Below are 144,179 nucleotides of genomic sequence, written 5' to 3'. Positions count from 1 at the left end.
GCACACCTTCCAGAATAATTCTCCTGGTCTTTGCACCATCCTTCTTCCATTGGGCTAATTGTTGTGCATCTAACTGTGGAGGTTTTGCAATGTCAGTTTTCACATATTCTAACACATTGTGGACATCATACACTACTTCCATCTGATCCTTACATGCTATGAAATTCGAGCTACCCTCCAAGGCATACTCTAATCTCGTACCATTGAAATACAATCTCCCAATCCTGAAGGAAAATTGTTGCACTGGAGCTGCTACTTCAAAATTCCTTAGAGACAAGTTCGAAATATTGGTTCTAATGTGAATTCTGAGGCTCTGATACCATGTAGAAATTTGATAGAATTTCAACTGCTCAAGAAATTTAATCTAAAATCATGAGACGCAATTCTACTCTATTGATCTGCAGAATGAAATTCACAATTTAGAACAACATGCATAGACATGCCATAAGAAAAACCACAAATACACAGTTATTTCTAGGGGAACCCAATTGGGAAAAACTCCTGACAAGTCTCTTTGCATTAATCAAATGAATAGAGAAACTATTACAATTGCCTACTCCAACTAAAAGCTCATTAGAGAAATTTGAGGTCTAAAATGGGCCTCATAAGGAAATTATAAAATAATAGTGGAAATAATAAAACAAGATTGTATTACATCATCAAATGTTAGAGAGAAAAAGGAAAAAACTATTTTTTCAACTCATATTTTCAACTTATCTTCTTAAGATTTTACTCAAATTTCAAGCGGGAACACTCGTTGGATGAAAAAATTGATTCATCATCCAAGGATTACCCATGTTGCATACTTTCGATGGACAATGCTACACAAAAAATGAGAAATACATGAAAAATGTGATTGCAATCACATTTTTTCATGTATTTCTCATTTTTCACATAGCAGGGTCCATCGAAAGTATGCAACATGGGTAATCATTGGATGATGAATCAATTTTTTCATCCAACGAGTGTTCATGCTTGAAATTTGAGTAAAATCTTAGGAAGATAAGTTGAAAAAGTAGTTTTATTATTTTATTATGTTTTAATCTTTTTACTTTTTTGCTCCAAAAATGGTGAATCATCCCCCGTGGTTGACATCATCATATTGAATTCTGTTGGTTCTTATAAAGTATATTTTGGTTGTACATTTTTCTTAGGAGTCCCATTTTAGACCTCAAAATTTCTCTAATGCAACCTACAAATGAATAATTTTTCTCTCTGCCAAATGAACAACTTTGGCCAACACTTAGCCAATTCTATGCTCACTAAGGCCCCTATTTCCTTACGCAATTCCTGAGAAAATTAGCCCCTATTTCTTAGGAATTTTCCTGCAATTGATTGCGCAATTCCCAAGGATTGATCATCTAACTACATGCAACACTTGTACACTCAAGACTAGTATACCACTGATGTTACACTGGCTTTCATCTCCACTTCAGTTAAGGAACTCGAATTCCTTGCATGCACTAGCTATTTTGTCTTGATTGATCAGTTAACTAACAGATCGTTGAGTTAGACTATTGTCCCACTGCACATATGACCTTCAACTGACTCCAACAATAGTTACAGGTCAGTTAATTGAACACAACTAAAAATAACTTAAATAGATTGCGAAATTTTAGCAATCACACATGCATAATTGAACTACAATCACTATAACTCTAATTTACTGAGTTAATTGAGTGACAAGATCCATGTCACACAAGTTAATTGCCTCCAAGTTGTCCTGCTGAGATGTGGAATTCCGATTTACTCAATTTGACTAAGGTAGAAGTCAAATTGAGCCTTTCTTGCTACATTTTTTCAAAAGTTTAGATCCATTTGTGAAGATCTATAGTTTTGGCTAGAGGCCAATGAATTAACATAAGAGCTTACTTTCTTTAAATAACTCCATTTGTTCCTTTACATCATTTATCACCTAAATGGAAGGTGTTGGAACTTCATTCACACATGTAATCGAGGGTACCCAACCAACTTAGCCTTTATCAAACTGTGATTGAGAATAGGACCTCGACTTGGATTAAGGAGGGCATATTTGAAGGAATGACTACACCTAGCAATGTTAGATCTAAGATGGGACATACATCCATAAGAGGAGGTTGTTATTGGGTCACCATTCATCTCAAAGGGCATTATCTTGACAATGGTATGTTACAAAAAGGTGGAAACAAGTCACACAAGAAGTTATGACACATTCTTTAGGTCATGCTTGTCATTTCTTAAGGACAAAGGGGTAAAAAGATGAGCAATGTTGGGAAACATAATGATGGTCAAGGCATCTATTTTGCCTTCTGATCCAGGTGGATATTGGTGGCCACCCACCTATTCCATGTGAAAATTCGGAAACCCCGAATCCTATTGCAACAACTGATTAAGTTTCTTCTATTTGTTAAATAACTTGAACAAATTATTTACTACATTTTACTGTAAATATCGAAACTAATACACTGCAACCTTCACAAAATACAATATTGTGAAAGAAAAGTAATGTTGCAAGAATATATGCACACACACATAAATAAAACTCTTATTTTTGGACCAAAATCCCCGAAAAAATCCAACTTGGGAAAACCAGTGCAGCAGTTGAGGATTTTATTTATTATGCAATAGTAAATATGTGTACAAATCTATGGAAGCTCAAATCTAACTTTCCATATGGAGAAATAACTGACAAGAGATCTAGTAAGAAAAATCTCACTCCCACTGGTGATCTGACACTGACCTTGGCTCAAAATGAGTTCCCCCTTGCTACCTCTACATCAGCCTATACAAATATGTGTCCCACAACTCGGACCAGTGTCTCTCTCACTAACTGATCAACTGTTATCTGAAAAATCGATCCTCCTCGCCTCTAGGCTCCCACTCCAGCTTCTGGCACTAAATTTCGACTTCTCCTCAGCAAAATACGGATCTCCCTCTAAAGCTTTGTGTTGCCTCTCTGCTCTACGCCACCTCTCTATGGCACTCACTGCCTCTCTGCTATGCACTCACCGGGCTAGAGAAACTTCCTTCTGGTCTTACTATCCCTGCCCCTCTCTCACTGCTTCAACTTCACTGAATCACCTATGGAAAGTGATTGCTACTCCTCAGGTGTTTGATTTCCCAACAAAATTAAATTCCTTGTCTTTCAAGTGTGTTCTCCAACCTCCATTGAATTTCATCTTATAATCTCTCGTTGAGGCTTCAACAACCAAGATTGAAACATAATCGATGGCTAAGATTAACTAGAAAACGATCATTGTCTTCTTCTAGAAGATTCTCACCATGACTTCATTTATACCCTTTAATTAATTAGTTTTCCTAAGTTTAGACTTAGGCACCATTAAAAAAAGATTAATTATTTTAATTAAGTCGTCTCTAGGTGTAATTTCTAGAAATGATTTCTGGGTTTTGGAGAATACATATATTCTAGCCTCTCCACAAAGTTTCATGGCTAGAACACATCTGATGCTACAAAAATCAAAATTCCACCTAGACCTCCAGTCAGTTTCATCTGTTTCCTTATTTATTGTAGCATTAACTATTTTTAGTAGTTTTTTGGGTCCTAAAATTCTAGAGCATTTTTGAACCCCTAAACGGTTTTTTTTTTTTAGGTTTGTAACAAGCCCATGTCGCTATTGGGCCTGCCGCAAATCCTATAGTACTCAAAGAGATCTTTCAAACAAGGTATTGTACGCGCCAAATGGAGATAATATGACCAGTTACGACCCCGAGAAGTTGGCTGCCCAACTAACCCCACCGAGACCCACAAACTCTTGTTGTTTCATCTCTTGGGGTTAGGGTTTTGGTTGTTTAGGTTTTTCCCTTGATGTTCAGTAATAAATAACCCCTTGAGCCTCATTGTAACACAATTCAGAGGCATTTAGCTACCACATCTCTTCTCATAGATAAGCTACCATCGCCCGAGCTAGTTTATTTTCCATTCTGTTTGTAAGCATATTTTAATATTTGATATTAATGAAATGAAGTGTTATTTATGTTGCATCTCTGTATTTATTGTTATATCTGTAATTTTTTGCGTTCATGTTTAAGTTTGGATCAGTGGTATCAGAGCGGCCTTCTCTTTCTGTTTTTTTCTTTGCATGTCCCCAACAAGATCAAGATATGAGTTAGGGCTCAAACTAGTCAAACCTTTGCAAGACCAGCCTTGCAAATCCCGATAGCCTCCCATGGTGGAAGAGAAGAAAGAAGAAGGGGCAGGAGATGCTTTCAAAATCTTTCTCGAAGAAGCCCTTGAGCGAAAGAGGAACGCAAGTGATGGACAACATTGCTCAAATCCTTCGGCGGCTACCCAAAGGTGACGCATCTTCTTCCAGTAGCCACTCTAGAAGCGCCACACCCTTTAAGGTACAAGTTAACTTTGACATCCCCATATTTGAAGGTCAAATAGATGTGGACGTTGTAGATAAATGGTTAAATTTGCTAGAAGGAAATTTTTATGTTCATGTTTTTTCTAGTCGGGAAAAGATTACTCTCGCACTTCTCAAAGTCATCCCCCACATTAAGGATTGGTGGGAAATATACTGTGATAGGAAGGATGAAAGTTCACCCTCACTATTTTCAGCCGCACCCACTTGGAATACATTCTGGAACACCATCAAGGAGTAGTACTACCCTATCAGAATCTATGAGGATAAATACATAAAGTGGACCACACTGCAACAGGAAAGGGACCAAGACATGTCGGAGTTTACCAAAGTTTTTCATACCCTTCGCACAAAGTTGGGTATCAAGGATTCTAAGCGACATTTGGTACTCAAGTACCGCGGTTGTCTACACAGATACATCTAAGACGAGATGGAGTTCCTGGACATCTCCATACCGATACGCTATCAAGATTGAGAAGAAGTTTAAATAGAAGAAGTGAGACTTTGGATCTGCGAATTCGAAGCAAGGGAAAGGCACCCCCAAACCACAGACCAAAGGACAAAGACAAGACGGAGCGACCCAGGACAACCCATCAAAGCCACAAGCAAAGAACAACACCACGAAGACAAAGAAGGACACGAGAAAATGGTACAAGTTCCATAAGAGCTCCAATCACAACACAAGTCAGTGCCGAGCGAAGTAGTCACTAGTGGTCGAGTTGAAGGCTTCGGAATCAAATGCATGTTCCAAAACTAAGTCAGAAACCGACAAGGGGAATAACAAAGGGAAGCAAATCATTGGCGTGAAGCCCAGTGCCACCGTGGCCACCACCAAGATCCAAAAAAATGAGCTTGAAGATCTAGAGGCGGGGGAACGCCTCTTCCACTCATAGATGTAGGTGAAGGGTTCTCCGTTGTAGTTCATTATCGACAACAGGAGCTAAAAGAACCTCATATCAGCAGAGGTCATGAAGCGGATGGGCCTACCGACTACAACACATCCACAATCATACACCATCAGGTGGCTTCACCAAGGACAAGATATTCACGTCAACCAACAGTGTCACCTTCCCTACAACATCAAGCCCTTCACAGATGAGGTACTGTGTGATGTTGCTCCTCTTGAAGTTTGTGATGTATTATTAGGACAACTATACTTGTGGAAGCGACATGTTGTATATGAGTCTAGACCTCGCTCTGTGATTATTACTTTGGGCAATAAGTTGTACAAGATATCGAAGGTATCCCCACCTACTGACATCTCTTTAATCTCTACAAAGAATTGCAGTAAGATCATTTCATGAACCAGGAAATTTATTTTCCTTATGATTCGCCCTTAGGGCAAGAAGAAGATTGTGGCCATGACTTCTAGATAGGGCTCCTCCACACAAAAATAGTAGATTGACAAGGTCATGGAGGAATACAAGGACAATTTTGCCTCACCTACGAGGGTACCTCTGCACTATTAGGTCAAGGACTCCATCAATCTGACCCTAGGCATGTCGCTACCCAATGGATTGATCTATCGACACTCTATTTTAGAGAACTATGAGATCAAGAGGCAGATTTAGGAGCTGTTGTAGAAAGGGCACATCAGGCCAAGCTCATCACCATGTGGGAGCCCGAGTGTATTGGTATGGAAAAAGGACGGGACTTGGAGACTATGTATTGACTATCGGGTGCTGAACAAGATCACTGTTTGGAATAGGTACCCAATCCCACAGATTGATGACCTTCTAGACCAGCTCAAGGGGAGCAAATATTTCAGCAAGATTGACTTGAAGTTCTGGTTATCACCAGGTGCCTATGAAACCCTCTGATGTGTGGAAGACTACCTTCAAATCCAAGGAGGGCCTTTTTGAATGGTTTGTCATGCCTTTCGAGTTGACGAATGCCCCTGCAACCTTCATGAGATTGATGGATGACATTTTGCGACCCTTCACCAATGCATTTGTGGTGGTGTATTTAGATGACATCTTGATCTTCAGCTAGAGTTGGGAAGAGCTCCTCCACCATATTCGACAAGTCCTCCAAACCCTGTACAACACAAGTTATGTGCCAATTTGGAGAAAACACCTTTGGCATGACCTAGGTTCAATATCTGGGGAACATCATTGACGAGCAGGTTGTGCATATGGACCCAGTCAAGATATAAGTCATTCAGGATTGGCCAGCCCCAACCATTCTAATAGAGCTCTGCAACTTTCCATGTCTTGCCCATTTCTACCATAGGTTTGTGTGGGGTTCTCTCATATCACTTGGCCTTTAAGTCAAGTCACCAAAGGCAGACAAAAGAAAATTTATTTTGGTCTGAAAATCAACAAAAGTGTTTTTCGAGTTGAAGCATTGCCTCTCCTCTGCACTAGTGCTCACATTACCAGACCTGCAACAACCATTTGATATTGAGACAAATGCCTCTGACTATGCCATTAGTGTAGTTCTTACTCAGCAGGGGCATCTGGTGGCTTACCACAGTGAGACATTTTCAGAAACAGTCCGAAAGTATCCCACCTATGACAAATAAATGTATTCCATTATGCAAGTTTGTCGTCAATGGAAGCATTACATTCTAGGGAAGGAAACGATCATCCACATAGACCACTGACCCTTGCAGTTCATACAAAGTCAAGGGAAGTTGCAGAACGATTGCCATCATAAATGGTCCACATACCTGCAACAATTCCATTTGAACATTAAGTACAAGAAGGGCAGCACCAATAATATTGCAGACTGCCTCAACCTAACACAAGTCATGGTATTGATCAATGTGCTCGACTCTTATGGGCACGAGACTTCGAGTTGGCCGCATCTTTACAAGAGCGATCCAAAATTCAGCAGCACATACCAGACACTCCTCGAAGGTAAGCAAGTTCCAAATTTTCACCTCTAGGATGCAATGTTATGCCATTTGGGACACATCTATGTTCCTTCAAGTGTGCATGCCAATATGATTTGGGAAGTGCACTACAGTCAGGTCATTGGACATTTCATAGTAGAGAAAACAGTTGCAGTACTGCAGAAATATTTTTATTGGTTAAATCTTCGTTAGGATGTTGGGAAGTACATTAGATCCTTCACTGCCTGGGACATTTCCAAACCAACCATCAAGAAGCAAGGCCTATATACTCCTTTGTCTACTCTTAGTCCACCTTGGGAATCCATCTCCATGGATTACATGTTGGGTCTTCCTTCTACTAAGCATGGCAACGACTGCATTTTTGTGGTCGTCGACAGATTCTCTAAGACGGCCATTATGGCGACTTGAAAGAAGAGTATCACATCAAAGGCCACTGCTAAGCTTGTCATTGAGCGAGTGTGGGTACACTTTGGGATCCCACAATGCATTGTCTTAGATCAAGATAGCAGATTCCTGTGTGCATTTTGGTCAATTCTCTAGTTGATGTTGGATACCAAACTTACTAAGTCCATGGCTTTCCACCCCCAAAATGATGGCCAAACGAAGGTCGTCAACAAAATGATCGTACACATTCTGTGCATGTACAACTCGAAGCACCCATGCACATGGGATGAAAGTCTCCCCTATGTCCAACATAACTACAACAAAACTCTTCATAGCTCAACGGGCCACAACCCCTTTCAGATAGGGCTGAGATTTCAACCATTATGTCCCATTGATGTGGCCATACCATTTGCAGCTACTCAGGCAGATTCGGTTCACGTCCAGTTCGAAGTCGGCAGGGCTAATAGCTTCATTGAGCACATTCAACACATCTGCCAACAAGTCCATGATATATTGGATAAAGCCAATGCTAAGTACAAACAGCGTCATGATCAGCAGCGGGTGCCCACAAGTTCCAGGTGAGAGACAAAGTTTGGCTACATTTACAGAAGGAGCACCTCACTGGACCCCACCGCAAGCTTCGCCTGCTCTGATATGGGTCATATGCCATCACCAAGGTTGTAGAGGACAATATCTTCGATCTCAGCATTCCACCGTTCCTTGGTCTTCACCCAGTGTTCAATGTAGACCACCTTTAGCCATACTTTCCACCATTATTGGACACATCCGACACTGCAGAACAATTCATACCAACAGAGCTAAACCCAAACTACATGGAACATGCCAAAACTGATCAAATCATGGACACACAGATCAAGAACAATCATCAACAGAGGATCCACCTATATCAAGTTGTCAAAGCAGGCCAACTCCTTCACTAGGGCAAGTGGTTCAGGTGAAAATTATTAGACTCGAAGGAACCCCTATTGCAACAAATCTGAATCTACTTCACCTACTTGATTTTTAACATACATTCAACAAGTTATTCTTCTGAATACTGAAGAAAAATACTTCTGCAACCTACACTAATTAAATATTTGATCTCATGAAACAGAAAACAAAGCAAAGAACAAGATACATAGGACACACTTATTTTTTGACACAATAATCCCCGAAAAACCAATGCGGGAAAACCGATGCAACAGTTCTGAGGGTTTATTATTATGCGGTAGAAACATTTGAATACAAATCTAGGATCATCATCTAGCAATCCTTTACAGAGAAAATACTGGCGGAAAATTTGAGTGAGTTTTACCTCACTTCACCTGACAAAATTCTAGTTGATCCGGCACAAGACTGGCTAACCCCGGCTATTTTGCATTAGCTCTACATCAACCCTATGTGACCTTCTTTGCCCTCTGCATTAACTCTCCCGGCTGTTCCAGCAGTTCCCGGTAGATTCGGTTGTTCTGGATTCTGCGTGACAGGCAACTTTTCTGTGTCAACTCTCTCAGTGACTAAGTAGCCTTTGTGTCAGCTCTCCAGCTATTCCAGTAGTTCCCAACAGTTTTGGTTGTTCAGGCAATTCTGATAGTTTTGGTTGTCCCAGCAGTTCTAGATTCTGCATGACAGGCAACTTTTCTACGTTAGCTCTCCCAGCTACTGTGTTGTCTCTTTGCAAGCTCTCTCTACCTCTATGTTCTGTATTTTCCAGAAAGTCCTTCTCTGGATTTTCTCTACCCCTCAGTTGCAAGATCACCCTAGTCGATTTTCCTCTTGAGAACTTCTCACCTTAGAAAATCAATTTCCTCAATCTCTCTGTGTGTAATTCCAAATGAACCCCAAGCCTCCATTTCATACTTTCCTGTTGAGTCTTCAACGGCCGAGATTAACTCTCTAATCAACGACTAAGATTAGAACATGACTTGATCTGCCTTCTAGATCATTCTCACCCATATTTTGATTAATACCAATTAATATTTTAATTTCCCTAAGTTTAGACTTAGGAACTCCATTAAAAATATTAATTATTTTAATAAAATACAATCCGAGTGGAATTTCACCAAACATTTTATGGGTTCTTTATAACTCATGTGCCTTAGCCTCTCCACTAATTTTCAAGGCTAGATAACTTCTGATGCTACCAAAAACTAACACTCCCTCTTAGTGAGGAAAGTGCTCTAGCAACAATGTCCACCTGCATGTTGCTTTGTTTCTGAAGCACCTCCTTTCTGCACTCCTGCTGCCACCAACACTGTGTTGTTGTTGCTACTGTATTGTTGCCCATGAAATTGCCACTGCCACTATTGCATTTGTACTACAGCTCCCTCTCAAATGTTGCATTTGCTATGCTGCTAGCACTGCATCCGTACTACAACTCAGTTGTTGAGAGAAACAACTAAAAAACATCCAAAATTAGCTAAACTTAGCATAATACAATGAATGTCGAAATCTGACTGCTATTGACCCTCTGAATATTTTGCGTTGTTGCTAACCTTTATACTGTGCCATCTGCACTGCTGCCAACCTTTCTCTACATTGATCAATTTCTGGTTCCAAGCCAATGCATCTATCCTCCAAACACTCCATTGCATCATCTGACACTAAGTCCATCTCGCTATTGTTGAATCTTGGGCTCTCGTAGCAAGGAACAGATCCAAGAGGTGGACACCTCAAGGATCCTGCCCACATGTAGTCCTCCCGACTACAGCTCAATATCACCCCATCTCCCGCCTAGAGATGTGTGGGATTATTCATATTGTTGTTTGGAGGCCGAAGTTGACTGAAGTTGACCAATTTGTTAAGGGTCAAATCTACCCTGTTGACCAGCATTGACTTTTCTGGTTAGGGCTCTTTTTCTGCTATTATAAATTATCATATTTGTAAATTGTATTATCTCTCTCTGCTAAACTATTGAAGACTATAAGAAGAATTCATCAAGGGTTTCCCCACATTGGGGTTTGTCCCCGGCTGGTGCCACACCTTGTCTTCTCTTGTCTTGGCTTGTCTTCTACTGTTTATGTTTATGTTCTATCTGAATTTTACTATGATGTTGATGTGATTGCTAATTTGAATATTGATACTAAGTTAATAAAGAAATTGAAGTAAAATTGCTCTAAATCATAGAACATACCATTGTTTCCTAAAATTAACATGGTATCGGAGTTGAGGTGAAGACAAAGCCCAAGCAAGAGCGAAAGAGAAATCACCAAAGACAGTTGGGCAAGGACAAAAGGTTCAACGGGTTCCTCATCCTACTTCCTGGTTGAAGACAAGCTCCATGATAAATCTGACTATCATGGATGGATGATGTCTCTTGATTTGGCCTTGGAAGAAAAAGAAGTAATGGACTATGTGCAGGGTAAAATCCCTGAACCTCCTTCAAATGCACCGGCTGCTGTGAAGACTAAGTACAATAGGGCTAAAGTCAAAGCAAAGAAGATTATGAGGGATTCAATTGACAAGCATCTGGTGGCCTACATCTCTGAATTAAAGACCACCAAGGAGATCTACGATAGGTTGGTTGGCATGTTCAAGGTTAGTAATGTTAATCAAATTCTATTTCTCAAGAATAAGTTGAAGGATATTAAGAAGGGCAAGGACGAGGATATTTAATCCTATTTCTTGAGGATTACTGAGATTAATAATGATCTACTCTTGATTGGAGAAGTCATTCCTGACAAGGAACTTACTCTCACCACCTTGGAGGACTCCCACCTGAGTGGTATGTATTTAGAACCACCGTCCTCAATAATGATCGAATTCCAGGGTTTGAAGAATTGATGTCGAGATGAATTCAAAAAAAACAATAATGGTGGAGCAAGAAATTCCTTCTAATAGAAGAAACCCATTGCATTCTCCACTCATGCCAAAGGATAAATAATGCAAGGTCTAAAGGTCATTTCCATGGAAAGCCTGGATCTAAGGGATGGAGGAAGGGCAGGTGCTTTGTTTGCTATAAGTTTGGCCACTATGCAAGGGAGTGTCCAAATAGAAGGGACACATCGCATGATGATGATCACAATCATTCCAGGGGAAACTTCAACAACAACGATCAAAGGAATTGCAAGTCCAATTGCAAAGGAAAAAGGAATGCGGACATCAAGGAAATGGACGACCCTCCAAGAAATCAAGGAATTCTAGGTATGAAGAATCAAATATTGTTAACAATATGCAAAAAGAGTACTATCTTATATCGACCCTCTCCACTGCCTCTCCTCTGGACACTTTGGGAATTTGGCTGATTGATAGTGGTGCCTCAAGGCACTTCACCATATACAAGGAAGCCCTCTCTAATCTGATAGAAATGGAGATCGTCCTTGGAGACAATGCCACCTATCTCGTGAAGGGAGTAGGGAATGTTACCCTTCAATTGAATCAAGGTAACACTATTCATTTGCAAGAAGAACTATATGTACCTGATCTCAAGAAGAACTTGGTGAAAATTTCAGCCATGGAGGACAAAGGATTCAAGGCGACATTCATAGATGGAAAAGTACGTGTTTGGAAAATAAATTTTAAAGATGCTTTTACTCTTGGGTTCAGGGTTGACACATTGTATCAAGTTGGAGGAAGTCCATTAGGAGCCATGTCTTGCGACACATCTCTACAATCTAAACTATGGCACAGGAGGTTTGCCCATATTCATTATAAGGCCCCACCCGATGTGAGACAGATGGTGACAAGTATGCCCAATTTCAAAGTAGAGCATGAAGGTGTATGTCTGGGATGTGCCAAAGGAAAACTTACAAGGGGACCATTCCCCTCAAGTAATAGCAAGACCATAGATATATTGCAATTGATCCACTCTGACATATCTGGTATGATGCTCGTAAACTCTTTGGTAGGATACTTATATTATCTCACCTTTACGGATGATTATTATTGCAAGACCTAGGTCTACTTCTTGAATAAGAAGGATGAAGTGTTCACCTAGTTCTGACACTTCAAGGCCTTGATCGAAAACCAATCCAAGAAGAAAATCAAGGTATTGAGGACTGATAATGGGACCGAGTATGAATCCAATGAATTCCAAGATTATTGTAGAGAAGTTGGCATTAAGAGGGAGACTACAACGTTATACACTCATGAGCAAAATGGTGTGGCTAAAAGGAAGAATCGCTCTATTGTAGAAGCAGTTCATGCCATGCTTCAATGTTATGAAACCAACTCGCAAAAAGATAGAAAAGATATATCAATGACTTAAAAATCAGCCTCTTCGAGGGGGCAACCTCCTTTACATTATACAAATGAATAATTCTTGGATGCTACAAATAATAAGACCTCCTTTCTATATATAGGATTCTAAGGGGTCCCAATACAATCATAGCCTACATAACAATAATATTGTAGGCACAACAATCACAATAGTGGGCTTCTATGGGGCATAATAATAACAACATGGGGACTATATTGGCACAATAATACAATAAGGGGGTTGCACTAATAACAATAAGGGGTTACACAAGTAGTATAGGGACCTAGCATGCCCCTCTCCTTCAAAAAGTGTTGTCCTCAACGCTTGATTAGTTCTGGATGCTTCTGTATAAAATTCTCATTCTCCCATGTGGAATCTTCAACAGGTAAGTTCTTCCACTTGATGAGATACTCTAAAATTAATCGATTTCGTAGTTGTCGATTTCTTGTTTTTGTGATTGCTTCCGATTCCAATATGATTTTTCCTTCCTCGTCCAATTCTGGAAATATTGTTTGAACTGGGATCTTCTCACCTATAACCTTATTTAAGCATGAAACATGGAAAACTGAGTGCACTCGGGAATATGCAGGAAGCTCCAATTTGTACGCCATAGTACCAATCTTTTGTAACACCTTGTACGGACCATAATACTTTGGTGATAATTTATTATCCTTCTTATCTTGCTTGAGGGACACTTGATTGTGTGGTTGTAGTCGTAGAAATAGCCAGTCACCTACATCAAAACTTATTTCGTTGTTATGTTGATCTGCTTGTTGTTTCATTCTATTTTGCGCCAAAGTGAGGTTACCCTTTAAGAGTTTGAGAACTTGTTGTTGATGCTCGATGTGATTTTCCACTGTTTGAACCTTAGAAAATTCTTTTAAAGATGATGTGATGGATGGAGGATGATATCCATAAAGTGTCATAAATGGGGTCATTTTACTGCAGTATGGAAGGAAATGTTATACCACCATTCAACCAGAGGCAACCACTTGACCCATTGTGTCTGTTTATCAAATACAAAGAAACAAAGATATCCTTCCAAACATTTGTTCACTATCTCAGTTTTCCCATCAGATTAAGGATGATAAGATAAGCTATGAGCTAACTGAGTACCCAAATATTCCACCTCTTGTACTCCAAAGAAACATTTGGAGCTTTTTGCATATAATTGTTTCTCCTCCACTAGTTTGAACACCCTGTCAACATGTTGAACATGATCCTTCCAAGACTTGTTTTAGATTAGTATATCATCAAAAAATACTAACACAAATTTTCTAAGAAAAGGTTTGAAAATGGAATTCATCAAACCTTGAAATGTAGAAGGTGCATTGGTAAGGCCAAAAGGCATGACCAAAAATTCATAATGACCCGCATGAGTTATAAATGTTGTTTTTGGAATGTCATCGGTATTCATTCTAATTTGATGATATCCTGAAAGAAGATCCAACTTGGTAAAGTAAATTTCTCCATGTAATTCATCCAATAATTCATCAATGACAGGAAATTGGTCTTTTAATAGTAAGTTTGTTGAGCTCCCTATAATCTAGACACATGCAACATGATCCATACTTCTTGTGTACAAATGCCACTGGAGCAGAGAAAGAACTTTGACTAGGTTGAATTATACCAACCTCTAGCATTTATGCAACCATACATTCAATTTCACTCTTTTGGGCATATGGATATCTGTAAGGCCAGATGTTTGGGGGAACACTTCCTGGAATCAAATGAATAGAATGATCATGATCATGAAGAGGTGGGAGGCCTTTGGGAGTCTCAAATACCTTGGAATGATTGTCCAAAACATTTTGGAGGTTTGAAGAAATAGATGATTTCGATGTGGGAACCTTTAGTGAACATAAATGTGCAATTACGCCTCGTTGTTCTTTCTTTAGAAGCTTTTTCATTCTATTAGAGCTGATTATCTTTCCTGATTTCCTTGTGATAACCCTTAATTCAACTTCCTTTCCTTCCCAACCAAATTTCAAGAAAATTTCTTGAAAATTAAAAGCTATTGTACCCAAAGATTGTAGTCATTGGACTCCTAGTACAACATCTACACCACCCATTGGAATGGAAAGCATTGGACTATTCAAGACATATTCTCCCATGGATAGCTTGATATTATGGCACTTTCCAGATAAATTTATGGTTCCTCCATTTGCAACCATTACCTGACACTCTATTGATGGATATAGGAAGCAATTCAATTCCTTGGCTATCTTACAATGAATAAAATTACGAGTACTACCCGAATCAATCAACACTATTACCTTTTTCTTCTTGATATGCCCTTCTATCTTGAGAATTTGAGGAGTGGTAATTCATGTCAATGCATTACAAGATATGGTCAAATTCATTTCTTCTTTCTCTGGGATTGGCTCCTGGTGCATATCCTCTTCTTTTGACGTTTCTTGTTCCTTTTCTTGCTCCTCTTCCCCATCTATGTAAATTAATTTCTTCTCGACACACTTATGACCTTTATTGTATTTTCTATCACAATTGTAACAAAGCCCTTTTGCTTTTTTTTCTTCCAATTGTTTTGGTGTCAACCATGTAGGTCGTGAAAGGCTAGAAGCAACAACAGTTCCATCTTTATAGTTATGCATGGTAGGCTTCCTTGTTGCCATAACTTTGCTTTCAATTTTTCTTGCCAACCTATATGCCTTCTCCAATGAATCAGGTTTCCAAAGGCGAACCTCGTGTTGGATGTTATCATTTAAAGTCCCTATGAAGACTTCAATCCTATGCTTCTCTGGAATATCATTTACCCTTATATTCAATTTTTGGAAGTCCTCAATGTGCTATGCCATTGAACCCTTTTGTTTGATATTTATCGTTTGGATAAATAAGGTGTTTCTCTTTGTATCCTCATAATGTGCTATCATATCTTCCGTGAAAATTGACCAGGTGACAAGTTGTTTACGAGAACACATCCCTCTATACCATGCAAACTGATTCAGTTCTAAATATAAAGATTCAATACTTACCTTTTGTGTGTTTTGCACATTATGTAGATCAAAATATTTCTCCATCTGTAGTATCCATGTTACAGGATCCTTGCCATCAAACTTCCTCATATCTATATTTGGAATATGTTAGGTCTTCAATCCAACGTTAGATTCTATGAAATCATGATTAACATTACTTTCGTTCTCATCATGAGTTTCCTCTACTACCTTTCCACCATTAGGAGGTCTTTCTTGTAGCAGCTTTGTCCCACCTTCCTTCAAACCTTCCATGTCTTTCTTCAAATCTTCCATACCTTTCTTCCAATATGCTTCCATACCATCGATATCAGCTTCCATGGCATAGATAAAACTATTTATCTTAGCATCGATCGCATTCTTCAAATCATCCATCCAATTTTGATTACTAGGTGTTTCTATTTTCTTGACTCGAGTCATTCTTTTTCTTGCTTTTAGGATCTCGATCTTTAATTTGTTGTATCTCTGAAAGTTTAGATATCCAAGGTCTATAATTGTGATCTATGGTAGCCCTCTGCGTCCTCCTTTTAATGCCACAAGTCTTATCGAAATTGGATTCTCCAAGAAAGAGTTATGCCCAATATCCTACGATGACCTAATTATAGACTGGTTCAGTAGAGCGAACTTGTACGACCTGCCACGTGTCACTGTTTTGAACTTCATACCTGAAAACAATATACCATGAATTATAGTCTGTCCTCTTTCTGTAACTTTTTATGAAATTTCGATCTGATGCTCAGAGAGAAATTTATGACGATTTTCCCAAGGTCACCTGTTTGGGATGTAATTTGGGAGCCTATAGAAACCTTAAATGTCTTGGACCATATCTCCGAAAATATAGAGAAACAAGATCTGAAATTTAGGCCCGAGCTTCACCAAGATTGCAGCTCAAATGGGTTTTAATTTTAGAATCTGAACCTTCGCAGAAACAAAATTATAGCGACAATGCCATGATGACCTGTTTGAGATGGAATTCTGAAGCTTGCAAAAACCCTAACTTCCTCATATCATATCTCCTTAAATGTAGTGAGAAAAGATCTGAAATTCATAGTTGAGGTTCAGCACGATTTCAGATCAAATGGGGTTTTTTTAACTTCTGAAAATTCATAGAGAAAAAGTTATAGCGAAATTTCCACGATGTCTTGTTTGGAGCAGCAAAACCCTAGAATCCAAAGCTCTGATACCAAATGTTATGAAACCAGCTCACAAAAAGATAGAAAGAATAGATCAACAACTTAAAAATCAGCCTCTTCGAGGGGGCAACCTCCTCCTTTACATTACACAAATGAACAATTCTTGGATGCTACAAACGATAAGAGTATATATGAATTTAAGGGTTCCCAATACAATCAGAGCCTACATAACAATAATATTGTAGGGGCATAACAATAATATTGTAGGGGCACAACAATAACAATAGTGGGTTTCTATGGGGCATAATAATAACAACATGAAGACTATATGGGAACAATAATATAATAAGGGGGTTGCACTAATAACAATAAGGGGTTACACTAGTAGTATACGGACCTAACATTCATGATCAAGGCCTTCCAAAGTTCCTATGGGTTGAAGTTGCAAATACCACTATGCATGTTCAAAATCGATGCCCTCATCAAGCATTGGACTCCAAGACTCTTGAAGAAATGTTCACTGGTAAGAAGCCTGATGTCTCTCAATTTAGAATTTTTGGAAGTCCCATATATTTTCATGTGCCAAAAGAGAAAAGAAGCAAATTGGGTGCATCTAGGAAGAAAAGGAACCTTTGTGGGCTACAGTGAAAATTCTAAGGGATATAGAATTTATGTAGCTGGTCAAAGGGAAGTTGAGATAACTCATGATGTCACCTTCGATGAAGATATGGCCCTAAGGAAGATCAACAACCTTCCTATCCTAAGAAAGGACAAAGAAGCTGACACCGGAAATCAGGGTGCAAAAGAAAACGAAACGATGCTTGATGTTGATGAATCTATGGATCTTATTGATCCTCGTCCTCATGACCCATCCTCCCTCAAAAGGAGACCCTCATGGCTTAGGGAGACTCTCGAAGATGCTGGGAGACACATTGCACCAAGGGGGACTTTCCGTGAACGCAAAAAGTTGAACAAGTATCAAGGATATTTGACCGCCATGAGAACTATCATTCAAAATGAGCCTTCATCATTCAAAGAAGTCGTGAAGCATCAAATATGGAATGATGCTATGAATGAAGAATACGAGTCAACTATGAAGAATGATGTCTGGGATGTGGTCCCTAGACCCCAGGACAAATCGGTTGTCACCTCTAAGTGGCTCTACAAAATAAAGCATGGAGCTAATGGAAGTGCAAACCCTCTCATTCACAAATGTAAGAGGTAGTTGGCTTCTGGATTTGAGATGAAGGACCTAGGACTAATGCACTATTTCCTAGGGTTGGAGGTCTGGCAAAAGCCAGGTGAAATTTTCCTCTCTCAAGGAAAATATGTTGTGAAGATATTGGAAAGATTTGAGATGGTGGACTGCAAGCCTATGACTACTCCGATGGAACTTAACTTTAAGAAGTTATTTGGTAGTGTTGTTGGACCTGAATTGGGAAATGCTTCTGAGTATCGTCAACTCATAGGAGCACTGATGTTCTTGGTGAACTCCCGTCCGGACATATGTTTTTCAGTTAACACATTGAGCCAATATATGGTTGAGCCTCATCATATACATTGGATTGGTGCCAAGAATCTTCTAAGATATCTTCGAGGCACAATCACTCATGGACTGAGATACACTTCCAAAGATGTGAGGCTGCATGGTTATTTTGATGTTGATTGGGCCGGCAGTGTGGTGGATCGCAAGAGCACTTATGGATTCTGTTTTTCTTTGGGTTCTACTTCGATATCCTGGATGAGCAGGAAGCAGAAATCGGTTGCCTTGAGCACCGCCGAGGCCGAATACATAGCTGCTAGTATGGCCTCCTACGAAGCTGTTTGGTTGAGGAAGCTCTTTAGTGAGTTGTTTGGACATGTGCTGAATACCACTGTGATCCTCTGTGACGGCCAGAGTGGGATCTGATTATTAGAGAATCTTGTGTTTTATAGATATTAGGTACCACTTTATCCGGGATATTGTACAACGAGGAGCAATAAGGCTCCATCACAAAGTCCCTGGAGAAGGTCAATTTCTTGGCCTTCTGAGAACGACTTGGAGTCATGGAGAGACCCTCTTATGAGGGTCCTATATGAGATGGACATTGAGCTATGGGAGCTCCGGGGGGGCTTGGGGTACTTCTTGGAGCGATGATCAACCATAGGGTGAGTGGTTTAGCCTTCCCCTAGTGGTTTGTTGCGTACAGGGTAAGTGGTTCAACCTTCCCGTGCAATACCCCTTGGCAGCATGTAGGTAGGATGAGTGGTTCATCCTTCTTCTACTAAGACATCCTACCCGTGTAGTTTGGGACTCATGGGAAGTATGTCTCATCTGGCCAATGAGTAGGGAAATGAGGATAGGGACCACAGTACTACCAATGGACGCATCATGTACTACCGTACTCCCTATGCTAGGATGATCGGTATTGATCTGGGATCAATTGGAACTGACTTCAGGTCAGTAAGAATGGTATGAGACACTCTCTTTTGATTGGAACTGACTTTGGCTTAGTAAGAGTGGTATGACACACTCTCCTTTGATTGGGACTAACTTCGGGTCAATAGAGAATGGTATGACACATTCTCAATCACTTCTTCTTCATAGTTCAACAGTGCAGAGCAGTACATTCATGGTAGAGATAGTACAGATTGGCAGATGGATTAGCAGATGGAGTTCTCCCTAGTTGAGAGGGACTGTTAAAATTGGCAACTAGGGCCAAACTCCACATGGGTCATCTTATTTATGGCAGCGAATATTTTTCTTGGATTCCTCTCTTTGAGAGATGTAGGATTGATCTAAATATCATCTGATTCTGACATGTACAAATGAAGTTATGAATTTATTTTGATTATGGTCAAATTGTCAAAGTCGGCCAACAAACTTATGTAGGCTTAAAAGCCCAATAGTCACGTCTATTCATCCTCAATGTTGCATATAAATAGAAGGTGACTTAGCCTCATTTGGACACACTCATCTTCACACTTCTCTCTCTCTCTCTCTCTCCTCATTGATTGGGTACGAATTTATGGGCCTCTCTCTCTCCACATGTTCAAAATTTCAAGAGGCCGAAATTTCAGGAGACTGAATTTCTGGACAGTTTGACCAAGTGTTGACCAACATGCGTTGAACTCCTTTGACTGTGTTTTTGTGAGGGCTATCTCTGTTTGGGCAGGCCGGATTTCTGGGCACAGAAATCAAGTTTAAATGTTGATTGTTGACTAGCGTTGACTGCAACTAGGGCTAATCGCAGGTGAGTTGTTTGACCAGACTTTGAATAGGCTAAATTTGACTGTTTTGAGGGTTGTTTTATCTTGTTGTTTGGAGGTCAAAGTTGACTAAAGTTGATCGATTCGCTGAGGGTCAAATATGCCCTATTGACGAGCATTGACTTTTCTGGTTAGGGCTCTTTTGTTGTTGTTATAAATTATCAGATCTGTAAATTGAACTATCTCTCTCTGCTGAAATATTGAAGACTAAAAGAAGATTTGATCAAGGGTTTCCCCACATTGTGGTTTGTCCCTGGCTGGTGCCACATCTTGTGTCCTCCTGTCTTGGCTTGTCTTACTATTTATGTTTATGTTCTATTTGCATTTTACTATTATGTTGATGTGATTTCTAATTTGAATATTAATATTGGGCTAATAAAGAAATTGAAGTAAAATTGCTCTAAATTAGCATAGAACATACCATTGTTGCCAAAAATTAACACAAACTCATCCTCGTCAATCTTTGCTGAAACAGTCTTAGGATCATGTTTCTCATCCTTGTCATTTTTCTTCAAAGGACACTGGGATGCATAGTGGCCCATCTCACCACAAATGAAACATTTCACCTTCGAAATGTCCTTCTTTAGCTTCGGCTTTTGTTGTCCCTTTGATGCTAGAGTTGCATTCTCCTCCTCCTCCTTCGTCTTTGTGCCACTCCCACTGCTTCCATTGAGGTTGACCTTTACTAGGTCCCTCCTTAACTCCTCATGTTGAAGAGTCGCCCACATCTCCTCCCATGAAGGTAGTTTTGCTCCTTTGGACGAAAACTTGCCATGCATCCGAGACTCCATTCAGGGTTATCCTCACCATCGCGGTTGGCTGAGGAGTGGACCCCACTACAGCAAGTCAGTCTCTAGTGTCCTAAAGATGCTGAAGATAGAGGTTCACCCCTTCTCCTTTCTGCATCAAAGTCTGCTGCAACTTCTGCTCCAAATACATCTTTCGTTGTTCGGAAGAGCCTTCATACAGAGAAGACAAGGCTTCCCACATCTCTCGGGCTATATCCTTGCCCTACAAGTGTGAGACCACATGATCTCAAACTCCATCGAGAATGAGCCTCTTTGCCTTCCCCTGCTCGGCCTTGTACTTCTTCTTTTGATCATTGTCAGCAGGAACAACTACAACACTTTTGATGTAGGCCTCGAGATCATATTCCTCTAAAACAACTAAGATTTTGGTTTTCCATATGACATAGTTGGAGGCTTCGTCCAACCTGTCCTGATCTCTGAGCCCGTTTAATTCCATCTCACCCAACTGTCGAACTAACTTCTCTAATCACTACTTAGCACTGCTCAGTTGCTCAACAAGTGAGAAATTTGAACTTTCCTGTAGAAAGTTCTTTGAGGAGAAAATTCCCCTTCTATGTGTCTTCGTTCTTTTCCAGCGGATTTTTGCCCCGGAAGAAACTGCGCCCTTCAAGCATTGCATTGAGGCTCTGTTAAAATTTGCAACTAGGGCCAAAATCCATGTGGGTCATCTTATTAATGGAAGTTGATATTTTTCTTGGATCCCTCTCATCGAGAGGTGTAGGATTGATCTAAAGATCATCCGATTCCGATAAGTATTCATGGAGATATGAATTTATTTGAGTTATGGGACAATTCGTCAAGGTCAGCCAGCAACCAAATAAACCGCACTTGTGCTCAACGTTTTAGTATAAATAGAGGTGGCCTTCAAGTCATTTCAACACACTTGGGATCTCTTCCTCTCTACTTGTCTTTGGGTTTTAGTAGGAGGAGAGATCCTAAGGGATAACACTGCCCTAATCCAGAGGGCAAAAGCCAGAACTGTCGGGAAAAGCTGGAATAGCCGAAACTACTGGGAAAAGCTGGAAAAGTCGGAACTACCGGGAACAGCAGGAACTGCCGAGAATAGCCGGAATTGCTGGAACTACCGGAATTGTCGAGAATTGCCGGAACTGTCGAAACTGTCGGGAACAACCAGAATTGTCAGAACTGCCAGAACTACCCAGAACTGCCGGAATTGCCAGAATAGCCGGGAACTGTTGGGAAAAGCCAAGAACTGCCAGAACTGTCGGGAATAGCCGAAACTATCAGAACAGTCGGGAAAGTTGACGCAGAGGGCAGAAGTCGGAACTACCGGGAAAAACCGGAACTGCCAAAACTGTCGGGAATAGCCAAAATTGCCGAAACTGTCGGGAACATCTGTAATTGTCGGGAACTGTTGGAATAGGCGAGAAAGCTGACGCAGAGGGTAGAAGCCGGAACTGTCGGGAACAGCCGGAATTTCCAAAACTGTCGGAACTGTTGGAACTGCCGAGAACAGCCGAAATTGTTGGAACTGTCGGGAACAGCCGGAACTACTGGAACAGCGAGAGCATCTGTCTCCAAAGGAGAGCAGCATGCAAGGGACAATTAACTAACATTGGGACAGTTGTATGGTACTTAGCAGAAAATACACCAAGCATGCAATGTTACAGCTAGCATGCAAGGGACAGCGAACATGCAACAGCAAGCATGCTAAGGACAACAAGCATTCTAGGGACAACAAGCAAGCTAGGGACAAAAAGCAAGCAAGATGTAGCCAACGCATAGGTCAGTATGGCAACATAGTGCAACAATGGCACATAATGCAATACAGTGATGGGTACAGTCATGATTAATGAAGCGTGATGAGATATAGCATAGTGATGATGGGTGCAACATGGTGCAACGCGGTGAGGTGGAGCATGATGATGAAATGCAACACAATGATAGGTGGAGGAGTCACCTTGGAGAATCAGTTGAAGCAGCATGTCTTCAACTGATCTCATGTATCATCTTCTTAGAGATTATCTATGCTCTTATCTAGATAAGTCAAAGTGTTGACTTCTGTTGTAAATGTACTCTCTCTCTCTCTCTCTCTCTCTCTCTCTCTTTCTCTGTTGAACTATTGAAGAACATATAAGAAGAATTGATTAAGGGTTTCCCCACATTGGGGTTTGTCCCTGGCTAGCGCCACATCTTGTGTCCTCTTGTCTTGGCTTGTCTTCTCTAATTTATGTTTATGTTTTATCTGCAGATTACTTTAATGCTGATGTGATTGCAAATCTGGAAAAGATATTGAGCTAAGCATGAAAATTGAAATAAATTTCTCTAAGCATAGAACATATCTAAAATTAACAGGCTCTGTGTCACTCCCTCTGCCTCTGCAAACTCATGAACTGGAAATCGTACCTCTTTTTCATCTCACTCAGAGAGAGATTTCCTCGAATCTACTTCCCTGCAAGGACTGCGCAATCCGTTCAAGGGGATTCGAATTGTTGCCAAGTGCAGCTTTCAACCTCACTGCTCAGCGTTGGATCTGCTCTTCCTTTTTCAAAATCAATGCTCTAATACCATGTGAAAATCCCTAGACTCGAAGGAACCCCTACTACAGCAAATTTGAATCTACTTCACCTACTTGATTTTTAACATACATTCATCAAGTTATTCTTCTTAATACTGAAGAAAATTACTTCGGCAGCCTACAATAATTAAATATTTGATCTCATGAAACAGAAAACAGAGCAAAGAACAAGATACATAGGACACAGTTATTTTTTGACACAATAGTCCTTGGAAAAACCCAATGCGGGAAAACTGGTGCAGAATTTCTGAGGATTTATTATTATGCAGGAGAAATATCTGAATACAAATCTAGGATGCTCATCTAGCAATCCATTACAAAGAAATACTGGCGGAAAATTTGAGTGATTTTTACCTCACTTCACCTGGGAAAATTCCGGCTAATCCTGCACAAGTTTGGCTAAGCCCGACAACTATTTTTGTGTTGACTCTACGTCAGCCCTGTGTCACCTTCTCTGCACTCTGCATCAGCTCTCCCGGCTGTTTCGGCAGTTCCCAGCAATTCTGGCAATTTCGGCTGTTCCGACAGTTCTAGATTCTGCGTGACAGGCAGCTTTTCTGTGTTAGCTCTCTTGGCTACTGTGTTTCCTCTGTGTCAGTTCTCCGGCTGTTCCAATAGTTCCCGACAGTTTTATTTGTTCCGACAATTTTAGATTCTGCGTGACAGACAACTTTTCTGCGCCAGCTCTCCTAGTTACTGCGTTGCCTCTTTGCAAGCTCTCTCCACCTGTTCTGTATTTTCCAAAAAGTCCTTCTCCCGGATTCTCTCTATCCCTCAGCTGCAAGATCTCCCCAATCGATTTTACTCCTGAGAACTTCTCATCTCAGAAAATCGATTTCCTCAATCTCTCTGTGTGTATTTCCAAATGAACCCCAAACATCCATTTTATACTTTTCATGTTAAATCTTCAATGACTGAGATTAAGTATCTAATCAACAGCTAACATTAAAACATGACTTGATCCGCCTTTTAGATCATTCTCACCCATATTTTGATTAATACCCATTAATATTTTAATTTCCCTAAGTTTAGACTTAGGAACTCCATTAAAAATATTAATTATTTTAATAAAATACAATCTAGGTGGAATTTCACCAAACAGTTTATGGGTTATTTAGAACTCATGTGCCTTAGCCTCTCCACCAATTTTCAAGGCTAGAGCACTTCCGATGCTACCAAAAACTAACAGTTCACTAGGGACCAGGTTCAACAGAAATTTTTTCACCTCATGGAGGCTCTACATGCAATGGGGACCATTACTTCGTAAGGAGGGAGGAATGATCCAAGTGGATATTGGTGGCCACCCACCTATTCCACCTAGACCTCCAGTCAGTTTCATCTGTTTCCTTGTTTATTGTAGCATTTACTATGTTTAGTAGTTTTGACCCCCTAAACGATGTTTTTTTAGGTCCGTAGTAGGGCCTAAGGCTATGGACCTGCCGCAAATCCTATAGTACTCAGAGAGATCTTTCCAACAAAGTATCATGCACGCCAAAAGGAGATAATATGACCAAATTACGACCTCGGGAAGTTGGCTGCCCAACTAACTCCACCAAGGCCCACAAACTCTTGTCGTTCCATTTCCTTGGATATTTTTGGTTGTTTAGGGTTTTCCCTTGATGCTCAATAATAAATAGGCCCTTGAGCCTCATTGTAACACAGTTCAAAGGCATGTAGCCACCACATCTCTTCTCAGAGATAAGCTACCATCACGTGAGCTAGTTTAATTTCCATTCTGTTTGCAAACATAATTCAGTATTTGATATTAATGAAATGAAGTGTTATTTCTATTGCATCTATGTATTTATGGTTATATTTGTAGTTTGCTGCATTCTTGTTTAAGTTCGAATCACCTTCATAGAGGGAGTCATTTGGAGAGGCTCTAGGAGGGTTGTAACTTTGGTGGGGGGATGTGATTGGGTTCAACCATTGGGGAGGAACACACCAAGAGTTGGGAGTCCTAGAGATGGTGAGGATGCCAATGGGAGGGCACTTTGAGTAGGGTTATAGCTAGAAAAAACCCTTAGTTATTATGTGTTCAATGTCAAAGCTCAACATTTTCTTTTCCAAATTGGACATATATTTTGACCATATGTTGCATGTGGCACTCCCTTTTTTAATTGTCATGATTAACATAGTGTAGCCCATTTAATCCACAACTTTTTATCCTGTCAAAGGAACTTCTAATCACTTCCTCCACTAATAATATAATTTCAAACTACTAGTTATCATCTCCATGAGTGTCTAAAAATTAAGCTAATGTTGGTGCATGTTTGTAATTCTAATCAACCAAAATTAAAAGTTGAAAACTATTATGTAAAAAGGAAAATTGATAAAAGTAAATACACCATCAACTACCATAATGTATAATTGTGTGTGTACCTCTTGGATAAGAGGTTAAACTACAACCGATTTTGTAACTAACCCATGTATGAAGCTAAGGCGAGATGCTACTTAATAGCACATGACACCCCTTTTGGAGCCTTAGCAATGACAAACAACCAATTTTAGCGATATTGTAGATACAAATAAGGGTTGAAACCACCCTTTTTTATCCTAGAGTATGATCTTAAATTGATTCTAATTGGCTAAGAGCTCCCTTTCCTTGAACATAAGTATACAATCTATTGGCCCAAGACCCAAAGGCATTTGGTAAGAATGAAAGTCTACCCCTTATAGACCATTATTGAGTTATTTGAAGTGGTCAAGCTTTGTATACACAAAATGATGTAGTTGTATGTCAAGGTCCTAATATTATAAAAATAGAAGCTAGGCTAATAGCTCTAATTAATGTAAAATTTATATCTGTGCGTGTGTATTTGTGCATACTATCATAAATCAATATTAGTCATAAATTTTAGATTACTATAAATTTATATAAAATAAAAATTTTAAGTTTTAATTTCAATTATGTCTTTTTTTTTCCTTTGTGTTGAAAGCTAAAATAGATATAACCGTGCCGACCTATAATTAATTACTTAGGGAAACAACAATAATTCAAATATGTTAGATATCATTTTTTTGGGATTCAACTGCGTTAAGTAAGTCATTCAAACGTATGACCATTTCCATGAGAAGTAGTCGTAACTGACTAATTTCTCATGATTTTTGAATAGTTCACTTAGCACTCATTGCATCGGGTGATGCTCACAGGGGTGAAGAAGTGGGATTGAAACTAGTGAAATGTGGAGAACGAATCACATAGCATCAATCATCACTTCCGGGGCTTGCACCCGGTAACCAGGGCTTCCCAGGAGGTCACCCATCCCAGAACTCCTCTGGCTCAAGCGCGCTTAACTCCTTAGCAATTCAAATATGATTGAGTGACCAAATTATTATATCATTACAAAATTTTCCACATAAACAACAAAAAAAAAAAAAAAATACAGATAGATAGATGTTCTGAAATATAAAGTCCTAGAATAATATGAAAAATAGGAATTTTGTAAATAAAGAAGAAAAACAATAAAATATTTGAAAAAAAAACTATAAAACAAAAGTAATGTGTTAAGATAATGCATAAGGTAAACTTATCTCAGAAACCGGGAATTGTAAATCAGGCCTAAGAGTCTCGGAGAGGTCGATCGGAACTGCACAAAACATTCCCGAAAGTATGCCTCAAGGCCTATTTAAAACTTCCATTACCATTTTTTAGCATCTGCCCGAAGGATAAGCGATTTTACGCTTATGTCAGGTGCCCTTGGTTCCATACAGACTTAATTTTTTCTAAGCCATATGCTAACTCCAAACTGGGCTTGCCTAATTCATTTTCTTCATTATGAACACGTATGCTCGCATTTCTCTCCACTATTAGCAGTCTTTAGATATCCCGCCGTATGCTGATGATGGTAGGAGACTATAAAAACTGATTGCTAACATAAAAAAAGATAAGCCAAGTGCAGCCAAGGGCATTTGAAACCAATGATTGGGAATATCATTGCATTATCGTAAGGGCACCGAAGTATGAAGTCAAACAGATAGCATTTTTATGTCCCACAGTAGGTGCAAATGAACAACTAAAAACAGTTGAAGACACTTGATTGCAAACGGGGACATGAAAAAGAGTACGCACAAAAGATGAATTCGGAAAAACGAATGCCAATCCTTACGGAAAACTAATTATGCGTTCCTTATTGAACATTTGCACATTAATCTCTTTTAATCAAAATTTTAATGTTAGGGTCACCAATCAATGTTGGGCATACTCTAGTATGCACTACATCAATATTAAGTTCCTTCCATCTCTAATTTCATGGTTATGTTTTCACATTCACTTCATCCAATTATAAATTTAATAATAACCACGTATCAGATTTGTGAAAAGTGGAATGCCTCGCTGATTTTCGCTGTTTTGTTTTTATGAAATGAAATGAAATGGTTTTCAATGACATCTACGAATATCTCGTGATCTAAGTGACCCCAAACTATCGCTTAAATCATATTCAGATTTTATAGAACATTCTGCTGTTAGGGAACATTCACTGTTCATGGTTCTTATGACATTCAACAGTTTGCGGTTCACCCCAGCAGTAGACAATGCCTACCGAAGTTCACCAGCCACAACTTATCTGGCTGTGCTAGAAGTTACACTTATTCATAGAACCACACCAAGACCAATTATTAGTTATGCGATCAGCCAGGTGAGTTATTCTATGGCAGGTATAGAGATAACCCACCGTTAGGAAGCACAAGGAATATTATTGGTACATTGCTTCATGATATTGATTATCAAAGAACTAAGAGTGTTAATCTTAAAGATTTTGTGTTTGGATGCACAGGAGATGTAAATCAAAAGAAACCATCTACATGTTTTATTTTCTGACTTGGATGAGATGCTTTCAAAACATGGCAAGATGTAAGCAACTATTGATTTTACGTCCAGTGAAACAGTGTCTCAAGCTATCAATCATAAATGCAGACTGTGAAGCTATTTGGTTTAAAAAACCTCTTGGAAGACATTAGCAACGTCAAAAGGAGGAGCTTCAAACTCTCTTTTTGTGACAACCTTAGAAGTAGCATTGAACTGCAAAGAACGCATTCTTTCACGCAAGGACAAAGGGCGTCGCAGTATACCACCACTTTATCGAAGAAATTAAGATTCAGCGGAGCGAACTTGGTTTTTTATTGCAATACTAAGATAATAGTGCTCATATACTTACCAATGGTACTTTCTAAAGAACACTTACGACTTTAGAGTGTGTACAGGAATGAAGGAAATAAAATAATCATTGGAGGTTTGGAGAGCTAGATTAAAGAATTCTACCGCATGTTTTATTTTCTGACTTGGATCGAGATGCTTTTATGGTACAGCAAGAAGCAATCAACAACTCTCCAATCCTTCAAGAAGGCTATCCCTTCCTCAGATAGGCCAGCTGCCGGAGATGTCACTATTTTGCTCCAGTTCAAAATCTGTATAAGTTGAATATTGACCTGCAGGGGCCTTTCAAAGAGATTGGGAACGAAGAATTGAGAAACCTCGAGTATGAATTCAGGAAGCTCTACTCTCTTCTTCATCAGACACCCTTTATACCCGGTCCTCAATGCTAGATGGGCTTCCTCTGACCCCGTGGTTCATTGAATCTGCCGATTACGTAGTGTATGGTCTCTCTGTTTGAGCTACAAGCTTTGGATCTTTGCTTGGTTGATCGTTTATCAAGGGCTGCCCTCCAAAGCTTGCCTTGCCAAAAGCAGGTTGTCAGATGAGTCATGTCCCTTTGTCATCAATCAGAGGCCTTGAAGCGTCTTTTATGGGACTGTAATTTTGCTAGATCATGCTGGAGGTTGGTACAGGACCGTCACTCGTTTCTGCTTCATGGACAGCTTAATTGGCATGCTGCACTTCTTGGGGACTCAGTGTCTCTGGTCTTGTCCCACCTTCCTAGAAGTTTGGGACTGTATCTGGATTTCAGCTCTGTTTACAATCTGGAAGCCGCATGCAATTATGTTTTTTATGTCAAAGGCTACTTCTAAGTTCTTATTAAGAATGCCAAAGAGTTTTGTACTGTAGTTTATTCTGAATTTATTGCTGCCTTAGTTGCTCTCAGGAAGAGGATATAATTCCACTTTGTATATATGCTGCCGTTTTTCTTTATGTTACTATGTAATTTTTTCCTATGTGATATAAGTATTTGAAAAAGAAAAGAAGCAATCAAACATTTATTTGTCATAAAGTGAAACGGAGTATAAAGCTGCAGCCTATTATAACTACAGTTTGTGAAGCTATTTGGTTAAAAGACTCTTCGAAGGTATGGAGCAACCTCAAAAGAAGGCTACAACTTTATATCTGGGTTAATCAGAGTAGCATTGAACTTACAAATAACCCTTCTTTCACGAAAGGAACGATCATATCAAAGTACAATACCACTTCACGTGAGGGAGGAAGAAGTAGCAGTTGAAATTATTTACGGCAATACTAAGGATAACTATTTTTATATGTTTACCACAGGTCTTTTTACAGAACAAAATTGAGAAATTTAGAGTGTATAGCTATGAAAGAATCCAAATAATCATTGTTGGTTTTGCGTTGGGGGAACGGCATGTTCACCTGAATGTGATGATTATTTTGTCTGCCAATCTAAGCGGCATAAGTTGCCATGTGTGATGATGAGTTAGCAGGCTAATGTCATCATGATGTTTGGATGATAGCATCATTGATGGCAATAAATACTAAAACGTTCTACAGGAGATTATTATTTGTAAAAGAAGTAACTTGTATTTTTGGGAAACTGCCTATCCTGTAATTATATAAATAGAGGTTATGTCTATCTACGCCCCTTTCTCACTAGAGAATTGACTTCAGAATTGAATGTCCAGCAAGGACCAGGATGTGTACTGCTACTTTCTTTGAAAAAAATCCGTTTTTCTTAATTCTGAGATAGATTTTGACATTTCCAATGACTTTTCTACAAGCAATCCAGAATTTCCACCCTAAACGAGGGAATAATACACCAGAATGAAGCTTTATGAACATACACTGATAAATAAAATGACAGGATAGCATAAATCATGCAATATCGACATGTTTGGAACCATGTAACTCCTAGAATTCCACTATACAGGCATAGGTTGAGCTGAAACATCCTCTGCTACTAGCAAAAGTTTGAACTGAAATTTCGGAATATATTGATGGACAAAATATGAATACAACATCATCTGAATAGCGTTATGGATAGCGTTAACATAGCCACATGATCACAGACTCTTGAAATGTAAAGAAATGAAAATCATAAATTGCTCAAGCTAAATTAGCTCTGAAAGCAATACAAAATATTAACCTTAGCATTTCTAAACCTTGTCATGCTGTATCCCAATGTTCCTTACAGGACCTTTGAACCACTTTCTTGCATCTACCAGCCACCAAAGCATTATCACTCCTAATGTTGCACCCAGTGCAATAGGTGCATAATTAAGTGTATTCCACGTAATTGGGTATAGTGTTGGCAACAGGAACACTGAACAGGTGTAACATATCCACAAGAATGCTATAAGACATATAGGGCGGCTAGCTCGCCCCAGGTAGAAAGGCCCTGGCTTAAAATTCTTTGTTGGCATAATCATTCTGGCAAATATAGGAACAGCATACCCACCAACCCATCCTATGGTACAGACTGAAGTGATAGCTGTGAATAGCACATTTACTTTCAAGATGGGAAGGCCTAGCAGCATGCAAATAACTGCACACAACCATACAGCATTTGCAGGAATTTTGTACTTTGGATGTACCTTACGCCAAATCCTTGAAAAGGGAATGCCTCCATCTCGAGACAAAGCATAAACCTGCAATCATTACCAGTCAGATATTCTAGACAATTTAATTCTGACGTTCCTCAAAATTTTCAGTTCTTCAATGATAGGCACCACAAGAAAGAGGCTGAAAACATCCTCTTTGTCACAACCATAAATTCTATAAAAAAGAATACTAAGTAGAGAAGGGCATACAGATGCAATCCAAAACTATGGATAAAAATGATTCCAAACCTAAGAGTAAGTTACGCATATGTGTGTTCAGCAAAAAAAAAAACTATTTCCCAACAGAAAGATAAGTTATATACCACTCGTGCAGCACTTGTTGTGATTGAAAGGCCCCCAAAGAAGAAAGAACCCCATATAACAAAGAGCAGAACTATTGCACCGCTGGAATTGTGATAACGCCCATGAAATGCATCATATAGAATCTGTGCGGGTACAAATTGACCAGCTGTTTCATTGTTTTTATCATATAGGTAGTTGAAGTCCTGTTACAAGCATGCAGACCAAACACTGAAACCTAAGATTGGAACCTTTGCCAACTTGTCAAATCTTGTAAAAATATCATAAAATAATCCACAATATATTGAGACGGGAAGCTTGCAATTTAATAATGACTTAGAATGTGCAATTGTTTAATGTGTTATAACTGAAATTACCTGAATGCTAAATGTAAGAGCTAAGATGTAGGCCCATCCAAAAACTGATATAATTCCTAGACTCGTGAGTATGGCAATTGGACCATTGATTTCTGCACCTTTTGTTTCTTCTGTTAGATGTGCTGCAGAGTCATAACCATAGAGAGAGTACTGACTAACAAGGAAAGAAAGAATTATAGCATATGCCTTGTTGTGTATTCCAGTCGAACCAGGAGTTGTCTCAAAGTGTGTGAATACATATGATGCAGATTGAGTGCTGTGTGCAACTAATGGAAGCATCACAACAATAACTGCTCCTCCAATGACCTACATGCCAATCAATACCAGAAGGAATATGAAAATACATATTTGAGGAATCAATGCTTGCACAAACCAATTTTAAACAACCGTAAGAGTAGACACTGGACGTCAGATGAAACATGGTCTGTCCAAAGCATGGAATAGTTTCTTTGGAAAATGATTTTTATTTTTTATCCATATGAAATCAAGGCATATTAGATAATTCAAACATCAAGAAAAAATTGTCAGCCTGTCAAGATATTTCACTCAGAAGAATCACTATTATCATCAAGCTGGGGGAAAGAAACAAACCTACTACATAATGAAGAAACAAATTCCATATTTACTTCAGCCAAGCCTTCCAAACAAACAAAAACTTGACAACCTTATCTAACATGAAAGTCTCACAGAACTTCACATGACAATCTTCATCATTGTGGCTCAAAGTTAGTAATAAGATACAAATGAAGGTAATCCAATACCTGCCACCAAATTGAGATGGTATCGATGAAAGCAATCACATTCAAAGCAAATGTGTTTAAAAATGCCCATATAAGTGTAAGCCCCATGTACATGGCTAGAAAGACCCCACGTGGAGCCAGATACCCTCCACCTTTACTTGTCCCAGTGCTCAGCAAGATAATACTCTGCATGGTTTGTGATCCAGCATAAGCCTGACAAACAAGTCAAAAACCGTTCAGTACCACCACATTTAATCTCTGTTGCTACAGTTCATATAGGTTCCTACTCCACATAATTTAATCTAGTCTCTTATGTTCCTTAAACAGTTATCTAATTCAATAGATTTCTTTGATTAGTAATGACATTTTTATAAATTACACAGACATTATCCCTTGCAAAAACAGTACGGCGGTTTGAGATGAAATCATTGTGACTCTGGTGCTGTTGTTCGTGTCTGCGTAAAGTCTATTATAAGAGTTTCATGGTTTAAGATGGTTTAAATGGAATCCTGTCCATATTTGAGGGTTTCTAAGTACCTCACCAAGATGATTTTGATGATTTCTAAAATGGTCCAGGAGTTTAAAGGCCTCTGAAATTGTTGCACAATGACCTCCTGAGTCCTAATGATTTGGAGGGAAAATGAATTTGAGAGACAGGTTTGTTGGAATTTTTCAGATACTGAAGGACAAGTCAGTAATGCACCAGCTATTCAGTTTTTGGCAATTCCAATGGGATTTAGAACAATTACAGTCTCGGGCTGCCTTTTCTGGGCCTGGCTAATCAATTTTGTTAAAATGATATTCCAAATTTCACATGTAAATACTGGTAACAATATATCTGGTTCTGCAAGATTATATGGTGAGGTCATTGGCATATCAGCTTTAGCCTTTATCCTATGTCATGAGCATTATTATAATCCACTTGCAGTCAACCGGCTAATTTAGTTGGTCTGCATGTACATAATTTTTTCTGACAAACAATAGCTGCAATTGAAGATGTAACTTTGGGAATATACTTGTAGGTTCTAATGTGCCTGGAATGCCAGAAGATAAAATCAAAGCTGTTGGCATTATATTAACAAAAGCGGGATTGATAAAATACAGGGGAATACATATAATTTATAAACCGCTCGACAAATTGATGAAAATTTAAGCTGCACTCTATAGAAAAAATTACTACATGGCATTAATTTTATCCAGTTGCTGTCGACCGGCTAACTTCGTAAGTCTACATGTACATAATTTTTTCTGACAAACAATCGCTGCAATTGAAGATGTAACTTTGGGAATATACTTGTATGTTTTAATGTGCCTGGAATGCCAGAAGATAAAATCAAAGCTGTTGGCATTATATTAACAAAGGTGGGATTGATAAAATACAGGGGGGTACATATAAACCGCTTGACAAATTGATGAAAAAATAAACCGCACTCCATAGAAAAAATTGATCTGAAATTATTTTCATAGATGATTTTCCATCATCGGGATCCAGCTTCTTTTATTGTGGGAGGGTAGAAATAATTCTTATATATATAGAAATATTTACATAAGCTGAAAAAAGAAAAGTGAAATGACAGAAGGGTATATAAAATGTGATTTATATCCTCTTCCTCAAAGCAACTAAGACAGCTATAAAATCAGAATAAGAGGCCTGGTCTAACAGTTTGGCATCCTTAATCAATAATGATCGTTTTTCCAGCAATTGCATACGTACCTCATCTCTACATAAATGACAAAAAGCAACCAAAGAACCGACCTCATTATCAAATACATACTTGCAGCAAAGTTTCCATTGAAAACAATGTGGAAACTCTCAAACAGTACCAAATACCAGCCAGGGAATCCAGAATCATAGATCTAGAATATCCCAACAAACCTGGTCTCCGATGCAATTGTCCCTAAAGAATGTTCACCAACTGAGAATACACCTGTTCCCAACAAGATCTCACAAAAGGACAGTCCCATAAAATATGCTATATCATTTCTTCTTTTGAACAAGAGAGGCAGAAACCATCAAAAAAGCCACTCTTGACCAAACACACTTTAGAAGGGAGACCTTAATATATCACTAAACAAAGCGAACGCCTAGAGCTTATAAGCAACCCTCATCAACAAAACATCATGTAACCTCCTAATCCAATGGCTCTCAACATTTATTGAAACCCACCAAGCATTAAGATTTGGACCTAATACATGCCTCTAATGAAGGATGGAGTAAATCTGCAAGAGCTATACGAGGTCAAAGGTGATCCAAAACTCCACACCCAATCCTCCCAAAGGGTAACTATCATCCTGAAGATATCTTCCTACAATATGAGCCCAATTATCTCCAAAAAAGTGGTCCAGTCCACAAAAGATAATGCAAACGCATGAGCCACTATACACCAATCTTTCCTAGAATGGAAACTAGCTCTAGGCCAACTCCCACCCAGCTCTACTGCCTGACATTTGCCAATGTATCAGACCTGCCACCCTCATCCGAGGTGGCCAAATACTCTTGAATATGAAGGAGCCTACAACATTGTAATCATAGGGAATAGATATGATGTCAACATAGATCAAATGGACCTCTAATTTTGTCAATCTTACACACCAAAAAGTGGGTAACCCACAAGAGAATTTTTTTCTCCTCCTTGGACAACCAGCCAACCAGCAGCCCTATATGATTAGCACCTAACATGATGCCAAGATCCTCCACTTCTTGCTCCAATCAGATTTCTTTTCCACCCAGCATTCCTTCTTGAAGAGAGGCAGCTCATCCATCGACAGGTACTTTAAGCATTTTTGCAATCATGTGCTTCTACTTAATGTTATGGGCATATTAATATGGATCAAGAAGCAAACTAGATAATTGACCGATCTTGACCAGATTCTTGTTCCCCACTTCACTTGGGAGGTTAGGCTTTGACTCTAGTCTAATGGGACCTCCTAGGAGGCCTTAGGGTTTTAAGAAGGGCACTATTAGGGAAGCATCGATTGAGGTACGGTGTCCAAGATAATCCACACTTACCAATTTCCATCTTTCCCCATTATTCATCTCCATTCTCCAAGTTGGTAGTAATTGTTTATAGGAGAAAACTTTTCTCCTACTCTTGATAGCCATGCAGACAACAACACTTGACAACCACCACTAGCTAATGATATAATATATCTCCACCACTTGCATCAGCCATATGCTTCTCACCCATCTGTCATGAGCACATGGACGAAGGTGGGCTTCCGATCAAAAGGTACTTTAATCATTTTGCAATTGGGTGCTTATGTTTGTTTGTATTTGGGCATGTGATATGGATTATGGGGTGACCTAGAAGGAGGGATTTTGACTGTGATCTTGTTCTCTCACCTTAAATGGGGGTTTAATCTTCGAGCCTAGTCTAGTGGGACCTCCCCTAATGGCCCAATGGGTATGGGGGCCCCACTACTTGGGAAGCCCTAATTGAGATAGTGTAGTTCCAAATATCCCTATGTCATACTTTACACTTTCCATCATACATTACAATCCCTTATCTCACATCCATTCTTCAAGTTCAACTGACCACTGGTTCTTTGGGATTTGGCACCCATACATCGACATACCTAGGTAGGGCCTAGAAACTTTTCCCTAGGAGGCTAATGCAATTAAAAGAAACAAAAAAAACATATCATGGCCACAAAAAAAAAATCAAAAGAAAGAGTATCAAAATGCAAAAGATGGCTAGGGACATACACATTAGCACGTGGGCAAAAGCCTAGCATGAGATCTACCTCACTCCTTATGGCCATCAATCAATTCCTGAGCACATGTTGCTCCATTGCATCATAAAAAAGAACCCTTTCATGTCCCAACCTTGATGAGCAATAAACTATCATCATTAAGGGGTAATACAACTGCTATATCATTCAAAGTAAGCTCTAACCTTTGAGCTACAAGCAATAATACAAATAAAATGTCAAGAAAAACTAAAACATGCACAAGAGGGGTGGAAAAACAAAGGCCAAGTTGGTAACTCATGCATCCACGATTGCTCCCTCCTAACATCTATACTCTCAGGATGTGGATCCCCATCATGCTGGCCCCTTTGACCATGGCACTTGGCCATGAAGTCTTCTCCCCTCCATACCATCATTATTATTCACTAACACCTATCAATTGAAGGGTGAACTGAGGAAATGTTACTTCTCCTTATGGGTTGGAAACACCTAATAGGGTTTTCGTTTAGCCACTCCTACCTAAGGAGAAAATACCATTGTGAGTTCAAGAATGGAATCCTTATTTGAAGTATTAAATAGTCCATTCCATTCAAGCTTGGTTCACTTAGATGTAATAATAATTTTTGGTCCTTAATCACTGGTTGTTTTCTCTAGAATCTATGTTGTTAATGTTGGGTGGTTCAGCAGCCCATGTCTTGGGCACCTTACCCATAATTACCCAAGCCATTAGACGAGTATATTGGCACTAACAGGTGAAGCGTTAAGAGCCTTGGGCCTCCTAGCAACAACACCACATCGCACATGACTCTAAGCACCTCCTGCACCCAGGATGTTCTACCACTCTGCACTAGATTTGATGATTATTCAAGATGACACAACTTGACCCAGCATGCCCCCCAGGCCGACCTTAGCACCATATGAGGATGGCAGTTGATTTAGGGCAAATATGAGGATGGTATCAACTTCAGAGACTTGGGAGGGTCAATAGCACCTATAAATCCCTCAACATTGGAGCAAATATGGGCATTATGAGCAGTTGGAGACCCATGGAAACCTCTTTGTGGTGCCTATTACTGCTCAAACTAGCAAGGGTCCTATGAGGGGATCCTTGTGAAATTTTTATCTATTGCAACAACTGGAAATTATTCTTCTAACTGTAAATTTAATTATGCAGTTTATTTTCTATGGCAAACAACGAATAAAATCACAACTGCAATTTTCACCATAAAAATACTGCAGAAAATAAAATATTGAAAACTAAGAAATTCTAGCACACACAAGAATTTTGACACAGTTATTTTTGGACAATTGTCCCCGGAAAAACCCAATGTAGGAAAACCAGTGCAGTAGATGAGGGTTTTATTATTATTCTTCAGCAGGAATTCTGAGTACAATAATTTAGATGCTCAATTGGCAATCTAATCTGAGGAAAATACTAGCAAAATTATTGTGAGAATTTTCTCTCACCCCACAGCTAATTTCTGCCTCCGAAATTACCTCCCTAGCCTCTGCGTTGAGCCTCCTGCGTCACCCTCTACGTAGTGCTTATGCAGACCCTGTGGGGATTTCAGCCTTCCTTCCTTTGCCTCTTCCTAGAACTGGAAAACTTCCTCCTAGAATGTTGCTACCCTCCTCTTCCACCTGCTACTCACCCTCTGGCTCTATCTTCTCTGTTGAATCACTGCCACTAAGAAAATCGAACTGCCTGGGCAACTGAGTATCTGCACTGGTGTATTCTCCATCACCACATCGATCTCCTCTTATAATCCACTGTTGGAGCACCAACAACCAAGATTAAAACTTAATCAATGGCTAGGATCATCTCTGGATCGATCTGTGTGAGTTTCTAGATGATTCTCACCTTATCTCAATTAATACTGATTAATTAAGCATATTCCCTAAGTTTAGACTTAAGAAATATTTAAAAAACGGTTAATAATCTAGTTGAGACACTTCTAGGTGGAATTGCCAAAAACAATTTATGGGTTTTGGAAATCTCAGTATTCTATCCTCCACCAAATTTTGTGGCTAGAACACATTCGATGCTACAAAATCTAACACTCGCTCTTAGTGAGGAATGTGTTCTTGCGCTACACATCCAGTCATAATACTCTGTCTCTGTATCATCTCCTATTATGTTGCTGATGTCTGGCTACTACTTCCCACCAACCACTGTGTAACTCTGATATACGTTGCATCTGTGTTGTTTGTCTGATCAACTGATGCTCAATTGTCTCTCTCTCCATCCCTTCAAGTTACTCTTATAATCTCTTGTTGAGTCTTCAACGACCATGATTAAATCTCCATCAACGGTTAGGATCAATTAGAATTCATCAATAGAAGTCTCTAGAGCAATCTCGAACATCCTTAATTAATTAACTTTAATTTACCACTTTTCCTAAGTTAGACTTAGGAAATAATTTAATTATGGCAAATTAATTTAATTAAGGTGTTTCCAAGCTTATCTCACGAAACCTTTTCTGGGTTTTGGAGATCTTGTGTTCCTTAGCCTCTTAGCATCATCTAAGACTAGAACACATGTCTGATGCTACCATAAAATAAGACTCCCTCTTAGCGAGGAAGGTTTTCTCTCCATCATACTCCTCTACATCCTATAGCTGGACTAACCACACTACTGATGTCTGACATCTATTACACCTCCTTTCTTCACATCTCACACTGATTTGACTCTTTGTCACTGGAAATCATTGTGAAGAAGTCAATCTGACAAACACTGTCCATCATGCTACTATGCATACTCTGATCTACCTCACATTGTTGTTGCCACTACTCAGTTGTTGTTGCTTCAACTACTACAATAATGAGTCTTATTGACCACTGGAGTAGCCCCTGATGATTACATGAAAACTCCATGCCCAAGGATGATCCAGAGGACACTTGTACCATCAGATATCGTCAGTCAATACTTTTTTAACTCTACTTCTATCTTCTCATCATCTTTCTTGTACCCGGATTCCACACCTTACGGGGAATTGTAATAAGTGATACTAGTAACGATGAGTTTTGAGTCTGTAACAGGCCTAGTATGTTGGGACTCGATCAGCAAACGAGTACACCTTGGAGTGTTTTTTTTATCTGGTTAATTATCCCTTCTTTTTCAGAGGCGGATAATTTTCTGGGTTTTTTCACTCACGTTTTACCCCAAAGCCGGGGTGACGGTTTGAAGGTTGAGCCTCTGAAACATCTTAGTGTCTAGAGTCGATATATATTACCATACTAGATCACACAAAAAATTTCATGGAATTTGGTTAAGTCTAGGTAGTCATTTTTTTATTTTTTAGATTTCCCGCAAGTCAAAAATTGCAAATAAAATTGTATTTAAATTGTAATAAGTGTAGTCTAGAGAAGTTGTATGGGGTATGAGTAATCAAAATTACATCTCTCACCCTCAAATTTCTACTATAACACACTTTGAGGGGTTAATAATGTGTTTTGGACCCTCAAAACCCATTTTTCCTAAGTTTAGTGGGAAATTTGGCAATTAATTAAGCCATAAATTAAATAAATGGAGAAAAATAAATATCCACACATGCTAAATGTAGTGGAAATGAGGTGGAAAATTATGGAAGAGTTAAAGTGAATTCTCAAGGTGATGTGAACTCCTAAAATCAAGGAAAGGACATGTGCTCAAATAAAATCGAATTTCTGGCATTAAATGAAAAAACTGTTTGGAAATTCGAATTTGTGAAGTTAATGCACATTTGGGAGGATTTGAGAGAATATTTGGTGGAGATTTTTGTCGGAAATTGTCCCCACATGGGTTACCACCCATATACACTTGTCATTCCACCATAAAATTCGAATTTGGCACACAGGGAAAGAAGAAAATGATGTCCACTTGCCAAAATTCGATTTTTACACTCAACATTGGAGCTCCATTCAACAAATTCGAATTTCTCTTTGGGATTGTCACCTCATGCCGCTTGTTTAATCACTTCTACATTGGGATTGACTCCAATGCCATTTGTCATTGTCATTCTTCATTGGGATTTGCTCCCAACACTCTATATAATAGAGCCATGGGCTATCACATTGTATATTATTGTTACTAGCTATTGTGTTTGCGGAAGCGTTGCTGCCTTGTACACTTTCAGAAATATCAATAAAGACTTTGGGGTTTCATTCATGAGCTGTTCCTCCCTTTCGAGTGTGATGAATTGTTGAGCATTGGTATAATTCTTTTTACTCATGCTTTGATCTAATTTGCTTCCATATGCTCTTGTAAATTTGTTAATGTAGAGCTACCTTGCATTAACATTTGATTTAGAAGTATGCTCTAGGTATAGAATGCTCTAGTTCGTTTTAAATAAATCTCTAGAGTTTATTATCATTGTTTATTGCTAAATCTATATGGAACTAATTCTTGATTGAAGTTTTGAAGAAGGAACATCTTGTTGGGATTACAGAATCAAGCATGAGGGGAAGTCTTTGGAGAAACCAACCCACTCTTGATACATTCTTAAAGGAGCTTTCATTTGTTCTTTGAACTTTAATAGTCTTATCTTACAAAGTGGTTTTGCAGGGATTTCGGCACATAGCTTGTACACAAGCCAAGAACTTCTAAATTTAAATCTCTTTTAAAAAACATTGTACTTCATTTCTTTCATTTGCTATCTAAGAACTTGAAAATGGCTAAGAAAAAACGAGAGTTTACTCTCACTCTTTCGCTTAACCTTTTGTAAATTATAATTGTACATATACATTTTATTTTAAACAAAGTCTTTCAGTAGAAATCACATGAGAGAATTTTTTGGCCAACGCGTTTCAAACCAACAAGTGTGGTTCATCATCAAGACCAGATGAAGAGGCAGACCATGGCAAAGGCTTAAATAGAGAGCAATGTAGAGACATAATTTCAAGTAACGGCTATATTAAACAGCTAGTTTTTGAAAAATAATATTTAAATAATGATATTGTTTCATTAATTTATTAAAAATATTAATAGGTAACGACTATATTAAACGGGTAGTTTTTGAAAAATAATATTTAAATTAATTTATTAAAACCAAATATTACTAGTTCTTGAAAAATAATATTTAAATAATGATATTAGTTTATTAATTTATTAAAATATTAATATGTAACGGCTATATTAAACGGCTAGTTTTTGAAAAAAATATTTAATAATGATATTATTTCATTGATTTATTAAAAATATTAATAGGTAACGGCAATATTAAATGGCTAGTTTTTGTCCCCGGATGCGGGTGATATGTGAGATGGGACAGGCGACGGGAGACGGCCACATGCCAGCCCGTGGCCATCACGTGGCAGCAGTTAAGAACCTTGCCATCGGCTGCAGCTGGTATAAGGTGGGATGGCAGACGAGAGTTAATGACCCGCGAGGTAAATTGGCTCAGGCGACGGCAACAGTTATGGCGGGGGAGATCCGAAGCAGAGCCGCTGAAGTTATAAGGGAAATCGCAGATTGGGATCAGAGAATGTTTGGGGTTTTGCAGGTGCCCGGCCTCTCCGTCTCTGTCGGGATTTCTTATCCGTCTGTCTGGTTTATCCCTCATTCGGAGTTGGGTGCAGGAGGTCTGGTTGCAGGGGGTCTGGTTGCAGGGGACTTGAACTACCCTGTGGTCGTTTGGCACTTCGCTCTTCAGCATCCCGCAAGAATGGTGAGACCTCGACAGCGCATGCTTAGCCGCCGAGGTACCTCCAGGGGGGTTCCACGCGCAGTCAAGAAGCGGACAATGCTGTCCATTGTTGCCACTGTCACCTCGCTCGCTCTTCTCACGCCAACCCCCTCCACTCCAGCCAATTCATGGATGCAGGGGCTTCGAGCTCGAATGCTCTGCCTGCCTTTGGTTCGGCCATATTCAATTTCAGCAGCGCCATGAACAATCCGCGGATTAGCGCGCATGTCTCTGTCTTGTTCATAGAAAATGCCAGGGAAGATGAGGACGCCCTGGACGAACAGGGGCAGAGGACGAATGACAATCAGCACCATGAAGCAGTGGCCTCTGAAGCGGACAAGGAGCAGAAGGGTAAGGATGCGGCCTCAGCCCCGGAAGACGTAGAGCAACGCGAGCAAGACAAGAAGTCGGGAACTTGCGAGGAGAAAGACACCTATCCCACTACAGCTGAAAGAGAAGCCTATGGCTGGTGCCGGGTCGAGGAGGTGCAAATGGACGACTGAGGACGCCCGCACATAAGGTTTCTATGGCCTTCTGTATGGTCTTTTGCTGTTTGTTTTATTTTGAACTTGTCAAAGTAACAATGTGTCTGCTCTCTTTCGTGTCTGGGTCTATTTCCAAGTTACTGAATTTTGTGTCAATGATCTGGGTAAGGTCGGTCTCCCCTGCGTGGGATGAAATGGTTAATGCCCCTGCGTGGGCGAGCTCCTATGGAAGTCTAGTTTCTGTGTCTGGCGCCCTTGTGTGGGCTAGTTTTGGCATGACTCAATCGCTCTCGGGTGACATGCCCAGAGCCTGACTCTCTTCTGTTTCACCATGATGTATTTTTGTTTCCTGTACATAATAGAATAGTTTAGTCTTTTACCGAGAAAAAAAAAATGGCTAGTTTTTGAAAAATAATATTTAAATTAATTTATTAAAAGCAAATATTACTAGTTCTTGAAAAATAATATTTAAATAATGATATTAGTTTATTAATTTATTAAAATATTAATATGTAACGGCTAGTTTTTGAAAAATAATATTTAAATTGATTTATTAAAACCAAATATTACTAGTTTTTGAAAAATAATATTTAAACTGTGATATTAGTTTATTAATTTATTAAAAACAAATATTAATAAATAACCGCTATATTAAACAGCTAGTTTTTAAAATAACTAAATAATCAAAGTCAAACTTTAAAGGAGGGAAGTCAAAAATTATAAAAACGAGTGAATACCCTAATCGAGGCAAGATCATTTGATAAATAAAATAACTAATGGAAATAAAATAAAATAAAACAAAAATATACACAAGTCAAAATAAATATATATATATATAAATAAATAACAATAAAAATAAAAATAAATATATAAAAATAGAAACATATATATATATATATATATATATATATATATATATCCAAAGAAAAAATAATCAATAAATAAAACGGGGTCAACAATAAAATATGGGGCTCAAACCCATTAAACAAATAACAAAAATATTAAAAGGAGTTAAGAATGAATAAGATAATAAAATACATAAAAAACATGAAGGATCAAGAAAATAAACTCTAATAAATAATAAATCAACAACAAATACTATAAAAAGGATGCCAATACCTACATAGATATAAACAACAACAACAAAAAAGAAGCCTAAAAAATTAGGAGGACAAGACAGGGACCCAACTTCTACTAATATTCCAACCATCATCTCTACTCAAATTATTGGGTCTTTTTTCAATTTCTAGAGCCTCCCTCAATTTACGATGATGGAAATGACTAACCTTAGCTACAACTTGGGCCTCCTCAATGCAGATGTGATGCTTACATTTATCTTGTTGTTTTTTCCATTAATACTTTAACTTATTTTGCAGTCATTGTTTGGATTGTTTGCTAACTCTTGTGTGGCAGATTTTGAAGAGCAACTTTCCGCAACATCTAACAAGTGTTTGCATGACCTTTGGCAAGTGTTGGGGGTTCGATTTCTAAGGATGTCGTGAGCCCTTTTGAGGCTTATTTTGGCCAAGTCAAGTTCACTAGAGGGCTGCCCATTTTCCTCTCTAAGCCGTAAGCATTTGGAGATAATTCACACCTTGTTTCCCTTGCATAAGTTTTGTGAGATCTTGTCACTACTTTCTCAAGAAAGGAGGTCTAGTGTCCAAGTTTCAAGCAATTATTGTGAGGACTCTCCTTGAAGTATAGTTGAGAACTTTGAAGGGCCCTCTTCTCATTGTAATATTAATAATAAATCTAACTTGCTTGTGGGAGCTTGGGATTTCTCCCATGGTATCATGTCTCCCCATTTAGAGGGAGGCTTCTCTTGGGTGGATTGACATTTGCATGGTTTAAGCTTTCATATTTCATTCACTTACATGCATGCTTTAATTGGGAATTAACACAACCTCACTATCACATTTCATTAAGTTAAAGTTTGTTACAATTTTATTTGAGCTTTGCATTTTCTTTCTCATTGTTGCTTGGAGCTACAAGCTTACACTTTACTTTGGGAAATTCATCTTTTACATGCAAGCATTTTATATTCTTAACAAACTTTGATTCGTTTCCATTTACCTTGGTAAATTGTTTCATGAACACTTGAAAACATGCTTCAATTTTATGCTATATTGTTATCTTGAATATTGGAGCAATTTATTGTCATTGTCTATTTGAAACAAATTTTACTTTCAAGCAAATTACTTGTATCATTTTAATTCATTGATGAAACACATGCAACACTTGTAAGCTAATTTTATTCCTCCAATTGAAGTTATAATTGCAATTTATGTTGAACATTATTTCATTTTCAAGCATTGTAAATCAATCTCTTTGAAGCATTTGCATTTATCATTATTTTAATTTGGGGAATTAACACAATTTGCATTTCATCTAGGCATTTTAATGTAGGAAGGCCCCAAGCCTCATTAAAATTTTACCTCCAACATAAGTTGGTTGAAGTAGACATTTTAGGGATCCTCTACTCCTCTATTGACTCCTCACTGTGAGATCCATATCATTGGGCGAGGGTGAGGTCTGAAGATTGAAGAGTTAAATTGTAATCTTGTTGTAGAGTTAATTAATAAAATTAACCAAGAGCACTTTCCATTACATTTACTTTACCTGTCTTTTGATGGTTTGAGTTTTCATATGCAAAGTCTATTCCAAAAGCAAGTATTGTAATCATTTCAAACAAGTGTTTTCTTTTCATGTTTCAAGTCTAATTGCATATTGATGTCTTGGTTTAGCACTTCCTTTCTTTTACATTTCCAAGTTAATTACTATTTTTTGGGTTTTGGCAAGATATGTTTCACATGTTTTGATTTATAAAGTTGATTATCTCAAAAGCATTTTGTATCTTACATATCTTGTGCTAGCAATTCTTATTTACATTTCAGGGTGACTTTGTTTTCTCTTTTGAGAGCATTGCATTTCACTTTGAGCAAAAATATCTTTAAATTGTTGAGCAAATTCCTTATAAGGCACTGGTTTTATGGTTTTTAATCATATTAATGATTGGCATTGTTAATTCAAGTTGCTCACTTCATATTTGTTCATAAATCCTTAAAAGTAATCCATTTTCACTATAAAACTCTCCTAGAAACTCACATCTTTTAACTTTTCATTAGGGACCACCCCCCTTAGCTAGCCTAGGAGATAGCTCAAACGGAGAGAGTCGAGATTAGTGTGACAGCCCCTTCTTTGAGTTCCCTGCCACCAACCACACCTTGTGGGGTTGAAGGCTTTTCTCACTGACTTGTCGGTAGGTGTAGACGACAGAGTCAACAAGTCTGATCTCACCTGATCTCCCTTTGAAACAAAACTGGGAAATCTCTCTTGGATGGAAACTTCCATATGGAGTCTTGCTCTGGCTAGAACTACACCTGCAACCTGCAACTGGGAAATTTGCATTGCCTCCGGCTAACACAGACTTTCCTGCAACTGCAACTGGAAACTCAATCTCTACTGATCAACTGTGCCATTGCAATTGGCTCTGCAACTGTCCCTTGAGTCCTTTGGCTGCAACTAGCTTTACTGTCTACTGAGCACCTGATTGCACCCAACTGGCTCTACTACTATAGCTTATGCATCTGACTGCAACTAGCTCCGCACTGTCCCTCAAGATCTGACTACGCCTTACTAACATCTCGATCTTCCTGCTACTTTGTACTATGGGCCCTCGTAGCAAAGGTGACGATCCATGTGAACAAAAATTGGATCTGAACTAGACTTTTTGTTGTTCACCCAGGGACCCTACCCATCCTGGTCTTTGAAGCATCATGCTCCTCCTCCATTTGGAGGTATTGTTATTATCAATGTGAATTCCTCCAATCTAGAGTTCAACTCATCTATCTCTGTCGAAATTGCTTTATGTTGCTGCCCCTTCTTGTCCTTATTCCTCTTTGGACACTAGGTGACATAATGACTAAACCTACCACATCTGAAGCAGTTGATCTTTGATAGGTCCTTCTTTATCTCTCCTACTTTTGAGTTCTAACCCTAACTAGGACCCTTCTTCGCCTTCCCTTTACCTGGAAGGGCTACATTTTCTTCTTCCTCTTTCTCAATTTTTGGTCCCTTAGCATTGTTGTTGGTAGCAACCTCGATGAGACTGACCCTCAACTCCTCTTAAGTGAAGTCACTCCACAAGCATTCCCATCCTAATAGTTGATCTCATCTAGTGATCCCTTGAACAAAGGTTTGCCATTCCTTGTTAAACACGTTTAGAGTTGTCCGCACTAATTCACCATCAGTTGTTTTTTCTACAACAACTGCAAGCTCATCTCGGACTCCCTGAATCCTGGTGAGATAGGAGGTCACGCTCTCACCCTTCTGCATCTTCGTTGTCCTCAAATTCTCTTTGAGACTCATTTTACGATTTTCAGACAGATCTTGGTATAGCTTCACAATGACATCCCACATGTCCTTTGTCGTATTCTTATCAACAATATGCAAGACAATGTGATCCCAAACCCTGTCCAGGACTATCCTCTTAGTCTCGGCCATCTCCTTCTTGAAGGTTGCCAACTATTGTGGAACTATTGGTTCTGCCATGACATTTGTCATGAACTATTTCAAGCCATGCTCATCCAACAGGAACTACATTCTAGCTTTCCAAACACCAAAATTAGAGGCTTTTTCAAGTCTATCCTGATCTTTAAGACCTACTATGGCCATCTCTGCAAAACTCAAATAAACTAGAGACTAGTACTGGAAATCTCCTTCTCCTTCTTGCTCGACCTTCCTTCTACTACTCGCACTCGCTTTTAATGTGTAGATTTGTTCTCACCTTCCTTCGGAAATCCTTCTCCGACACTCGACTATCTGCTACTCCTCCACTGGGCAAGTCGCTCTACCTTTCGGAAGTCCTTTTCTGGAATTTGGCACACGTACTGCGGCTTCTGAAGCACACATTGGTTGAACTAGAAAGTTTGTTATGTGATCTAAAATAGGGCACTTAGGCTTCTTGTCTAACTTACAAGAACCTCTCCCACTCCCAAAGCTTAAATATTCCCAAGATAACTATGATTAACCAATGCGGAATTAATAGTGCTTGAAATATGGTGTATGCTTGTGTTTGTTATTAAAACTGTTTATGTGCTGTAATTTAATGTGCTTAAACTGATATAAGACATATAACAGTGAAACAATGCAGCGAACAACAAACACACATAAGACAGCAATTTAATATGGAGTTCACCCAAAACTCTTAGGCTACATCTCCTTGAGCTCTAGTCAACTCAACTAGGCTCTCTGGGATTATGGCAAAGTTCTTTTTACAAGCTCTTAGCTCAACTCCACTGTTTTACACAGAAACAATGGGTTTAGACACCATTTTATCCCTGGCTCTTGAAGCTCTCGACTGCTGGCTCTCGACTCTGGCTCTGGATCTCGGCTCTCGACTCTAGCTCTGGCTTCTTTGGCTTTCTGCAACCTTCAGCGCTCTGGACTTTCACTTGAACTTCAAGTGACCCCAAAGGCTCCCTCAACTGCTCTGTGTAGTAGTTTCTCGACTCCTACTTCTGCCTTCTGCTCTGCCTTTCCACTTCTTCTTACCTTGTGCTCTCAATCATGCTCTCTGGCTCTTTTGAGGCATCTTCCCGGCTTTTTGGCTTCCCTGGTCGTTTCTCTACGATTCATTATCCCTCTGCGGCTCTGTCGCTTCAAAATCCATCATTGCCTGTAAAAACGCCTGCTGCAATGTGGCATGATGGTCAGGAGCGGTTGTAGAAGGAATCAAGGCCGTTTCATAGGCGAAAATCCAAAAATTGAGGAAATTTCATTACACAAGCATGTTCCGGAAAATACACTATTGGACATGTATTTCGCACGTGAAACTCCCTTCAATCGCCCCTAACATCCCTATCGGGTCCGCCATTTGGCAGTATATCGCATCGCATTAGTGTATTGGGCAAATCCCAAATACACAAGAAAACACTGAAAAACCCGACAAAATCCTTTTATCGGATTTGAAAACTTATCGCATCCACCCTATAGTCGTATCAGGTCCGCCTTTGGCTGCTGACACAATCTCCACCGTCAATCTGCGTGATCTCTGATCCAACGGTCATAATGTATTTTCGGGTGGCTTAAGGTTACGAGGTTACCCGCCCGAAAAGGCAATTTTCTCTCTCCTCCGCCAGCCACGTGTCGACCAGTCAATGGGATTGAGCAGAGCAAGCCCAAAACTGTTTACCGCTTGAGGCTTGCCCAAAATCCACCTTTACGGAACTCAATTTCCATGCAATCGGGCTTATAATTCCCCTTCAGGTCCATTTTATCGCTTCAGGCATCGTTTCTTTGTATTTCGGGTTTTTCATCGAAAAACATTAATACACAAAGAATTTGAACTTCCGAATTTCAAAATTTATGCATTTCGCTTATGAAATCTGTCGGGTCCAGAACTCGCCGATCACTGATTCAATCCTGGCCGTCCATTTCTTTCGCGATCCGACAGCTGAGATTGCTCGTCGCAATCGCTATCGCATATCGCGTCACACACGACCCAAGGGTCTTGTACATCTCGATGTCAATTCGCCAATCCGATCATCGGCAATCGACGAATCGCATGATTGCAATCGCCGAATCCAGGGTTTCGATATCGCATATGTGTCTACCTCCGATCTGATCGATTGGATCGGCGGATCGAAGTTTCCTCCGCCTCCGCTTAAATCTGGCCTTTGCCTTTTTCTGATGTGATTTCCCTTTTTAAGGGTTTTTTGCCATTTTTAGGGGTTTTTGCCTCTTTTTCCAACGAAATAGGGCATCTTCTGCATGCGATAACTTCTGCATCCTAAGTCCATTTTTGTCCGTTCAAGTTGCAGTAGATTTAGAATGAGACGATCTCTGCAATGGGGCTATTTCCAGGAACTTCCTTGGACTTTCATTTTCCTCAGTGAGCAACACTTAGACTTAGGAGTCTATCCAAAATCCATTTTGGATCATTATGGCCCTCTGCTGCTGGAAATCACGGATCTCCTATTACTGAAAAATTGGAAACCCTCTGAGAATTTCTAGAAATTCCCTCTCGGTGTGCTTTTCTCTTCCTATTTTGCACAGATCTGCAACTACAAACCCTTGTTGCAAATCTTTGCGCCTAGATCTACTCTGCAAATCAATTGATCTACTCACTGGAACTGCTTCCCAGCAAATCCACTGCCCATTACCACTACTCTAAGGCAAATCAAACTTTTACTAGTCATTAGATCTGGAAATCGATTTTCCTACCCTAGCAATTCGCACTACCTAGATGGCCTACATAGATCTGGAGAAAGTGCTTCAGATCTCGCTCTGAAATTGCACGATCTCACTTTCTCTCACCTCTGAGCTTCTGATTTGATCGATAATGCTCTAATACCTTGTGAAATTTCCTTGAATGCACCAAAATGGAGTTTATTCTTCTAAATGTTAGTAGTTTATTTGTTTACGATAAATAACAAATAAATCATTAGTGCATTCTTCAAAAGAAAAATACGCTGCGAAAGTAAAACAAGGAACTGAGAAATAGATATGCACACTTAAAAATTTGACAGTTATTTTGGACTAAACATCCCCCAAAAAAACCTAAGGCAAAACAGTAGATGAGGGTGTATTTTATTATGCAGCAAATATGGAAAATTACAACTGTTGGCCTTCCTGGCTCAGCTCCAACAATTTTTCTCAACTGGGAAAAATATTTTCCCTCGTAGCAACTCTCTTGCCTCTCCTCACCAAACTCGCACTTTCTAGCTAATTCGCACAGTTCGACTGGAAACGTGCATTGCCTGCTCTAAAAAGTTTGATTTGCCTTCGGAACTCTCCTCCAGATGAGCCATCCTGCTTGTCTCTACCTCTGGAAACAATTCGCTAAGCCTCCCGGGACTTGATCCAGGCACTAGCAACTGAATCGATCCCTTTCCTGGCAACTCATACTGGCAAACTGGGCAACTCACACTACAAAATTCGGCCTCCCTGCTAGATAATTTGTCCTTCCTTCCCCGACTCTGGAAACTGGAAAAACACCTAAGGGTTTCTCTAAAAATTCTCCCTATTGCAAACCCTTGCTGCTCTCCTTCCCTGGCTCGAATTTTTCCCTCACTGAAAAATGCGAACTAGGTAGCTCGATCTTCCTGTTTCTCTGATCAAATAATGCTTAATTGTCTCTCTCTCCATCCCTTCAAGCTACTCTTATAATATCTCTTTGAGTCTTCAACGACCATGATTAAATCTCCATTAATGGCTAGGATCAATTAGACTTCATCAATAGATGTCTCTAGAGCAATCTCAAACATCCTTAATTAATTAACTTTAATTTACCACTTTTCCTAAGTTAGACTTACGAAATAATTTAATTAAGGTGTTTCCCAAGCTTATCTCACGAAACCTTTTCTAGGTTTTGGAGATCTCGTGTTCCTTAGCCTCTTAGCATCATTTGAGACAGAGCAAATGTTCGATGCTACCATAAACTAACACTCCCACCTCAACCACAATGGCCAAGCCATGGCTTAACACTAATTCAAACCCTTGGATGTGAGTGACTTTCAAGGAGCTCCCCACAAACTTCCTAAGATGTATGAAGAACGATTACCCAAGTTCAATGGGATTGATGCAATCACAGCTAAAAAGCATATGGATGAGTTTTGCGGGGTGTTGGTGGAAGGTTGATTGAGTAAGAAGATATATTCATGATTGTGTTTACTCTTTCCTTAGAGGGAAATGTTGGAGATTGGTACCTAGATTTTCCCGTGGGAAGCCTTAAGAACTAGGACCAACGCCATCCTAAATTGTATTAACCTATTGAGCAGACTGTCCTTGGCTTATATGTAGATGCTTTCCCTGGACATATATCATATGCATTAAAAGATGAGGACCCTCAAAGCCTTTAACAAGCCAAAGACTTTACCATTACCAAAGAACGCAATCTGGCCACATCTAAGAATGATTTGCTCTCATATCCCAGAGCCAAAGTGCGGGTCAAGTTTAAGCTAATTGCCCAAGTTTACCCCACTTTGCAAGCCTTTTTCCATAAATTTTGATAAAATGACTAACGATTTGATGCAGGGGAAAATGGCAATGATGAATAAGTTGACAATCTTAAATAGGGGGAGAGGGTCTCGTAAAAACTATCCTCCCAAGCCTCAATTCAATAATGATAGGGAAATCCCAATAATGGCAAGAATTTTTCCCAACAAATTGTGCTTAATACCCTTGCCCCTACAAACATGGTTAATAGAGATTAGAAAGATTTGTTTATTTCAGATCTGCGATTATTTGTTGCAACAGTAAATTTGTAATTGGGTTTAAAGAAATTAACAAGGGTAAGAAGAAAATATATTATGAATATGTTTGTAAACATACCTCGAATCTTGGCTAGGTATTCCTCAAGCAATCCATTAGCATGGAAAAAACCAAGGATCCTATCTGCAACCACCTTATTCTTTAGAAAATTGAAGAAGAACTTGGATCCCTCATCTCCCTCTTGAATTCACTACACTCAAGCATGCACCTGTGCCCCCTAGAAACATACTCCTTACATAGTACCATCTCAGGTTGGCATACATCCTCCTAAAGATAAATGTCATCTAAATCTTCCTCTAAAAGAGTACACACCTCCAACTATCACCTAGCCACTCAAATCTCTCTTCTTCTCTTAGGGGAAATCATGTGACCCCACCCTCACATAAACTTCAAAATGTGATAAATAGTTGCCTCCCTCCACAATAGCCAACCTCTATCATCATAGGTCATGGGACAATTTTCCACACACAATGCACTATAGCACAAAAGTCTGGAGAGTCCAAAGAACAGATATTAGGCTTGAACAAGAACGATGGCTTGGAATCTACTACATGTCCTACTAAGAAGCAAATCATAATTGGTAGGAGATCATACACAGTAGCAACAATCAACACATCAATTGGATGCATATTCCCCGAAAAGGAAATGTCATCACATAGGCCATGTATCCAATCCAACCTAGCTTGAACATTGGCCAAGCCTTGCCTAAAGTTGTACTAGATAACCATTAGCCATAGTCTAAACCTTTCTTTTCCTAGTTGGGATCAAAAAGTTGAATAGAAGCCTTGCACTTAGACTATACTTGTTTCTTCAAACCAAAAATCATTGAACCAACTCCTGCTCCTCTATCCCCCTCCCACTCAGCCATGTTAAAATCACTACCAATGATCCATTCCACATCAAGAAGAGATGATTCCATCCATGCCTAGAAACGAATCATGATGAATTGAGATTCGGTGCATAAACTAAGCAAAATCCTAACAGCCTCTCCTGGAACAAAAAAGTAATCCACACACATTGATTGCTTGAGGCACTCCCAGAAGCTATAACAAAACTCTAAAGGTAAGGAAAAAGGGCTAGCACCACCCTCCGCCCAAATCATTATTTGTTTCCTAGAAAGTGCCACTCCCAACATAACTCACTTGATTACAAAGTTCAAATCTAGTCAATTTGGCTTCCTAAAGAAATATATATCTGATTTAAGCTTCTAAAAAACTCCTAGAATCAACTACTTTCTACCTAGGATTGTTATCCCTCTAACATTCCAAGAAAAAAAGGCAAGCTTCATTCAAGAAACAACAGATTGGCCAAAGTGCTAAACTTATTGTTCAAGGCTAAATGCCCCAAAGAACATGTGCCCCTCTTAAATGAATGAGTCACAATATCTTTGAAAAACTTTACCTATGAAGGGGCACTCACAACACTACTTGGTCTCCTCAAAACAGAAGAAGATGAAGCCCCCTTACGCTTGAGAGACTTCACCTGCTAGTTCCTATCAACTTCCATATTTTGAACTAGAACACTACCACCTACTAAAGTTGTCAGCGTGATTTGGGCCAAAGGATGAATTGGAGGAGCTATAGAAATATGTGGAGCCAACTACTAGACCAAAACACTAATAGATTTAGAATCCTTTTGAGACACACAAAATCCTGCCCTATTGCCAAAACCATGTGCCGAACAAGAAGTTTTCCCTTGAGAAAGAACTTGAGGGTGTCCCTCCTTGGCCACTTGGCTAGAACCTACTGTCAAACCCACTTTCTAGTGACAGCCATCAAATCTAGAGCACATGTAGCCCCTAAGGAGTGCAAAGCTCTTGGAGGGGGCTTCAACGAGGACAATTGTGCATGAGATGATGTTGTGCCTGATAGGCAATGTAAGCATTTGGAAAATTCAAATAAGAAACGTTCGTTGCCTAACTCCATCCACTGTCACCACTAAAATAAATAGGGGGAGTTTCTTCTTCAAATCAACCTTGACATAGACCCTTAGATTGGTCCTAGAAGAGTTATGCCTACCATCCATAACTGGAAGCTTGCCAAACGCATTGGAAAATAGATCAACAAATGGCCTCAATTCAACAAGCAGAGTAGAGAACTCAAGCCACAAGGATTAATGAGCTTTCCTTTGTCTTCCGGGTTGCATTCAGACCTCTAGTATTGCACATAAGCCATGAACCTGCAATATTCCATGTACCATATTGGAGGACTTGAGGTGCTATATGTTTAGTGTTAAACAACAAACAAGCATACTTATAACCCAAAACCCTAGTAAGAACTTAGAGAAACCCATTTCACCTCCTAATTCAACAAACACCATTCGTTGAACACTGTCTATCCGGCATGCAGCAAAGGAAATATAAGATCACCCCATGCTGCTCCAGGTTGTACCTTCCTTCTACATACTCCTTATTGCTAACCAGAAAAAAATTGAAATCCCACTCAATAGCATCCACGTTGGCCTAAGGGGTAGAAGTATCAACCTTAACAACAGTTAGGGGCTAAGAAGAAGACTCATGTTTGGAATAAGGTACCTCCCCATTACCAAATAAAAGTTTTCCATCAATCCTGATAGCATCTAGATTTGCTGCAATAAACTTTATCCTGCCTTCAAGATGAAGATCCAGCAAAGACACAAGTGCAGCAGAAGAACCTTCGTGTTGAGAATCATGGTTCTTCACTACCATTTGGGATGTTGAATCGTTATCCAAACAAACTACTAGATCAATTTATCAATGTGCATTATGACGGGGCAAGAGTGGCCATTCCTCCTGCTCGTAATGCTTAGGAATCACAACCAATAGAATTTATTTTTGAGAGAAACAACTACAAATCTCTACAATCCAAGGGCATGAATTCCAGTGGAGAACATTCCCTGTATTTGGTTTTTCTTGAGTAAACCTGTCCTTCAACTTCAGAGGCTCGCAACCTTCCCAAAGATTGAGATTAATCCCCTCTAAAATGACTTCTAGTTTAGCTGACCATGCCATAAAGAGTCGATATGGCTGCAAATCAAAGCCATACAGCCTAAACCCTAGTGCAAACCCTCTGCTCATGGCTTAATGTTTATTCCTCATGGACAGATCCTCTCTATTTTTGTAACTTCCCTCTTATTGGGATCTAGCCTCTTAACCAAGTTCAGCGATATAAATGGGTATTGAATAGTGTTCCTTATGAATGTAAAATGCCAAAAACTGTTGGCATTGTGGATGTGGACTATAATCAATCAGTAAAAGTAAAATTATACACTTGGCACCTCCATAGCTATTGTTCTTGAGGATCCCTTACCCACCCCTTTTGTTACACATGTTGCATGCATGATTGTGGTAGGGATGAAACAGTTGAGCATGTCTTCTAAGGATAATCATCTGCCAGACTTTTTGGGCATGGATTTAGGGTGAATTTATCTAATCTTTTACTGCCCCGTTTTCTTGGAAAGGTCCTCTCCTTGCAAACATTTGGATGTAAGGACAGCAGCAAATATTTATGGAACACAGTTCAGCTCTCCACTATTGACTTCCAGTGATAATATAGGTGCAAGGCTACCTTCATGAGGAACCATCCCCTATTAGATTCAGAGAATTCAGTCTTTTCAAGTAGGAATTGGCTTTGCTTGTTAAATCCAAGTTCACATTTTTTTGTAAAGATATTGAATTCTTCCTATTGGGGCATTTGGCCTTTTTAGGGAGGGAATTTCCATATAACCTTGTTAGATTGTTGTAACTCTCAGTTCCATGGTGTAACTCTTTGACCATAAAGTGATATGTGATGCAATTTTCAAATAAAAAATTGGCACACTTGATTGTGTGAACATACTTTCTCAATATGCAAGTCATGCTTGGACATGGTTGGATAGTATAGTTTGGAGCCTAAAATTAAGGTTCCTTATAAAAAAAGTTGAAGTTCAAGAATACAAAGCAGTGTTTGAGGTCTGGGGGGAGATGACGGGAGAGGTTGTAATGACTTACTGCCAGTGCTATCTTATTTGGCATCTATGGTTGCATCAGTCAGCATTGATTTCTTGATTGTCCTTGCACTAGTATCCAACTCAACTCATGATCCCTCAGAGGCTCATAGAGCTCCCTTATACTTTTGGTATGATGGAAAATCATACTATTTTTAAGCTTCTTCCATACTAGAAATGGAGTTGATTGACCAAGATGGTAATGCTAAGGAAGAGACACTGAAAGTTTGTGCCCAAGGCATACAATGAGGCAAGCCTTGTACATTCTAAGCCTAGTGCTATTTTAGATCACTCTATGGTTGATCAGGTTATGCATGATATTAGAAATCACACTTCGATTGCTTATATTGTTGGAAGAATCCCACCTAAAGCAACCGTCAGGAAACATATCTTTGGGAACTAGAAGGCATATGGCTGGAAGGTGAAAACCTTCAGATATTTCTTCAAAGGAGATTTCTTTTATCTATGAGATTGCCTCATTAGTGAACAAAATCCTATATTGCAGCCTTTGGTTTTAAAGGCACAGCTTGCATGTTTTCAATGCCAAGAAACTTATTTCTCAATAGATCATGCTATGTTTTTTAAGTGTCATGTCTTGACTCTTGATTGAGTTCCTAAAGATACCCATATGCTTGTGGAACTTCCTGCCACAACTAACGACAGAGTTGGGAAGGTTTGTTTGCTTAAAGTTGCCAAACTGTACTGCCCTAGGTTGTGCATCAAAGCATGCATAAAAGACAGCCTATTAAAGGAGCTTAAAGAAGAAATTCTTTATCTGATGTGGATCTAAGTTTATGGCATAAAAAGTTGTCTCTCTAAATGTGCCAAATGCCAACTTCAAGTGCAAAGATAGGAATTAAATGAGGATTGTCATTTGCTTAAAATCGACTATTCTCAGGATGTTGACCCTACCCTTACCCCTGTTGACATGTTTTTATTTCACCTAGAGTTTTGATCATCATTTTCTTCTCAAGTTCTTTTTAGCCTAGGGTTTGTTGAAAATAAGTGTTTTGAGTACTTTAAGGCTTGTGGCTTGGTTTGTTTAAATATCCTAAGTTTGTACCTCTAAAGAGTTTCACTAAAATATTGAGAATTTTTTCATAATGTGGGGTAGGGTGATCGAACCTCAAAATATAGGACTATGGCCTGCTCCCTACACTTTTCCTTACCCACCTGAGTGGACCCCTCTTCTTGTGCTATTTTCTAGGGCATTAGCATTAGGTGATTTCTCTTCCATTAGTAACTGCTTATGAATGCTTTTTACTTCTTTAGATTAGGATCTTCTTCTTCTTAGTTTATTAGTGTTCTTCTTCATCAAACAGTGACCAATGCATGAACATAAATAGACAAGAGACACAGAATGTAGGCTATCAGCCAGGGCCAAAACCTCACTCTTTGAGAGGAAAACCCGCATAAATTCTTCTTAAAGAGATTCCAATTGACGAATACCAAGACCAAGACCCTTGACCTAGTAGCCTCTCCAAGACCAAGACACGAGTCCTCTTCCATCTTCTCATTCACTCTTTCTCGATTCCTTCTACTTCAGATTTCGCACCATATGTGATGACACCCAATTGTGATTACTGTGGATATCAAACTTCTCCTCCAGCAGTAACACCAAATCCTAAAGACATATTGTTGAACCATAGTTGTTTCCCTTTGAGACACCACCGAGATCTTCTTCCTTGTAACAACAACGAGATCTTGTCACACACATGTGACCTTCCTCTTGTGTAGCACCGAACATAAGAAACCCTTGTCACTGTAATCCGAACTTCTGTTCCTTTTCTTGTCACTGTGACATCCATCCAAATTTAGGCAAAGATTTGAGCTATTGTTGACTATGATCATCCCTAAATAGAACCTCACAGTCCTTTCTCCTTCCCGTGATTGCATCAAACTTATCACTGTCACTATCTAGTCAAAATCACAGAGATATCCGAACTATACTCTTCCACTGTCCATCTGAAATGCGAAATTTTGTCTCTATTACCTGAAAAACTCAGATAAAGATATCCGAAATTTTGTTCCTGTGGACTGGGCCGAGGTTGCTATTTATAGTGGTATGTCTGTCATATTAAGCCGACATGAACTTATGAATAGGTGTGTCTCCATAATGAGAAGCCAACATGAGTTAGTTGCTTTGACTTGAAGTCGACATGAAGAGGAGTACTTTGTGCTTGTCATTAGAGGGCTATTATAGACTCATATACATTTGACATATCCCAAGAAGGGTTCTTCATGCATGACATTGACTCTTTGACTCTAATGATAAATCCTAAGGCTCTCAATGGGAGCCAACTAGATAAAAACTCTTGCTCATGAAACCCATGAAGCAAGGCATTACAAAAATAATTTTATTATCTTCTTTTCATCATTTACAAAGATCATAATTACATGTCATTATGAAGACTGAACCTAGTTACAATTTTACAAGACTCCCTCTTAACTAGGGAGGTATTCATAATGCTACTTGGTCACTCTCATTCTGAAGAATTTCTCATAAGAAGACTCGGATTGGTAACCCATCTGTCTAGCATCATATCAACCAACATTATCACATAGCAAGGCCTTGACTAACAGCTCTATCCACATGATCATAGCACAATGCTGGCAAGACCAATGATTCATAGACACCATAATCATTGTCTCTCAAGGTACATACTCCACCTGGGTGTTCACAGAGTATGACCTACTTTGGATTATTCTTATCTTGGATAGCCAGTCCTCAAAGAATATCAGTCCACAACTACTCTTATCTTGGATGCCCTATCTCATCCTCAAAGAGTATCGGATGCCAGATGATTACCCAATCCTCCATTTTGTCTTCCCAGGTGAAGACCAAAATGATGTGTCTATCTCTCCCTCTCAATTAGGGAGGACATATCAATTCCAATAATGGAATGTACTCATTCCTACGGAAGGAATGTACCTAAGCTCCCTCTTGGCTTAGGAATTTCCAAGTTTCTTCCAAGTAAGAAACTTGTTTTCAGGCTCCCTCTTAATTAGGGACCTACAACAGCTCCTCAACCAGCTGCTTGAAGAGCTCCTTCCTTTGATGTCATGAATTTCTTTGTCAAGGAGTCTTCATATTTTGTGGCTTCTTCATAGGGCACAGACCATCCATCACTTTCATCCATGGGTCAGTCATGTCATTATTCCTTTCATCAGAAAGTGATCTATTAGTCTTCATCTGGTCTTGCTTCATGTCATGTTGCCTTCTTCATGCCATATTTTTCGGAAGGATCTTACATCCTTCTATATGGTCCTCTTGGAAGTCATCCACAGTTCTTCCCTTTGGTAGTCCTGCATAAGCCCATCTAGATATTTGTTTAAAATAAGAAATGAACACTTAAATTAGACTTACCTTTGTGATGGTCTTTCATCATGACATCTTCCAGTGTGCATCAACATCCTGCATACATGTTGACATATCTCCCAAAGATATCCATTGTCAAGGGTCTTCATCTTTTTTAGACTTCCATCAAAGTCTTCATATCTTTCTAGGAGATTTCTTAGTCAAATCTTCTTGGTCTTTCGGATGTTGATTGCCTTTACCATGGCTGCATATCTCACGATCTCTTCCTTCCTTTATTCACACATTTCATTGCCATGAGCTTTCATTCAGAGTTCCTCAATTGTAGTCAATCACCTCATACTTTATATGAGGACATATTATGTTGATTTCATCAAGTGTGACCCATGCCTTCTGGCAACATTTCATAGGAGGAGATTCCTTTCCTTTGATCATGCTTCAAGCGGTGATCCATGTTACCTGCAACCATACAACATGACTTTATAATATTGAACACAAGCATACATACCTCATTTATCTTTAGGTCATCTAGGCTTCTTTCAGCAACTTCCTTGATTGAAAAGAGCTTCAAACCCTATATCTGCTTCATTTCTTATGTCATCATACTATCATCCCATGAATTCCACAAGTTGGAATTCCTGATGAAACACTTGCTTCCACTCTAGATTGGTGAACCTTCTGATGAAGGTTCCATCAGTGAGTCTTGAGGATCTTGCATATCCTTATCAAGTAGATGTTACCTTTTGATGTATGATGAGCCTTGTCCTAGATGACTTCTTCCTTTCCTTTAGTTTCCAATGAGGTTCTCAAGAGCTATATCCTTCATAGTTGACTATCAGACATCCTTCATGTTTCTTATGGTGATATCATGAGCTCTTACTTCTAATGCTTTTCCTCTTTCAACGTTCTCCACTTCTTCAGTGAAATGGACTTCTTCCCTATCTTTCAAGTTTCTTGTTATTGCCCTTATTGAGTTTACGACAATTTTTCCTGTAATGCTCATAGCATTGAATCTTAGCTATGTTCTTCTTTCCTTTCGACAAAATGTCTGAATCCTTTCATTTGATCCTTCAACACTTTGCCCTCAACCTCTCATCTCCTATCTTGCATAGAAACCACAAGTTGTTGAATAGGATAGCTTTCTTATCTTCATAGACATTGGTTACCTTGTTCATCAACTAGTGCATGAGGATTATCTCTCTTAGGTCTTATGAAGATAACCCTTTATCCTTTGATACCTTCAATTTGTGTAGATCAAATCTAAGTGATGTGACCTTCTTTATCGCATCTTCAGAGAATAGTTCTACCAGCTTATCATATATATCTCTTTGATGTCTCCAATACTGCTATATGAGGGGACCTTTCATAAGAATCCCTTTCCATGTATTCAGAGGAGACCTTTTCATTGATATGTTCAATGACTTCACTTTCTTCGAGGACTATGTCTATCCTCCTTTTCCATGCAAGGAATTTCGATGACCCAACCAGCTTATAGATCTCCTTGCAAAACGAAGTCATTTTACCAAATTTGATTATAGAATGAAAGATACTTACTTGACAAGTGAAGATGAAATCTTCAACTTGATCACTTTGATGGTGGTTGAAGAAGATGTATTAGTGCTCCTTTTGGATGATCTTCTTCCAAATGAAAAGCCCTTCTTCAATAAAGGAGATTGCTCCTTTTATGATGTTAACGCCTTTAGATCTAGCTTCCTTGCTGATGGTGATTGATGAGGATGTATTGATACTTCCTCGAAAAATCTTCTTCAAGGATAAGGAGGGGATCCTTGCTGCAATGATAGGGAGCTTTTGAAGATGATGATAATGCCTTCTCGCCTTCAAGATACTTCGACTTCTTTGGTAGTGAATGAGTGCAGATCAGAAATGCTTCTAGGGTTTCGACTTTCTCCAAGATGATGTGATCTTCATCTTTAAAGTACTTCAAGCTACCTTGCTTTGTAGATAACTTGATGAGGGTCTTTGTGGTCTTTTGATGATGACTATAGGATCCAACACTTTTGCTAGTGTAGACTTCTAGTTTCTTTGATTTGTAGATCTATTTTTCTTGAGTAGAAATAAGGCTTTGGCCTTGATTGTTTTGATTGATGATCCCAAGACTTCTTCTGAAGTAGACCTTCTTCTTTGATCTAGGGTTTGATTCTTCAATGTAGATCTTTGAACTTTCGCTTTGATATCCTTCAACTTGTTTTGATGCCATTCTTGAAACTTGATCCTTGAGTGTCTCTTTGATTGCATGCCCTTTTCTTGACTTTGACACCTTAGCTCTGATACCATGTTGAGAAATCTAGGGCATTAGCATTAGGTGATTTCTCTTCGACTGCTTGTGAATTCCTTTTGCTTCTTTAGATTAGGATCTTCTTCTTCTAAGTTTATTAGTGTTCTTCATCAAATAATAACCAATGCATGAACATAAATAGACAAGAGACATAGAATGTAGGCTATCAGCCAGGGCCAAAACCTCTCACTCTTTGAGAGGAAAACCCGCACAAATTCTTCTTATAGAGATTCCAATTGACGAATACCAAGACCAAGACCCTTGACCTAGTAGCCTCTCCAAGACCAAGACACAAGTCCTCTTCCATCTTCTCGTTCACTCTTTCTCAACTCCTTCTACTTTAGATTTCGCACCATATGTGATGACACCCAATTGTGATTACTATGGATATCAAACTTCTCCTCCAACAGTAACACCGAATCCTGAAGACATATTGTGGAACCATAGTTGCTTCCCTTTGAGACACCATTGAGATCTTCTTCCTTGTAACAACAATGAGATCTTGTCACACACAGGCGACCTTCTCTTGTGCAGCACCAAACATAAGAAACCTTTGTCATTGTAATCCGAACTTTTGTTCCTTTTCTTGTCACTGTGACATCCATCCGACTTAGACAAAGATCTGAGCTACTGTTGACTAAGATCGTCCCTAAACAGAACCTCGCAATCCCTTCTCCTTCCTGTGATTGCATTGAACTTATCACTGTCACTGTCTACTCGAAATCACAGAGATATCCGAACTATACTCTTCCAATGTCCATCTGAAATGTGAAATTTTGTCTCTACTACCCGAAAAACTCAAAGAAAGATATCCAAAATTATGTTCCCATGGACGGGGCCGAGGTTTCTATTTATAGTGGTATGTCTGTCATATTAAGCCGACATGAACTTATGAATAGGTGTGTCTCCATAATGAGAAGCCGACATGAGTTAGTTGCTTTGACTTGAAGCCGACATGAAGAGGAGGACTTTGTGCTTGTCGTTGGAGGGCTATTATAGACTCATATACATTTGACATATCCCAAGAAGGGTTCTTCATACATGACATTGACTCTTTGACTCTAATGATAAATCCTAAGGCTCTCAATGGGAGCCAACTAGATAAAAACTCTTGCTCATGAAACCCATGAAGCAAGGCATTACAAAAATAATTTTATTCTCTTCTTTTCATCATTTACAAAGATCATAATTACATGTCATTATGAAGAATAAACCTAGTTACATTTTACAACACCCTTACCCCTGTTGACATGTTTTTATTTCACCTAGAGTTTTGATCAATGTTGCACGAAGCGGGGACACGGAAGCGTCATTTCCCAAAAATTTAGGAAGCGAAGTGTCTGCTATATATATATATATATATATATTATATTTTTTTGCATTTATACTCAAAACAAACATCCCAAATACCAAATTAGTTGTAGAAGACATGAAAACATGCATATTTTTGCATAAATCAAGATAGATATAACATCCATTGTACATTAATGATTAATTATTCGAGCATCAACCATTTAGATGCATCAACCATCTAGAATCTAGATTCTTCTCCTCTTGTCTAGCCTTTGCCTCTACCTCGATTGTCTAGGGATATTAGTCAACATTGCCCAATTTTGATCAAACTACCTAATTCAAGACTTAAAATATGGTAGAAAAAGCTTAACATGCTTGATCGATGATTTTGACTTGATTGAAAGGTAATTTTTTGCTAAGGGCGTGCCGTGTGACAAAGGAGTTCAACAATTAACACCACCAACACTAGGGTACATATAGGGCTTGGTGCTCTTAATTAAATGCTAATCGCATACCTTCATACTTGATATAATCTAATGAAATGCCACAATCCCATTGATCCTGAATTCCTGAAAACTGTTAAGTCTGCTGAATTTTGAATAGGATATGAAATTCTATTTTCTCCATATGAAGTCCAATGAGGCTGGAACCACTCTCAAACATCCTGAGTCATTTCATGGTAATGTTAAAAATTTAAGTAAAAGGATGAAAACGAAAAATAAAGGAGAATGTCACTTTTACCATGAGGGAGCATCTGCTATATTTATATTTTTTTTGCCTTCAGTCGTCACCCTAACCCAAGGTGGACCCACCCCCAACAAGCAAACTCACCTAAAAGTAAAAAAAAAATTGAAAAAAAAACGATTTTCTAAACGCTTCGGGAAGCGTACGCTTCCTCCTCCGAAGCGCCACGCTTCCGACTCCCGAAGCGTCGTACGAAGCGTGCTTCCGAGCCACGCTTCTGAAAAGTCTAGGAAGCAGCAAAAAAAATCAGAAGCGCGCTTCCGGCGAAGCTTCCTAGGCGCTTCCGCACGAGACGCGCGGGGGGGGCGCTTCGTGCAACATTGGTTTTGATCATCATTTTCTTCTCAAGTTCCTTTGAGCCTAGGGTTTATTGAAAATAAGTGTTTTGAGTATTTTAAGGCTTGTGGCTTGGTTTGTTTATATATCCTAAGTTCATACATCTAAAGAGTTTCACTAAAACACAGAGAGTTTTTTCATGGTGTGGGGTAGGGTGATCGAACCTCAAAATATAGGACTATGGCCTACACCCTACACTTTGCCTTACCCACCTAAGTGAACCCCTCTTCTTGTGTTATTTTCTGTTCTCCCCATTTTCTTGCTCCATAGGTCACATCCCATTGCTTGTACAAGTGGAGGGGTGAAATATAGAGTGCAAAGCATGACTCTATCCCCATACTTTGTTTCATACCCCACCTTTTTTACTCATAAAAGAAGGCTTGGCCAACGAATCAAGTGTGAATGTGATCCTAGACCAACAAATGACAACTAACTAAGCATTGAAAGTTGAAACATGGCATGGATAGGTAAAAACCTAAGAAACTGGATTCATCCTGAACCCTTTGCGTGTCCCGAATCGGTGAATCGGACACGATTCGGTGGGACACGTGTCCTCCAATTGTATTCGGTTGTGTCTAAGGAACGAGTTCATTTTGTCTCAATTCTAGGACACGTGTCCCCTTGATTTGTGTGTCGCACGGCCCATAAAGGTTGTTTTTGGGCCATTTCTCCCTCACTTTTCTCTGTCTCTCTTGTTGTGGGTGTGTGGGAGCGAATAGCAAAGGGTTTGGGAGCATTTTGGAGGCGATTCAAGCAACAGGTAAGTGCATTTTGTTTCTATTTTTTTTGCATTTTTATTACAGCAGTTTGCATGTGCATTTTTTTTACAAGTTTGTGCATTTTTTCTTTATTTTTTTACAACATTCATGGCTCAATCAAGGGTAGCAGGGAAGGGGCAAAGGAAGGGGAAGAATGTCCCCATTGGAGATGCCCCTCCTGTTCCAATTTCATCAGGGTCTGCAAGTGTTCCCTCTATTGGAAGTGGGGCTGCAACAACAACTTCAAATGTTGAGGGAAGAATTAATTTAGAAAGACAATAGGCTCAAGAAAACAAATATCCCTTGTGGAAGTATGTCACAAGAGAGCAAGGGCCAGGCAACAAGTTGAAGGGAGGAGGCAATGTTGCTTGGAAATGCAACTATTGCAACAATCATTTCATGAGCACTTATTACCGTGTGAAATCTCATTTGTTGGCTTTACCAGGTTGTGGAATTGGAGCATGTACACAGGTGTCTTTAGCTAAGAGGAAAGAAATGGAAAAAGAGGCCAATGTTGGTATGGCAAAGGTGGTTGCAACATCTAAAAAAACAAGAATGATGATCCCCTTCCATTTTTGAGGAAAAGAAGCAACAAATTTCCATTTGAGAGTTTTGCTAGGGAACAAACAACAAAAAGAAAGGTAGTGGCACTTGGTCCAATGGACAAGATTTTTCAGAAAGAGAAACAGGAAGAGCTTGATCTGACCATTGCATTCTTTTTCTATCAGAACTTCATATCCTTTAATGTTGCATGCTCACCTTTATTTATTGAGATGTGTTGAGCTCTAACTCAAGGGGGTCCATCTGGTTATGTGCCTCATGGGTCAGAGAAGCTTAGAACAACATTATTGACTAAGGCAAAGAAAGAGGTGGACAAAATGCTTGAGCCTATTAAATCAACATGGCCAACATCTAGGGTTAGTATTGTTTCTGATGGATGGACAGATCCAGCACGCCACCCACTCATCAACTTCATGGTGTCTTCCTTGAATGGTCCAGTTTTCTTGAAATCAGTGGATGCACTTGGACAATACAAGGATGCACAATATATGGGTGAGTTTTTCATTAAAGTTATTGAAGATGTAGGTGTTGATTCTTGTGTGCAAATCATTACAGATAATGCACAAGTTTGCAAGGATGTTGGCATGATTGTGGAAGCTAAATATCCACAAGTAGTCTGGACACCTTGCATTGTCCATTCTTTGAATTTAGCACTTAAATCTATTGCTTCTGATGTGCTTTGGATTGGAAGTATTATTGAGGATGCATGACATATCCACAACTTTGTACAAAATCATACAAATTCCCTCACAATCTACAAGGAGTACACCAATGTATCATTGTTGAAGATTGCAGATACACGGTTTTCCTCTTCATTCATCATGTTGAAGAGGTTGAAGGAGGTCAAGACTGCTCTTGTGGCCATGCTTATTTCAGAATTTTGGTCTTTTTGGAGAAAAACAGATCAAGTAGCCTCAAAAAGAGTGAAGGACACAGTGTTAGGTGATGCTTGGTGGGAGAGGGTAGATCTACTTATTAAAATCATGGACCCTTTTGCCACGATTTGCAGATACAGACCAACCCATCCTAGGAGAGGTTTATGAGGGATGAGATTCCATGATCGAGTCTGTGAGGAACAGTGTTTTACAGAGTGAGTTCCCAGAGTATGAGACATCATCAGAGGCCTTCTTCACCACCATATAGGATATTCTTGTCAGCAGATGGGACAATAATTGCACACCTTTGCATTGTTTGGCTCACTCATTGAACCCAAAATACTACAGCCATGAGTGGCTGAATGGTGGACCTTCCTGCAAATTCCCTCCTCACATGGATGGTGAAATTTCACAAGGGAGGAAGGATGCATTGAGGTGAATTTTTTAGGATAAAGCATCCCTTGATGAGGTGGAGAATGCCTTTGCAGAGTTTTCCATTAGCACTGGTCGATTTGCAGGATATGATGTGATTAGAGACAGGGGGCTAAGAAGCCCTATTCTTGGTGGGCAACTCATGGGGCAACAAGCCCTCCTCTACAACAGTTAGCCATGAGGCTCCTCTCTCAGGTGACTTCATCCTCTTGTTGCGAGAGGAATTGGAGCACATATGGGAATTTGTATAGTGTCAAGAAGAGCAGGCTTGAGCAGTCTAGGGTAGAGACAATGGTGTATGTGCACACCAACCTTCGTTTTATTTACAAGCAGAGGGATAAGTGGTTGAAGGGAAAGACAAAGATGTGGGATGTCTTTCCTAATGATATGGGTTTGGACAGCAGTGTTGAGTTGGCATTGGCCAACTTGGATCTTAATGAGCCAGTGCTAGACCTATCACTTTTGATGATGGTGATACTATTGAGGGGTCATCCTCCACACCAGCAAATGCAGAGATGACATTAGATACAAAGGAGGAGGATGCAATAGAGGAGAGCAGTGGTGACCATGATGATGACAGTGATGTTGATTTTGATGATGATGATTGATGACTCATGAGCTACCTATTGCTTTGTACTTGTAGTTGGTTTCATTTTGTATTTGCTATTTCTATTTGCCATTGGCATTACTACTACCTATGTAACACATTTTGATTTTGATGACTTAATGAGAAAACTACAGTTTCTTGTCTTTCTCCTATTGGATCATTGATGAATATGTCACAATTGTATTTGTATGCATAATGTTACTTTGTAAAACTTACATCTAGATGAAGATCTATGTTTGAATCAATGAATTTGTATCATGAATGAGAATTTGTGTAAGAAATATCTAATTTTTAATATCTATATATATATATAATGTGTCCTATTACGGGGGGTCAACAAGCCCGTGTCGGACATTCGAATCCTTGTGTCCTGCGAGTCTCGTGTCTCGTGTCCCCGTGTCAGGTGACTTAGGTAAAAATCTTAAAAATGCATTCATGGGTGTTTTATTTGAGGATGACATGCATGCTTTAGAATTTCACATTAACAAACACAATTTTGTTTTGTAAGTTATCTAGTTATCTATTCTTATACACATCATAATTTTAACTTACAATCTAATTATGTCTTAGGTTGTCCAAAAGAGAGCCTGCAACCCGATTTTCAAAAAATATGAACATTTATTTTTTTCCCAGTATGTAAGCAAACCTACTACTCTATCTAAAGGATATGCATTGACCAAAGTCTGAGATCTCAAAATCTTAATCCAAGCAAGTGCCGACAGGGGCCACGATCAAAGTATTTATCAAAACAGAGGAAAATGTGTGCACCAAAACACAAAAGATATGGGAAACGGTCCTTGAGGTTAATCCAACTGAATCAAGGTTGTTGTAGTGTCTCTTGCCTCCCTTACTTGGCCTTCTTCTTTTTCATTTGTTGCTTCAACATCATTTGTCATTATGCTTCAGTTGTTGAGAAATCTAGGGCCAGCGAGATTAGGTGATTTCTCTTACTTTGATAGCTACTTGTGACATATTCTTACTTAACTTGATTATCTTCTTTTTCACTTGATTATAGTTAGTGTTCTTATCATCAAACAACTACCAAACAATAAAGAACAATGAGACAAGAGGACACAAGATATAGGCTATCATCCAAGGCCAAAACCTCTCCTCTTGAGAGGAAAACCCACAAGAATTCTTCTCTTCTTATAGAACCTTAAATGACGAATTCCAAGACCTTTGACCCTTGACCAAGACCCCTCCAAGACCAAGTCAAAACTCCTCCTTGAAGAACTTGCTTCTCACGAAGTCAACCCAAGTCAAACTTGCCTCACTTCTCCAAATTTCAACTCCTCTTCAAAGTCTCGAACTCTGTCACAGGTCTGTAATTCTCAACCTGCCTGTAATCTCTGTGGTTCCACACGTGTGGACAATTTAGGACAGATTTGTGAGTCTCTTCTTCTTCGCTTGGGATAATCCTTCTTCCTTGACAAATTCAGCCTTGCAATCTAATCTTTTGACACCTTGTTTCGGCCTCCTAAAGTGATTTTACTTCGGCTTTGTTGCAACAATTTCTACCCTAATCTCCTCGCACGTGTGAACAAATTTAGCCCTAAAACAGTCTTCAAAGATTCGGTTTTCTTCTCCTTTTGTTTCTCTCTCCTTTGCTGGATGTATTTGTGCTTCTTATGTCTTCAACGAACTTGATTGATGCCCTACACAAATAAGGTCGAGTCCCTTATATATGGGCTTCTTGTCAGAACGTGTAGGCCAACTTGTCATTGTCCCTAGGCCGATTTGTCACTTGTAGAGACCGACTTGTTGCTTTCACTTTGACAAGCTCTTAGAGGGTCTTTGACTCTATTTTTGACAAATAAATTTTCTTTACAATATGTAACATGCCCAAAAGGGTCTTCCATACATGACAATGACTCAATTGATTTGTAGACTCAATGAAAAGCCCTCGAAGCACTCAATGGGTGCTTGACCTATAATAAATAACTTCCCCTTGAGCATGAAACCCATGCCTCAAGAATGACAGTAATAAATTTATTTTTCTCTTTTCATCAAATACATAAAATCATGATTACATGTGTCATTATGAAGACTGAAACTAGTTACATATTTCAACATCAGTTACCTATGCTTTTACTACTGCTTCCCACATTACTTCATCAGTTCTCAATTCAAAGCCCCAAATACCATTAATTACGACATCATACATGGAATTTAGTTGGTCCAACCTCTAAAGAATGACATCCTCCTAAATCCTATCCTCTCAATTTAACATGCAATTAGTTCCTTCACATGCCAATAAAGGTCCACAATGTCAGTATACTTACATCCCCTACTTCTGAAGGAGCCAATGTTTGGAATATGATTCCCAATCTCTACATCTAGCAAAACACTTACAGTTCTTCCTTCTTTCATCCTAACCTTAGCCCCTATCCTCCATATCTTCAACCTCTCTTTTCACTACTTTTGAATGACAGGTCTAGTATGAGGCAACCATTGCTACTACTGTGAAAATTCCTAGATCTAACAATCTCAGGAATCCTACTGCAACCAGCTGAATCTACTTCACCTAGATCGTAAATTACATTACAAACTTATTTCAAATTTCTTCTTGAAATATTGAAGTAAATTACTGAAGCAGCCTACACCAAATTAAATATGATTCTGAAACATAGAAACTCAGCAAGGAAATACAAACACATAGGACACCATTATTTTTGGACAAATGTCCCCGGAAAAACCCAATGCGAGAAAACCAATGTAGCAGCTTTGAGGGTTTATTAAGTAGTAGAAAATGTTGAATACATCGTTGAATACCTCACGAGGTTATTCAGTTACAAAGAGAAATAGTGGCAGAAGCTTAGTGAAATTACTTCACACAATCATTGAGAAAAAGTCCCTTGGTTGCTAGATGAGGTGCCCTTCGCAAGCCCTGCGCTGCCTCTACGTTGTCCCAGCATCAACCCTCTCAGGCATAGCGTCACCCAACTGGGGAATCGATCAGTAGCCTAGAGTCACTGCTCTCAGCCTCCCGGTCTCACACCCCAGCTTCTGGCTACTGAAACTGACTCTCTTCTCTAATTTTCAACTTTCTCTCTCTCCCTCCGCATTGCTTCTGCGTGGCCCTTCTGGCCCTACGTCAGCCACTGCATCAACGCTACTAGATCACTCTCTGCCTCTCTCTGCTAATGATTCTTCGGGTGAGAATCTCTCTACCCAGAAGCTATCCCTGCCCCTCAACTACAAGAAATCTCCTCAATCGAATTTTCCTCCTAAGAGCTTCTCACTTCAGAAAATCAATTTCTTGATTTCTCTTGGTGTGGTTTCCAAATGACCCTAAATCCTCTTCTTATATCTTTCTGTTGGACAACCAACGGCCTAGATTAACTCCTAATCAAAGGCTCGGATCGTTTTGACTTGATTTTCATCCTTATCTAGAAGATTCACCCACAATTAGATTAATACCCATTAATATTTTAATTTTCCTAAGTTTAGACTTTAGAACCCCATTAAAAATATTAATTATTTTAATAAAATCGTCTCTAGGTGGAATTTCCCAAAACGGTTTCTAGGTTCTTTGGAATATATGTGCCCAAGCCTCTCTGCAAAATTTGAGGCCTAGAGCACATCTGATGCTACCCCAAATCAACAACTACCTCCCTTGTCTTCTTCCTACAACAAGATGGTCCTCTCCTTCCTACTTTCATCCCCTACCCTTATGTGGTCTGCCTCTCCACTTTGCCTCCTTCTCACTGCCTTTTGTCATGACTAGAACCTTGTGAAATTGCACTATTTTATTGTAATCCATGAGATGGGATAGAGCACTAGCCACCAAATTGATGATCCCCCCATACCCCACCAACACTCTAAGTGAATGAAAACCACTGGCCCTTCCAAATGCACATTCATTCTAGTCAACCTCTCTATTTGGAACTCATTTTCATGCACTTTCCAATTCATCATCATGGTAAGTAATGCCAATGTTCCCTAAATTGTGCCATCTCTCTTCTACTTGATGGCTTCCAAGCCCATCAACACTTGTTCTCACATCCTCCACCTAGGTGGCAACCTCCATTACTCTCTCCCTTAAGACCCCATCCAAGGAATTGGAATAGTTCATGAGGACGTTTAGAGTCTTGTTCATAGACTAACTACCTCCAAATCCACCTAGCTTGTGTTCAGGTCTTTCCCTTCCTAAAGCACCCCAACATTGACTAGATTTCCAACTCAGCCATTGGTTATGTGTCTCACATGGGAGACAAAGAACCCCAATATTTGTTTGATTAAGGACTCAATAATGGCTAAGCAAATGGTTAAGTGCCAATTTGTGGTTATATTCTCTAGCTTGGTTCCATTTTGAATTATGGTGAGATATTTTATTAGTATTGGAGAGTTCCCTTCCATAACCAATTGCCCATTCCTGTAAGCTCCAACAATTTGAAGCCCCACTTCTAAAGTGTGTAACACTGTAAAATTATCGGTGCCACAACATGTAGACCCAACATAAATCTTTAGAATGTCTTTGTTTTCATCTCAAAAACATCCTCCTCTCCTTGAGGGTCCTAGATTGCCTCTAGAGGCTCCATCAAATTTTAATTTGATGAATCCCTTAGTAGATGGATGCAATTCCCTTGGAAGGTTATCCATAGGAGTTATTTTCGGGCCTCTACTAATGATGCTAGTCAAGTCTAGACCCCAAGCTCCTAAAATCAGTTTTTCCTTTTCCAGGCATTTGTTATCTTCTTCTTACCAATCTACTACATATTTTTTTCTTAAAGATTTTTTTCAATGCTATCTCAAATCTCTCCCACCTCTCAGAGTCTTGAGGATTCTACAATTCCTTTCTTTCCAAACTACCTACAAAAGAAATCCTAGGAACAATTCCCAAGTCTTGTTCAAAATTCTATTCTCAAATGTAGTAGGTTAACAGTCTTCCATGGTAATATTAATGTCATGTTTATTTCTATCAAACTGTCAGAAGAATTCTACCCCCTTATCCCATAAAGTTGCTAAGATGCTACAATTATTGAATAAATGCTTTATGTTTTCTCTTTTTTTTTTAAATACTTCTTACTAAGTTATGCTATGAGGGTTGCATGTATGTCACCAAATTCACCCATGAAGAATCCCTTTGGCTAAGTTGTTGCACTGAGGGGTGTATCCATGTCATCATAGGCACCCATGACTCGCACCCAAACTCTTCCACACCCACTTGAGGGGTTTTGGACCTAGATCTCTGCGTTAATATAAGCCCAATCACATTGTTGCTTGTCATTAGACCACACTTCCATGAGCATTGCATTTTCCTTGTTGGAATACTTGTGTAATATGTACATGTGGACATAGCCCATTCATCATTAATGTGGTTATAATCACGGCTAAAGCCATATTTTATTGATTATTGTGTTTTTAAGGTTTGGTTAAGGCCAACCTAGTGCAACACCCATATATTTTATTATAAATCGGGTTTATAGTTAAGGTTGACCTAGTCATTATTGTAGACCCGTATCCCCTCTCCTGGAGGGAAGCATCGTAGCAACTTGAGTGGTATAAAGACACCACTCAAAATTCATTTGAGTTACCATCTTATGAGCTAACTAGTATCATACGACAAGCTTGTAACACCTCATATTCTCTGCAATGTACCCCATATGCTTTCATGAGATGTGACCACTATGATGAGCCAAAGTGTTATGATTTCTTTGTATGTGGTTATGATGGGATATTTGATGTCCTTTTAGTCCCCATTCTCATGGTGCTTAGTTTTATTCTTTAGATAGTTATCCCTTAGTGGTGGTAACTCCCATCAAGTAAGGCATTTATGTCTTCAATAGGTATTTCGGCATCTTAAGATTTATCTACTAGGATACATGATTTACAACAACCCTAGCTACTCACTTATTTTATTGCAATGTAAAGGTGATTGTGCTTTGTAAGGTTTGTCACACCTGTGGTTTAGCACACCTATTTTGCCCCTCATGGACCCTCTTTTGCTTATGTATGTACCACACTTTGGCCATGAGCCCTTGGGGGTGATTCTACTCATCATTATCTTGTTTCATGCTTTTCAAGGCAATCTCGCAGTTCTCGAGGCATATCACACATATTGAGGCACTGGTCACACTTTCCGAGGAAAAAATGGGCTATTCACACCCACTTGGACCCCTTCTACACATGCCATGTGTCACATGCTAAAGCACTCCCCTTTTTGTTATTTTAGATTTGTTTTGCATCATTATGGAGATCTAACCCCCACATGTGGGCATTTATGATAGTTGTGGAGGTTATTTCATGTTTATTACTTAAGTGATGTGTTAGCTTCATAACATGACCTAGCGCTCACTTAAAATGAATTGATGGCGTGGAAATGACTTAAAATCATATTCTAAAGACTAAAAAGCCTAAGAAGAGAAGTTGTCCACTTATGAGTGGTGTTTTTGACCCTTTGGAGAGGTTGTTCCAACTTCCACCGATTCAAGCTAGATGTTGGCGATTTAAGTGGGCAAGGATCATTCCTTACCTTGTGTTGAGGCCTCCCAATGCATTTTAAATGAAACATTGTGCTTCTAAGGAAAAGCAGCCCTCCTAAGATTGAGGTCACTTTGCTTGTTGGGGGTTTAATGGCCCATTTTATGACTTGGAAAGTCAATCCCATACTTCATGGAAATGCCTTGACCTAAGATATGGCCCTGGGCATTCAATTGAGACATTTTGAATGGTAATGAGCAATATTGGAGGCTTTTATGGAGCTATTTTGGAGGAACCAACCCTTTGGAAGGTTTTATCACCTCTCTTATGAGGGTTTTATGCACATAAAAGTATCAAATTGTTATGTTTGACTTAGTCTCCAAAGTAGGTGGATGACAAATCATGTTTTGAGATTCCTTAGACTAAAATTAAGGAATAAAGAATGAGAAGTTTGTTAGTTTATGTAGCATCGGATGTGTTCTAGCCACGAAATTTGGTGGAGAGGCTAGAATACATGACATCTCCAAATTCCAGAAATCGTTTCTGGAAATTCCACCTAGAAGTATCTCAATTAGATTATTAACCGATTTTTAAATATTTCCTAAGTCTAAACTTAGGGAATATGGTTAATTAATCAGTATTAATTGAGATAAGATGAGAATCATCTAAAAACTCACATGGATCGATCCGAAGATGATCCTAGCCCTTGATTAAGTTTTAATCTTGGTCGTTGGTGCTCAAACAGTGGATTATAAGAAAAGTTCGATGTGGTGATGGATTATACACTTGAGTAGTTCGATTTCCTTGGTAGATCAATTTCCAGAGTAGCAGCAGTCAATTGCCAAAGAGAGCCAAAGATCGAAGTAGTGAGTGAGGGGTAGGGATAGTGATCCGGAGGATTTTTTCCAGATCCGGAGAGGCAACAGCAAGAGGGTTGAGTTTTCCCAGTGAGGCAGCGCAGAGGACTGCGCAATTGCTTCAGAGAGGGCAATTCAATTTCTGAGAAGAAAATTCTTTCTCAATTCTAGTGGTCGAGTAGAGGTTCCAGAGGGTCAGAGAGATGATTTCCTCGGCATCATAAGGCAGAACGACTTCATCAGAGACCAGTCAGAGGCTTGACATCATAGAGATTGTGCAGTGCAACGCAGAGGCTGATGTAGAGGCTTCAAGAGGTCGAGTTCTCTGTAGGCAAATTGTGTTGGGATTGCTTGTGGAGGAAGGGTAATTCCCTTCAATAATTTTGCCCAGATTTTCTTGTTGTGGATTACCAGTTTCAGGCATCCAGATTGTACTCAGATTTTCACTGTTGCATAACAGTAAAAACCCTCAGCGTTGCACCGGTTTTTCCAAGTTGGGCTTTTCCGGGGACATTGTCCAAAAATAATTGTCTCATATTTTATGTGTGTACTCGCATTTCTCAGTTTCCAACGCTTTATTTTTCCACAGTTTTATTTGTGAAGGCTGCAGTGTGTTTATTTTGATGTTGTCATAGCAATAAACTGAAAATTAATTTATCAGTTAGGAGAAATAATACCAGTTGTTGTGATAGGATTCCATATTGGAATTTTCACATGGTGTTAGAGCGTGATTAATCAGTCGGGAAGCTCAGAAGTGGAAGAAGAAAATTTCATTGTCGAAGGGAGCAACTAGCTGAAATTTTCTGGTGCTACACAATTCCTAACCAGGCAATGCAAATTGTTGGGCAAGGGTTCGATTTTCAGTTGCAGGTTTGCAGAAAATTAGATTTTCCCATAATAATGATTCCAGCAGGCAGAGGGAGCAGCAACATCTCAGGTTTTCGCTGAGCAGATTCCTTGGTTGAACACATAGGATTTTGCAACAGTTGTAAGAGCAAAATCTGTGTCGGGTGGAAGAGAAAAGCACACACAGCAGAGAGAAATTTTCTCTCAGGTGATCTCGAGTTTTAGAGATCTAATTTTTCCAGTTATAGATTGGCAGTAGCAGTGAGCAGATATTCTCACTCTAGAAAGGAGTGCGAGTAGCAGATCTAGCAGCCAAGCAGTGGGAAAGAGGGAGATTTTTGGATTTGTTTTCTCCAAATATTTGAGTTTCGTAGCTTTGCAAAGATGGTTGTACGAGATTGCCAGAGAAGGTTGTACAAGTTTTCCAAACTGCATATTAGGACAGCATATCAACTTCTAGTTGCTGGAAAGAAGTGTTGGAGGAAGTGCGAGTTGCAAAGAAAGGAAGGGTCTCAACCAAGGACTAAGCTTGAAAGGAGATAGTGGGGCACTAGATCCAGGAGGAGTATGAGACTCCAGTGTGCTAGATGGGCAGGGTCCAGCACAGTTGCAACAAGGAGATTAGTCGGATCAATTCTGGATTGTTGCAGCGGGACCATCACCTTTGCTACAGAAGCCCACAGTATCATAGTAGCAAGTTTAGTGTCAGCAAACACAATTTTTCATTAGACAGTTGCAAGGCTAGTTGCAGTCAGTACCTAGGAGACAGTTGCAGTGACACGGGCGTGCGAATTGCCCAGTTGCAGTATGCAAGTGTAGTTCCAGCTAGAAGATTCCCAACACAGTGCTACGTAGTCCAGTTTCCAATACAGGAGGACAGTGCAAGTTGCCAGGAGGGAGCAGAGAGATTTCCCATAGGGAGATCAAGACTCAGAGGGAGCATCCCTATGGAAACTAGTACTTCAGGATCTTGGGAGATCAGACTCATTATTGTAGTAGTTGCAACCGCAGTGCAGAGATAGCAGCAGGGTCCCTTGAGGAGTCCACCTCATGGATCATTACCTAGCTACGAGGGCCCACAGTATTCAGTAGAAAGATGGATCAGTGACAATTGATGCAGTCAGTACCAGAGTGACAGTTGCAAATTAGTAGCAGTCAAAGGCTGGGGAGCACAGTGCAGAGCAGGTGGCTCAGTGCAGAGTTGGCAACAATGCAGATTCTTTAGTGACAATGCAGATGCTAGTAGCAGTTAGAGACTCGGGAGACAAATGCATCATACTGAACACAGTTCATTCAGTATTTTGGATGCTTTTCAGTTGCAGATGTTGAAGTTGCAACAACAATAGATGAGGAGTTGCAGTGCAGATGCAGAGTTGGCAGCAGTATGGCAATGTCAGCAGCAGCACAGATGCAGCAATTTGGTTCAGCTACAATCAGTGGCAGATGAATCAAAGTTAGTGCAATGGTTGATGGGCAGTGACTAAGGAAACAACGCAGTGACTGAGGGAACAACGCAGTGTCTGAGGAAACAACGCAGTGACTGAGGAAGCAACACTATGACTAAGGGAGCAGCACTGTAACTAAGGGAGTAACGCAGTCATTTCCAGTAAAGTTTCTTTCCAGACATCAGCAACATGATAAGAGATGATACAAAGACAGAGTGTTGTGGCAGGGTGTGCAACACTAGAACACATTCCTCGCTAAGAGGGAGTGTTAGTTTTTGTAGCATCAGATGTGTTCTAGCCACGAAATTTGGTGGAGAGGCTAGAATACATGATATCTCCAAAACCCAAAAATCGTTTCTGGAAATTCCGCCTAGAAGTGTTTCAATTAGATTATTAACCGATTTTTAAATGTTTCCTAAGTCTAAACTTAGGGAATGTAGTTAATTAATCAATATTAAATGAAATAAGGTGAGAATCATCTAGAAACTCACACAGATCAATCCAGAGATGATCCTAGCCCTTGATTAAGTTTTAATATTGGTTGTTGGTGCTCCAACAGTGAATTATAAGAAGAGATTGATGTGGTGATGGAGAATACACTTGAGCAATTCAATTTCCTTGGCAAATCAATTTCCTGAGTAGCAGCAGTCAGTTACCGGAGAGAGCCAGAGATCAAAGTAGTGAGTGAGGAGCAGGGACAGTGATCCAAAGGAAGTTTTTCCAGATCCAGAGAGGCAACAACAAGAGGGCCGAGTTTTCCCAGTGAGGCAGTGCAGAGCACTGCACAATTGCTTCAGAGAGGGCACTTCAATTTGCTGGGGAGAAAATTTGTTCTCAGTTCCAGTGGCCGGGCAGAGGTTCCAAAGGGTCGGAGAGACGATTTCCTCAGCAGAGAAGGCAGAATGACTTCATCAGAGACCAGTCAGAGGCTTGACGTCATAGAGCTTACACAATGCAGTGCAGAGGCTTCAAGAGGCCGAGTTCTCTGTAGGCAGGTAATGTTGGCATCGCTTGTGGAGGAAGGGTAATTCCCTTCAATAATTTTTCCCACATCTTCTTGTTGTGGATTGCTAGTTTCAGGCATCCAAATTGTACTCAGATATTCACTACTGCATAATAGTAAAAAACCCCACTACTGCACCGGTTTTTCCAGGGACATTTGTCCAAAAATAATTGTCTCATATTTTATGTGTGCTAGCATTTCTCAGTTTCCAATGCTTTATTATTCCACAGTTTTATTTGTGAAGGTTGCAATGTGTTTATTTCGATTTGTCGGAGCAATAAACTAAATAATTAATTTATCAATTAGGAGAAATAATACCAGTTGTTGCGATAGGATTCCATATTGGAATTTTCACAAAGTTGTGAGCCTCATCTATAAATAAAGGCCCTCCTCTCACTTCAAATTGTTGTGAATTGTTGGAGAATATTTTTTCAAGCCATTAACAGAAGATATTTACTTGCTGTTTGGTTTCAACCCCCTTGAGATCTCTCTATCTTGGGTATTTTTCTTGCTTCATTGACGATATTGTTGTGGATGATTCAAGACTTCTATTGACTAGCAAGATCGATCCATTGAGGAGAAATTTTTTGTCACTTGGAAGGAGGATATCTAGGATTTGTTTCTCTCACATTCTCCTTAGTTGGTGTGGTAAGTTCTCACTCTATTGTTTTGATTAGATTTATGCTCCCTAACAAGGGTTTTAATATTATTTCCATTCCATTGTTAATCTTGTTGGTGAAGACTATCCCTTGAGGAAACTTTCTTGTAGGGCCTTGGTATTCACAGCTTGTCTTGATTAGACAAGGGATTACTTGGTCTCTAGACCCTAGTCCCTCAGTCTAATGCATAAGCATAGAACAACCAGCTTTGGAGATGCATCTTAGTTGACCCCATAAGCCCTAAGTGAAAATAAGGCATTTAAGCATACTCCCAACAACCCACCAAAAAATCCTAAAAACTCGAAGCTTTTCCTTTTATGTCATATAAAATACAAAAATATATACCATCAAACAATATTTATTCACTGTCTAGTGCAAAGTCAACGGTTTATTTTCATTTCTACACAAGTTTATCCAAGGGTAAAGCTTAATTGGGCAAAGTGGCCCCATATATTTATGCTTACAGGTTTTATCTAACTACTTTGTTGGCTAATTTAAGGTTTTACTAATTCTGGAAATTAAATTACAGCAAAAGAAAACAGAATTTGTGAAACCCTAAAGCTAAGGTTTACTCCAAAAAGGTTCATTCTAACCCTAAACTATCTCATTTAATTTTTGGGTTGTTATTCAAGGTTATCTAACACATTCTAATGGTGAAATTTATCTCTCGAGTGTTTACATAGCTTATATTTCAATTTGAGTATTTGGGGTGGAACCCTAGGGCGATTCACACCCTCTCCATACAAGTTTATTCTAATTTCGTATTTATTTACCATTTGAACTTGTATTTTATCATTGCTGGACTGTTTTTACATGTATATTTCATTTCCTTACCCAAGACATCCAACATCTAACATTAAAAGGGCTTATAAGCACCCTTGAGTGGCTTTTTCTCTTCCACAATCTGCATTTTCTGCCAAAAATCAGATTCGAGAAATTGTGGAGAGAAGAAAGCTAGTCCATTTTATAGCATATTATCAAGAGGTAACCCTATAACATTAATTGACCTTGATTTATGCAATAATGTCTCTCTTGTACAGTAAAAGATACTTATTCTCTATCTTAAAGAATGACTTCAAAGCAGTGATTTATATTTCTGCTGTAGAATGTCATATATGAGATTTCAACACTCTTAAATGAGCTCCCAACCCTCATTATTAGGTGGTGATTGATACCCTAGCTTTTGTTGTATAATCTTAAGGCACTGTATCACTTGATTGACACTAGTCCATCTAAAAACTATATACTGAGGTGTTTGTTGGTGAAGTGAATTGTTTAGTATTTACAATGATATACTTTACAAGTTCATTTCGCAGTTTGGTATAACCCCCATGGCTTCAAGGAGCTGACCTAAAGTGAAGGGGAGATCGTGCTGAGGTGGCAGTGGTATGTTTCCCAAGTGTGTTTACCCTCATAGTACCACCATTGGGAATTTCGTAGAGGGTGCTAATTTGAGAAAGTAACAAAACTTATGGGAACTTACACATGCCATTTCTCTCTTTTTTCTGTTTCCTTTTATATGGGTTAATCAGTGGAATTCGTGAAGTGTTTCATCTAATGAGTTAATAAAAACTTCTACTTGTGATCATCACAATCTCTTGCTGAGTAGTATCACTGGTTGCTTTTGTCTGGAGTATAGCTGGCACTATCTGTGTATATCTGCACACCCTAGCCTTCCATCCACTGGATCTCCCTCACTGTTTTCTGGAACCGAGATCAACACTATCCTGGGTTAAGTGGCTTCTGTGGCCTTGCTGCTTTTTGCCCTAACCAAGGCTGAGATCAAGGGAAGTTCTGTAGCCTCCCCATTTTTAGCCTTGATCAGAGCCATGTCACTGTGCTCTGGGACATTCACAACATTAATTCTTAAACAAAAGAAAAGTATGCTCTATTGACAGTCTCGAGAAAGATCACATCATCACAGTATGATAATACTCCAGAGGATCTCTATCGAAAAAATTTAGTGGTGACAAGAAATAAAAACTTTGATGAAAAGGAGATACATGCAGCTATTGTTTAGAAAGATCATCTTTTTTATTATGATGAAGAAGAACTTGAGACAAATATCAAATTAAAAGAGGTACGCATGCATTATGGGACAAAAGACTGTCTGCTTGTTACAAAGGACAATTATCGCACAGTATCTATGGCACCAACCCTAAATATGACGTAACATTATTCAACCTTTGCCTTAATATGGAGCTCGATTGGGTTGCATTGCATACCTGAGTTCCAATACCTGCAATTAGACCAATGGTTTCCAGCCAGGCACAACACCAAGATGCAAATGGACCCCACCTAGGCCCAGCCAGATGAGCAGCCCAGAAGTACAACGAGCCGGTGGTCTTGTTGGGCATAACAACCAATACACCCATTAGTTCATATTCAGATGAGCTTAGCATAAAAAAATGGTGCCCATAATATCAAAATAAGAATTCAAATAAGCCTCTACCATTTCTTGGCATGCCCATGCATGCATTCTATGAATTTTTATAGCTGAATTCTTTAAATACTTCATATATCCTAATACGTATAATAATATTCCACAGAGAAAGATCAAGGGCTTTGATAAAATATCGGTGGAGGCATTTCCAAGCCAATGTTCATGAGTTCAATCCTGCATCCTCTGAAATGTGACTTTCAATATTTGAGAAAATGAGGAAACTACATGCACACATATAATTTTAGATTCTCATAGTAATTAGAGAAAAGTCTGCTGTTTTTACATCAATAGCAGAATCTTTATTTCTGCTCTCTTTTTATTTTTAATATTTTTCTGTTTAGCACTTGTCAGTGAGTCTCATGTCACTTGAGAAACACCTATTTTAAAAAATACATATCATCCTCTTACTTAATGATACATAGATAAAACTTCTTATCCCCTAAATCCCCTCGCATTCACTCAATGAGTTATTGCATTAAGCATACTCTGTAAAAGGTTTTCTCTTGACTTCTCACCTCACTCACAACAAGATTCTGATCATATATCCTTATTGGCCTAATACAAAGTGGAACCCATAGATAACTAAAGGAATCATGTTCTTTGATTTTTTGGAATTGTAGAAGTCGAGCATTTCAAGCTGCCACCTGACCATCCACATGAACAAGCAATATATTGCACTCATTGAAGTTGAACTTCGCCCTAAAGGTTATATTCTATAATAGATCCATCTGAACTCCAGATCTATTAAGTACTAAGAGGGATCAAAAAGAAATTGAGATGTGTAGGAGTGTCACAATTAATGGTTGGCACTAGTTTTTTTGAAACAATTACATGACAGATATTTTTATTATATCTTATCCATATTGAGCTGTTATCTTTTAAATTTTTTAGATACTATATTGAGCTGACTTATGCAATGTGTCACAGCAATATTAGGCATGGTCGTTACACATCTAACTCACACACTGGGATTTGGAATGCACCGTGATTTTCTCGTTGCAAAAAAAAATCAACATGTTTTTTCATCCAAAACAACCATACGCATCAGATTAGAGTTTTTCCATCTGCAAACTTGTGACTATATTCCGAAGAACTTCTTCATGATGATTTATTAATCCTATTCCATCTAACCCTAACATGAGGCTTGAAAACACATCATCCAGCACAATGTACTAGTACAAAATCAACAACAACCTTGACAAAGACCACTTAAGATGGAAAAGAAGGCTATTAAGGTACCATTCACCAAGAAATGCATTTGGACTTGGAAGAAGCTTGCTATGGATAGAATGCTATGCCAAAATACTCCTGTAACTTTTAAGGTAGCTATTCCCTCTAAACATAATATGAGACTTGACAACACATCATCCACTAAAATATACTAGTGCAGAAATAACAACCTTGAAGAAGACCCCTTAATGTGGAAAAGAACGCTATTAGGAGACCATTCACCAAGACAGCTGCATTTGTAATTGGGAGAAGCGTGTTGTGCATAGAAGGCTATGCCAAAATGCTCAAGTAACTTTTAAGGTAGCTATTCCCTCTTGTTGAAAATTGTAACTAGGTTCGGTCTTCATTATGATGTAATTGTAATCATGACATTGTACATTCTTTATAAAGAAAGAAAAATGAAAGAAAGAGAAATTATATTTAATTTTAAAGTATGGGTTTTGTTACCCACCCCCTGTGGGTAGTGTATATAGGAGAAACTTTTTTTTCCTAGATGGTCCTCAGCTGACAGCCAGCAGGCACTAGATAACTCAATGTGTCATTGTCTCTGCAACCTAAGCCAGCGATGTGGTCCCTCGACCACTTGTCATGATTGTATGTTTGAAGGTGGGCCTCCCGACCACAAGGGTATGACTTATCTTTGTTTTGATTGAGTAATTTTCTTTACTTTTCATGGGCACTTTTGGGCATGGATTGGTGGGGAGATTCGGCGGAAAGAGTGTGTTAGGTATGTATTCTTGTCTCCACAGCCCAATTTTGCGGTTACCCTTGTATCCTAGTCTTGTGGTATATCCTTTACTGGCCATTCGCTTCAGGGTTAGCACTATATGGGAAATCCCGATTTTGGTTGCGTGGTCCTGCTTCCTAATACCACCTACATCACTCCCCTTCCACTCATTTTAGCCCCGTTCATCTATTTTCCCATCTGGGTCCACATGTCTCCACTGGGTCCACATAGGGTTAGCCTCCCCTTCCCCTTGTCCACACCTTGAGTCGAGCTTGGAATGATGCCCTAGAGGTTGATGCTACTAAAAAGAAAATAAAAAGCATAATTTGGCCACTCTCAACCGGAAATGTACCACAAAATGCAAAAAATGGCTAGGACACACAAATTTAGCATGTGGGCAAAAGCCAAACATGAGCTCTACCCCTTATCCATGGTCATCACCCTAGTTCCTGTGGGCCCTAGATGAGGCCCCTTCATCATTAAGGAACCAATGATCATCCCAACCCCCGGTGGGCAATGAACTATCCCATATTAAGGGGGTATCCACTGCTACATATTACACATCATGCTCTCATCCCTTGGAGCCCCGAGCAGTTATAGAGAAAAATCAACCAAAGGCAAAAGGCATATGAAGAAGGGTGGAAAAACAAAGGTCGAGGTAACTCATGTACCATGATTTTCTCCCTCCTACACTCATATACCCAAGTGTGGGCTTCCTCTATTATAGCTACCCTTGCACCTTGACATGCGGAGTGGATGATTCCCCTAATCCCCACTCCATTCCATTATTATATCATTTGTCGTCGACCACTTGAGGGATGTACCATGGACATGTCACCCCCTTTAGAGGTTGAAACCACCTAATAGGGTCCTTGGTTAACCCCTTATTGAGCTTGGAGACACTTGTACATGCCAAAGCCCACTATGGAAGGGCATGCCACCATGAAGTGCCCCATTGATCCCATGACTTGTAAGCTTTATTACTTGATTATTCTAATGACTTGTTGTATTGGAGGGCAAGGGGACGCATTGGATCTTATGCAAGATTGCAGGTGGGTCTTCATTTGGGGCTTGGTCTCCCTATACAGGGTCCTAGCCCTCCAGAGGGCCACATTGGCACTTGTAGGGTGAGCGTTGAGAGCCATGGGCCTCCACCATAGCAGATATTACTTCATGGATCCCCAACAGCACTCATCGATTTCTCGTGTTCCACCTTTGGGATGAGGATGATGCACTTGGTTCACCATGCCCAGTTGGCTCCACAGTTGCACCATACACTTTGCAGATGTTCCAGGGTCCAGAGGATGTCTCCCACTACAGAGGGAGGGCTTATGTCATTACTCCAGCCCTTACAGATGGTCTACAGGCATATTCGATCCATTTGGAGACCAATGAGGACGTCCTTGTGCCCCACACTCACTTGGGGGCACCACAAGTTCTTGTTTAGAAAACAAGGGGCCAACCCCTTGTCCACTATTATGATATGACAACAAGGTACTCTTAGTAGTAGAGAAAAAAATGGTGATGTCCCTAAGTCAAGCCTGAGATTACGTCTATAGATACTTCTTGCCACTTTTGACTTAGATATGACATTGGTTGGAGAAGACAAAGATCAGGGATAGTTTTTGTAGTGTACAGATTTTTCACATTATAGATTAATTATAAAACCAAATGAAAGAGGTCAAAAAATCCCATTTTATCGTATTTTCTTTGCTAATTCTATAGTTAGTTTATTAATTCTTGTTAATGAATCCAATCAACTTGCATTCCATACCTAAATACCCAATTGAAGGTCAATAACAAACACTAGAATTTTAATTATTTTAGTGGCCTACCTCCTCTTCTTTCCTTTCCTTCATCTCTCTTCATTTTCTTGGTTCTTTCCTAAAAATTAGGTAGCAACTCCAAACTTGCCAAGTGTTCTCAACTCAGGAAAGCTTGATTTGGCAGTGTGGTAGTCATTCAAGCTACACTTTTTTCGATTCCATCAGGGAGTTCTCATCAACCATTTCCTTCTTCAAGTAAAAGATTGTCTTTACATTTTGACTAATAGCCTCCCTCATAGAGAATGTTCTCTTTCTCTTTCTTTCTCCCCTGGGCCCCAAGTGGAAGAGTTCCCCTTCCACCTATTCAAACTTGCATAAAACTACTTCTTGAAGTAGTTCCTTTCGCCAACCTTTATCTTTCCATCATGTAAACAATTCATGTTAGTATCATTGATATAGTTAGTTACATTGTGAACCATGTCATCCCTAATGTATGACACTGGAAACACCTTCAAGCTATCAAACTTGAATACTCCCAAGGCCTCAACATCCCACAAGGTCCTTGCATCAACCACCATGACCAACCCCTTTCCAAAACCCAACCTCAAAACTTGGAGCAACTAAACCTCTCTCCCTAGATTACCACTTATGTCCCTCCTCATCTAGAAGGTAGATCTTCAACATAGACCAATGGCCATTACCTAGATCCAACCCCTGATTCTTTTCCCAGATTAGGGGCTTTCATTTTTGAAATTAATTCCTAATTGTGAGAGGAAGTTGGTCTCTCTCCCAATAAATTGAGAGACACTTCCTCTAATTTTCTCATTGTTGGAATGGGGGATAAATCCTTTACAAAGTCTGAAATTTCTGCAATTTTTATCTTCTTATAAATAGGCTTTTGAATCTAGATGAATGAGTTCAGCAACCTCTTGGAGAGGCTTTGTTCATGTGGATAGTTCTCCTTTCATGGATGATTATTGGTGAACTTTGATGGGTGCATGCAAATTTAGTAAGCTGTCTTTATATTGTTTAAATTGATGGATAATCTTTATTAAGTATTAAAACCTTGTGGATCTAGCATCAAGCCTTGATGGTTTAAAAAAGGTACAAAAAAAACCAAAAACTCTAATGTTATTTGCTTGGGATATGGTGTGTGAAAGCTAGCTAGCACGTGAGCCATTTGAGTAACATGGGATTCGTTTCCAGGTTTGAAGGATCAGTTTATGTGGTGGATCCTATGTGGATCTATATCAGTATCTATATCCAAAACACGGATTTGCATATCCAGCATCAAGACCTCGTGGATCCAGCAACTCAATAATTCTTATCCATCAATTTAAATAATATAAACGATATATCCAATATTAAGACCCCATGGATCCCGCATCAAGACCCCATGAAACCCCTAAATCAAAAAGCCTTCTAAGAAAAGGAAAGTTGCGATTGAACTTGAATCTAACTCTTCTAATGAAGAAGAAAAAGAAGAAGCAAGTTTATAAAATCATATATCCCTTACTATATTCATTTTGTCACCATATCTTGTCCTTAACGAACCTATTCCATGTACGAATTGACCCAAAGATTGTCCTACAAGTTTGCTAGGCTAGTTCCATCATAGTTTGCCCAAACCACAGCCTATCAAGCTTCATTGATCTTGATGGTCCCTTGCCTTCTCATTGGATTGGAGACACCTCTAAGACACATAACAAGGCCCTTATTACCTCCTTGACTTGTCCTCTCCACCTTCTACCCATGTAGATCTTTAATCTACCTCATCACCTTGTGTCACACCCTTCTCCCTTGTTTGAACCTTATTCAACCATAGCTCTAGCATGTCCTAATTGATGTCCTTCTCTCTTGCCCCACCCAAAAGATATTATTTATCAATGCCCTATCTAAGTAATCTCACAATTTTTTTAATACCTAGAGTCCCTCCTTTTCATTTGACCTTTCTTATCTCCCTTCTAAGGCCAAACTAAAGGACAATATTGCCACCTTCTCTGTTGATTTGGGGTAGCATCAAATGTGTAGGCTAAAGCACGTGAGATCTCCAAGACCCAGAAATGGTTTGGGCAGATTCTAACCAGTTTGGGAGATATTAAAATAATTAATATTTTTAATGGAGTTCCTAAGTCTAAACTTAGGAAAAATAAAATATTAACGGGTATTAATATAAAACTGGGTTAGAAGGGTCCAAAAGTCATGGATCAAGCCAAATCTAATCTTAGCCGTTGATTAGAGATTTAATCTCGGTCGTTGATGGACCAACGAGAAAAGTATAAGAGAAGGCTTGAGGGTCAGTTGGAAAACACACCAAGAGAGATCAAGAACTCAATTTTCTGGGGCAGGGTTTGCTGAGGAAATTGAGTGAGAGATCTGAGTTGTAGCTCAGGGCCAGTGAATACATAGCAGAGAGGCAGAGTTAGTGCCAAGAGGATCAGCACAGAGACGGGAGATGGACGCAAAGCCAGCTAGAGGCCACACAGAGGCAGCCAGGAGTTGTGCAAAGCCAAAGAGGGCTAGCATGTGAGACACAAAGGGTCCAGGGGCTGACGTAGAGCCTAGAGAGGCTGACGCTGGGCCAAAGAGGTTGACGCAGGGCCAGAGAGGCTGACGCATGTCCTAGAGGCAGCGCTGGGAGAATTTCGTGGGACAGACTGAGAGCTGGAGAGCTAGATAGGGTGATGCATTCCCTATCAGAGTGACACAGAGCAGCAGAAAATGTATTGTTGTTGTGGGATCGTCCATCCGGTGATTTAGCCGAAATATCTGTCTCCGACTGAGAGGTACTACTGCCGAGGGCATTCTCTGTTGGGTGAGCCATTTCTAGCACACAGGTTGTATTCTAAAAATTGCATAATAATAAAATCCTCTGAATAAGTTGCACCGGTTTTCCCGCATTGAGTTTTTCTGGGGACATTAGTCCAAAAACAACAGTGTCACTTGTGTGCTTGTTTACTTTCGGTTGATGATATGTATGTGTTGATACTGTACTTGTATTTATTTTCAGTATTTACATGGTAAATAACTTGTTAAGTAATTGAACAAGTAGGAAGAAATAAATCAGATAGTACAAGAAGAATTTCTAACGGGTTAAACTTAGAAATTCCAACATTGTATTAGAGCGTGGTTGCAGATCACAAGATAACTGAAGGCATCAGCCGAGCAGAGCAGTAGCAGCAGAAACAGTTGTCCCGAGTGACAAAGTTGTTCCTGGCAGAAAGTAGCAAGGAAGGGGTGACGCAACGGATCTGCGTCATCAGTTCGAGCCAGGAGGAGGATCAGCGCAGAGGCAGAGAGGAGCAAACTTGACCTACGCAGTGCCCGGTCATCTTTCTCAGTCAGGAAGGATCGACACTGTGGCCAAGAGGTGCAGATTTTGCCGGTGTCGGGATTGCGCAAAGCCTAGAGGCTCAGACCTTCAAATTGTTGGGGCATAAGAGGTTGTGGGTAATTTGTGGAGCGAAGCTGGTGGGGTACTATGGTCAGAACAATACCTAACAGGGCAAGACCAAGGAGGAGGGATTTCCAGAAAGGAAATCGAGACTCAAAGGGAGTCGAACCAAGGACTTCCAGGAGGGAAGTAAAGAGACTCAGAGGAGTTGGAAGAAGAGCAGCATAATGGTCGTGAATGGACTGAGAGATCAGGATAGGTTGGATGGAGCATCCAACTTCGTCGTCTGGAAGGCCAGGATCTTGTCCATTCTAGACAAATATCGCATCAAGGACTTCCCCTTGAAAACGATAGCGATCCTAGTTCACCCAGCTGAAAATGAGAAGTACGAGGAGGCAATGGCCAGGGCGAAGTGCATCATCCTTGATGGGGTCAAGGATCATGTGGTGCCGCATATTGCCGAGAAGGACACGACAAATGAGATGTGGGATGCCCTAAAGAAATTGTACCAGCATACTTCGTGCAGAGGAAGATGTTACTTGATCATGGATCAAGCCAAATCTAATCTTAGCCATTGATTAGAGATTTAATCTCGGTCGTTGATGGACCAACGAGAAAAGTATAAGAGGAGGTTTGAGGGTCAGTTGGAAAACACACCAAGAGAGATCAAGAACTCGATTTTCTGGGGTAGGTTTTGCGGAGGAAATTGACTGAGAGATCTGAGTTGTAGCTGAGGGACAGTGAATACATAGTAGAGAGGCAGAGTTAGTACTAGGAGGATCAGCGCAGAGTCGAGAGAGGGATGTAGAGCCAACTAGAGGCCACGCAGAGGCAGCCAGGAGCTGCGCAAAGCCAGAGAGGGCCAGCGTGTGAGACGCAAAGGGTCCAGGGGTTGACGCAGAGGCTCCAAAAGCTAACGCAGAGCCCAGAGAGGCTAACGCTGGGCCAGAGAGGCAGACGCATGTCCTAGAGGCAGTGCTAGGAGAATTTCGTGGGACAGACTGAGAGCTTGAGAGCCGGATAGGGTGACGCAACCCTATCAGAGTGACGCAAAGCAGCAGAAGTTTTATTGTTGTTGTGGGATCGTTCATCCGGTGATTTAGCCGAAATATCTCTCTCTGATTGAGAGGTACTACTTCCGAGGGCATTCTCTGTTGGGTGAGCCATTTCTGGCACCCAGGTTGTATTCTGAAAACTGCATAATAATAAAACCCTATGAATAGTTGCACCAATTTTCCCGCATTGGGTTTTTCCGGGGACATTAGTCCAAAAACAACGGTGTCACTTGTGTGCTTGTTTACTTTCAGTTGATGATCTATATGTGTTGATATTGTACTTGTATTTATTTTCAGTATTTACATGGTAAATAACTTGTTAAGTAATTGAACAAGTAGGAAGATATAAATAAGATAGTACAGGAAGAATTTCTAATGGGTTAAAACTTAGAAATTCCAACATTCTCTTTATCCAAATCCGCTATAGAGATATGATTATCAAACAAGTAATTGTTGGCATGGGATCTATCCTTGACATCACTACCACCCATGTCTACCATGCCATCAAAGCTTCAAGTTTCTCCCCTGTTACCTAGACCTGGCATGACTTTAACAAATCTAAGACCCTTAGAAATGTCACATTTTCTATGAACCTCTAACCTAAAACTATTAACATCCACTTCTTTGCACTCAAAGAGGACTTGGGAGTACAACAATCTTCTTAGTCGACCTCTGCTTGACTTGATGATGGCTATTCCTTGCACCTGTATGGGAGCACTACTTTTCCTCCACAAGAGGAAGACCTTCTCTATTAAGCACAACCCTACCCCTTTCTCCCATATCCCTAAGAGAACCCCAAAGGTTCAACCTTTGGTTTCTAATGACTACTCCCACATTTGCACACAACACCAAGTTAGTAATTGTTCCCAACCCAACTCTTCTTCTACATAGGAAGTGTCCCCAACCAACACTCTTTCTTTGACCTTGCCCACTCCCAACTCTTCCATAGATCTGCTTTAGAGGTATTGCGTGCCATCTTTGGTCCTAGAATATTTCAAGGCTATCTCTTCTCTTCATGCCTTTGCCTCTTAAATGTCCTAACCCACTCCAGGGATCCCTTTGGACTTTTTCCTAGGAAATGTCCCCAACCAACACTCTTTCTTCTAAAATTATCCTCACCCAACTCTTCAATAGCTCTACTTTAGAGGTATTGAGCATCATCTTTAGTCCTAGAACAGTCCAAAGCTACTTCTCCCAATGACATTGTTCTTAACTACCATAACCAACTTTGGGCATCCCCTTGGTCTTTTGCCTATCCTACCTCTCTTGGGCCACCTATTTTGTCCTTGTCCTTTCCATCCTTGTCTTGGCTTTGATCAAATTTTCATGACAAACCCTCTTTGTCCCTGATGTTCAGCTAAAACATTTGGGGCACTCTCCCATTATCTTTCCTAAATGTTATCCTTTGCCCTACTTGCTTACACTCTTCCCCACCATTTCCCTTGCTAATTGCATGCTCTTTCTTTCTATTTCCTTTTTTTCCTCTCTTTTCTCCCATCACCCACCTCTTTCCATTTTTTTTCTCATTCCTTCACACTTATAGCACATCATATGTTCCATGTGCCCTCGTTTGTTGCTTGTCACTACCTAGCCTATTGATTGACTTCTACTAGGTTATTACCTCATGTTAGGCCTGACTTGAGGTAGTTATCCCTAGTAGGGATCAATCAACATGCTTGCTCAACCTTTGTCTATTTGTTAGACAAAAGGATGGCCTTGGTTGGCACATCTTTCTAACCACAATTGTTGTGATTCTATCCCAACCATGACACTACCACCTCTCTTTTGTTCACCAACATTGTGTTGAAAATGTAGTTGTGGTCGGTCTTCATAAAATTATTTATTATTATTGTAGTTGGAAAAACAATTTATTATTATTGTTATAGCATGTTCATCATGATTTTGTATTGGTCAAATATATATTTGAAAAGAAGAAAAATATTATTTGATTGTGATTATAAGTGGCTCCACATGTGCTAAGTCATCTTGCTTAGAAACTCACTCATTCGGATCAGATCATCCCTTCTAGATGGTCAAGTCATGTTGCTTAGAAATGCACCCACTCATATCTCATGATGGCTATATAAAAAGCTCCATTTGTCCTGCTTGAAATGCAATTTGATCACACATACATTACTGATTTTTTCTCCTATGCGAAGGTATTCAAAGAAGGGTTCAAGGGTTAGATCAAGCGAAGAAGTATCTCTTCTATCTTTCATTGATATCTGTATTGATTCATTGCTCTTGTGGATCACCTTTGAGATTTGTTACTCTTTTCAGTGGTCCGAGATCCGCTCATTATTCTTGTGATCTGAAGTTTGGTGGTCCGAGATCTGCTCATTATTCTTGTGATCTAAAGTCTACTGGTCCATTATCTGCTCATTATTCTTGTGATCTGAAGTTTGGTGCTCTGAAATCTGCTTCTTATTCTTGTGATCTGAAATATGGTACTAGGCCGAGACCTAGTAGGGTACTACAAACATTCTTCCAATGGTTTGAAATCTCTTGAAGGTGATCTCTAGGCAGAGTCCTAGAAGGATATTATAAGTTTATTATTCAAAGAGGTCACCTCAATACTATTTCTAGCCCAAGATTCGAGCCACTTCAAGACTGTTATCAATCCATGTGCCTCCAAAGATCTGCTTGCCGAGATCTAACTCAGATTTGACTCTATGTCTGAGATCTGAGCTACTCAAGGATTGTGATTTGGTCTGTGTTTTGTGCTTGCGCAGATTTGTATCCGATCTAAATTTCAAGCCTCAAAAGGGAAGAGATTCGATCTTTGTCTCTGTAGTATGGTATTGATCTTGTTGGGGATGTTGTTGGACTACTTGTTGACATTTTCATTGGAAACTTGGCACTTGGGGAAACCATCTTGTGGTCAATATTAACAATGTCGTGATGTCATGTTGAAGGATCTCTCTAAGAAAATGTTTGATTGGGTTTTCCCCCTTGTGGGGTTTTGCCTTGGTCTCTGACCTAAACATTGGTGTCTCTTGTTATCGTGCATTGTGATCTCTACTTTCTTGTCATTATTACTGGTTGAGTTTTCTAATGTGTAATTATTTGATGAAGAATAATGAAATCATAAGATCCATAATCTCACAAATAATTATCAGTAGATCAAAAATATTGCTTGTGTTCATTACACTTGATTTTTTCAACACATTGTCTCCATTTCTTCCTAGTAATCCTTTTGTGTCCCATAATTTGTGCTTGTCTAGTCAATCTTGTCAGTTCTAAGAGGCAAGATTTTTGTATCCCACACTTCAAGTGAAATACGTTAACCTTCCTCCTTCTTGGGGGGAGTTGTTTCACCTTCGTTAATCTACAAAATGTTGCCCCTTTGTTTGTCGGGTGACCTAGTCATGGGTTGGTTTCTTTTCCTCCTTGCTTCCCTTCAAGGAAAGTTTCTCTACCTTTGTTGGTCTATCTATCATTGTTACCTTTCCTATTTATTCATTGTTGATTTACTTGAGGCAAGCAACCTTCTTTCTTGTTTTCCCCTCCTTATATTTACCCTACTTGAGGCAGTCCCACCAAATTTCCCACACCCCTCTAGGAAAGATACTATCATTTGTTCAAGTAATTGTTTATCTCACAATTGCACACCTAGAAAAATTCTTGTTGATTGTGCATTTGTAGTGTCTTAAGGTTGCGCTCACCATTAGAGGCAAGATTATTGAGCCAATCAAATGAAACTCCTAAGGAGAACTTAGGTCTTTAGTTGAAGTCGACACATTGTAGGCAAGTGTCAACACTATTGCAACTTAAACAACTTGCCACCTTTCACATGGCTCTTAGTGTTCTCTCTCAAACTTCCACGAGACACCATGGGAACATAGGTAAGTGCAAGTAGGGAAAATTTTAAAAATCCATACTTGTAAGTGTAAAAAATTTATGAATCTTACTAATGCTTAAAATGCCAACTAAAAGATGTTTAGTGATACTTTTGTAATTCAAATTTCCAAGGATTTTATATAGTTTCTAGAAAATTTTAATGACTTTTTAAGTAAAATAAATTTATCTTATAGAATTTGGGTCAAGCATATTTTGAAAAAAATGGAAATTGAAAATCATTTTTGGAAAAATAATGGAAAAATTAGCACATAAAAATTTCCAAGGGTCCATGCATATTCTCTCTCCTTCCATCTTTTTCCTTCATATTTCACTTTCATAGTTCAGTCCTTTCTTACCTGCCTATATGGTAGTTAGATTTTCTTTCTTCCCTCCCTCTCTTGGCATCCTTTGATTTTCATGCACCATCATTTGCCACCTCATTTTTCTCTTAGTCTTTATTGTTTGTTGGCATACACACTTGCATTGGAAGTGCAGTTGTGCTTTGCATCAATGCAAGGGTGAGTTGGGTCATCATGTTGATTATGAACTTAGCTCTGTTACATGACAGTTCCCTCTTTATGTCAGGGAATTTGCTCAAGTTTCCTTTCCGACTATCGCCAATCTATTTTCTCTTTGTCAGCCACTATTTTTACACCTTTTGATCTTCTTCATGCCACCTTATTGCTCTTTCGATCTGCCTAAATTACAACTCTTGTGGGGGAAATATGTAGTATACAGATTTTGCAATTTACAATGGCCATACACATCCCCTCAAATATCATCATATGGAGTTTGTGTTGTGAATTAACCTTGCCAGACCCACCCAAGGACAACACAAGGGTTCAGCAACTAATATTTTCAATCACAATGTTAATTTTCCATGAAAATCCTACCACTACTTAGATGAATAATCTGAAACTAAAAGTTCTTTCACCAAGACACAGAATTTTCTTAACAATAGATAAGTAGCAGAAAAAAACGCAAAGATAAAAACACACTCACACAATTCACACGATAATTTTTCTTGGGAAACCTTGATCACAGCTCCTGATCTTTTGCACACAAACAAACCCTATTTCCTTGTGCACTAGCCTCTCTCCTTGCACACAAATTCTCCTACTTTGTAGCGCACTAGGCTCCTAAATTCATGCGCACAGACCCTTCTATTTTGTAGTGCAAATCACTACAATCTATGTGCACTTGATACTCAAAGCTACGTACACCAAAAACAAGGAGCTCACACACTCTTGTGCATACAACAATGAATTATAATTGTGCCTTAGTCCTTTTTTCAATTTGATCCATGCTATAATTAAAAAATTAGAAAGACAATCAACAAATTTGGAACAACAGTTGTGATTGACTAGTTAGCTAAGTCGAACTATTTGTCTAACTCATCCTAGCTTCAATCAAGACTGGATCTCTCAACTTCATTCTCTTCCAAACTCGATTTGCCACTTGACGGTCCGCTTAACTGTTCCTCCAACTCTATGCATGAATCTACAATTTCCACGAACTCGTCCATAGTCAAAGGAAGACTATTCGTGGTCTCTCTCTGGCTAAGGCACAAGCCATAGAAGACCTTCTCTTGCTACCATTCTCAACATACTACACTGAAGTTCTCCTTTGAGTGTCCTCTCCATGGTTTAAACATGAGCTCTCGGCCATTTGACGTTTATAACCATGGCAGCCCCCCCAAGTCTTTGTCGTTTGTATATTTGTCCCTTGATTGCATGTGTGGCCCTGGTAGACTTGTGGGTTTTTGGGTCACTTTCTCAGTGATTGGACCAGTTTTAGGCCCTGTGCATCAAACAATGTCCTAGTTACTTTGAAAGCCTCATTCCGGTCCCCAAACATTCCTAAATCTATGAAACCCCACCATTACTAAACAATCCTATCCTTGCAACAATGTGATCGGTACATAGGCTTAGGTCCTTTACCAATACGACAACGTGAAGTATTTAAGGGAGTTGTGGTCTCAAGAGGCGGTGCCACCACTCGAGGGACCTTTACACATGTGGTATCCTGATTATTTGTGTGGCAACTAATTCAAGAATCTACACATAAAATGAATGATTAGCTGCACTAAACCCAAGATTAAAATCTGTTGATAACTGCGTACACTCAATATAGCATTCCACCCATCCACCCAACTTTTCTGTCATATTTTGCCACCTCAAGCCCCCCATCAGAGTGAGAGCTCGCCATCTAGAGAGAAGCAAGTATTTTTATGGCTCTTTCTGATTTGCAATAAAATTTTCCGTCAACACCTCAAGCCCCCCATCAGAGTGAAAGCTCGCAATCTAGAGAGACGCAAGTATTTTTATGGCTCTTTCTGATTTGCAATAGAATTTTCCGTCAACATTCATGACCACAAGCTAGCATTTATTACATGACTCTATATGACAATCAGACTTAAGACCATCAATTAACAAACTGCAAAGGTGTATTATGACCCTATGGGAATTGACCTCATGACTACGAATTAACCAACTGCAAAGTTATATTTTATGACTCTACAAGAATCAAACTAACGACCACCAATTAACGCATTGCAATGGTGGATTTTGACTCTATGGGACTCGACTTCATGACTTCTGGTTAGCCAGTTGCAAAGTCATATTATATGATGTTAAATTCTAATTTTGAACAGCGCGGCGGCTTCAGGAAAACCACCCCGGTCTCCCCGCACCACCTTTCGGCGAAGGCGGTTTCCGTAGCGGGGGTGCCGCCGCAATCACACTCCGCCACGCGTCCCTAGTACGACGCCGAAAACCGCCCTCTCCCCGGCCGCTAAAGGTCGTTTTGTTTGCACGACCTTGACGTGCGAATTGCGTTGGATCGGGTCAGGAGGCTCGGATCTGCGCGAAGCTGCGCGGACTTTAACGACCGGGCCCGACGAATGAGGTGGCGACACGTGGCACCGAAGTGACGTCAGCCAACCCCGCCCGCGTCAAAATGAAATTTTTTTTTGGTTGACCGCCGCGGAAGAAAGGTCATGAAATTTATTATGTCTACGTAGAATTAGGTGGCGGCTTTTAATGTGGTGATGGGCATACGTCTCATATGTTATTTTTTTATATGTTTTTATATATATGTTATGTAAGTGGTGTGCGGTAGTAGTTCTGTGTAATTTTTTTTGTGTTGTGAGTGGTGGCTACGCACGATAGTGCGATTTTCTTTTGTAAATGCACAGCAGTGCGATATAGAAATTGGAATGTAATGTCTTGATTTAGCCATTGAAGAACAGAGGGTTGTTTATGTAACATCCACAGCAGTGGAAAACAAAAGAGAAAGAGACAGAGTTTGTTTTGTAAATCCCTCTCTGCACAGAGGATGAAATATGTATCAGTCTTTTTGTTTTAAATCAATAGAAATGTGTTGTGACTGTGTAATGGACTGTGTTCTGAGTTAATTTTTTTTTAAAGAGGTTCTCTGCAAAAGATCCTGGACAGAAGAAACAGAGCATTGTCTCTGTGGTGAATATTTTGTTGGTTTTGGTATTTTTCCCATCAAAAATACCCAACAGTGGTATCAGAGCAGGCTCAGGCTCTTTAAATGAGTTAAAGAAGCTGAAGGGAGAAGGTTTGTAGCTGCAGCAAAACTTCTCAGGCAGTTAGAAGACTCAGACAGCGAAGGATTCAGGTATTCCTCAAAAGCATTTCTTTTGTTATTGCTGAAGACAGTTAGTTGTTTTAAAAAAAACCACAGTCAAGGATTTAAAGCCATAGTTCAGAATGCAAGGAATGGCAAGCACAAGCATGGGTATGTTCAACACCCAGCTCCCACAGTTTAATGGGAAAAACTATGATTATTGGGCAATAACTATGAAAGCCCTGTTTGCCTCTCAAGATTTATGGGAAATAGTTGAAGATGGTTTTGAAGAACCAGCAGATGAAAATGAGTTTAATAGATTAACTCCAGGAGAGAAGGATCTGCTGAAGAGCAATAGGAAGAAGGATTCAAAAGCCCGTGTGTTGTTGTATCTAGCAGTAGACCAGAGTGTGTTTCCAAGGTTAGCAGCAGCTAAGACATCAAATGAAGCATGGGAAACCCTTAAGACAGCCTATCAAGGCATGGAGAGAGTGAAGACAGCAAAACTACAATTGCTGAGAAAGGACTTTGAGAACTTGAACATGAAGGAGTCAGATAACATTGACTCATTCTTCACTCATGTGATTGGTGTAATCACACAAATGAGAACTCATGGAGAAACCATTGAAGATAGAAGGATTGTGGAGAAAATATTGAGGGTCTTACCCTCAAGGTTTGATGCCATAGTCACCACCATTGAAGAGACAAAGGATCTCTCAAACTATTCAGTTGATGAGCTACATGCATCACTGATAACACATGAGCAGAGGTTGAGTAGGAATGAAAACTCATCTCTTGAGCAAGCCTTCAAGACCCAGATGTCCTTTGGAAGAGGAAGAGGTCAAGGAAGAGGAAACCGAAGAGGAAGAGGCAGAAGCCAGAACAGAGGTGGAAGGAACAGCCCATCAAATGCACAAGGAAGAGGCAGCTATCCAAATCAGAACCAAGGTCAAGGCAGCAGCCAACAGAGAGAACAGTATCATGCTCAAGGACAAAGGTATGATAAATCTAATGTTCAATGCTATTATTGCAAAAAGTATGGACATTATGCAAGTGATTGTAGAAAGAAACAGCATGATATGAACAGTAGACAAAATGCAAATGTTACAAGAGAAAACAGCAGTCAAGAAAATGTCCTGTTAGCTTGTAACATGGCTGAAACACATAGTGAAGACATATGGTTTTTAGACTTAGGGTGCAGCGACCATATGACAGGGAACATTGCCCTCTTCTCAGCCTTAAATCAAAACTTGAAATCAGAAGTCACACTAGGAACTGACAGCAAAATTTCTGTTATGGGAAAAGGGGAGGTAAAAATATTTACAAAACAAGGAGAAAGGAAAACCATAGCAGATGTCTACTATGTCCCCGGAATGAGATGTAACCTCTTGAGTATTGGACAGCTTGTTCAAAAAGGTTACAATGTCTTTTTTGTGAATGATGTATGCACCATCATGGATATACCACCCAGCAAAAGATGCATTGCTGAAGTGAAGATGACGAGGAACAGGATGTTCCCTCTCCGGATCAGGGCAGATTTGAAAAACAAAGGAGAAATTGCAGCAGTCACCCAAGAGGCCTTCCAAAGCGTGCCAAAGGATGAAAATTGGTTATGGCACTTGAGATTCGGGCATCTAAATTTTGGAGGTCTAAATTTGTTGAGCAGGAAAGGAATGGTGAAAGGATTACCATTGATAGAGAAACCGGACAGCCTATGTGAAGGTTGTATATTGGGAAAACAACATAGAGAAAGTTTTCCATCAGGTAAAAGCATAAGGGCAAAGGCACCCTTAGAGATCATCCACTCAGATTTATGTGGACCGATGCAAGCTCCATCATTAGCAGGCAGCCTATATTTTTTAACATTCATTGATGACTTTACAAGAAAAACTTGGGCATATTTCCTTAAAAACAAAAGTGAAGTGTTTGAGAAATTCCAAAATTTCAAAGCACTTGTGGAGAACCAAAGCGGGCTGCATATAAAAGTTTTGAGAACTGATAGAGGAGGTGAGTATATCTCCAATGAATTCCTAAAGTTTTGTAGAGAAAATGGAATTCATAAACAGTTTACAGCCAGGTACACCCCACAACAAAATGGAGTTGCTGAAAGGAAGAACAGGACCATCATAGATATGGCGAGGAGCATGCTAAAGGCAAAGCATTTGCCAAATGATTATTGGGCTGAAGCTGTACATTGTGCAGTTTATATTTTGAACAGGTGTCCTACAAAGGCAGTGTTGAACAAAGTGCCGGAAGAGGCATGGAGTGGGAGAAAGCAAGGAGTCACCCACATGAGAGTTTTTGGATGTGTGGCCTATGCACACATTCCAGATCAGCTAAGGAGGAAGTTGGACAGCAAAGGGGAGAAATGTCTTTTCATTGGATACAGTGAGGAATCCAAAGCCTACAAGTTGTATATCCCATCCACCAAGAAGTTTTTTGTCAGCAGAGATGTTCAGTTCATTGAAGAGGAATCTTGGGATGGAAGCATAGAGAAAACAGTGAACATTAAAAGCTGTTTGCCTCATGATGAAAATGAAGAGGAAGTGGCTGAAATGAATCCCCAAACAGCAGCACCAACACAAGAACAGCAAGGTACACCATTGAGGATCAATGAGAGTGCTTCTCCAAGCACACCACAAGGAGGAAATTCAAGTGCATCTTCAAGCACTTGCACACCAAATGAAAGAGGTAAGAAATTCAGAAACTTAAGTGATATTTATGATGAAGGAATGAATTCCTTATTTGCCTTGTTTTGTCATGTTGATGATCCTATTCATTTCGAAGAAGCAATTAAAGATAGGAAATGGATAGAAGCTATGGATGAGGAGATCAATGCCATAGAGAGAAACAAAACATGGGATTTGGTTGAGCTACCAAAAGGCAAAGAAGTCATTGGTGTGAAATGGGTCTACAAGACCAAGAGCAATGCTGAAGGCAAGATTGAAAGGCATAAAGCAAGGCTGGTTGTCAAAGGCTACAAGCAGCAGTATGGGAGAGATTATGAGGAGACTTTCGCACCGGTTGCAAGAATGGAAACCGTGAGAGCAGTGCTGTCCATAGCAGCACAAAACAAATGGAAAGTCTACCAAATGGACGTGAAGTCAGCATTCCTAAATGGAGTGTTAATGGAAGAGGTTTATGTGGAACAGCCTCTCGGATATGAGAAGAAAGGAGAAGAGCACAAAGTGTGCAAATTGAAGAAAGCTCTTTATGGGCTGAAGCAAGCGCCAAGAGCATGGTACAGCAGAATAGATTCATATCTATTGGATAATGAATTTGACAAATGTGAAGGAGAACCCACAGTCTACATCAAGGAAAAGGATGGTAAAATTTTGATTGTTGTCTTATATGTTGATGATGTTATTTTCACAGGTAATGATGATCAGCTCATTGAGAATTTTAAATCAGTCATGAAGGATGAATTTGAAATGACTGACATGGGTTTGTTGAGATACTTCTTAGGCATAGAAGTAGATCAAAATGAAAAAGGAATTTTTATATCTCAAGCAAGATATGTAAATCAAGTTTTGGGCAGATTTAACATGCAAGAATGCAAGGCAGCCATCACTCCCACAGTGATGGGATTAAAGCTCAGCAGAGAGGACAGCAGCAAGGATTTTGATCCTAGCTTGTATAAAAGCATTGTGGGCAGCCTTATGTATTTAACAGCAACTAGGCCTGATTTAATGTATGCTGTTAGTTTGATTTCTAGATTTATGGAGAGGCCAAAGGAGGCACATTGGTAGGCAGCAAAGAGAATTTTGAGGTATGTCAAAGGCACCAAAATGCTTGGAATTTTATATCATGCCTCAGAACATTCAGATTTGGTTGGATACACTGATAGCGATTGGGTTGGAAGTGTAGATGATCGGAAGAGCACTTCCGGTTATGTTTTTAATATGGGTTCAGGAGCCATCTCATGGGCTTCTAAGAAGCAATCCATTGTAGCATTATCTACAGCAGAGGCCGAATATGTGGCAGCCACAGCAGCAGCATGTCAGGCAGTATGGATGAGAAGAATGTTGAGAAGCTTAGGCCAAGAACAGGCAAAAGCAACAGTGGTCTTTTGTGACAATAGCTCTGCTATTGCTTTGTCAAAGAATTCAGTGTTTCATAAAAGAACGAAACACATCGATACAAGGTTTCACTACATCAGAGAATTGGTGAACAATGGCGAAATCGTCCTAGAACATTGCAGGACCCAGGAACAGGTTGCAGACATCTTGACAAAGCCACTGGTTCAGAAGAGTTTTGAATTTTTGAGAAAATGCTTGGGAATGACCGAACGCGCGGCTGTTAAAATTAAAGGGGAGTGTTAAATTCTAATTTTGAACAGCGCGGCGACTTCAGGAAAACCACCCCGGTCTCCCGTACCACCTTTCGGTGAAGGCAGTTTCCGTAGCAGGGGTGCCGCCGCAATCACACTCCGCCACGCGTCCCTAGTACGACGCTGAAAACCGCCCTCTCCCCGGCCGCTAAAGGTCGTTTTGTTTGCGCGACCTTGACGTGCGAATTGCGTTGGATCGGGTCAGGAGGCTCGGATCTGCGCGAAGCTGCGCGGACTTTAACGACCGGGCCCGACGAATGAGGTGGCGACACGTGGCACCGAAGTGACGTCAGCCGACCCCGCCCGCGTCAAAATGAAATTTTTTTTTGGTTGACCGCCGCGGAAGAAAGGTCATGAAATTTAATGTGTCTACGTAGAATTAGGTGGCGGCTTTTAATGTGGTGATGGGCATACGTCCCATATGTTATTTTTATATATGTTTTTATATATATGTTATGTAAGTGGTGTGCGGCAGTAGTTCTGTGTAGTTTTTTTTGTGTTGTGAGTGGTGGCTACGCACGATAGTGCGATTTTCTTTTGTAAATGCACAGCAGTGCGATATAGAAATTGGAATGTAATGTCTTGATTTAGCCATTGAAGAACAGAGGGCTGTTTATGTAACATCCACAGCAGTGGAAAACAAAAGAGAAAGAGACAGAGTTTGTTTTGTAAATCCCTCTCTGCACAAAGGATGAAATATGTATCAGTGTTTTTGTTTTAAATCAATAAAAATGTGTTGTGACTGTGTAATGGACTGTGTTCTGAGTTAATTTTTTTTTAAAGAGGTTCTCTGCAAAAGATCCTGGACAGAAGAAACAGAGCATTGTCTCTGTGGTGAATATTTTGTTGGTTTTGGTATTTTTCCCATCAAAAATACCCAACATATGACACTCTGGAAACTGAAACTCATGACGACTGGTTGACACTGCAAACGCAGATAACATTTTATGGAAATTGAACTCACGACCACTCATTGGCAAATTGCAAACACATATAACAGGACTCTAAGGGAATTAAACTGATGGCCAGTGATTAGCCAATTGCAAGTCGTATTATATCACATTATGAGAATTGAAATCAAGACCACTGGTTAAAAATTGTAAACACATATGGTATGACTTCATGGAATCGAAAGCATAACCACTGGTTGGCAAATTGCAAACGCATATAATGGGAATCTATAGGAATTGAACTGATCACCTCTGGTTAGCCAATTGCACAGTCGTATTATATCACTCTATAGGAACTGAACTCACGACCACTAGTTGGCAAATTGCAAATACATATAATATCTCTATGGCAATTGAACTCATGACCACTGGTTGGCAACTTACAAACGCACTTAATATGACTGTATGGAAATTGAACTCATGACAACTGATTGGCAAATTACAAACGCATATAATATGCCTCCAGAGGAACTGAACTCGTGCTCATAACTGGGGAAAGATTTGAATGTTTGCAAAAAAATTAACACTCACAGGAAATGAAGAGCAGATCTCGGACATGGCAATGGCAACGAATGCCGTGAAAAACGAGACCACAACCCATCCCCAAACCAGAGGCGCGGGCCCACCATACTGAAGGCTCGACCCATACAGGGGCGTTATTCCCGTGAACAGCGTCATCGTCGAGAACGAAATCGCTAGAGTCTTGAACAATGTCTGCTCACAAAATTAAACAGAAATCGGCCCCTCAATCCATTAAAATCATTCTAATCCACTTAACCCAATAAAGGTTTTGAGATTTTGAAGCTCAAGGAAAGATATGATCACCATTTCTCTTCTGAGCTCCTGCTTGTATCCGAGCTCGTTAAGGCGCAGCTCAGAAGCGTCGATCCCATCGCCGGTGGATTCAGCAGCTTGGGCCGATCCGGCCACGGCATTACCGTTAGTAGTCATGATGAAAGATTGATCTCGCTGAGATTTAGCGAGAAGGGGACTATAAATTCGCCCATCAGTAGGAGAATGCAACGAAGGCTTGGGGTACGCCAGCTTGACTGTGCAATAGAGGACGGTCACGGGAGTCCTGATATCGGCCCGTGTGAATGGACGCACGGTTTGCCTCGGTTCCCGTAAGATCTTATGCACGAGAATCTTTGAATTGGATTTTGAAATGGCATGTTAGGACGGAGAATTTTCCGTGTGGGTGTCTCTCTCTTTCCTGCAGACTTTGTATTTTAGTATATAACTCATTTTCTTATTCCATCCATGCAAATGATGGCGAATACTTTGCCGCAAATGCTGTTTTTTTTCCTGTCGAGTGATCATTGGCTTAGCGAATCTTTAAGTAATTGGAGTCGGCAAAGGTTTTCTGCGGCAACAAGCTTAGGGAATATTTAGTCAAGTAGCTAGTAAAAGTTTTCTGCAAATGTTTGTGACGAATATATATATATATGATAATCATAACGTTCCGTATTGCTTTAAGACACGTAAGGTAGGGTATTCATAAACTTTAACCCGTAGTCTAACGAGACTGTTTTTTTTTTGGAAAACAGCGAAATTTTGATTAGATTTTCCTAAAATTTAGTAGGGATTTTTGTAATTCCAGATTATTATTGTTAAATTTTAAGGTATTAGGTATCTAGAGGATTTTGATGGCGCTGAATCCATTTTTACTATCAAAAACATGATTCAAACATTGTTGGTATAAGATTTTTTGAATTTTTTTGCCTTGATTCAAGCCACTTTTAGGCATCCAAGCAATTCCTCTACCTCTATAGACACTTCCAAAATTTAATTATATGTTGATATTGGTCGGAGGCCAAGGATTATAACCAATTAAACTAATGAATGATTTGCAAATAAGCTTATTCATATTATGTAGTTAAAAAATTGTATGAAGATATAAGTAGGTTAGAGTCTATGAGATTTAATCAGAAGTGAATTGGTTGGTAGTGAATGGTTGGTTATTAGAATTACAGGTATTATGAAGTGAAGCATTGGTTGGTAGTGAATGGTTGTAGTTAATCTAATTGATAAAACATTCTAAATTTTTTTTATTTTATTGGTTATTAGATTTATAGGTATTATGAAGTGAAGCATTGTTTTCAAATATAATTTAGTTATGTGGTTTATTAAATTTAATCATAGGTTGGTTAGTAGTAAAGGTTCATAACCAATTTAATCAATAAATCAAAGGTGGGTTAGTAGCAAAGGTTCATAACCAATTTACTCAACAAGTCATTTGTATATTAGTGATTTGGTCTATGACATTGTGGGTCCAAGTATTGTTTTAAGACAGGTGGAATGTGGAGACCATGAGATTGATCATAGGCTTGTTGGTGGGTAACAAAGGGTCATAACAAATCCAACTAGTACATCATTTTAAAAATGATCCATTGGTTAATAGTTAAGTTCCTCTATGTTATAGGATCAAGCATTATGTTAAGACATAGGTAGGTTATGGAGCCCATGAGATTTGATTATAGGTTGATGATTTGTAGAGAAAACTTATAACAAATATATATAAATAAATATCAATCTATGACATGATTACAGTTTTATTGTTGTTGATAAGCATACTAAAGCTAAAATTGAATATTATCACAATTGGAACAATATGGATAAAATTTTTTATTGATTTTTGGTTAGTAGTGAAGGTATATAATCAGTTAAATAGGTAGTTTATGGAGTTCATGAGAGTAGATCATAGGTTGGTTAGTTGGTTAATAGTGAAGGTTTGGAATTAGTGCCTAACATGGGGCCAAGCATTGCTTTAAGACATTGGCAAAGTATGGAGCTAATAAGATTTGATCATAGGTTGGTTGGTTGGTAGTGAACGTTTATAATCAATCTTACTAATGAATCATTTTAAAAGTGAATTGTTAAGACATTAGCACGATACGAAGCCAACAAGATTTGATCATAGGTCAAGATTTGATCATAGGTTGGTTGGTTGGTAGTGAAAGCTTATATTCAATCTAAGTAATGAATTATTTTAAAATTGAGTTGTTGATTTGCAGGGAAGCCTATTCACATTTGTGTGGCCAAGCATTGTGTTGAGACATAAGTGGCTATAGAGCCCATGAGATTTAATCATAAATTGGTTAGTTGGGCATTAGATCTATAGGAATTATGGGGCCATGTGTTGTTTTAAGACATAGGCTCATTATTCTTGTGATCTGAAGTTTGGTGGTTCGAGATTTGCTCATTATTCTTATGATCTAAAGTCAGGCGGTCCAAGATCTGCTCATTATTCTTGTGATATGAAGTTTGGTGCTCCGAGATCGACTTCTTATTCTTGTGATTTGAACTCTGGTACTAGGTCGATACCTAGTAGGGTACTCCAAGCATTTTTCTAGTGGTTTGAAATCTCTTGAAGGTGATCTCTAGGTCGAGACCTAGAAGGATATTATAAGTTTATTATTCCAAGAGGTCACCTCAAGATTGTTTCTAGCCCAAGATTCGAGCCACTTCAAAACTATAATCAATCCATGTTTTGTGCCTCTAAAGATTTGCTTGTCGAGGTCTAACTCAAATCTATCTCTAAGTGTATAATATTTATGAATCTTACTAATGCTTAAAATGCCAACTATAAGATGTTTAGTGATAGTTTTGTAATTCAAATTTCCAAAGATTTTATATAGTTTCTAGAAAATTTTAGTGACTTTTTAAGTAAAATAAGTTTATCTTATAGAATTTGGGTCAAGCATTTAAAAAAAAATGGAAAATGAAGAATCATTTTTGGGAAGAATAAAATGGAAAAATAGGCGAATGGAAAGATTAGCGCATAAAAATTTCCATGGGTCCAAACATATTCTCTATCCTCTCGTCTTTTGCCTTCATATTTCATTTTCATAGTCTGGTCATTGCTTGCCTACCTATATTGTAGTTATATTTTCTTTCTTCCCTTCCTCTCTTGGTATCCTTTGATTTTTGTGCACCATCATTTGCCACCTCATTTTTCTCTTAGTCTTTATTACTTGTTAGCATACACACTCGCATTCTAAGTGAAGTTGTGCTTTGCATCAATGCAACGAAGAGTTGGGTCATCATGTTGAATATGAACTTAGCTCTATTGCATGACAATTCCCTCTTTATCTCACGAAATTTGCTCAAGTTTCCTTTCCTATTATCGCCAATCTATTTTCTCTTTGTTAGCGTCTATTTTTACACCTTTTGATCTTCATCGTGGCATCTTATTGCTCTTTTGGTCTGTCTGAATTACAGCTCTTGTGGGGCGAATATGTAGTATATGGATTTTGCACTTTATAATGGCCATACGCATCCCCTCAAAGATCATCATGTGGAGTTTGTGTTGTGTATTAACCTTGCCAGACAAACCCTAGGACAACACATGGTTCACCAACTAATATTTTCAATGACAACGTTAATTTTCCATGAAAACCCTGCAACTACTTAGATGAATAATCTGAAACCAAGCATTCTTTCACCAAGAAACAATTTTCTTAACAATAGATAAGCAGTGGAATAAAAAGAAAAGTTAAAAACATAGTCACACAATTCAACACAATAATTTATCTTGGGAAACCCAACTGGGAAAACCCTTTCCTTGCTATGGTATATATTGACTGAGAAAATAGATCAAATACAAAGCAATATATCTCTTGAGAACAAGTTGTTCTCTTACTGATCTTGCCTAGACTTCTTGTGGAAAAACCTTGATCACAGCTCCTGATCTTTTGCACACAAACAAACCCTATTTCCTTATGCACTAGCCTATCTCCTTATGCACAAATTCTCCTACTTTGTAGCACACCAGGCTCCTAAATTCATGCACACAGGGCCTCCTATTTTGTAGCGCAAATCACTACAATCTATGTGCACTTGATACTCAAAGTTATGCACATCAGAAACAGGAAGCTCACACACAATCTTGTGCATACAAAAATGAATTAGAATTGTGCTTTCATCCTCCTTTTATCAAATTGATCCATGCTATAATTAGACAATTAACAAATTTGGAACCACAATTGTGATTGACTGGTTAGCTAAGTCAAACTACTTGTCTAACTCATCCTAGCTTCAATCAAGACTGAAGCTCTCAACTTCGTTCTCTTCCAAACTTGAACAACCACATGAAGGTCTGCTTAACTGTTCCTCCAACTCCATACATGAATCTACAATTTCGACGAACTCTTCCATAGTCCAAGGAAGAGTATTCATGGTCTCTCTCTCGCTAAGGCACAAGCCAGAGAAGACCTTCTCTAACTAGCATTTTCAACAGACTATGCTAAAGTTCCCCTTTAAGTGTCCTCTCCATGGTTTAAACATGAGCTCTTGGCCTCCCATTTAATGTTTATAACCATGGTAGGCACCCCTTAGTCTTTGTCCTTTGTATATTTGTCCCTTGATTGCATGTGTGGCCCTAGTAAACTTGTGGGTTTTTGGATCACTTTCTCAGTGATTGGGCCAATTTTAGGCACTATGCATCAAACAATATCCTAATTACTTTGAAAGCCTCATTCACACCCCCAAACATTCCTAAATCTATAAAACCCCACCATTAATAAACAATCCTATCCTTGCAACAATGTGATTGGTACATGGGCTTAGGTCCTTTACCAATACGACAAAGTGAAGTCTTTAAGGGAGTTGTCGTCTCAAGAGGTGGTGCATCACTCAAGGAATCTTACACGTGTTATCCTTATTATTTGTGTGGAAACTAATTCAAGAATCTACACATAAGATGAATGATTAGCTGCACTAAACCCGAGATTAAAATCTGTTGATAACTACGTACATTCAATAGGAGTTGTCTTTAGTGTGATTTTTTGGACTTTCCAGTGCCAGAATCCGGCAGAAAATTTTGAGGTGAAATCTTGATTTGTGTTATTTAAATTGGTTTTTTGGTTGTATATATGGATTCACCACACTAAAAGACCCTAGGGCACTTCGATTGTGCAAGGATTACCCATCAAGCTTGTGATTCCAATAAATTCCTGCGGAGTTGTAGAGAAAATAAAACGGAAAAACGCACCAGAAAAGCTTCCAAAAAATCACACTAAAAACAACTCGAACTTAGTATAGCATTCCACACACCCACATATATATTTTGCCAACTCAAGCTCCCAAGCTCCCCATGAGAGTGATAGCTCGCCATATAAGGAAATGCAAGTATTTTTATGGCTCTTTCTGATTTGCAATAAAATTTTCCATCCACATTCATGACCACAGGCTAGCGTTACATTACTCTATATGGGAATCAAACTGAAAACCACCAATTAACAAACTGCAAAAAGATGTATTACGACCATATGGCAACTGAACTCATGACTACTTATTAACCAACTACGAAGTTATATTGGTGGAATCAATCTCATGACCACCAATTAACGCATTGCAAAGGTGGATTTTGACTCTATGGAAATCGAACCCATGACAAATGCAACTAGTTACCCAATTGCAAAGTTGTATAACATCACTCTATGGGAATTGAAGCCATGACCATTGGTTGGCAAATTTCAAACGCATACAATATGACTACAGAAATTGAATTCTTAACCATTAGTGGGCAATTTGCAAATGTGTATAATAGAACTCTATGAGAATCAGCTGGATGGGCTAGCTGCAGTGGTTCAGAGCTGTGAGTACCAAGCAAGGGGTCCCTGGATTAAGTCCCGGGTCTGAGTACTTCTATGTATGTGGGCCTGAGTTCTGAATCGATGTCCCTACTGGTTCAGCGTAGACTAGTCTATGTTGCCCTCTTTACACTGGCTACAGTCCTCAAAATGAGGAGAAGTGATTGGGATTTCCCAGCAAGGAAAAACTTTATGAGTTTCGAACTCACGCCTTCTGGTTACCCAGTTGCAAAGTCATATTATATGACTCTCTGGGAACTAAGACTCATGACCACTGGTTAGCACATTGCAAACGCAGATAATATTTTATGGAAATCGAAGTCATGACAAATTGCAAACTGCAAACACATATAATAGGACTCTATGGGAATTAAACTGATGGCAAGCGATTAGCCAATTGCAAGTTGTATTATATCACATATGGTATGACTTTATGGAATCGAACGCATGACCACTGGTTGGCAAATTTGCAAACGCATACGATAGGAACCTATCGGAATTGAACTGTCACCTCTGGTTAGCCAATTGCAAAGTCGTATTATATCACTCTGTGGGAACTGAACTCACGACCACTAGTTGGCAAACTGCAAATGCATATAATATCTCTATGGAAATTGAACCCTGACCATTTGTCGGCAAATTGCAGACGCGTATAAGGGGAGCTTTTTTCGTACTGAAGAAAAAAAGAAGGGGATTTAATGGGAATTGAACGCGTGACATCTGGTTAGCCAATTGCAAAGCTGTACCATATCACTCCATGGGAATTGAACTCTCGTGGCGACTAGTTGGAAAATTGCAAATGCATATAATATGTTTCTATGGGAATTGAACTTGTGACCACTGGTTGGCAGATTTCAAACGCATATAATAGGAATCTACGGGAATTGAACTGATGACCTCTGGTTAGTCAATTGCAAAGTTGTATTATATTATTATATGGGAATTGAAGTCATGACCCCTGGTTGGCAAATGCAAACGCATATAATATGACTATATGGAAATTGAACTCATGACCACTGGTTGGCAAATCCCAAACGCATATAATATGACTGTATGGAAATTGAACTCATGACCACTGATTGGCAAATTACAAACGCATATAATATGACTCCACGGGAACTGAACTCAGGCTCGCAATTGGGAGAGAGAATTGAATGTTTGCAAAAGAAATTAACACTCACAGGAAATGAAGAGCAGATCTCGGACATGGCAATGGCAACGAAGGCCGTGAAAAACGAGACCACAACCCATCCCCAAACCAGAGGCGCGGGCCCACCATACTGAAGGCTCGACCCATACAGGGGCGTTATTCCCGTGAATAGCGTCATCGTCGAGAACGAAATCGCCAGAGTCTTGAACAATGTCTGCTCACAAAATTAAACAGAAATCGCCCCCTCGATCCATTAAAATCATTCTAATCCACTAAACCCAAAAAAGATTTTGCGATTTTCAAGTTCAAGGAAACATATGATCACCATTTCTCTTCTGAGCTCCTGCTTGTATCCGAGCTCGTTAAGGCGCAGCTCAGCAGCGTCGATCCCATCGCCTGTGGATTCAGCAGCTTGGGCCGAACCGGCCTCGGCGCTACCGTTGACAGTCATGACGAAAGATTGATCTCTCTGAGATTTAGCGAGAAGGGGACTATAAATTAGCCCATCAGTAGAAGAATTCAACGAAGGCGTGGGGTACAACAGCTTGACCGTGCAATAGAGCACCGTCACGGGAGTCCTGATATCGGCCTGTGTGAATGGAAGCACCGTTGCCTCGGTGACCGTAAGGTCTTTGCACGAGAATCTTTGAATTGGATTTTGAAATGGCATGTTGAGATGGAGCTTTTTCCGTGTGGGTATCTCTCTCTTTCCGGCCGACTTTATATTTTAAAATAGAACGCATTTTCTTATTCTATCCATTCAAATGATGGCGCATACTTTTCCGCAGTTGCTGCTTTTGACTGTTGAGTCATCATTGGCTAGGGAATCTTTAGTCAACGTAGTCGGTAAAGGTTTTCTGCGCCAACAAGCTAAGGGAAGCAAATGTCTGTGATGAATATATATATATATATATATATATATATATAAATAAATAATTGTAGTCAAATGTTCCACGTTGCTTAGGACATAGGTAAGGTAGGTGTTCACACAATTTAATTATATATTGATATTGGTCGGTAGCACGGTCTTATAACCAATTAAACTAATGAATGATTTATTTTATTAGTTATCAGATAGGTATTATGAGGTCAAGTATTGTTTTAAATTTAGTTTTGTTAGGTAGCTTATTAAATTTGATTATAGGTTAGTTAGTAATAAAGGTTCACATCTAATTTAATTAATAAATCATAGTTTGGTTAGCGGCAAAAGTTTATAATTAATTTAATGAATAAGGAATAACTAAGACTATCAATGTATTCGCAGTTTTTTTTATAATATAAATATATTTATATGACTTAAAAAAACAAGTCATTTGTGTTTTACTGATTTTGTCGATTTTGTCTATGAAATTGTGGGTCAAGTATTGTTTTAAGAGACAAATGGAATGTGGAGACTATGAGATTTTTGTTCGTGGGTACAAAAGGTCATAACAAATCTAGCCAGTATATAATTTTAAAAGTGATCCATTGGCTAATAGTTAAGTTCATCTATGTTATAGAGTCAAGCATTATGTTAAGACATACGTAGGATATGTAGCCTATGAGATTTGACTATAGGTTGTTGGTCAGTAGAGAAAACTTAGAACCAAAATATATATAAATAGATATCAATCTATGACATGATTGTAGTTTTATTGTTGTTGATAAGCATATTAAATTTAAAATTGAATATTATAACAATCATAACGAAATGGATAGTTTTTATTGATTTTTGCTTAGTATTGAAGGTATATGATCAATTGAACAGGTAGGTTATGGAGTTCGTGAGATTAAATCATAGGTTACTTAGTTGGTTAATAGTGAAGGTTTGGAATTAGTTCGTAACATGGGGCCAAGCATTGCTTTAAGACATTGGCAAAGTATGGAGCTAACAAGATTAGGTTACTTAGTTGGTTAATAGTGAAGGTTTAGAATTAGTTCGTAACGTGGGGCCAAGCATTGCTTTAAGACATTGGCAAAGTATACAACTAACAATATTTGATCATAGATTGGTCGTGAAAACTTATAATCAATCTTACTAATGAATCTTTTTAAAAGTGAGTTGTTAAGACTTTAGCACGATACGAAGCCAACAATATTTGATCGTAAGTCAAGATTTGATCATAGGTTGGGTTGTTGGTATTGAAAGCTTATATTCAATCTAAGTAATGAATCATTTTAAAATTGAGTTGTTGATTTGCAAATAAGCTTATTCACATTGTGTGGCCAAGCATTGTGTTGAGATATAAATGGCTATAGAGCCCATGATATTTAATCATAAGTTGGTTGGTTGACAGTGAATGCTTGTAACTAATCCAACCAATAAAACATATTAAAAATCACTCATTTTTTTGGCATTGGATCTATAGGAACTATGGGGCCATGCATTGTTTTAAGACATAGGAAAACTCAATTTGAACATAGGTTTGTTGGTTGGCAATAAAGGTTTATAACCAATCTAATCAACAAATCACTTTAAAAGTCACTTGTTTATTAGAAATTTAGTTTATCAACAATGTAGGTCCAACCATTACTTTAAGACATAAGTTGGTTGTGGAGCCCATGAGATCGATCATAGGTTTGTTGGTGGGTAACAAAGGGTCATAACCAATCAAACTAATATATCATTTTAAAAGTGACTTGTCAGCTAGTAGTTAAGTCTATCTACACTCTAGGGCCAAGTGTTATGTTAAGACATAGGCAAGCTATGGAACCCACAGAATTTGATTATAGGTTGGCTAGTCGGTGGAAAAAACTCATAACCAATCCAACCAATAAATAATATTGAAAATGACTCTCTAGTTGGCAATGAATTCCATCCACATTGTGAGACTAATCTAAAAGATTGAAATGGATTTTGTGGGAAAGCCCCCCAAGATCTGAAAATTGAAATGCCAGAAGAAAAAGAGGAGAATGCCCAATAAACAAAACTACAAAGTTTTTTTTTATTAAAATGGAGAATCACTGTAAAAGCTACATTGTGGCGGACAAACTGTCATTTTACAAAATGCGACTTGTTACTTATAGTATTTTTTAGTTACAATACCACAGGTCAATTGCATGGGTGAATGAATACCATGGGAAAATACCATAGGTGAATGAATACCATGGGTGAATGTCACTTACAATACCATGGGTGGATAAATATCATGGGTGGATGCCACTTAAATTACCATGGGTAAATTCCATGGGTGGATGAATATCATGGGTTGATGCCATTTTCCATTCGGATCACCAACAAGATTTAACCATAAGTTGGTTGGTTGGTAGCGAAGAATTAAACAATTCTACCAACAAATCATTTTAAAAGTGACTTGGTTGTTTCCAATGAAGCCCATCTATGATATGGGGCCAAGAACTATGTCAGGACATCAACAAGCTATGGAGATCATGCTAATGTCTGTTGGTTTGCACTAAAGAGTAATTACTAATACAATGAATGAATCACTTTAAAAGTAGCCTCATTTGTTAGCAATTAAGTCCATCCACATTGTGGTGCAAAGCACAATGTTAAGACATAGGGCAAGCTATGGGGCCGTGAGATTTAACATCAAACTAGTTAAAGCCAATGTGGTCTATCAATTAACTAGTGGAAGTTTTCCATAATTAGTTGAGATCTAATTATTAGCACACCTCACATTCACATTGGAAGCACCATGTATCATGAGTTCAATTTTATTTGGGGAGAAAAAGAAGGTCACTTACTCCCCACCCTGAAAAAAGGTTATAATTAGCGCCGACCTCAACTTCTTGAAGGTTTTTCACATAAATGAGTTACTTGTTAATTTGTGTTGAAGCCATTGTAAATGAAATTATAAAGACATCTTTGTCATACATAATGAAGGCGTTGATTCACATGTGCTGCATAATTGATTATTTAGTTGATAATATAAATCTCTTTGATTTCACCACATTTTTGGCACTATAACAATGGTCAAGAACCTTGTAGTTCTATTAGGGACTAGATGTTCATTTGATGTCATGGTGAGCTTTTATTAGTGCCTCAAAGCATCATCAACAAATAAGAATCAGTGCATGATGTCAACTAGACCAATTTATGACCTCCCACATCCTTCATTGTAAAATTCTCCAATCAACAAAATATTATTTTTTTCTTGTTTCTATTCATACAGTAAATCCCTCTTAATAAAAGAAGGTATACAACTCCTTACAAATAAAATATCTTTGGTTACGGTTAAGGCTTATTTATTTTGGTACAATCATCCAAAATTTGAATTTGATCTTATTTATAAAAACCTTATTAACACAAAGAACCATCATTAACATTTTCACTATGTTAGTACATAAATAATATTATTTTCCTATTAACAAAATTCATGTGAAAAAATATAACCAAATATTCTAACATAAAAATCATACTCAAGATATTTTGAACTTAAACTATTATTATGACAATCATATAAATATTATTATTATTATTTTAATCTTTTTCTAGAAAATATTTTAATAAATATTATTTATTATCCTAAACTTAAACCACATCATTATAAAAATCTTATAAAGATTAGTTATTCGTACATGGTTTATGATTCATGATTAACATCAAATATTTAAATCACATAGAAATTTTCAAGTCAACACATTTCTAACCACTTACTATGGTTCATCATCACTACATAGATAATGACCACTTACTATGTTCATCATCATTTTTTATTTTTTTTTCGAAGGTGGCAAAACCTATCAAACTCAGGTGTCAAACCAATAGTGAAGACAACCATTTCTGGCTGCTATCCACGAATATCGGTTTGACTCATCACCGTTATCAAGGAAAACCACGCCACCTGTAATAACCCGCTGGTGGTCCGTAAGGGAGCAGGCTTTCACTCCTGCCAGATGCCTCTGGGTCTTGGGCCGTTAACCTGTTTCCTTACGTCCGAGGAAGACGAGCTCTTAGCCAAGCAGAAGCAGTTTTACGGCATACTCCAGGCCGACTATGTTCATCATCATTACACACATATTCGAAATAGTTGACTTAAATATTTCTATATAATTTAATCCATAAAATATTTGATATATTAATTTTTATTATATTAATCTTTTCCATAAAATATTTGATATATTATTTTTTATTATACTAATCTTTTTATAATGAAATATTTTAGTAAATATTATTTATTATATTGAAATTAAATCATTATCATGAGAATCTTATCAATATTTTTTTTAAATTATATTAATCTTTTTATAAAAAAAATATTTTAAGTAAATATTATTTCTTATTAAGATTCTTATATTATTCATTATTAAGATTCTTTCGGCCCTTTTTTTCTAGTTTATTATTATGGCAATCCAAAAGTAATATTTTTTTTTATGATATTAACTTTTTTATAATTTTAATAAATTTTTTTTTTTTTCAAAAGGTGGGAAACCTATCATAATTCAATTTTGTCAAACTAACAATGAGGACAGCCATCTCTAGCTGTGAATCGCGAATGTTAGTTTGACACATCACCGTCATTCAAGGAAAAACCACGCCCCCTAGAATAACCCGCTAGTGGTCCGTAAGGCAGGCGTTCACTCCTGCCAGATGCCTCTAGGTCTTGGGCCGTTAACCTGTTTCCTTACGTCCGAGGAAAACGAGCTCTTAGCCAAGCAGAAGCAGTTTTAGGGCATACTCCAGGCCCATTTTAATAAATATTATTATTAATAACATTCCTTTGGTATTTTTATTAAAAAATAAATTAGTGAATATTATTTATTATTAAGATTCTTTTGGGATTGTTTGTTCTAATTTATTTTAGATTTTTTTTGGTCGACTTACGGAGGGTTATAAAAACATATTTTAGTAAATTATTTATTATTAATATTTTTTTTCGGCATTTTTATAAAAATAATATTTTAGTAAATATTATTCATTATTAAGATTATTTTTATGTTATTTGTTTTAGTTTATTTTAAATGTATATTTATTATTGACTAATTCACTGGTGGTTTGAACCTAGAACTTTATGGAACACAACATTTTATTATCAAGGCGATCACCAATTGAACTACTCCTATGAGTTTATATATATATATATTGCAAGTCAAAGTTCTATTCATTCATCAAAAAAGAAGTACATCAGTAGCAAAATGTAGGGAGACTCACCTTGACCAAGTTTGTTGACCACTGCTAGCAGTGTATGACAAAGAAACAAAAGTACGACTAGAGACACGGTCCACAACTTAGGAGGCCAAAACACTAGAAAACACATAAAACAAGTAAGACACATGTAATCATGCTTAGTCATAAGAGGTAATAGAAGCAAGATTGTCCAGAGCAGCCCTTGGAGGGGGAGGAGGACGAAAAGAACATTGGAGGTGCTCTTCGAAGTTAGCCATCCATGACTCCAGCTTCTCCACCTTCTCAGCTAACAAATTTTGACCACACCACACCACCATGACCCTCTCCCGCACATTACACTGAAAATAATGAATCTTGTTTAGCGTAGCAATGAGCTCTGCATGTTCTTCGTGTCGAGCCCTCTCACAATTTTCTAGGTGGTCAAATACAATCTGAATCAAATCCTGACAACTCTCCAAACAACAATGTTGATTCATAGTCTACCCACGCTTAGGCTGACGTGCCTTACCTCGTCTGCCAGTGCCACCTCTATGCGTCGCTCCACCCTGTTTCATTGTCCTCGAGGTTCGAGCCCCAGAAGTCCCCCGACCCAAGCTGCCATCGATTCGACCACCCTGACCAGAGCTTGGAGCCTCCTCAACCGCCATCACCACATGCAAATGCGAATGACACCCCCTTGGCTGACTGAAATTCTCTTTGACAAGAGAAGAGAGCGAGCAATGTGTGGCACAGGGCACATTGAAACAGAACAAAATGCACCAATTAACTGTGTAGTAGGCCAACAAATTACAAAGCACACGAATGGAATGAATGTAGAGAGGCTCCCCAAACACACTAGAGGGTCACCAACTATCCTAACCGAGGGAGCTACGGGGAACAGAGACACAAGCCAAGCAACAAAACAGTTAACCATTGACTCACAAACCCTGAACCCTCGTAGATAATTTACTAACTGAAAGGCCTGCCGTCAAACAACGTTCCGCCAGCCCAAGTATCTAATTGTCCAACCGTGGTTCGCAGATGGACACATAATTCCTTCAAGAATACATATCTCCAGAGGAAAACCACTTGATAGGGTAGACTGACTACCCCAAAAACACAAAATAAATTCAAGAGCGGAATTACCTAACTGCCCACGACAAGACTCGAGGGTCAACCTAATAGCTAGATACAGAGCACTGAGACCACTAAGAGAAGTTGAAAACCACACACGAGAAAGGAGACCTTCCAATTCTATGACCCTAATGTTGAGGAGGGGGCATCGACTACGGATGCGCCACCATTCCCAGACAGGGCACAAGCTAGAGATCTCAAGAAAGCCACCCTGTCACACCCTTATCCTGACGGTGGTTTTTCAACCGCACATAGGCAGGTGCGACACCACTACCCAATTTCTTTTCACCAATACTTTCAAGTACGGACTACGCCTAACATTCAACACTTCGAATATTTTTCACTTCACTAAGCATTCATCATTCATTTACACAGCGGAAACATTCATCTTTATCATCATTCATATAAAAGTACACAAGTACAATATTCTTCAAAGGGAGGGGCAACTCCCTGGTTAGAGCTTGCCCAATAATATATAATAATCCAATTTTTACAAGTTCATGTACAACATCAGCCTTTCAAGGCAACCCCAAATATACCTTGGAAAAACTGCCAAACTTGCTTTCCAACTCGGTTGTCGTTCAGCCTTGCCCCAACTCGTCGTTCAGCCTTTCCCCAGTCCACTGTTCAGGCTCACCCCAGCTCGTGTGGCACTGCCCGACTCGTCATGCCCGTGTCACACAACTCGCGCCCTTGGCTCGTCGCACTACTCGCGCCCCTGGCTCGTCGCACTACCCAAGCCCTGGCTCGTTGCACTACTCGCGCCCTTGGCTCGTCGCACTACTTGTGCCCTTGGCTCGTCGCACTACCCAAGCCCCGGCGCGTTGCACTGCCCGCGCCCTTGGCTCGTCGCACTACCCGCACCCCCGGCTCGTCGCACTACCCACGCCCCGACTTGTCGCACTACCCACGCCCCAGCTCATTGCACTACCCGTACCACTGGCTCGTCGCACTACCCGTACCCTTGGCTCGTCGCACTACCCGTACCCCTGGCTCGTCGCACTACCCATGTCACCAAACTCGTGGGCTTGGCGCCCGCACTAATGCAGCCTACCCGCTCGCCGGTCTTGGCTTGCCCACCGTGCGCGCCCAACACTTCACGACCGTTCACCGACTGTTCACCCACTGAACTACTTGTCCGCCCAGTTGTCACCCGTTCAAAACTTCAGGCAGGTGCGCTACGGCAGTCCGCCCAACTCGCCCGTCGGTTCACCTGCCAACCTACAACTCGGTCCTTCTTTGTTTTTTGCCTAATGCTTCGGCCCTCCAAGTTCACTTGCACCTCGGCCTGCACCAATGCTCCTCTTCCTTCGCTCACCAACTCACTTGGTTTGCCTTAGATTTTTCGTTGTGCTTGATTGCTTCCTCCACCATGCGTCCTCCGCTTATATATATGGTTTCACCATGTTTTAACAATGGGTCGGCCTACCCAGGCTGACCATACAACTCGATCACCCACATAATGATTCGCCCTTCCTTCAAGTTGGCTTGTCCACACTTCATGTCGATTCGCCCAACTTGTGGGTCGGCCTCACCCCACCATGCGGTTTTCCGCCCTTCCTATAAACTCGTCACATTTTGTCACACGCAACTCGTGCCTTTGTCACATTTCGTCGCACATGAATCGCCTCTCCACAACTTGTCTCGTTTAACCGAGAGCGTATCCCCCAGCCCGTCGCACTTCACCAATGACGACTTGTGGGCGTGACATACTCTCCCACTTTAAACGGTTGTTGTCCTCGACAACACCATCCCAACAACCATCATCGCCAAGACTACAAGTCCACACAAATGTGTGTATGGGTAATCCAGATGCGTCCACCTCTGACCTACCTCATGCCATAGATATGCCAAATTCTGCAAGAAAATCATGTGTTGGTACCCCTCATGTCGGTGACTAGTTGGGTAGCTAATCCAACCATACATCGCCTCCATAAGAACGCATGCCCCTACATCATCATGACTCATCACTGCACACTACTTGCCAATCGTGTCCATCTCACCCCAGATGTCTGCTCAAAATGTTGGAGACTCACTACCATGAGCAGCTAACAATGAGCCTCATCTCCATGATAGTATAAGAAGATGGGGAGGAAGTGGAGCCTGAAGAATCTCTCTCTTCCTCACATATCAGCTCAATCCATCTATCAGGATCTTCCACTTCTAATCTCTACAAGTATGCTTCCCGACTCTCCATCTGATCATCTGGTCTAGCATCCTCATCCTTCTCCATTGCCTCTAGTCTGCTTGATAGATCCAAGATACTATCAGACAATGCTCTAATCACCTGTGACTGCTCCATAAGTTTTGCCTCTATAGAAGACAACCTCTTATAGACTTCTTCATCTCGCTTGACATCCTCCACATTCATCATTGTCAACTTACATTCGGCTGTCGTAGCCCCTATGGTTGGTACACCAATGGGTACTTCCTCATGCCTATCGTAAATGTACAACTTCTTCATGTGTGGAACTATCATAGCTTCAAATTGCTTCATAAATTCCATGCCTAGTACAGCTTCATAGTCATCTATCCGCACCACTGTGAAATCGACCTTCCCTATCCATTCACCTAGTGTCACATCGACCTTCTTAGCCACACCAATCACAGAATCAGGTGGAGAATTCACTACTTTCAATTGTGCTTGAACTAGTATAAATTTAAGCCCAATCCTCCTCGCAGTATCTTCACTCATGAAGTTATGAGTTGCACCACTATCCACCATAGTGAGAACAATGTTGAACTAGGACCTTACACATGTGTTATCCTTATTATTTGTAGGGAAACTAATTCAAGGACCTACACATAAAATGAATGATTAGCTACACTAAACCCAAGATTAAAATCTAATAATAACTACGTACGCTCAATATAGCATTCCACCCACACACCCACATATATATTTTACCGCCTCAAGCTCCCCATCAAAGTGATAGCTAGCCCATCTAGAGAGATGCAAGTATTTTTATAGCTCTTTCTGATTTGCAATAGAATTTTCCATCCACATCCATGACCACATGCTAGCGTTACATTATATGGGAATCAAACTCAAGACTACCCATTAACAAAGTGCAAAGATGTATTACGACCATATGGTAATTGAACTCATGACTACTAATTAACCAACTACGAAGTTATATTTTATGTCTCTATAGGAATCAAACTAATGACCACCAATTAACGCATTGCAAAGGTGGATTTTGACTCTATGGGAATCGAACCCATGACAAATGCAACTAGTTAACCAATTGCAAAGTTGTATAACATCACTCTTTGGGAATTGAAGTCATGACCATTGGTCCGCAAATTCCAAACGCATATAATATGACTCTACAGAAATTGAACTCATAACCATTAGTTGGCAATTTGCAAATGTGTATAATAGAACTCTATGGGAATCAGCTCGATGGGCCAACTCCAGCGGTTGAGAGCTGTGAATACCAAGCAAGGGTTCCCTGGATTAAGTTCCGGGGCCGAGTACTTCTATGTATGTGAGCCTGAGTCCTGAACCAATCTCCCTACTGGTTCAGCGTAGACTAGGCTATGTAGCCCTCTTTACAATGGGTACAGTCCTCAAAATGAGGAGAAGTGAAGTGCTTGGGATTTTCCCAGCAAAGAAAAACTTTATGAGATTCGAACTCACGACTCCAGTTGCAAAGTCATATTATGACTCACGACTTCTGGTTACCCAGTTGCAAAGTCATAGTATATGACTCTCTGGGAACTGAGATTCATGACCACTGGTTAGCACATTGCAAACACATATAATAGGGCTCTATGGGAATTAAACTGATGGCAAGCGATTAGCCAATTGCAAGTTGTATTATATCACATATAGTATGACTTTATGGAATCGAACGCATGACCACAGGTTGGCAAATTGCAAACGCATATGATACGAACCTATCGGAATGGAACTGTCACCCCTGGTTAGCCAATTGCAAAGTCGTATTATATCATTCTGTGGGAACTGAACTCACGACCACTAGTTGGCAAATTGCAAATGCATACGATATCTCTATGGAATTGAACCCTCACCATTTGTCGGCAAATTGCAAACGCATGTAAGGGGATTTAATGGGAATTGAACTCGTCACATCTGGTTAGCCAATTGCAAAGCTGTACCATATCACTCCATGGGAATTGAACTCTCGTGGCCACTAGTTGGCAAATTGCAAATGCATATAATATGATTCTATGGAAATTGAACTCGTGACCACTGGCTGGCAGATTGCAAACGCATATAATAGGACTTTATGGGAATTGAACTGATGACCTCTGGTTAATCAATTGCAAAGTTGTATTATATTATTATATGGGAATTGAAGTCATGACCCCTGGTTGGCAAATGCAAACGCATATTATATGACTATATGGAAATTGAACTCATGACCACTGGTTGGCAAATCACAAACGCATATAATATGACTGTATGCAAATTGAACTCATGACCACTGATTGGCAAAGTACAAAAGCATATAATATGCCTCCACGGGAACTGAACTCAGGCTCGCAATTGGGAGAGAGAATTGAATGTTTTCAAAAGAAATTAATACTCACAGGAAATGAAGAACAGATCTCGGACATGGCAATGGCAACGAAGGCCGTGAAAAACGAGACCACAACCCATCCCCAAACCAGAGGCGCGGGCCCACCATACTGAAGGCTCGACCCATACAGGGGCGTTATTCCCGTGAATAGCGTCATCGTCGAGAACGAAATCGCCAGAGTCTTGAACAATGTCTACTCACAAAATTAAACAGAAATCGGCCCCTCGATGCATTAAAATCATTCTAATCCACTAAACCCAAAAAAGATTTTGCGATTTTCAAGTTCAAGGAAACATATGATCACCATTTCTCTTCTGAGCTCCTGCTTGTATCCGAGCTCGTTAAGGCGCAGCTCAGCAGCGTCGATCCCATCGCCTGTGGATTCAGCAGCTTGGGCCGAGCTGGCCTCGGGGCTACCGTTGACAGTCATGACGAAAGATTGATCTCTCTGAGATTTAGCGAGAAGGGGACTATAAATTAGCCCATCAGTAAAAGAATTCAACGCAGGCGTGGGGTACAACAGCTTGACCGTCACGGGAGTCCTGATATCGGCCTGTGTGAATGGAAGCACCGTTGCCTCGGTGCCGGTAAGGTCTTTGCACGAGAATCTTTTGAAATGGCATGTTCCGACGCAGATTTTTCCGTGTGGGTATCTCTCTTTCCCGCTGACTTTGTATTTTAATATAGAGTTCATTTTCTTATCGAGTTGTCATGAATTTCGGGCACTATGCCACGAAGTGTAAGTAAGCAAAAAGACCTCACGAGCAGGCCTGGAATTTCAAATTCTTTTTGCCGGTAAAATTAATTAAAATTTGACGATGTTTTTGTATTTTTTTATTTTGGTTTTAGGTTTTTAATTAAATATGTGAGTGTCACGGAAAACTCTATTTTAATAATTTTTGTAAATTTATTCCACAATACACAATAAGTCATCAAATTGGAGACTGATAATCACTATTATTTATAATGATTCTTGTTAGATTGAAATTGCAGATTTGTAGTCTATCACATTTATAGCTCAGATTTATGGTGGGACCATTTAAACAATAAAATCTTTGCAAAAAACTTACAATCCATGGACTATAAATAAATTATCTAGTAAGATTATAAATAAATCTTAGACTATAAATAAATCATCTAGAGAAAATACAGAAAAATTATGCAATAATAAACAGTGATTATACTTCATTAAAAGTCAAACTTTCTTAAATTCAATTTTCTTCTCTTACTTCATTGGTCGAGGAGGATAAGAACCCGCCGTAAAATTTATTAACAAACCAAAAAATTTATATTCATCTTCGGAAAGGTAATTCTTAATTTCAATGTTGAGATGGAATCTGCACTTCAACTTCACCTTAATGTAACTTAGTTTTAGTCGTTGGGAACTTTAAAGGTCATAATACGCGGGTACCCATAACATAATTTTTTTCTCTGGTATATATCAAAACAAAATGAATGTTAAAGGGCCAGTTAGGCTTCACCCGTGACCCGACTTTCATATTGGAGCTGGGTTTAAAGGTCATAATACGCGGGTACCCATAACATTTATCTATAGTTGTGGGCATTGGAAGCCAACTCCATGTCTCCTCGCTTAGACTGTTAACGGCTATAGCCTATATCCATACATCTTCCAGATGTGAAGCACATGCAATCCCCCACACCTACGCACTCAAACGAATCAAAATACGAATTCCTCTGAAAAACTTGGCACAACGATGAAGGCATCCTCGCAAATTGAAACCCTTTTCTTTGAAAAATTTCTATTTTGCACTTGTTTTCATGGCGTTAATATTTAAGGAGTTTTTCAAGGTAATATGACAAAAAAAATCACCATATTTGGTAAATTGGTAGTCAACGCGTATCTATAATGGTTTGGTGCTTTATCCAAAAAGGTTTTTACCGTTAAAATGTCGCTGACACATGATTGCTCTGATTCATTCAGATCCGAGCAGAGTTTGAAGAATTGTAGTCACTGGTCAGTTAAATGCGCAATGGCAGCCTACTTGGAGATTGGAAATGGGATAAGATTGATGAAGTTCAAGAAACAGAGCACTAGTATTTGGGTATTCAAATACAATTTATATTTTACTAATATTTGGGATAAGATTGATGAAGTTCAAGAAACAGAGCACTCGTATTTGGGTACTCAAATACAATTTATATTTTACAACGTAAGGGAATTTAAAAAGAAGATTACCAGAAAATGGTTTTATAATATTTGTTTCTGGACAGATGATATGCCTGCCTTATGTTTAGATGGAACAATTCTACCTATTAAATTTATCACATTAACTGTCGAGGCATGCATTCTTTTTACAAAATAGAATGTACTTACCCTGTTTGTTGGTTTTTTGTTTATAGCTTGACATCCCCGTCTGAACTCCTCACTGTAATTGGTATCCAAGATCGCTGGCAATCCTTAACAGGGAACCCTCCGATACCTAAAATTCCTTCCTTCACATCTACTTCTTCATAATGAGGAGGAAATATCTCCCGCAATTGTTGTACTGTGTCACGCATATATATATAAACTAGCAAAAGAATTTCTGAATCTCTGGAACCTGAGCTTCACCAGACTTGCCTAGGCACATACCAAGCATGAAATAAATGAATAGAAAATGAATTTAAATGTTTCTTTAAGCTATATCCCTAATGACGTAAACCAATTTATGATCCATTGGAGGAATAAGCACTAGCAGATTGCAGTGGATTGCAATTTGCAAATTGCAAGTCTCGTCAGATTAAATTTGAGCGGCTATGAGCGGCGGATTGTAGCTGGATAATCAATGGTAAGTACTAGGTAGTACGCAGTGGGATGGTGATGCATTTAAAGGCTTTTATTTTAAACTGTGTAACGCGTTGTGTACCAGTACTACTGCTGCCAGCTGGTCCGGTGGTCCCAGACTCCCATACTCCTAAGAAATAAGGTACTCTAAATTTTTACGTTTAAACAATTGAAACAGACGTCGTTTTGACGGTTTGCAGGGGTGTATCACACGTCGGATTTGACGTGGAATTTTTTTCTGCTCCCGTCAAATACGTTCTTCAACCAAAAATACGTCCTGTGGGACGTCAAATTCCAGGGCTTCTCACGAGGCGCAGTGGGTGAAGCCTTGGCTTCATAGTGTGAGTTTGACTTTACTCTCATTGCATGCATGGTCAGCATAGTGATGGAGACCGTGTGGTACTTAAACTCAGGGGCATGTTCCATATGACAAGGTGTAGAGATTTTTCGGTGACTTGGAAGAAAATATTCGCAGATGCACATCAAGATGGGTGATGACGGAAGGTATAGTGCCACTGAGATTAGTACAATGACTTTTCAGAGGGAGTCGAGCTCCCCCCTTAGGCTCAAGGATGTCATGTTAGCCTAAAAAAAATCTCGTCCCTGTTGCAATTTCAGAAGAACGTGGTTATGATGTGATCTTTAACGAAGGAAAGGCATTCATGAGACATAATCACGGGACAGGTGAAGCAGATTAGGGTTTGGTTCGCGTGAAGAAATTGTATACGCTAGACAGACTGTGTTGCATTAAGCACAAAGGCGGAGAAGGTGCAGAGCCGCGATGTCTTTAATGCGATTTTTTGGAAGTTTTTTTGGTGAGTTTTTCTAGTGTAATTTCTCTAAAATCCGGCAGGGATTTATTGAAATCACAAACAATAAAAGTGTCCTAGGAATTTTTCATGGTGTTAAATCTATATATAAAGTCAAAAAACTAATTTACATAACACAAATCAAGATTTCACTTCAAATTTTTCTGCCAGATTCCAACATCAAAAATTTCAAAAAATATAACTAAACACAACTCCTTTTCTATTCAAATCCTTTTCTATTCAAATAGTGGCGCATACTTTTCCGCAAATGCTGCCTTTTGACTGTCGAGTCATCATTGGCTTAGCGAATCTTTAGTCAATGAGGTAACTAAAGGTTTTCTGACCCAACAAGCTTAGGAAGCAAATGTTTGTGCCGAATATATATAGAGAGAGAATTGATAGTCATAATGTTCCACATTGCTTTAAGGCATAGGTAAGGTACGGTGTTCACACAATTTAATTATATATTGATATTGGTCGGTAGCACGGTTTTATAACCAATTAAACTAATGAATGATTTGCAAATAAGCTTATTCATATTATTTAGTTGAAGAATTGTATGAAGATATAAGTAGCTTAGAGTCTATGAGATTTAATCAAAGTGAAAAGTGAATAGGTGGGTAGTGAATGGTCGTACCTAATTTAACTAGTAAAATATTTTTAAAATGATTTATTTTATTGGTTATTAGATTTATAGGTGTTATGATTTCCAGTATGGTTTTCAAATTTAGTTTAACTATGTAGTTTATTAAATCTGGTTATGTAGTTTATTAAATTTGGTTATAAGTTAGTAAGAAAGGTTTATATTTAATTTAATTAATAAATTATAGGTTGTTTAGTAGTAAAGGTTCATAATTAGTTTAGTTAATGAGTAATAATTAAGATTATAAATGTATTAGTTGATAATATAAATACATTTATATAGCTTAAAAAAACAAGTTATCTGTGTATTAGTGATTTGGTCTATGGTATTGTGGGTCCAAGTATTGTTTTAAGACACAAGTGGAATGTGAAGATCATGAGATTGATCATAGGCTTGGTGGTGGGTACAAAGGGTTATAAGAAATCAAGCCAATACATCATTTTAAAAGTGATCTATTGGTTAATAGTTAAGTTCCTCTATGTTATAGGGCCAAGCATTATGTTAAGACATATGTAGGCTATGGAGCCCATGAGATTTGATTATAGGTTGTTGGTCTGTAGAGAAAACTTATAACCAAGATATATATAAATAGATACCAATCTATAACATGATTGTAGTTTTATTGTTGTTGATAAGCATATTAAAGATAAAATTGAATATTATAACAATCGAAACAATATGGGTAGTTTTTATTGATTTTTGCTTAGTAGTGAAGGTATATGATCGATTAAACAAGTAGGTTATGGAGTTTGTGAGATTAAATCATAGGTTGGTTAGTTGGTTAATAGGGAAGGTTTGGAATTAGTTTGTAACATGGGGCGAAGCATTGCTTTAAGACATTGGCAAAGTATGGAGCTAACAAGATTTGATCATAGGTTGGTAGTGAAAACCTATAATCAATCTTACTAATGAATCTTTTTAAAAGTGAGTTGTTAAGACGTTAGCACAATACGAAGCCAACAAGATTTGATCATAGGTTGGGTTGTTGGTATTGAAAGCTTATATTCAATCTAAGTAATGAATCATTTTAAAATTGAGTTGTTGATTTGCAGGTAAGCTTATTCACATTGTGTGGCCAAGCATTGTGTTGAGATATAAGTGGCTATAGAGCCCATGATATTTAATCATAAGTTGGTTGGTTGACAGTGAATGCTTGTAACTAATCCAACCAATAAAACATATTACAAAGCACTCATTTTTTGGGCATTGGATCTATTGGAACTATGGGACCATGCATTGTTTTAAGACATATGAAAACTCAATTTGAACATAGGTTGGTTGGTTGGCAATAAAGGATTATAACCAATCTAATCAACAAATCACTTTAAAAGTCACTTATTTATTAGCAATTTAGTTTATCAACAATGTGGGTCCAACCATTAATTTAAGACATAAGTTGGTTGTGGAGCCCGTGAGATCGATCATAGGTTTGTTGGTGGGTAACAAAGGGTCATAACCAATCAAACTAATATATCATTTTAAAAGTGACTTGTCAGCTAGTAGTTAAGTCTATCTACACTCTAGGGCCAAGTGTTATGTTAAGACATAGGCAAGCTATGGAACCCACAAAATTTGATTATAGGTTGGCTAGTCGATGGAGAAGACTCATAAACAATCCAATCAATAAATTATTTTGAAAATGACTCTCTAGTTGGTAATGAATTCCATCCACATTGTGAGACTAAGCATTGTGATAAGATATAAGTGAGTTATGGGGCCAACAAGATTTAACCATAAGTTGGTTGGTTGGTAGCGAAGAATTAAACAGTTCTACCAACAAATCATTTTAAAAGTGACTTGGTTGTTTCCAATGAAGTCCGTCTATGATATGGGGCCAAGAACTATGTCGGGACATCAACAAGCTATGGAGATCATGTCAATGTCTGTTGGTTTGCAGTAAAGACTCATTACCAATACAATGAATGAATCACTTTAAAAGTAGCCTTATTTGTGAGCAATTAAGTCCATCCACATTGTGGTGCAAAGCACAATGTTAAGACATAGGGCAAGCTATGGAGCTCGTGAGATTTAACATCAACCTAGTTAATGGCAATGTGGTCTATCAATTGACTAGTGGAAATTTTCCATAATTAGTTGAGATCTAATTCTTAGCACACCTCACATTAACATTAGAAGCACCATGTCTCATAAGTTCAATTTTATCTGGGGAGAAAAAGAAGGTCACTTACTCCCCACCTCGAAAAAAGGTTATAATTAGCGTTGACCTCAACTTCTTGAAGGTTTTTCACATAAATGAGTTCTTTGTTCATTTGTGTTGAAGCCATTGTAAATGAAATTATAAAGACCTCTTTGTCATGCATAATGAAGGTGTTGATTCACATGTGCTACATAATTGATTATTTAGTTGATAATATAATTTTCCTTGATTTCACCACATTTTTGGCCCTATAACAATGGTCTAGAACCTTGTAGCTCTATTAGGGGCTAGATGTTCATTTGATGTCATGGTGAGCTTTTATTAGTGCCTCAAACCATCAGAATGAGTGCATGATGTCAACTAGACCAATTTATGACCTCCCACATCCTTCATTGTAAAATTCTCCAATCAACAAAATATTTTTTATTGTTTCTATTCATAAAGTAAATCCCTCTTAATAAAAGAATGTATACAACTCCCTACAAATAAAAGATCTTTGGTTATCATTAAGACTTATTTATTTTGGCACAATCATCAAATTTGAATTTGATCTTATTTATAAAAACCTTATTAACACAAAGAACCATCATTAACATTTTCACTATGTTAATACATAAATAATATTAATTTCTTATTAACAAAATTCATGTAAAAAAATATAACCAAATATTCTAACATAAAAATCATACTCAATATATTTTGAACTTAAACCATTATTATGACAATCATATAAATATTATTATTATTATATTAATCTTTTTCTAACAAATAATTTTAATAAATATTATTTATTATCTTAAACTTAAACCGCATTATTATAAAAATCTTATAAAGATTAGACTTTTGCAAAATATTTGTGATTCATTATTAACATTAAGTATTTTATGAACTAAATCACATAAAAAATTTTAAGTCAACATGTTTCTAACCACTTACTATGGTTGATCATCACCACATAGATAATGACCACTTACTATGGTTCATCATCACTACATAGATAATAAATCACAATAAATAGTTCGAAACAAGTTGACTTAAAAATTTCTATATAATTTAATCCAAAAAATACTTGATATATTAGTTTTTATTATATTAATTTTTTTATAATAGAATATTTTAGTAAATATTAATCTATTATCTCGAAATTAAACCATTATTATAACAATCTTATAAATGTTTTTTTTTTTTTTTAATTATATTAATCATTTTATTAAAAAAAAATATTATTTCTTATTAAGATTCCTATATTATTTATTATTAAGATTCTTCCGGCACTTTTTGTTCATGTTTATTTTAGATTTTTATTATGACATCACTATAGCAAACCTAAAAATATTATTTTTTATGATATTAGTTTTTTAATAAAAAAAAGTATTTTTAGTAAATATTATTTATTATTAAGATTTCTATATTATTTATTATCAAGATTCTTGCGGCCCTTTTTGTTCTAGTTTGTTATTATGGCAATCCAAAAAATAATATTTTTTTTATGATATTAACTTTTTTTTTTAATATTTTAATAAATTTTACTTATTAATAAGATTCTTTTGGCATTTTTATTAAAAAATACTTTAGTGAATATTATTTATTATTAAGATTCTTTTGGGATTGTTTGTTCTAATTTATTTTAGATTTATTTTGGTCAGCTCACGGAGGGTTATAAAGATATATTTTAGTAAATATTATTTATTATTAATTTTTTTATTTAAAAAAAAATTGTAAATATTATTTATTGTTAAGATTATGATATTTGTTTTAGTTTATTTTAGATGTATATTTTTTGGTTGGTTAATTTATTGGTGGTTTGAACCTTGAATTTTATGGAACACAACATTTTATTATCAAGATGATCACTAATTGAACTACCCTTATGAGCTTATATATATATATATAGAGAGAGAGAGATAAATATATATATATATATATATATATATAAGTCAAAGTTTTATTCATTCATCAAAAAAGAAGTACATCAGTAGCAAAATGCAGGTAGTCTCACTCCGACCAAGTTTGTTGACTACTACTAGTAGCATATGACAAAGAAACAAAAGTACAACTAGAGACACGATCCACAACTTAGGAGGCCAAAAACACATAAAACAAGTAAAAGACATGTAATCATGCTTAGTCATTAGAGGTAATAGAAGCAGGATTGTTCAGAGCAGCCCCTGGAGGAGGAGGAGGACAGAAAGAACACTGGAAGTGCTCTTCGAAGTGAGCCATCCATGACTCCATCCTCTCCACCTTCTCAGATAGCATATTTTGACCACACCACACCACCACAACCCTCTCCCGCACATGACATTGAAAATAATGAATCTTTTTTAGCATAGCAATGAGCTCTGCATGTTCTTCCTACAGAGCCCTCTCAGAATTTTCCAGGTGGTCCAATATAGTCTGAATCAGATCCTGACAACTCTCCAAACAACAATGTCGATTCATAGTCTACCCACGCCTAGGCCGACACGCCTTACGTCGTTTGCCAGTGCCACCTCTATGCGTCACTCCACCTCGTTTCATTGTCCTCGAGGTTCAACCCCCACAACTACCCTTCGAGTCGCCTCGACTACCACGAGCCCCAGAAGCCGCCCGACCCGAGCTGCCATCGGTTCAACCACCCCGACAAGAGCTTGGAGCCTCCTCAACCACCATCACCAAATGCAAATGTGAACGACGCCCCCCTGGCTGATTGAAATTCTCTTTGATAGGGGGAGAGAGCAAGCAGTGTGTGGCACGGGGCGCATTGAAACAGAACAAAACGCACCAATTAACTGCATAGCATACCAACAAATTATAAAGCACACCAATGGAATGAATGCAGAGAGGCTCCCCAAACACACCAAAGGGTCACCAACAATCCCGACCGAGGGAGCTACAGGGAACAGAGACACAAGCCAAGTAGCAAAACAATTAAGCATCGACTCACAAACCCCGAACCCTCCCAAATAATTCACTAACTGAAAGGCCTGTCGTCAAACAACCTTTCGCCAACCCAGGTATCTAATTGTCCAACTATGGTTCGCAGATGGACATAAAATTCCTTCAAGAATACAGAACCCCAAAGGAAAACCACTTGATAGGGTAGACCGACTGCCCCGAAAACACAAAAGAAAACCAAGAGCGGAATTACCTAACTGCCCATGACAAGGCTCGAGGGTCAGCCCAATAGCCAGATACAGAGCACTGAGACCACTGAGAGAATTCGAAAACCACACACGGGAAAGGAGACCTTTCAATTCTATGACCCTAATGCTGAGGAGGGGGCGTCAACCACGGATGCGCCACCATTCTCAGACATGGCACAAGCTAGAGAGGTCAAGAAAGCCACCCAAACTCAATTGACGCACATCAGACCACCAAAGAACCACAACTACATACTAGACCGAAAGAGCGCCACCCTTCATATACCAACATCTTTTTCCTACTCCCACTCCCATCAAGGATGATGGGAATTTCGCACGCCAAACATTTACTCCCCTCATACTATGAGCTCGGTGAGAGGATATGCAGGTCGACCCCTGCACCATCGATCAGGTGTTCAACATCATCTAGCAAACGTTTGGATCCCCTCGCTGTTTGTGACCCCATCAAAGATATTTTATATTTTAAATATACATCTTTTGTAACTTGTTTTTTTAATATTTATTAAATTAGACTAAATAAGTTGAAAAATATATTCCATTTTTTAAATTTAATATCAATTTATAATTTTCTAAATTATATATATAACAATTAATTTAACTAACTTTAAAAATTTATAAAAATAATAATTATAAAATGAATCGTTATAATATTAATGTTAATTGAGTTTATTTTTGGTGGTTGGATAGAATAGTTGTTATCTTTTCCATTTATGTTTGAGTCTGTTAATATGATATACTATAATGTTTTCTAAATATTATTATAATAAATTTGTGCCAATGAAAATTTTTAAGTGACTATATTAATGATAATATTAACCTCACTCTAACCCTTGGGTTAAGAAAAAATTAATAACTTATTATAAATCATTTTAATTCAAACAATTAATTTGATTAATAATTTTATTTATATAACTAAATTGCACTTTTAAGCATTTTGCTTTTAAAAAAAATTAAATGAAAACAATAAATACATGGTTTTCATCACTTTAAGAAAACCGGCATTAAAAATTTGGTTTACAAGCCCACATTACATTCGATGAATGGCACAGTGTAAGAGTGGTTGGTCAAAGGACTAGGTGACCACCTTTAAAAAAGCAATGTGATGATCATTGATGGATCTGTATTATTATTAATGTTGAGTGCAAATTCAAAAGTTGACTTTTGACTTTTATTCTGAGAAAAACATGTGTTACATTTGTTATTCATGTAATATTATTTATGTTGAGTGCATATCTACAAGTTGACTTTTGTATATTAAACTATGTTTCTTTGACTTAAACAATGCATATCTGATGATGTACGCCAATGAAGAAGGGGATTTTATTACATTTTTCCTTACCTATTAGCATGAGACTTGGTGATAAGAGAAATAATTGCCCTTGGCATGAATTTAGTATTTATTATTATTATAAATAAACTATATAATAAATAAGTGATAATGGGATTTTATTACATTTTTCCTTACCTATTAGCATGAGACTTGGTGATAAGAGAAATAATTGCCATTCGCATGAATTTAGTATTTATTATTATTATAAATAAATTATATAATAAATAAGTCATAATGGTAATTCAATTTTGAGGTCAAAGTTAAGTTAGATATTAACATCAAATTGGCATATGAAACATTAAATTGTTCATGATATTTTTTCATCTATATAATAAAAGATCAATCAACATTAAATTGTTGTATAAAACTTTTTTATTTGCGTGACAAAAAATTTGCATAACAATAAAGTTTATAAAGGACATGTTCCCCATTGAATTAGAATCTATGACCTTTTTAAAAAGGACATGTTCTCCATTGAATTAGAATCTATGACCTTTTTAAAAAAAACACATATTCTTATAAAAGACATGCTTCCCATTGGATTAGAATCTATAACCTTTTAAAAAAACCACATATTCTTAAAAGTTAAACTTACTCATAATAATCCAAAATAAACTTATATCACTTAACACATATATCTAATATAAAATATATAGTTTATTGTTATATCCTTAATTATATCAAATACCATAAATATTTTATAAAATATCTTTGTTATATATATATATATAATTAACTAATTATTATTTTAGATAATATAATAAATTGTATTCCTGATATCTAGTCTCATTATAACGAGTAAATTTTATCATTGTTCGAAAAACATTAATAATCTAAATAACATTACACCAAAACGCTAAATTATAAAATTAAATTAAATACAAATTATATTACCATTAAAAAGACCATAATCTTATAATGTTATATTTTTATTAATGCACATTTACCTCTTAAGTTTCTATGCACATTTATCTCTTATATTTATACATATTGATATTGCCACATTTTGTTTGAAACTTTTATCAATGAAAAAACCTTTTTCCCATCAACATTTTTGCAAACATCTTAGCTTTAAAGGATATATGATCAATTCAAGTGGAGCTAATTCCGGGGGTTAAAGGAATGTATGGTTACCCTTATTTAATTCTTTTTTATTAGACAACTTTATTGTGAACAAATTGACTTGTGTGAACAACCACCATGATTGATGGGAATTGTGTTAAAATGATGGTAAGGATGTACCTCATAATGGGGTAATTTATGCTTATTGTCTGTACAAAAGGAGACTACTAGAATTCATAACAGTGAATTGTATCATTCAACTTTTTCTAAGAATGTTGACAGTGTTGTATCATTCAACTTTTCTAAGAATGTTGACAGAAACAAAGAAGATGCCAACCAATGAAGACGATCACAATGTTTTTGGTAACTCCGACACTTTATTTTATGGTATAGTGCAAGTAAAACTATGATTGAAATACTAACAAAATCAATGTAGTACATTTTTGGATTATATTTCATCTAGATAGATATCCACTTCACAAGTTGCTAGATGTATCTTTGCATTTTAAGATATTTGATAAGTATGATATATGACTTAGTGTGAACTTACAATGAAGGGTATCTTGGTATGTATTCCCATAGTTGCATATGAAGATGAGTTAATATATTTTATATGTGAGGAAAAGTGAAATTTTTATTTTATTTTATTTATTTATTAATTAAAAAACAAAAAAATAACAATTTTTATTAAAAAAAGGTGTTCATAATGTTTTGAATTTTTATGTAGATAGCCATAATTTTATGTAAGTATACAACAAAACAACAAATATTTGAACTGGATTGTAAATTGCATCACTATAACAGGGCAAATAGTTATAGAAAAGAACTAATAACACTCAAGCAACAAGGTAAATAGTTATAGAAAAGAACTAATAACATTCAAGCGTTAATAAAATATTAAATAAAATAGGTGAATACGAGCGAGAAAAGGCAGGAAATGTATTCCTAAAAAAAACATCCCAAAAAGCCTACCAGGGAGAGATAGCAACCACAAGAAACCTAAGAAGAAACTGATAGAGAGCCCAGACATAAACAGAGAAAAGAGAGGTTGAGGAAGTTAGATATCAAAAGAAACATCTCCACAGGTTGAACCATTAACCAGGTACTCAAAATACATGAACCCCGGAAAGAGAGAGGAGCCTCACTTGGATAGTGCATCAGCTTCTAAATTTTGTTCTTTGTAAACATGTTGGAAGGAGACATCAAAGAAAGAAGTTAGTTAGACTAGATCTTCTCCATCTAGTTGCATAAGGAAGGGACCTCGAGAACATTTCTCCCTTGTATCCGTTGAATGATGGTTAATGCATCTCTAGCAATCAGGATCTTCGAGAGAATCCTTCTCGTAAATCACATTGCAATTATTTATGTCGACGCATTTCAAACCACAAAGTGTGGGTCATCATCAGGACAAAGATGAATGTACTAATCCAACCATGCAATTATATATTGTAGAGATGCAAAATGGCTAGAGAGATGAACATTGAAGGAAGTAATAAATTAATTAAAAATGAACATTAAATAATTTATAAAATAATCAATATAAACATTAAATCATTTATAAGATAATAGAAAGGAATTACTAAATTTAAAATATTGTTTATAATAACGAGTTATTATAATTTTGATATTATATATATAAAATAATCAACCAAAAAGAAGGGAGATAAGCATAAAGAAAGAGAGGAGAAGAGGAGAGACACTAACTCAGGGAAAAGGAGACGGGATCCAATAACTACTAAGCTTCCAACCATCATCCCTATTTAGCGTGATAGATTTTTTTTCAATTTCGATAGCCTCCCTAAACTTTTGATGATGGAAGTGGTCAATCCTTGCAAGGACTCTAGAATCTTCCAAACAAACATGGTGTTTAGTTTTGTTAGCATGTTCTACTAAAGCTGAAGAGTGTGTCCTACAATGTCTGATATCGACAACATGCTCACGAATCCTCTGATTTATAGAGCGACATGTTTCTCCAATGTAGGGGTCCCACATGATTAAATAAACACCTTTCACGTCTTTGGGATCCAATGGGTCTTTGACGGATCTGAGGGAGCTACGAATGGTGTTCTAAAGGTAGAAGAGATCTTGTGCTTCCTTAAAATTCGAGCAATCTTGTCGGTGGTATCTTTGATGAAGGAAAGTTGAACATTGATAACCAATTCTCTTTGATCATTTCTTAGTTTTGGACCTTTGCTTGCCTTCAAGAAAGCTCTAAGACCTATAACCATTATTCTTAAAAACTTTAAGGAGATGAGTTTTTCCCTCTTCCAAGTGATCTTTATCAGAGACCTTGAGAGCGTTGAGAATGCCAACCTTTTGAGCCAAAAAATGATGGGAGTTGGCACGAAGATATTGCTCTGCATGGGTTTTCTTCCGAAAGACTTGGTGAGAGAAAGAACCATCATTTTTCTTGGAGATGAGAACGTCAAGGAAGAGAAAGCTACCATTAATTTTGATCTCCATAGTGAACTTAAAAAAAAATGAAAAAATATTTAGATGCTGGAAGAATAAATCTAACTTCTCACGACCATGAAGTTAGTTTATGAAAGATCATGATCTTATCAATATCAAACCAAAGAACACATTGCAACACTTCCCAAAATACCATCATTTCAACCCTGCCATTATGGCCAAATATAATTGCAAGACCTTTAAACCAAAAAAAGGGATTAATTCTAATAAAAAATCCACAACCACACTACTCACTAGAAAAAGGCCCATCGAAATTGGAATATCCACCCAGTGAACAAAATATAAGGAGCGAGAAAAATAAGAGACCTCCATTACAATAAATTGCATGTTTTTTAACAATTTATACCAGCTTTATTGATAAAAATTAAATGCAAATTACTATGAATCTCACTCTACAATACACAATATATATATGGTAATGCCAAAACGAATGAACAAAGATGTGGTGTGCATTCACTCATATAAGATTCGAGACATCATAAAAAGTTATTTAAAAAACTATGTGATTATAACATGTACTAACGGCACTGCTTTGTGGGGCCATTTCATAACTTTACTTCCAAATCCTTCCCGTTACTGGTATAATTTTCTTTTTGTCTTTTCATTGTTTTTTTTAAAGTGTGGTTTACGGGCACCGGAGTGGCCGCTATGTCCACATAGAGAAGCGGGGCAGCTCCACCCAAAGAGAACTGCCGGTCGGCCATATCAGGCCTAATCCCGAGGGCGTCGAGGAGATTTGACCCCGTGACCTCCCAAACCGGGAGAGTACTAGCAACGGGAACTCAACCATTTGAGCTATCCCTCGGGGCTTGTTTTTTCATTGTTTTATTTGTGATTTTATTCTATTTATTTTCTTGATGTTTGCATTGTTTTGTCTTGCCCACCTCTTTTTGTTTCTATGGATAGAATTAAAAGAAAGATGAGAGATGAAAGTATATGGACATTTATAAAAAATACGTGGTATGCATTTATGTATATTTGATAGGAAACCCCTCATTTTTTCTTAGGTTAGGGTAATAATTGTGTCATGCTAAATAACAAAGTAACTTTGGACATAAATTTAATATTTTCTTTTCACAATTATATTAATTTTATTTTAAAATTGTATTGATTTTTATTTTAAAATTTTAAGTCATGGCTTATGGAATAGAGGGTTGATTTATAAGGAAATACATATGGTATAAATAAAAAATTAGTTGGTATATGTTTAAAATTTGTGATATAATTTTTCTAAATATAATATTTTGTCTAACTAGTTTTAGTATTCACAGTTTTAAGGGTTAACTCAATTGGTTGAGTTTTCGTTGTTAAGTACTTTGTGAATTGGGAGGTCACAGGATTAATTCTTCTCGATGTTTTTGGGGTTAAGCTATGCTAGTTTGGCTAGCGGGATTTGATTTCCTTCGAAGTTTATCTGCCCGAATTTTCCCGTGGATATAGCGGCCACCTATTGTCCGTGAACCACCTAAAAAAAAACTAGTTTAGTATTCACTTACACATTGAAGTCATTTGTTTAACTATTTATATTACTCTTATGCTCTTTATAAAGACTCTTCAATTAGTCTCTCTATTTTCCAATTTTTGTCATTGATACCCTATTAGGTTGATATCAAATCATGATCTAGCTTCCTAACCACTCTACCATGATCCTTGGCTACTTGTTCCTATTATATCTTCTTACCTTTGGATAGAAATTGGATGTCCATTTGATGACACGGTGAACTTTTATTAGTACCTTAAACCAACATTAACAATGAATAATTAGAATGTGTTATCCATTGACAAGCTCCCACATCCTTCTTAATAATATTATTTGTCAATAAAATATATTTTTTTCTTATTTCTTTTCATCAACTAATACTTCTTAATAAAAGATTCTATAAAACTCTTAACAACATCATCTTTACAATTAAAAAGTATTTATTTTATAAAAACTTGTATTAAGTCTTATTTACAACAATCACATTAACACAATTAACACACAAAAAAACCATGATTACCATTACCATCATATATAAATTAACACATAAGTAATATTAATATCTTAATTCATTTCCATTCTTCTAACATAAAAACATACCTGATATAATTTATTTATTTTTTCGTATGTAGATTCCTATTGATACCAAAAAAGATTACACAGATAAAAAATTCATGTCTATACTGAAAAATCTTGGGTCGCTTTCAAGATAACCAACACTAACTTTTCATAAGATTATTGAGACAAGCTTTTAGCTAAGGAATATATGTGAAAACAAAACAAAACTATCACTGCCATACCCAAAAGATTATCCTGGAGCCTATAACATTGGGGATAGAGAAAAAGTATAGAGAGTACAAAAAGCAGTAAGTAGCTACCAACAGCTAGAAATAGACCATAAACATAGTGTGCAAAGAAGTAGGCATAATGGACATATTAGTCCAAAATGATGACTAGAGAGAGAGGAGGAGAGTTTTCATCTACGTTGTTTAGAGGTGGAACATTGATCACTACATCCTCATCTTGATGATCATTTGATTTTGTTCCTCAATCAGAAACCACGAATCTTTCCACTCAATTTAATTTGACCACTATATCATTAAGATCATATCTAATATCCCTCGTGATTCTCTTGATCTCCTCTTTTCCAACAAAGAGCTTGTAGTTGTCTACATGTTTATCCCAAATGATCATAGTAAGCAGTGTTTCCATTTGTCAGTGTAGGGTGACAGAATGAAGAAAATGCAGTCTTCTCTTTCTGAATTTCCTTGGATTAGGAACCCATTTAAGATAACTGCCGCCAATTTTAGAATCAGAATGGTATTTTCGATCCCCAAACTCCCTTGCTTCCAAATGTAGAATCTCCTTTCTAAGCTCTAGGGGAGATGCATAAAAAATGTTTGTTATTGATTCCCAACCGAACAGTCAACGATGTTTGGAGGAAGATGCACCCGGAGCACCTCCCCGACGACTAGGAAGCCACTGTCGAGGTGCCATTTCCATTGAAAACTTTCCAACAAGACTCAAGACAAACACTCGAAGCAACTAAGAGAGTAAATGGTTGTTGAAGCGAAGAAAACAAGTTAAGGATACCCATCGAAGGGAAGAACGACCCCATAATAATGCTACTTCGTTGCTTATAGACTACTCTAAGTAGTGTAAACTGATTGTAGTCGCATAAGACTATCTACCCTCTAATAGACAAAACCTCACAACATAATAACTTCACAAAGACCCAAAAAACGTGAATACTAGAGGATGATAAGGTTTTAGTGGTTTGAAGGTGCAAAGGGTGACAAAGGACATAATACCTTTCAAAACAAGACCAAGAAAGTTCCTTGGTACTAGACACCACATACCAACATTGGGCAATTGAATGAAATGTCCGCCGGGTCAAAACTCTATGAAGTCGCCAAACAAAATACCGTGACCAGTTCAAACAAGGGACTCGACCTAGAGTTGTGTAAAAATAACACAAAAAACATGGACACCATAGATGGAGCAAAAGTGAGTCCTGAAACAAACTTAGTATCCAACGATAACGAGTTAAGGGAAGAAGGAGTATCGAGTACTACAAGAAGGGAGAATTCCAACCCACTAAGTGAAATTGAAGAATTGAGAAAATATCTAGCCTAACGTTCCTTGCGGCCCCTTGAGGAGTAGACCATGAACACCAGCACAACCACTGTAAATGAAGAATGTCGTCCACATGATAACAATTTTTCCGCCACCTTGAGCCAACGCAGAATTTCGTATAAATAGTTACCCACATGAGGTAATGACCACCATAATTAAAACATGTCGTTTGCAAATTCCTTGGCAGTAGCCAAGTGTGCTGTAGACACCAAGTTCACTAACTCAAAATGAGGTCATAAATGAGCATTCCACTGTTGTCAGTACAAGGCCTTACGATAACCAATCTGCCATGGGAGAGGTGCTCCATGCCTGTGCAAATGAGAGAGGTTGTGTTAACAAAATAAATAACCCAAACAAAATCCTTTACCCTTTGCACGTTGCATTTAATATGATGAAGTGCCTCCCATAAAATGAACCTAAGATGTGCCACACGAGGCCATGCATTTAATATGATGAAGTGCCTCCCATAAAATGAACCTAAGATGTGCCACACGAGGCCATGTAGAGCCATGTGGAGAGCCTCGAAGGGCCGCCACCTCTTTCCCCATACAAACTCTCCGCATGCGAAATTTTATGCCCACCGAAAAATAATTGTCAAAGAAAGACAACATGTCGATTTCTTTAACCTATTTTGATGCCCTTGAATCACCCCCATGAGACCAATATAATTTGAACTCAAACCATCATTATGAAAACCCATTACATATGATTTTCCGTTAGGTTTATCTTTGTATAAGGGATTCATTTGGATAATATTATTTATTATTACAATACAATATTATTTATTGTGTCCCATTTTAGGTCTCGAAGACGCATCTTCAAATTTTTTTTTTTTAAATGTTCTCCCTTCTTTCCTATTTAAAATTAAAATTAAGTTATATTGATATCTTAAATAAAAATGTATATTTATTGTTTTAAATGGATATAAATTTATAATTAAAAAATATATATTTTATTAAAAAATATTTAATATAATATAATTTAAATTTTAAATAATTAAGTCATGAAGGATTATTTTGGATACAATGTTCAAAATTGAACCTGTTTCATAAGGGAGAAAAAAATTATCATTAAAAAAAAATTTAAATATCAAAATTATTTGTCAATGAGGAAGGTTAGATTAAATTTCTATATTTAAAAAAAAGAATGTTTTTAATAAATTGATCCAAATTGGATCATTATATTGTTTGTCATCCATTTTAATGCATTTGGAGTGGAAAAAATAGAGGAATCAACTCATTGGACCGTTTTTACCAGCGGGACCCAGTTTGGCGAAACGGTGTCTGAAACCTTCCAGGAACGTTTTGATGCATCAAATGACATTTTTTTGGGAATAAAAATTTTCCACTTTTGTGTGGCACCTTTTCATGCTATTCTACACACAAAGACCTTTCCAACAACGCAAGAAGCACATCAATCAGAGTCCATATGCAAAAGTTATGCCACTCAAACGTTGACCTTCCTGTTTTCACACCTATAGTTCCGGAAGATGCTGCGTCAGCCCCCATTATTCATGGAAAAAGGAATAGCCATGTGTTTTTTTATGTAAAAAACTCTAGAAAAGTATATTTTGTAACTCTAGTTAAGAGTTGATGGAGTCCAACTTAACCACTATTAGGTTATTAGGTTGTGTTATAACTGGGCCACTAGGAGAAAGAGGCATTCCATTCGTTCGAGGGCATTTTGTTTCATAGCTGAGCAAAGATAGCCAAGAGAGATGAGAGGTAGAGCACACAGAGAGGATATGTGCACTGTAACATCCCACGGGCCATAGGCATTACTTCTCTGTACCTGCAACCATATTTCCAAACAGAGAAAGAGAGCAAAGCGACCTCACATTCGAGTTGGATTTTCTCCCAAAAGGGTTTCCTAGACACCATATCTTGTGTCTTCTGTGTGTGACAGCTTATTTTGTCATTCTCTACTTTTCTGCACAATTTCAATTCGCATGCATGCACTGATTACAATAAAATCTACATATCTAAAATTTTAATAAACTGTAACAGTGTAGAATTTTCAGAGTTTTAATATAATATTATTATATCTGTTGTGATGAACTAAATGGAATATCCATGACAATTTACAGATCATAATTTGTCAATATTTGTTTAAATTTCTTTAAATTTACTCATGTTTATATGCCAACAATAAATAATAACAAAGTAAGAACTCCTTGTATTTCTTATCTCACACTTTTGTTCTTAATTCAATTCCATCTACCTATTTCCCCATTAAATGCAATGAAAACTTTCAGGTTCCTTATGCACTAGATTGAAAATGTATGAATGAATAGTTACTAACAACACTAATTTATAATATACTCTCGAATTGAAAAGCGTGTGAGATTTATCAATCTCAAATGATTTGACAAGTAGGTTATATCACAAATTATTTAAAATGTTATTCTAATGTATGGACTTTGTCTACACAAACAACATTTTCATATTTAACAAATAAAATCCATTCACAACCACATCAATCAATGGGAAACCAAGGGTTAACACCAAAACCTTCGTTGGCAATTTAAATATTTTTGTGGATAAATAGCCGACTGCAATATGTTTTATTATTTTAATAAAATTAAAAGTAAAATGTTTAATTTAATTTTTAGATATTTTGTTTTTTTTATAATAATTTTTTCAATTTTATTTAAAAATTTCATGTTTTTTTTTGTAAACTTGGTAGGACTACATCTTCATCATGTCCAACTTCTCACCTCGATTGAGGGATAACATAAGATTTGGATCCAAGACTTTCGGTTTGGTGAGACTTCATTTCCATGGTCATTACCAATTAAGCTACCCCAAACAAACATTTAAAATTTTAATGTAAATTTGTTAAATTCATAAATTTAGATTGTTTAATAACATAATATAAATGCCTTAAAAATCCACAAACTTTTAAATAATAAAATATCACAATTTTATTCAAAATTATATTATATTCCAATAAAACAAATGAGAACCATTAATATATTAATATTTAAATGATTTAATATAAAAAAATATAATTAAAATTTTATTTTATAAATAAATATAAGGAAATTATATATATATATATATAATTTCCTTATATTATATTATAGTTATTTAGTTATTTACAAATTAATGAACTCAATTTTTAATCAAAATGGTTTTAAAGAATAGAAAATAATGGTTTTAAAGAATAGAAAATAACACAAATGTTAAATTTAAAATGTAATTATGGTTGGAAATATGTATCAAATCTTTTTTTTTATTGCTTTTTAATTAAATTTCGGTTTGCTAATTAAATTAAAAACAAATATTTATATTTTGGTTTTTATATATCACTATGCCATGTCATTTTCTATCTCATATATAAATGTCATTCGTAATACCACATCCATCACAATGAGACAGATAATTGCAACGTTACTCTAAAGTACAAAGCACTAGTGTTTGGACTATGTAACAAAACTAAAAGGGCCACATGTACATGACTGACATGGATTTATCCTCATGCAAATCTCACCCTACTACTCTACAGTAGATAACTTAGTACTCCACACTCTAATCTAGGATTTATTTCACATAATTGTATATACAGATTGTAATTAATAATGCAATTTGCAGGTTTAGTTTAGTTGATAAATGTTGGTGTTAACTATCATTATGTTAATAGACTTAAGTAAAATGTTTAATGTGAAGGAAATGTTAATTTAAGGGTCCTGAATCTACAATCCCTCAAGAACTTCGGTGTCGAGATACAAAAATTACAATTTGTATATTCAACATTTTACTTCTAGATAACATTTAATATGGAATTGGGGGAAACAAAGTTATTGATTGTTTGATGTATCCCATTGCACTCACTCCTTGAAAAGAATGACAAGTTTTGTCTATAAATTTGAATTTTCAGAAGCAACTGAACTAATTTCTCCACCATCCACTTCACTTTTGGAATTTGTTAAACACAAAGGCAGTGATGTTGTGTACAAGCACACTCAATCAATTTAATCATGAACTGAATCTTGATTGATTCTTCATCCAAGTCGGCACTATTACACTTGGCACAAGGCGACGAAGCACATTGAATAACCAATGAGCCATTCAACAACTTCATGCACACTCTCGTCTCTCGCTCTTCCTCGAATCTCGATTATCCTCCACGCTCTTTCTCTTTAGGCTCCACCCATTTTTCCATTTTTTTGCAACCCATCATCCACAAAGGGAATAAACCATAAAATCTATCATCCACAAAGGGGAAGTTATCACCCACGGTCTAACATTAGATTGTCGTTGGCCTTTAATTAACAACAAAAGTAAGGGTAGGGTTGGTTGATCCAGTTTTCGAATCCATTGATTGAGATCGAGATGGAAACCTAGTAGCATAGGAGGCAGGAGCAGTACAAATTTCAATATCATCATGAGTAGCATTTATCTATTTTTTATCCCTTCAGATATAATCATACATGAGCTGTCGAGGCAAAAGCTCCAACTTAATCTAGCAAGGCGATTGGTCCTTGCAGATTTGGTCCCTTTTCAAAGTCTTCTTACTACTCCTCCATAACATAGATCTTTAGTTGGAAGGTATTCTTCGTTATCCTTCTATTAAGAAAATTTTGTCTGCCTCAATTTTTCATTTTCAAGTTTAGCTTGGGCTGCAAATGCCACTGTGATGAATGGTTTGCTTTCTTTCACATGCTACAAAATCTGCACTTGCTTTATTTTTGGCATTTCTTTGTTCCAAGTAACATGTATTGTGTATGTTCTTTGACTTCTAATGAATAGTCTGAATAAATGTAACTTATCTATTATTCAATGATTTATTTGGTGGGATGGCGACTTTTTGGCTTTTAGAGAAAGCTATGTGGGATGACGAATTTGTGGGCTAACAAATTTGTGAAATTTTTAGGATACTATTTCATTTTGGCATTTTTTATGAAGGGTTTATTTAATATACACTTGTCAATAGAAGTACATTTTTTTTTTATAACCTTTCATCTTTGAAGGGTTAGATGAATGTATGCACTTCCAAAAGAAATTAATATGAGTCTTTCAAATTTGAACGTTGCTTGGACGGTTGAGAGGAAAGAATAGAATCTTCCCCACACAAATTCAATTCTCACAAGTGACATAACACATGTTAACCATATTAATAATACAAAATTGTACCTGTGAAAATAAAAAATAGATATATAATAACA

The 144,179-nt window shown here is 38.3% G+C and overlaps 1 protein-coding gene across 3 annotated transcripts; it reads right to left on the bottom strand.

Annotated features, from left to right (window-relative positions):
* Nucleotides 1-30,620: 30,620 nt before the first annotated feature.
* On the bottom strand, nt 30,621-121,448 carry LOC149217325 (amino-acid permease BAT1 homolog). 3 transcript variants are annotated; one of them, XM_089392984.1, is made up of 7 exons: nt 121,299-121,448; nt 121,005-121,187; nt 80,418-80,537; nt 32,689-32,880; nt 31,928-32,233; nt 31,574-31,756; nt 30,621-31,298 (listed from the first exon to the last, which is right to left on the bottom strand). In XM_089392984.1, the coding sequence occupies exons 1-7, from the start codon at nt 121,422-121,424 to the stop codon at nt 30,807-30,809; spliced, it is 1,602 nt and encodes a 533-aa protein (XP_089249110.1). In that variant the 5' UTR covers nt 121,425-121,448; the 3' UTR covers nt 30,621-30,806. The 3 variants fall into 3 exon arrangements, with proteins under 3 accessions (XP_089249110.1, XP_089249108.1, XP_089249109.1); XM_089392982.1 differs by lacking the exons at nt 121,005-121,187; nt 121,299-121,448 and adding exons at nt 109,296-109,478; nt 109,590-109,909; XM_089392983.1 differs by lacking the exons at nt 121,005-121,187; nt 121,299-121,448 and adding exons at nt 102,053-102,235; nt 102,347-102,839.
* Between the last annotated feature and the right edge of the window lie 22,731 nt (nt 121,449-144,179).

Source organism: Pinus tabuliformis, chromosome 1_1, assembly GCF_031772625.1.
Source record: "Pinus tabuliformis cultivar Carrire ecotype Pingquan chromosome 1_1, CPIR1, whole genome shotgun sequence".
In the NCBI taxonomy this organism is placed as follows: Eukaryota; Viridiplantae; Streptophyta; class Pinopsida; order Pinales; family Pinaceae; genus Pinus; species Pinus tabuliformis.
Note: the sequence above shows the minus strand (reverse complement) of the source record. Positions and strands in the feature narration are given on the sequence as shown.

What these genes read in the sequence shown, in the direction of transcription:
- LOC149217325 (XM_089392984.1), bottom strand. Translation starts at nt 121,424, where the DNA reads ATGACTGTCAACGGTAGCCCCGAGGCCAGCTCGGCCCAAGCTGCTGAA. An exon ending in AGGAGCTCAGAAGAGAAATG is followed by an intron (nt 121,188 to 121,298) that starts GTGATCATATGT and finishes TTTTGTGAGTAG; the next exon opens with ACATTGTTCAAGACTCTGGC. An exon ending in CTCTTACATTTAGCATTCAG is followed by an intron (nt 31,757 to 31,927) that starts GTAATTTCAGTT and finishes TGCTTGTAACAG; the next exon opens with GACTTCAACTACCTATATGA.